The sequence below is a fragment of the Emys orbicularis genome, chromosome 1 (genome assembly GCF_028017835.1).
Source record: "Emys orbicularis isolate rEmyOrb1 chromosome 1, rEmyOrb1.hap1, whole genome shotgun sequence".
Classification (NCBI taxonomy): Eukaryota; Metazoa; Chordata; order Testudines; family Emydidae; genus Emys; species Emys orbicularis.
This window is the reverse complement of record NC_088683.1, coordinates 79205089-79349267: the sequence shown is the minus strand read 5'-3', so window position 1 is coordinate 79349267 and position 144179 is coordinate 79205089.

Below are 144179 nucleotides of genomic sequence, written 5' to 3'. Positions count from 1 at the left end.
GGGTGGAGCCCCTCACTGAGCCAGGGTGGGCAGAGCCAGACCATGCTCACCCTTCCCACCAGAAGTCAGTGGGCAGGACAGGAAGTATAAAAAGCAGGTCTGCCTGCAGCAGTCTCTCTCTTTTGATTTTCCTCACTGTCAATATTAGAATCAAGCATGGAGATCACATGAGCATCTTCCAAGAGTTTCCCCCGAGTTCCTAGTTTAAAGCTCTTTTAATCAGTTGTGCCAACCTCCATCCCAGAAGTCTATTTCTCTCTCTACTCAGGTGGAGTCCATCGCATGAGAACTGCCATCTGTCCATGAATGCCTCCCAGTAGTTGAACATCCCGAAGCCTTCCTTATAGCACCACTGCTTTAGCCATCTGTTGAGCATTATAATCTTGTCTTGCCTTCATTCTCCTCCTCTAGGGACAGATAGAATCCCACTGAAGATCACATAAGAACATAAGAACATAAGAAAGGCCGTACTGGGTCAGACCAAAGGTCCATCTAGCCCAGTATCTGTCTACCGACAGTGGCCAATACCAGGTGCCCCAGAGGGAGTGAACCTAACAGGCAATGATCAAGTGATCTCTCTCCTGCCATCCATCTCCATCCTCTGACGAACAGAGGCTAGGGACACCATTCTTACCCATCCTGGCTAATAGCCATTTATGGACTTAGCCACCATGAATTTATCCAGTCCCCTTTTAAACATTGTTATAGTCCTAGCCTTCACAACCTCCTCAGGTAAGGAGTTCCACAAGTTGACTGTGCGCTGCGTGAAGAAGAACTTCCTTTTATTTGTTTTAAACCTGCTGCCTATTAATTTCTTTTGGTGACCCCTAGTTCTTGTATTATGGGAATAAGTAAATAACTTTTCCTTATCCACTTTCTCAACATCACTCATGATTTTATATACCTCTATCATGTCCCCCCTTAGTCTTCTCTTTTCCAAACTGAAGAGTCCTAGCCTCTTTAATCTTTCCTCATATGGGACCCTCTCTAAACCCTTAATCATTTTAGTTGCTCTTTTCTGAACCTTTTCTAGTGCTAGAATATCTTTTTTGAGGTGAGGAGACCACATCTGTACACAGTATTCGAGATGTGGGCGAACCATGGATTTATATAAGGGCAATAATATATTCTCAGTCTTATTCTCTATCCCCTTTTTAATGATTCCTAACATCCTGTTTGCTTTTTTGACCGCCTCTGCACACTGCGTGGACATCTTTAGAGAACTATCCACGATGACGCCAAGATCTTTTTCCTGACTCGTTGTAGCTAAATTAGCCCCCATCATGTTGTATGTATAGTTGGGGTTATTTTTTCCAATGTGCATTACTTTACATTTATCCACATTAAATTTCATTTGCCATTTTGTTGCCCAATCACTTAGTTTTGTGAGATCTTTTTGAAGTTCTTCACAATCTGCTTTGGTCTTAACTATCTTGAGTAGTTTAGTATCATCTGCAAACTTTGCCACCTCACTGTTTACCCCTTTCTCCAGATCATTTATGAATAAATTGAATAGGATAGGTCCTAGGACTGACCCTTGGGGAACACCACTAGTTACCCCTCTCCATTCTGAGAATTTACCATTAATTCCTACCCTTTGTTCCCTGTCCTTTAACCAGTTCTCAATCCATGAAAGGACCTTCCCTTTTATCCCATGACAGCTTAATTTACGTAAGAGCCTTTGGTGAGGGACCTTGTCAAAGGCTTTCTGGAAATCTAAGTACACTATGTCCACCGGATCCCCCTTGTCCACATGTTTGTTGACCCCTTCAAAGAACTCTAATAGATTAGTAAGACACGATTTCCCTTTACAGAAACCATGTTGACTATTGCTCAAGAGTTTATGTTTTTCTATGTGTCTGACAATTTTGTTCTTTACTATTGTTTCAACTAATTTGCCCGGTACCGACGTTAGACTTACCGGTCTGTAATTGCCGGGATCACCCCTAGAGCCCTTTTTAAATATTGGCGTTACATTAGCTAACTTCCAGTCATTGGGTACCGAAGCCGATTTAAAGGACAGGTTACAAACCTTAGTTAATAGTTCCGCAACTTCACATTTGAGTTCTTTCAGAACTCTTGGGTGAATGCCATCTGGTCCCGGTGACTTGTTAATGTTGAGTTTATCAATTAATTCCAAAACCTCCTCTAGTGATACTTCAATCTGTGACAGTTCCTCAGATTTGTCACCTACAAAAGCCAGCTCAGGTTTGGGAATCTCCCTAACATCCTCAGCCGTGAAGACTGAAGCAAAGAATCCATTTAGTTTCTCCGCAATGACTTTATCATCTTTAAGCGCTCCTTTTGTATTTTCATCGTCAAGGGGCCCCACTGGTTGTTTAGCAGGCTTCCTGCTTCTGATGTACTTAAAAAACATTTTGTTATTACCTTTGGAGTTTTTGGCTAGCCGTTCTTCAAACTCCTCTTTGGCTTTTCTTATTACACTCTTGCACTTAAGTTGGCAGTGTTTGTGCTCCTTTCTATTTGCCTCACTAGGATTTGACTTCCACTTTTTAAAGGAAGTCTTTTTATCTCTCACTGCTTCTTTTACATGGTTGTTAAGCCACGGTGGCTCTTTTTTAGTTCTTTTACTGTTTTTCTTAATTTGGGGTATACATTGAAGTTGAGCCTCTATTATGGTGTCTTTAAAAAGGGCCCACGCAACTTGCAGGGATTTCACTTTAGTCACTGAACCTTTTAACTTTTGTCTAACTAACCCCCTCATTTTTGTATAGTTCCCCCTTTTGAAATTAAAGGCCACAGTGTTGGGCAGTTGAGGTGTTCTTCCCACCACAGGGATGTTGAATGCTATTGTATTATGGTCACTATTTCCAAGCGGTCCCGCTATAGTTACCTCTTGGACCAGCTCCTGCGCTCCACTCAGGATTAAATCTAGAGTCGCCTCTCCCCTTGTGGGTTCCCGTACTAGCTGCTCCATGAAGCAGTCATTTAAAGTATCGAGAAATTTTATCTCTGCATTTCGTCCTGAAGTGAAATGTTCCCAGTCAATATGGGGATAATTGAAATCCCCCACTATTATTGGGTTCTTAATTTTGATAGCCTCTCTAATTTCCCTTAGCATTTCATCATCACTATTACTGTCCTGGTCAGGTGGTCGATAATAGATCCCTAATGTTATATTTTTACTAGAGCATGAAATTTCTATCCATAGAGACTCTATGGAACCTGTGGATTCGCTTAAGATTTTTACTTCATTTGAATCTACACTTTCTTTAACATATAGTGCCACTCCTCCCCCTGCACAGCCTGTTCTGTCCTTCCGATATATTTTGTACCCCGGAATGATTGTGTCCCATTGATTGCTCTCAGTCCACCAGGTTTCTGTGATGCCTATTATATCTATATCCTCCTTTATCACAAGGCACTCTAGTTCACCCATCTTATTATTTAGACTTCTGGCATTTGTGTACAAGCACTTTAAAAACTTGTCCCTGTTTATTAGCCTGTCTTTTTCTGATGTGCCAGATTCTTTTTTATGTGGCTGTTTATCATCTGATCCGGCCCTTACATTATACTTTTCAGTCCTCTGCTCCTGACTATAACCTGGAGATTCTCTATCATCAGACTCTCCCCTAAGGGAAGTCTGTGTCCGATCCACACGCTCCTCTGCAGCAGTCGGCTTTCCCCCATCTCCTAGTTTAAAAACTGCTCTACAACCTTTTTAATGTTTAGTGCCAGCAGTCTGGTTCCACTTTGGTTTAGGTGGAGCCCATCTCTCCTGTATAGGCTCCTCCCATCCCAGAAGTTTCCCCAGTTCCTAATGAACGTGAACCCCTCCTCTCTACACCATCGTCTCATCCACGCATTGAGACTCTGAAGCTCTGCCTGCCTACCTGGCCCTGCGCGTGGAACTGGGAGCATTTCTGAAAATGCCACCATAGAGGTCCTGGATTTCAGTCTCTTCCCTAGCAGCCTAAATTTGGCTTCCAGGACATCTCTCCTACCCTTCCCTATGTCATTGGTACCTACATGTACCACGACCACCGGCTCCTCCCTAGCACTACACATAAGTCTATCTAGATGCCTCGAGAGATCCGCAACCTTCGCACCAGGCAGGCAAGTCACCATACGGTTCTCCCGGTCATCACAGACCCAGCTAGCTACATTTCTAATAATCGAATCTCCCATTACTAACACCTGCCTTTTCCTAGAAACTGGAGTTCCCTCCCCCGGAGAGGCAACCTCAGTGCGAGAGGCAAGCCCAGAACCATCTGGAAGGAGGGTCCCAACTACGGGAAAGTTTCCCTCTGCTCCCATTGACTGCTCTACTTCCCTGGGCCCTTCTTCCTCCTTAACAGCACAGGTGCTGTCTAAGCGGAGGTGGGACAATTCTACAGTGTCCCGGAAAGCCTCATCAACATACCTCTCTGCCTCTCTCAGCTCCTCCAGTTCCGCCACCCTGGCCTCCAAAGTCCGTACATGGTCTCTGAGGGCCAGGAGCTCCTTGCACCGACTGCACACATAAGCCACCCGCCCACAGGGCAGGTAATCATACATGCAACAGTCGGTGCAATAAACTGGATAGCCCCCACTCTGCTGCTGGGCTTCTGCGTGCATTGTATCCTAGTTAGTGAAAGGGTGGTTTACAGAAGGGAGTTTTGGAATGTGGTTTTGTTTATAGGTTTTAGGGGGGGGCCACAGGGATGGGGTTACGGCTGGCGAGGGACTCCCACTCCCTTCCCACTCCCCTTCTAAACTCCCTTGCGAAACTCCCTGTTCGCAGTCCCTGTTCGCAAAGCTCCCTGGTCGCTTGTGCGCGGCTTTATAAAGCCCTGGCCTGAGTGAATGCCCCGCCCACTGAGTAAGGCTCAGCCAATTACCAGAGGCTTCGAGCTTTCAAACCTGCCTCCAACTGCCAGCCAGAGCACACGGTCCCTCAAACAAACAAACAAACAAACACAAGCTCAGCACACAGCAAGTAACCCCCAAACACAAACAAACACACACTACAGACAGTCACTTACCCCACAGATGCTGTATTAGCTCCTCCTTCACCTGGAGAACTCCCTTGCGAAACTCCCTGTTAGCAGCCCCTGGTCGCAAAGCTCCCTGGTCGCTTGTGCGCGGCTTTATAAAGCCCTGGCCTGAGTGAATGCCCCGCCCACTGAGTAAGGCTCAGCCAATTACCAGAGGCTTCGAGCTTTCAAACCTGCCTCCAACTGCCAGCCAGAGCACACGGTCCCCCACAGATGCTGTATTAGCTCCTCCTTCACCTGGAGAACTCCCTTGCGAAACTCCCTGTTAGCCAATCACCTGAGCCTCCATTTCTTAAAGTGTCTTCCCCATCCTGGCATCATCTCCCTTGATGCATTCCAGAGAGAATCTAGCAGTATCATTTGTTCCCACGTGAAGGACAATCCGTGAATTATTTCTTGCTCCCATTTGGATCCTCTTCAGCCTCAGGTCCACATCCAATAACTTAGCTCCTAAACTTTCTGTTTTCTGGTTCAGCTCTGGTGACAGGCCTGTCTGTTCTTTTTAGTAGGAAGTCACAAATCACATTGACCTGCCTTTTCCTGGTGTTGGTGTGGCTCTGCAGACTTCCTACTGTTCATAATTGTCTTTGTTATGGGTAAGAAAACTGAAAGATACCAGATCTTCAGCTGATGTAAATCTGAATAGTTGTACTGAAGTCACGTAGCCCTATATATATATTACATACTCAAATCACAAAATCAGAGTTGTAAGTTCAATTTCCCTTTTCAAGTAGCATAATCTTTAAAGGGAGAGTTAAGAAATTATTATCCAGCATTATTACCCTATATATTTTGGAAATACTTCTTACAGTAACTGCCAAAACCTAACATCAGGGGTAAGTGTTTTCTATTATCATCTATATGACTGTGTGCATGCATGTATATACAGTTTTAATTGTGAGATGTTAAAATAAAAAAAATGCACAATACTAGGTAAGCTGCAGAGAGCTAATGATGAATAACATACAATTATGCAAATCTATCTATCAAGACATTTATGAAATTTAGTAGAGCAGGATAAATAATATGAAAAATGTCTGCCAATATTCACTCAAATTGGTAATTTATTTCAGATGTGGCTGCACCCCTTTTATGTTCACTTTCCATGAACAGTGAAGTGATCAAATTTACTAGCTCAAACATTTGCAGTCAACAAATTCCGGAATGGTGGATGTATTTGTGATGGCAGTTGTGCGTACACAGGTATTTGTGTCACAATCGCTTGTGGGCTCATTCAGTCAGGAAACAGAAGCAGGATCATGTGGCACGTATAATGTGACAATGGCATAAAGGCATAAAGACAGTCGTTTTCTTCTAATTTTAAACAAAGAAGGAGAACATTGTTATCCTTAAACTATCCTCTCTCTCTCTGTATTTCATCATGGGCTTCTGTCTCACACCGTCACCAGTCTTTCCTCTCTGTCTTCCAGCTCTAGATTTTGGCAACATTTCAAGAAGGTGCTTAAGCATGGGTGTAACTTTAAGCATTTAAGTAGGGCTGTTGAAGTAAATGACAACAATTGCATTAAGCCTAACTGAATACAAAATGACTACACTCTATTTAGTTTAGATAAGAAATTAATATCAATAGGACAAATTCTGTGGTTCTTAATTATGCAAAACTCCAATTGACTTAGGGAATCAAAGTATTCAGAACAGTGTGTTATATATTGAACATGTCCCTCTGTTGTTTGGTTACTATACATAGGATGTTTCTATTGTTGCTATATATTCTTACTGAATTAAACACAAACTGCTAGCTTACAAGAGGAGAGATCTTGGTAAAATAAGATGGTATGCAGTTATACAACCATAATAATCATCTTATTCAGTGTATGTAGCACTCAGCCTGAGCCAATGCCCAGTGAAGACAATAGAAAAAATAGAATTGTCTTCAACGGGTCTTGGATTGAGCCCCAAGTCTCCAATGCTCTTTACATGCATTAACTAGTTAATTCATGCAACTCTTCTGTGAGGTGGATTAATGCATTTTATAGATGGAGTACAGGTCTGAGACACAGATAGACCTTAGACCAAGCAATTTACAGAGCCAGAAATAGAACTTAGGGCTGGAAGCAAGGAAACCACATGCTCAGATCACTAGACTAAGCCAGGTCTAAACCAAATAATTTTAATCAAGTCAATCAGAAATAACATACACATACTGGGGGGGTATATTTAAATAATTCTGTTACACAAAGTTCCCTAAGGAAATAACATCATAAACAAAGCTATCACTATGTCTTCTGTCCCCAGTGATGCCAATTCATTTTATAGACTTGATGAACTTGCTGTCTATCTACTCTAGTCCTGTAACAACCCCCTGATAAAGATTGGATGGCTGAAACATTGGCCCCTCTGAAGCAATACAGTTTAGTTAATTCACAAGGACTTTCAGAGTGAAGATATATTATTGTGTATTATCTGTTGCAGTGTGCACCAGCTCCAGTATACTAATTTATGGAATAGTTAGGTGCCAGTTTTGCTACAATGATCACTGGCTTTGATAGCACTGAATGCAAAAATGGCTGAGAGGTATTCAAAATGTTGGATGTGGAGATGGCAGGGCTGGCTCTAGGCACCAGCAAAGCAAGCAGTTGCTTGGGGCGGCAGATTTGCAAGGGGCACAAGAATCCAGCATGGGAGCTGAGAACCAACAGGGGTCCCTGGAAGCTGTAGTTCCTTGGTTAGCTCCCTGCCTATGGAGCCAGCCCTGGAGCAGGGAAAGAACTACATTTCCTAGCATTCCCTTGGCCACTAGCAACAGGAAAGGGTGGGGGAAGGAGTATGGAACTGAAATCTGCAGCTTGCTGTGAATGGTAGGAACAGAGCCAACTCTAGGTTTTTTGCCGCCCCCCCCCCCGCACCCCTGTATTGCCCCAGCCCTGGACTCTCCCCCGCCCACACCCCCTGCTGCCCCAGCTCTGGCCCCCACCTGCACCCTCCTGCTGCCCCAGCCCTGGGCTCTCCCCCGCCCACACCCCCTGCTGCCCCAGCTCTGCCCCCCCCCGCATCCCCTGCCGCCCCAGTCCTGGGCTCTTCCCCCCCCCGCACCTCCTGCCGCCCCAGCTCTGGCCCCCACCTGCATCCTCCTGCTCCCCCAGCCCTGGGCTCTCCCCCCACCCGCACCTCCTGCTGCCCCAGTCCTGGGCTCTTCCCCCCACCCCTGCACCCCCTGCCGCCCCAGCTCTGGCCCCCACCTGCACCCCCTGCTCCCCCAGCCCTGGGCTCTCCCCCCTACCCGCACCTCCTGCTGCCCCAGTCCTGGGCTCTTCCCCCCACCCCTGCACCCCCTGCCGCCCCAGCTCTGGCCCCCACCTGCACCTCCTACCACCCCAGCCCTGGGCTCTCCCCCAAAGAAGGAATTGGGGGGACTAAATGGACGGTGCACCTCTCTATCTGAAGCCTAGCAAGGGAGGTATGTGGATCCCTCTAGGATTTAAAATGAAAAGTAAGGGAGGGGAGGCTCTGGACCTGGGCAGCTTTAGATACAGTACCAGGCACTTAGGAGGATTTCCACTTCTGAGCCATGGAAGCAGAAATTGACTTTTCCTTTCCAGATATAGCTAATATTCAGAAAGGGAATCTAGCACCTGCCTTCCAGATTTGAACACCCTCAAAATTCAGGAGTGCTCAAGCTCAATTTGGGCAGCTGTTACTTCATTTCCCCCCAATCAACTATACTAATCCACTGTAACTTGCTGTAGAAAAAGTAGAATAAACTGAGCAAGAAATGCTTCCCAGTGGTTATTAGGATTGGAATTACTATTTTCAACAGCCATTTTTTTTTTTTTTTTAAGTTTTAGTTTTATTTGTTTAAAAGGAAGACTGTGATAGTGCATTCCCCATAGAAACAAAGAATGGAACAAAAGAATAATAAAGGCACGTCAACTTTTCCTCATTTATGTAGGACAGTCTTATAATATGCATCCAGATATCCTCCAGTCACACAAGCTGAAAATTGTTCCACTTTACTGCAGTTCTGTAACCATATGGGAACCAATCCTGTCTGTGTTCTGTGCACATCCAAAATTCCTGCTGAATGACCCGCCCTGGGAGCGAGTTACCAGTGACCCGGGGCTGGGGCGGCAGGAGGATGCAGGTGGGGGGGCGGGAGGGGAAGAGCCCAGGGCTGGGGTGGGGGGCAGCCAAAATTTTTTTTGCTTGGGGCAGCAAAAAACCTAGAGACGGCCCTGGCAGATGGTACTTTACTGGTTTTGTTCTAGTTAAAGAATCAGATTTGGCAGTTGAGTAGTTCATGTTATGGGGGAGCGATTAAACTTTGAAAAGTTTGGTGCATTTGCAGCAGCTACTTTTCATCAGAAGCGTTCAAAATAATGTGATCACTGAGCCAAATTCTGCTCAGAACTCCCACTGAAGTCAATGGGATTTCTGTGTGAACATCTGATAGCAGTATTAGGCCTTAAGAATTTACTCAGCCAGCTACTAGAGAGCGTGAACCACTTTTCAACATGTTTATGGGAGTTGTGGCCAGTGGTTTTGCATAGTTCATGGACTCATTGGCCCTGTCCTTGCTTCTCTTCCTCTCTGCACTACTAGAAAAAGTCCAGGGAACAGTGATTAGATACGGTAGAGTTATGTATTAGAGTGGAGTAAAGCAATAGGAAAAATTGTGAGTCTTTATTCTTGATCAGAGAAAGAGTAAGAGAGGATTTAACTATGTTATATAAGATTCTGAAATTTACAACAAAAGCCAAACAGACACTCTGATATCCCATTCTGCAACATAGTCAACCTGTAGAACAATCCACAGAAGGTAAATAAGATGACTAGCTTTTCTGCACTTGACAATCTACCAGAACAGTTACTCCAGAATAATTAATAAGCATTTGTGGACATTCTAGAATAAGAGCACCCTTTTTCTGATTTAGAGTAATCCAGTTTGGAAGTGGAAGCCTCAATATAATTGTAGTAGTTTTCAGGTGCTTACTAGTAGCCAACTATCATTCTTTATTTGAAGTGCTCAGGAAAGGTGCCATAAGCAGCGCCATTGTGAGCCTGTGGAGTGTTAACAGCATCTCTACTTCTGAGCAGACAGCATTAGCTCCAGATGCATTTTTTGCTTGGGGCAGCAAAAAACCTAGTGTTCACTGCAGCAGTATGGTGAGATCAGGAAGAGGGAGGGGGAATCCCCCCTCCTAATATGTGAGAGCAGGGAGAGCACTGGCTCAGTATGGCCTGTGTAGGGAATCCCTCCCTCATACACATGGGAAGGGGGGCAGGATCAGGATACCGAGCAAGTGAGAGGAGGGGAAAACCTCCCAGCCAGAAAGGGAGGAGTGCAGACCCATGATCCCAGACGCATGGGAGGATGGGGAGTCCTCCCGGCCTATCAGGAAGGGATGCCAGGCTGGCATGGTTCAGGGCTGTTGGGCTGCTCTCCAGGCAGATGAGGGGGTGGGGGAAACCAGGTGGGGACTCCTCTCCTCAAATGAGTAACATAGATTGCTTCAACAGCAATTCAAGTATTACAAGGTGCTGCAGGACAAGGAGAATAGGGAGATGTTGGGTTGTAAACAGGAGCCTCCCAACCATACTAGATGACTTGTTCAGTATGTCATCAGTTCATGCCAGTGTCCCCTGTGATTTACCACTTGAGCACCGGAGGAGAGGGGGTCAACATCTTGCACCGTCCTGTCCCTTCCCAGCCCCATGGCTCTCCGTTAGGTGCAACTCCTCTCCTCAACTGAGTAACAGAGATTGTTTCAACAGTAATTCAGGTATTACAGGGTGCTTCAGGACAAGCAGTGCCAGAGTGGGGAAATGAGCTATATTTAGAACTCAGGAGGAAACAAATGAGATCAGAGACAGACACAGCCACTGCAGGTAGGTGTGAATTGCATCAGCATCAAGTGGTGGGTGAAGGCCAAGAGAATTCAGGGGACAGATGGTTGGGGAGAGCTTGGAGTTGCACCTAATGGGGAGCCATGGGGCTGGGAAGGGATAGGACAGAGCAAGGGTACTGGTGATGTTGACCCCCTCTCCTCCTATGCCCGAGTGGTAAATCACAGGGGACACTGCCATGACCCGGAGACATACTGACTGAGTCACCTAGCATGTCAGGGAGACTCCTGTTTACAATCCAGAATCTCCCTATTCCTAATTTAAGAATTCCCACAGGAGGGGCAGCCAGGTCAAACCTGAGTGGAACTGCAACCCCACATGCCAGGTCACAATGCCACTCACACAAATTTGGCTCAGTTGCCCCTCCATCATGTTGGAGGTGCTCTGCAGAGCATTCACTACGCAGGAGATAACCCAGCATGCTGGGCCCAGAGTTATACGCTTCTGCATGTAGAACAGATGAGGGGCAAGCTGCTCAGGAGTGATGTGGCTGCAGATGCCTCCCCTGGGGACTAGAGACTGCCACACAAACACCTGCAGTGACCTTCTTGCCAGCTCAGATTTATAGCGTCCCACTCTCTTTTGCAGGGATGGCCAGGGCCTCCTGAAAATATTCATGGAGCACATAGTCTCTTTCCCTCTGCACTGTGTATGTGAGGGGCAGAACTGATGACATACTGAACAAATCATCTAGTATGGTTGGGAGGCTCCTGTTTACAACCCAACATCTCCCTATTCTCCTTGTCCTGCAGCACCTTACTCAATTTGAGTAAGGAGATGCTAAAGAAAGCAGAGTGCTACGTTCACTGAACTTCACCAAGATCATTAATAAGATAAGTACATATTTCTATATTCTTATGTAACAAAGTAATATAAGGAAACTTATATTGTGGATCTGTTCAGATATGTATGGCATCCTGAACCAGGGACTGGACTATTCGACTGGCCCTAACTGTCTCTAAACAACTTTCCCCTGCAGCCTTCTGGGGTTGCCACAGGAACTGCCAATTTATAAATGATCACTCTTCCTGCAGGTTTTCCAAAGCTCTCCATGCCAGCCTATCTCCAGTCCTCTCTCTAGGAAGCAGCCTCCTTCAGTCCTAGTGATTGCACTACCTATGGGCAAGCACAGGGGATCTCCCAGTACCTGATGCTGTTTTTGGAAAACCACCTCTCATTCCCTGAGAACCAGGCTTTAATTGGGGATCATCAGATCAAACCAGAGAGTGTCTTTGGGAATCATGTGTTACATGCAAATAGTTACCAGTTCAATTTGAGTAAGGAGATGCTAAAGAAAGCAGAGTGCTACGTTCACTGAACTTCACCAAGATCATTAATAAGATAAGTACATATTTCTATATTCTTATGTAACAAAGTAATATAAGGAAACGTATGTTGTGGATCTGTTCAGATAGGCTTATTAGCAAATTAAGTACCACAAAATCTACCTGAGATTAATTTGAAAATGTTGGTCAGTATGCTCAGGGAGAAATCTGCTGTTGCAGGGCCTGGGTCTGGAGCACCTGGGGTACACAGGCTTCTTACAGAGGTCAACAGTTTTACACAGCTGTTGCAGGCTAATTTACAGCTATTCCAGAAGCTGGGAGCTTTTCTTGCTGGGGAGGCTGGCAGGTGTAGTAACTATCAACCAGCATGGGCTCAGATTTGGAATGCTGGGATAACCAGACAGTGCAGTCCTCAAGCAATGGGGTAAGAGTAATTAATATGGGGAGTTGGGTAGGTGACCAAAATACCCCCCACCTCCTGCCAGGAAATGTAAATACATGGGATAGGATCACTGTCCAGGGGATATTGAGGGAGCCTCAAATCATTGTGGGTTCCATGGCAGTAAGCCAGGAGTATGAATATGTGTGAGTGTCAGCTCCCATGGGAGTTCACTTTCTGTTTACTTCTAAACCTTATATATTCAGCTCTCAATACCTTAACATATTGTCATTGTTGCACAGAAAAGCTCTGGCAGAAAGTATGCTGGGACAGGACAAGGAAGACAACGAGAAATCCAAATGATTTTGGTAGAACTTGGGAAATTTGGGAAGTCACTTTTTTATTTCAGTAAAGCAATGCCAATGGGATGTGCAATATTATGCCCAGCATGTGAAAAGTTCAGCACAGTGCTGCCCCGGGCAGTGGCACGGGAGTCTGGTTCACAGTGGGTGGTCCACAACTTGGATGAGCTCTGTGAAAACTATTTAGGAATGTGTAAGGGATTGACTTGATTATCAGGGCTAAGAAGGATTGAGGGCAGATCAAGGATTTATCCTGAGGGTGATTATTTGGTCTGAAATGTTGCAGACGAGGGCATGGCAGGGAGTCATGAAGCCTCCGCAGATTGATAAGGCCAGGAGGTATGTGAATAGGGAGATTGGTTACATCTGGACAAATCATATTGAATTATTCAGGGAGGCCTGGGTGCACTTATCTGACTGGGGAGAGGATATATTTTTGTCAAATATTAAGGAAAGAACTGGTAAATATCTGGGAACATGGTGGGGAAGGGGGGTAGGCAGCCAAGCTAATCACTGGCACCTCCTTGTGACAGGTGTCCAGTGCAAGTACTCAGTATGGAAGAGATACAATTATCAGATAAAATGGATTGGAAGGGAACTTAGAGGAAAACATCCCTTAAGGAAGCTGGAGAAGTTGGGTTCAGGACTCCTAACATCTAGTAAAGCAGGGAGCCAACCCCGCTTCCTTTTCAGTCCCCTTAACCCCTATATGAGGGGAAAGCAGTGGGGGCCCAGCAATGGAATGACTGGGGCCAGGCAGGAAAAATCGAGGGCTGACGGCAGCCCCCCACATAGGTAGAAATAATGATGACCTGCACTGTACAATTTATTGCCAGATATTCTCCGATATTGTAAGGTAAGTAGAGTTGCAGGCTAATTAAACAATGGCTGCTCTGGAGCACTCTTCATTCATAGATTTGGTACAGCATGAACAGCTGCTCTAAGCGTCCCTGCACTGCCCCAGCAATGCACCTCAACACTGCACTGAACAGTCGGTCACCTGCACAGAGAGGGTCCCCCTGGCCATTCATTCTGTGACCCCTCTGATAGTATCAGTAAGGGTGGGAAATTAGTGTCAGCTGAGATGGGCTATGGGATGTGAACCTTGTCCATTAGAAATAGGGCTGAGCCTCCCCACACAGCTGAAAGCTATTTACTTTTAATCACTTTCAACAGGGGCAATATTCAAAGCAATGACCTAGAGGGAAAGGCTGTTCATATCTGGTCCCCATTCTGATAACTATATTTCCAAACGCCTGAAGAAATATCTCATTGTGTTAAGTGCACTCGCTGCCATTTGCAAATAATGGAGCTCATTCACTGACTGTCTGAAAGAAGAAAGAGCATAAAGAAAATAATGGCATGTGAGGGGCACATGAAATCCCCCATCACACCATACTAATCCCCTGACTCTCTCCCAAGGGAGGTGTATAATCACCCTTTCTGGGATGATGATCAGGACTTTTATGCAACAAAGTCAAAAAATGAACTTCCTGGAAGAAACGAGTGGTTATTTAATCCTTTCCACACTGACATTGCTTCAGGCATGAAAAAGTCTCTGCCATCCCTGTCTATCCTGAGATGCTCTTTGCATGGCCTCTATGTTGTTCAGTCCCATAAATTTTCCCTCTCTGACTAGTGTACAATGGAGAGATTCTTGCAGTTGGTTCATTTTGCATGTTCGTCTAATTGTCCAATGGCAATGCCTTCATGGCAGACACCACAGCAGACACTCTGGCTTCATTCTTCACACTTGTCCCAGATATTTCCATCTTTTCTAGATAACTTGGGAGATAAGGGGTTGCTGAACCCTGGCAAATCTCAGCATTTGTTATAAATTCATTTTATTTAATACTTAATATTTTTCTAAGGGATTTAATGCATGTAGAAAATCCCATAGTAATGTTCCATACATGTTTATTCTACTCCCTCGTGAAAATCAAAGATTTTTAGTATGAAAAACTATTTTCCTTGGCTGTAAACCTCTGTCTCTAAACTGGACACCGGGACAACAATCTTTCTGAGATCCCTTGTAGACAGATTTCATTTTACATTTAATTTTCTCTCTCTTTCCTGTATGCAGTATATTTTCCCTGTGTGCGGTGTGCACATTTCTTCTTGCTGTATATCTATTACTTAGGGACGCAATGGCAGCCTTGTTGTTTGGAGCTTACATTTTTGTGGGATTACACTCAGTGAAATAAAACAGATCCAAACTAAGTGGAAATATAGGACTGTGTGCAAACAGATCCTTGAGATATTATATCAACAATCTAGAAAGCAGAGCATCCTTCTAAAGATCTATTACTGTAGTTTGGGGCTCACGTTGTGGGAATGACTGAATGCTCTAAAAGCATTTAGTCTAGTTCAGATGTTTATTTTAAAATGTAAAATGTTCTGAAAGAGTTTATTTTTTCAAATCAAATGTTTAATTTAAGTAAGCATAGGCAAGTATTATAATAGTAACTTCAAGGAAAGTCAAATCACTGAACTTTAGTTTCAAGTGAAATAGAGGTCAATAGAGTATATCTGGTAACACTTTAAGTTCCCTTAATACAGTAACAACATTATTACACATGGAAATAATCAAGGACGATGATTTACAGTGAATGAAAAGGGTCAAAATCTATTTTCAGGTTTTGAAATTCTGTGACTGAACTTCTACCTGGTAGAGTTAGCCTATTTTCTGGGATTCCGTGAGTGTTTTCTATTTGCTTATTATTACATATCTCTGTTAACAAAGAGGAAGACAGACACAGAGTGGGAGCTGTTTACGTCTTCAAAAATACCTACATGGATATAGAAGATGTATTCAGATTGTTAAAAATACCAGTCCCCCTCCCCCTTTTCCTGGCCCCTTCTTGCTGTGGCATATGGAAAGCATAAGATTATTACCACGTTTGCAGTTCTAACATAATGTCTGCAGCATTGAGGTTATATGGACACGTTGCTCTCTGTCCCACCATTGCACTGTACCGAGTCTATTCTATACCATATGCAGTCAGTTGGTGACGGGAAGGTAAACTTCTGTGGCAGAGACTACACGATAGTGCCACCACTGGACTGGAGGACTAATGCCATAAATGGCAGCTCAGCAAAAACCAAAAAAACAAAAACCAAAACATTTGTTATTTAAATTATCATTCCTGATACCTCGGATGCCTCATGACAAACAAGTTGAAACCAAATAATCAAAGTGCAGAAAAGAAGTGTAATCAGTCAACAAACCACATTGCCTGGATTGTCTATAGGAAGTATAAACCACATTATCTGTCTGCAGCAAGTGAATACAACCCTACACTGTCCCTGTGCTTGGGAAATTTCCCTTTGGGCTGCTCCTCCACTTTTACAGTCCAGAATCCAGGGTTTGGAGTGTGGGAGAGTGCAGGATGTATCCTAGAATCGAATATGGGTGGGAGATAGTGTGTCAATTTGGGAAGCGTGAGAGCTTTTGTGTCGCCTCGGTAGTGAGGATTATTGTTGTCAGTATAAAAAGATACATGTACATGAAAATGCTTCTTCCCTAATGCTACTGTTGTGAAACCTGTCGTAGACACACATACTGTCCTTTATGTATTAGCTTTGGCAACACCCTTATGTCTTGTCATGCAAACGCAATAAATATTCAAATTGAAAGTGAATTGGCTAGGCATATATACCCACTATCCCCTTCTTTCTGGATCTTTCTATAGAAAAGACAGTCCATTATTCTCCAAGGCAGGTGACAGTGTCATCTTGCTGCATGATAACTCCTGGTCCCACTGGGAAGAAAAAGGAGGTCCCAATTTCCAGGAGAAGATGACAGGACAGGCCATAAGCCGAGTTTGCTACGTGGAACCCCGCACCCCCATTCGGACTAGCATGAAGACAGAAGGCCAGATTCTGATCTCAGATACAGTGTTGAACATCCATGATAGAACCACTGAAGTCAGTGGAGTCACTTGAGATTACAACATTTTAACTGAGATCAGAATCCTTCTGGCAGTCCATGGTTGTCAAAATGCAGGTAATAGCCCAGGAGAATATATGTGAATCCTCCAACAACATATATGTGAATTTGTGTGTGATGCTCTGGTCTGGCTTTCTATAACAAGTGAAAGCAAAGAATTAATGCATGATAACAACTGTATTTCAGGGCAACTTCCATATCCTTTATAGTGTGCTTGAAGGAATGCTACGGCATGACAATATAGATGAGGATCAACAACTGGCATGTGTCACATTTAAAAATTTCTGAAAAAGCTGCAGTTCAAGAATAAGTACTTTTCAATCTACATAGGAAAAGGTGAAATAGTTTTGTGAAATGTAAGCTTGTTGGAGCTGTCATAACTGTGTGTCTCCTTTGATACACGTTAACTGGAACTCAATCTGTTTCCATCTTTCCACATGCACAGAATAATCCTATATTATTTTACTTATGTGTTTGGTCATTCTTCATTCATTAGATCAAGGTGTTTCATAATCTTGATAAAACATGTTGGTAAATATCCGAATTAATAGTGACTAAACATTAAATGCAACTGGGGAACAACAATTCCATTCCACAGTAAATTTTGGAATTTGTTTTCATTCTCCATTAGAACAAAACCAAAATCTTTCATGTGGTTTTGTGAAAATGGAACTCTGTGTGTATGCACACATCACACACTATCGGTTGTTGGGGCATTGGCAATGCAGGGTCAAGTCCCTGCTCTACCTGATTCAGAACAGACTTTCATCCCACATCACTCCAAATCAGGAAGAGCAGGGAGTTCAAGTTGGGTTGCCCACAGTCCACCCAGTATCCTAACCACCAAGCTATAAGAACAGGAGTACTTGTGGCACCTTAGAGACTAACAAATTTATTAGAGCATAAGCTTTCGTGGGCTACAACCCACTTCTTCGGATGCATATAGAGTGAAACATATATGCTATGGGTACCCGCATGGCCCCACAGTATGCCAACATTTTTATGGCTGACTTAGAACAACGCTTCCTTAGCTCTCGTCCCCTAACGCCCCTACTCTACTTGCGCTACATTGATGACATCTTCATCATCTGGACCCATGGAAAAGAAGCCTTTGAGGAATTCCACCATGATTTCAATAATTTCCATCCCACCATCAACCTCAGCCTAGATCAATCCACACAAGCGGTCCATTTCCTGGACACTACTGTGCTAATAAGCGATGGTCACATAAATACCACCCTATACCGGAAACCTACTGACCGCTACACTTACCGACATGCCTCTAGCTTCCATCCAGGACACACCCCATTTGCTCCAATCCCTCAGATAGAGACAAGCACCTACAAGATCTCTATCAAGCATTCTTAAAACTACAATACCCACCTGCTGAAGTGAAAAAACAGATTGACAGAGCCAGACGAGTACCCAGAAGTCACCTCCTACAAGACAGGGCCAACAAAGAAAATAACAGAACACCACTAGCTGTCACCTTCAGCCCCCAACTAAAACCTCTCCAGCGCATCATCAGAGATCTACAACCTATCCTGAAAGATGATCCTTTACTCTCACAGATCTTGGGAGACAGACCTGTCCTCGCTTACAGACAACCCCTCAACCTAAAGCAAATACTCACCAGCAACCACACATCACTGAACAAAAACACTGACCCAGGAACCTATCCTTGTAACAAAGCCCGATGCCAACTCTGTCCACATATCTATTCAAGTGACATCATCATAGGGCCTAATCACATCAGCCATACCATCAGGGGCTCATTCACCTGCACATCTACCAATGTGATATATGCCATCATGTGCCAGCAATGCCCCTCTGCCATGTACATTGGCCAAACCGGACAGTCTCTACGCAAAAGAATTAATGGACACAAATCTGACATCAGGAATCATAATACTCAAAAACCAGTGGGAGAACACTTTAACCTGTCTGGCCATTCTATGACAGACCTGCGGGTGGCTATCTTAAAACAGAAAAACTTCAAAAACAGACTCCAACGAGAGACTGCTGAGCTGGAATTGATATGCAAACTAGACACAATCAACTCAGGATTAAATAAAGACTGGGAATGGCTGAGCCATTACAAACATTGAATCTATCTCCCCTTGTAAGTATTTTCACACTTGCTTCTTATCAAACTGTCTGTACTGAGCCATCTTGATTATCACTTCAAAAGTTTTTTTTCTCTTACTTAATTGGCCTCTCAGAGTTGGTAAGACAACTCCCACCTGTTCATGCTCTCTGTATGTGTGTGTATATCTATCTCCTCAATATATGTTTCACTCTATATGCATCCGAAGAAGTGGGTTGTAGCCCACGAAAGCTTATGCTCTAATAAATTTGTTAGTCTCTAAGGTGCAACAAGTACTCCTGTTCTTTTTGCGGATACAGACTAACACGGCTGCTACTCTGAAACCTGTCACCAAGCTATAGAGTCTCTTTTACCTTTTACATCCCTCTCAAAATCTCCTCCACCCCACAAAAAAACTTATTTGATGATGTCTGCACCGAAATATTTTGGCGTTGACAGCACAGCATAGTTTGCTGAAATTTCAGATGTTCCAAGCACCTATATGTGCAGCTTTATTTTGCAGCTACTCAATAGGTAAGATACAGTTATTTTTAAAATTAATTTCAAAAACCAAAAACAACTTAGGTCTTGTCTGAACCTCAGTTACAACCATGTTAAGTAATCTAGTTACAACATGGTTATGTCCTAACCATGCTTTATCACAGTTTGGTTTTGCCTTTGTACATCAGGCCAAATGGTTTTAATATGATTGTTATGAGTACTAACTATTCAAGTAGAGTGCCTTAACATAGTTATAACACTATTGCATTGTAGCTGAATCCCCTAACATGGTTGCAACTGTACTGTAGACAAGACCTCATTGTGGAAAAACATAAAGTTTAAGGTTTTTATAAATAAATAGGAAAATAAATCCACATAGGGTTTCCAAAAACAAATGTGTGGAAATGACCTAAATATTAGTGTCCTTTCACTTCTTGTGCTAGTTGTAGAAATCATAGAAAGAAAAGTGGAAGCCTGTGAAAATTAGTGAAATCAGATTAGCCTCTCGGTAATGCTATGATATTAATCTGAGGTTAATGCTGACAATAACTTGTCATCACTGCATTATGACAAAAGGAGCTAAGATTCAGTTGCATTGTTCACCCCTTAATAACCATTTCACTGACCTGGTGTAGTTGCACTAAAGCTGAACCAGTCTCTGGTTCACATCCCAGGCAGGTTAATAGGTCTTCAGACATTATTTAGCACTAAGTTTTCGGACTATCATAAATTTAAAAAATAGCTCTCTGCTGACAGTTTAATGGTCAGATAAGCAAGGAGTTAACTCACTTTTAACATCTAAACCTTTTGACCTTTATTTGAGGGCTATAACAATGAAATTTCACCACAAATTTGTTTGATGTGTCTTTTGAATTTGTACATACGGCAATGTCTAAAACAGCTGTGCATGTTTACATTAGAGATCTTTCAAAATATTTTCCTTATCTCTATCTTTCAAATGGCTCTTAGGAGAGTAGTAAGGTGAGCAAAGAAATTCTACTTCTTCTCTTTTTCTGTAAGTCAGACTTCAAATTCACTTTATACATCATCTGAAGGGAGAGGAACTCCAGCAAGTTAAAGCTTTAGCTTTGCCTTTGGCTGTTGTCAGGAGGTTGTTGTTGTTGTTGTTGTTGTTGTTATTCATTTATTATTATTTTATTTTAAATGTGTGTCAGACTTAAAACTATTCACCAGACAGCAGCAGAGTCAAAGAATTAAATCATTCCATTCATGAGACAGAAATGTCAGCCCCCAATCATATGGATACTCTTCCCTTAGCCTTGTAAACATTTTAATCGGCTCTTTTCCAATAAAAATGCATTACCCTCTTGCCTTTGTTGTACGATATGAAGGTCAAGGAGAAAACTGCAATGTCAATATAACACTGTCAATATCAACGCGGAATAAATCAGCTTTTCTATTATAAGTGAAGTCTCTATTTCCATTTATGCTTTCTCTTTGCTTCTTTATCCTATAATATTTTGCTTAACAAATCTTCCTGCATTATTTTTAGTGGTTCCCCAAAACATTTGCTGACTTACTTTCATGTCATAGTGTAAGTTGCAGAAAGGTGAAAATTTTGAGTAATACTTAGATGATCTCAGAGCTTTGGTGGAAAAAATATGGGGGAAAGAGTGGTGTGGTGCATGATCCATGATCAATATTCTATATTTTGGCCACTAAAAGAAATGAAAATCTACAGGAAACACTGCAGAAATATGTGACCTGATTCATCATTTTGTTACTCCAATTAAAATCAATGGAATTACCCAGTGTAAAACTGCAGTAGTGGTGAAGCAGGTCTAAAATGTTCAACATATGATAATCTACCAGTATTTTTTAGTAAATGGAAGCTCAGTCATCCCCTCTATTCCTAAAATATGCTTAAATGGTGATACTAAAATGAAAATATATCAAACCTAAAAGCCCTTCCAGAAACATGCAGAATTATTCAGCTGTCTATTGTTCTCCCACCTATTTTGCAATAGAAGATATTATTGTAACAGGGGTGGGCAAATCAAACAAGAACCAACCTAAAAGTTCATGGCAAACTCTAACAGGATCCAAACTGAAGTTCTGGTGACATTTTTAGAAAGTTCTTATAATTTATAAAGAATATTTTTCAGAGGTTTGTGCATCTGTTCTGCGTACTTTAGTACAGGGGTTCTCATACTTCACCGCACCGCGACCCCCTTCTGACAACAAAATTTACTACATGACCCCAGGAGAAGGGACTGAAGCCTGAGCCTGCCCAAGCACCACTGCCCCGGTGGTGGTGTTGGGGGGGGAACCAAAGATTGAGCCGCACCGACCAGGGCGGGGAAGCCAAAGCCAAAGCCCAAGGGCTTGAGCCCCAGGCAGGGGGCCTGTAACAGGCTTCGACTTCAGCCCCAGGCGGTGGGGCTCAAGCTTTGGCTTTGGTCCCGAGCAGTAGGGCTCAAGCTTTGGCCCCAGGCAGTGGGGCTCGGGCTTCAGCTGTGGCCTGGGCCCCAGCAAGTCTAAGCCCGCCATGGTGACCCACTTTAAGGTCCCGACCCCCAGTTTGAGAACTGCTGCTTTAGTATATTGCTTTGTCAGAGCTGGAAGTATTTCTGCCTCTGTCAGAAGCAAGAAATACTGGAAATCTCACGAGAGCCTTATTTTGTGAGCTTTCCATTCCAATTCTGTAGACTCAGAGTAAAGACTCAGATAAGTATCCAAAAGGTTGTGTGCTTTAATCATACCGCAGTAAGGGCCAAATATCATATTCTGTGTAGAAACAGTGTCTGGAAAGAGACTGGGGCCCTTGGGGAGAAACTTGCAGGTACTCAGATTAAGAAAAAAGGCCTGCAAACCCTCGCAGGGGGTTACAGAACACTTAGGTACAGAACACTCCTCCCTAAGCCTCTCCCTGTTTTTGATTTATAGCAGACAGCCTCCAACTAAGGATGACCTTATCTGAAAATACACATCAGATGCCACATCTTTACTGACAAGATAGTGAAATAAGAAAAATCTCACAGGAGCCAGGTCAGCAAAATCACACAAATCCTGGGCCCTCCATATGTGTCTGTGGACTGACCTTCTCCTGTGACAGCATGTTCCCCTAGATGCCCCCACTATGCTTGGACTCTCGCTGTCTTCCACAGAGAAAGGCCAGGACAGATCAGAAGTTCATAGTGCTCCTGTCAGCATTAACATCTGCCTGGGGTGAGAAGAAAAAAACAAAACAAACCATCATTCCAACACAGAGGAAATTCCACCACAGAGTGACTGGAGACCATTCCATATTTACCGCCGTGAATAGTCCCATTGAAATCAATGAGATGACAGGTGGTTTAAAGTACTATTCAGTAAGTGTAAGGGCACCAGAACCTGGCCCTTTAGTGTTATTTGCTCTCTACCATGCCTCAGAGTTCAGTAGCTAAGACCCGGCTATTTCAAAGCTTCCTATGCTGACCATTTACTTTTAGAACTTTTAAATAATGAATAATAATATTTGTGAGCATATAATCTTTTTAGAATTCATTTCTATTTGTCTGTAATACTTACGCACATCCTCCATTCTAATAGCATTCTCAGCAATTTCTCCATCACATATCTCACAACGCTTATAACTCTTACTATTTAGCACATATAATAAAACTATGAGGAGTCCTTGTGGCACCTTAGAGACTAGCAAATTTATTTGGGCATAAGCTTTCGTGGGCTAGAACCCACAAAACTAGTTTGTCATCTTACATCTGGCCTGAGTATGTCAACTGATATGGTGGGGACTAGGATTGACATTGCAATCACCTCGCTAATTTAAAATATACTAATTAGATATTTAAAATAAAATAATTGAAAGACAAATTAAACTGAAACTCTCCTGAAGGAAGCACTGCTCCTGTCACTGCATGGTTGTTCTTTTTTGTTTGTTTGTTTTGTTTTCATCTTCTTCTCACACCCCAATATTCACCTTCTCTTGTTGGGTAACATTTTTCACTCCAAGGGGGCTGAAGGGAGACAACTCACTCAGGGCTGCTCAGCCCTGGCACAAATTAGAGTTGCACAGCGACAGCCCAAACTTGTACCAGTGGAGATTCATGCGTAGCAGAGCTTTGTTGTGCCACGCCCCCTTCCCTTCCACTCCCAGGAATGCCCAAGACAAGCCCTCTCCTTCCTCTTATGCTGGGGATTGGAAGGGCAGCTGTCACAGGAAAGTGAGAGAGACACTTCTACCAACTTTATGCTAGAAGAGAGTTCCCTGCAGACGGGGATTAACCAGAGCTGTCAGGCCGCTTTGCACCACTTACAGCCTATCTTTGTCTTTATTTTATTTTCAGCTAATCACTGATCCTGCAAACAGAAATACATGCATGGACTGTTATTCCCATGTACCTATAGGTGATAAAACTGTCTGCTAATATGAGTGCCAAGTCATTTCCTAGAGTATTCACCAACCTTACCAACGTTGTTATAGGCTGGTTACCAGAAAATTATAAACATCTGGAAGGTCAGCACAACAGACTGACTTATGAAGATTGAATTATTACTAGCCACCTGGCCAGGATGAATAATGTACCCTTCCTGTATTCTTAGCTGCAGTTTTAAAGGTGACTATTCAGCAAGTACCAAGTCTCACACAATTTTAGCAGTTATTGAATATTTGTTGTAGGAAATGACTTTTTTTCTTCTACCAAAATAAAAAGAAAATTCATGTGAAAATGAGCCGTTTTTATTTCTTAGTAGTATCTCGTTGCTCAATACCCAAAAAACACACATGCAATCATCATACAACAAAATAACCACAGGCGAGCGATCTCATTCAGTTCAACAAATGGTAAGGCATCCTGGAAAAGATAGGATGGGGCCTCACTTCAGTCAGAATTACCAGGAGGAATTTTGGCTAACTCAGCCATTACTCCTGCCAAGCAGTATACACTGATACAGCAGCCACACAGCCCCGCAAGGGGAGGAACTGAATCACAGAAGCGATTGCCTATGATCTGTGGCACTAGCACCATTTGAACGTTATGCATGGTACGTACCATTGGCAAGAACAGAGCTCGCCCCACAGCAGCAGCAAAAAGGAGCAGTGCTGGCTCCCCCACTGTACACTCAGGTATGGCCCTTGGCCCTCTGTCATGAGGAGGAGGAAGCAGGTCTAAAATTGAGTGAGTGGTGTTGCAACCTGGTGGAAGGGGGTCGCAGTACTGTTCACTGAAGTTTGGCTTCACCCCTTCATCCCCTGCCATGATGGAGGGGCTGCAGTACAAAGACTGAGTGGGCAGTGGGAAGCCCAGCATTGTTCTCCTCGCCATTGCCCAGGGGCTGGCTTCTGCACCAGGGCTCCTGCCTGGGGGCCTGAGAGGCCTCACCCCACTTCCAGCAGCCTATGTACAGTCTGCTCTGCCCTCAGGATTGGGTCAGCAATAGCCTCAAGACTGCTACAAGGAAGGGGAGCTGCAGTGAATGCCCAGACAGAGAAGCCAGCCGGGAGCCGTAGATGGAAGCAGTTACAAGGGGGTTTTGTCTTAGACCCAGTGATGGTTCTTGGTGGGTGGCTCTATTTTGCTGTCTTGCTTATAGGCAGGTAAACCTCCAGGAATTTTTCACACAGCACACACAATGCACAGTGTTTCCAGGGGTTCCGACCCAGAATTTCTTCTCCATTTTGTTGGAGAAGAAACTCTGGGCCAGAATCTCTGGAGGTGTCATGCATTGTGCATGCCATGTGAAAAATTTCTGGGGGATCCCCTGCCTATGAGGGCCTAGTCCAAAACCCATCAAAATCAATGGTACTTTTTCCATTGACTTCTGGGGGCTTTGGATCAGGCTTTTCCCCATCTGTGAAATAAGAAGTATTATTAAATTTTCATCTAACTCACTGGTGAAATGAGAGGATTATTGAATATTTGGAAAGTATTTTGAGATCTCTGGCTGTCAGGTACTTCAGAACTGCAAAATATTATTGTTTCTGCAAGTTACCTTCCTCTTTGGGTCCCTTTGATTTCAAAGGGAATACTTGTTGGCTTAAAGTTAGAGACATGTTAAGTACTCTTATTAATGGAGGCTATTCTCTGCTGTTTTCTTCTACTTTCTCCTCATATCCACCTTTATTACTGAACTGGAGCCCATAAATGCACATTTTTGGCAGTACAATACTGATGTTGCATAGATTAAATGAGAGTTGTGTAATGCGTCTCTTTCAATTAAATTACAAGGAAACCTCAGACCCTGAGGGTTAGCACATTTTTGCTCTCGAACAAGAGTCCTTTCATGTTCAACAGTTTCTGAAGGTGAAGTGGGTTTCAAAACAATGACCTTTACCATGATGTTTGTCTTTTACTGAATCCCATGTAAACCTGTTGCTAAGACATACTTGTTGAAGGATAATGATGGATGTCACTGAAATACCAAATGCATCAAGTAAAAATGTCAAATAGGTACTGGAAATGCTTTTCTGTATTCTGGGCAATGGACTGGCTGTCAGCATATCTAAGAAATGGGCAACATATTGGTGAATCAAGGCCTGTTATTAATGATGGAGCAAAGGGGAAAAAGAGAGATTTGCAAGAAGGCAATGACTGAAATGTAAAGTAACAACTCTGTATGCCCATTCTGTCTTTTTGTTTTTTTATATAAAGATCATTTTAAGTAAATATAGCTACAAACTAGGCATTGCAGAAACAGTAACAGTGCAAGAGTGCCTGTAATGTCCTATCAAAGTATTTCAGTCAGGATTCCTAGTATCAGAATCTCCTTTTCCTTCTAACATTCAGCAAGCTGTTTCCCATTTTCAGAAGGGAAAACACTGAGGATTGCTCTACCAGTCTAATCCTCACATCATCTCCATCAGTCATGTCTGAAAGCAAAATGGAGACACACACTCAGATTTCAGTGTCAATAAGTACCATAGAAATGTTTACAAATAAGATAGCAAGAATAAAATTGTCAGTTTTTAACTTTGGTTACTTAGAATACTAAAACTAAATTGGTCCCATTCTTCATTGCCTTAAGATTCCATTATGCCTAATATTTCTAACTATAAACCAGGTTAACCTTACTAAGAAACAAGGTAACATAAATGACTAAATAAGCTTGATGTTTGTATAGGTAGTGGAATAAAAAATTCTGTAAGTATAAAATTGAATATCTTTAACAAAATGGATCTAGACTAAAACTTGCCATTAATTTTGATTATTGTTCAAATTGATATGTTCAAATTCACTGAGGCCATTTAATTAATCAGAGGCATTTTATTTTATTAATATCTTAGTATTAATTTGCTATTACAGCAATATAGTTGAATTTTTAAAATAAACACTATTGCTATCTAAAATTAAAAAATGAAAACCAAGATATCTGCAAACAGTAACACCAGCGTTTACTGCTGAATTTCCAGTTTAATATATATGGAGCTAGATCTTCAGCTGTACCAGATAGTGCATGGTGCAGCTGCGGCAGAGGCAGGAAAAGACAGCTTTATGTTTTATGGCGATCAATTCTACTCCTCCTGAGACAACAGGCTTAGGGTCGCTCTAAATTGTGTATGGCTCTTCATAGCTCCTGGGGGCTATTCAAACTACTGTGGAGTGGTGCAGAGTGCAGTTCCAACCACACTCATTTCTCCTATGTCAAGAACATAAGAATGGCCATACAGGTCAGACCAATTATCCATCTAACCCAGTATCCTGTTTCCAATAGTGGCTGGTTTGCTTCATACTGAATGATCAGAAAAAAGCTATCAAGTGATCCATCCCTGTTGTCCAGTCCCAGAGGTTTAGGGACACCAGAAGCATGGGGTTGTTTCCCTGATTACCTTGGCTAATAGCTTGATGGACCTATCCTCTATGAACATGTCTAATTCTTTTTTGAACCCAGTTACACTTTTGGCCTAGACAACATCTCCTGTCAAAAAGTTCCACGGGTTGACTATGCATTGTGTGAAGTACTTCTTTTTGTTTGTTTTAAACCTGCTGCCTATTAATTTCATTGGCTCCTGTGTTATGTGAAGAGGTAAACAACACTTTTTCACTTTCTCCACACCATTCATGATTTGATAGATCTCTGTCATATCTCCCCTTAGTTGTCTCTTTTCTAAGCTGAACAGGCCCAGTCTTTTTAATCTCTCCTCATATGGAAGTTTTTAATCCGTTTTGTTGCCCTTCTCTGTACTTTTCTGAATTCTAATTTATCTTTTTTTGAGATGAGGCAACCAGAACTGCATGCAGTATTCAAGGTGGGGGCATACCATGGATTTACATAGTAGCATTATTATGTGTTCTGTTTTATTATGTATCCTTTTCTCAATGGTTTCTAACATTTTGTTCGCTTTTTTGACTGCCCCTGCACATTGAGTAGATGTTTTCAGAAAACTATCCATGATGATTACAAGATCTCTTTCTTGAGTGATAGCCGGAAATTTAGACCTCATTATTGTAATGTATAACTGGGATTATGTTTCAAAATGTGTATTACTTTGCATTTATCAGTATTGAATTTCATCTGTCATTTAGTTGTACAGTCACCCAGTTTTGTGAGATCCCTTTTTAACTCTTTGCAATCAACTTTGGACTTAACTATCTTGAGTAATTGTGTATTACTGTAAACTTTGCCGCCTCACTGTTTACCCCTTTTTCCAGATCGTTTGGGAATATGTTGAACATCACTGGTCCTAGTACAGATCCTTGGAGGACTTCACTATTCACCCCTCTCAATTTTGAAAACTGACCATTTATTTCTACCCTTTGTTTCCTATCTTTTAACCAGTTACTCATCCATGAGAGGACGTTCCCTCTTATCCCATGATTCCCTTATTGCTTAGTAGCCTTTTGTGAGGGACCCTGTCAAAGACTTTCTGAAAGTCCAAGTACACTATATCAACTGGATCACACTTGTGATCATGAGTATGAACAACCTCAAAGAATCTAATAGATTAGTGAAGCACAATTTCCCTTTACAAAAGTTGTGTTGATTCTTCCCCAACATATTGTGTTCATCTATGTGTCTGACAATTGTGTTCTTTACCATAGTTTCCAACCAATATGTCTAGCACTGCAGCTAGGCTTAATTAGTGTGTAATTGCCAGGTTTGCCTCTGCAGCCTTTTTTAAATATCAGCATTATATTAGCTACCCTCCATTCATCTGGCACATCGGATCTTTTATACAATAGATTACATACCACAGTTAGTCGCTCTATCATTTCATATTGGAGTTCCTTCAGCACTCTTGTGTGAATACCATCTAGTCCTGGTGACTTAGTACTGTATAATTTATCAGTTTGTTCCAAAAGCTCTTCTATTGACACCTCAAGCTGGGACAGTTCGTCGGATTTGTCACACAGAAACAATGGGTCAATTGTGAGAATCTCTTTCTCATCCTCTGCAGTGAAGACCCATGCAAAGAATTAATGTATTGCAGTGTTTTATGATAGACATAAACCAGCATGACCAAAGCAGAAACAAATGGATTCTTCTCAGTCTTCATCCCATACCATGTCCCCAATTTCTTACACACACCTCTCCATTCTCTTCTCCTCACACAAACACACTCTTCCTCCAGACCAACCTGCAACATAATCAGCTTATTTTTTTCTAATTGAAAGAGGAGGAAATGAATTTGGCTTTAGCCACAATGCAAGTGCAGCCACTTTACAAAGAAAGAGTCTTAGAGCTATTTATGCCATCTATGTGAATGCCAAAAATAAGTTCAACATGATGAATATTTGCCCAGTGACTATAAAAGGAATTAATAATGATTTACACGTATAAAAAGAAAAAAAATATTGCCAGTAGACAACAAATTAACACTAATTATTAATTCCCTTGGCATTTTGTGTAATTACATTAATCATGGCAGGTTCATTTGGTTTTAGTCCGAATGTAATATAGCATGTAATTCAATAAACACTCCCACCTAATTAGTATTAATGAATGTCCAAAGTATTGCCCATAGGCTGCACAATAACTATGGCGGGGAGACTTTGCTTACAAAAGAGTAAGGCAGTGCCTTGTATACATGAGTCAGTAAGGTAATGTTAAAGATAGTGGGAATTCATACAGAGCTGCTGGGGTTTTAAATGGAATTTATACCCATCTTTGGGCAGGCATTATGATGGATGGAGTGATAATTTGTTTAGTAATGTCCAATGTATGACATCATCACTCTGCACATAAAGAAGACAGAAGAAATATGTGAATCTCTAATAAGAATGATGGAGTGGGGAAGAAAATGTTTTGAAACAGGGAGAAAAAAGAACCTGGATACACTCAGACTACAGAAGGGGATAAAGAAGAAATATTATTTTTAAAAAGGTAAGTAAGAGGATATATATAAAACTGAAACCAGATTCTTAAGAAAATAAAACATCAGTTTACTACAGGAAACTCACAAGGGACATCAGATGCAGCAATGCCTACAGCAACTCCTTCAAAAACAAATACTCCTGGAGACAGAGGAGTATAAAGACAAGATGTACCATCTCCCTGTATTAGAAAATATGTATTCTCTACAAAAAAGTCATTTCATTTTCTTTTGTTATGCCACTTCATGGGTAGCAAAGCAATCATGTTTTGAGGCCCAGCTAAAATAATCTCTTTCTTTTCTACCCTCTTGCTTGGAAGCTACATTTCTCTGTTTCCAGTGCACTTGTTTCTTCTTCATACTGTGCTGTATTAGCATGGCTATCCATGCTAGAAAATGAGATGCTTTGCGTACATGTTGTTAACATTATATATACATCTAATCAATGGGAACCAGGGAAAAAAGAGTGAGCATGCTGGAGACCCTCCTTACAGACTTCTAGTTTGTCATTTGTGTTAGGCAATGCAGATTAATGGTAACAAAACCCAAAAGGTTCTGATTTTCCTCTCGAAGTTCCAGACCCAATCCCAATAATTGAATTAACTAAAACAGTGGCTTGGTGGACCTTTAGAATAACTGCTTGCCCTTGAAATGATAATGGGTGGCTCCTAGATGTCATCTTTCTTTGTTTTGTCCTCACCAGTCATTGTGCTGTTCAGATGTTCTGAAGCAGATGAAGTGGAGAAAAGATACCTAGAGTGCCAGTGGCAAGAACTCTCAGGTTGAAATGGACTGAATAGAGGAGAGAAGCCCAACTTCATTACACAGAAGGGCCACATAAACCTAAGCACAACCTTTTGTGGGTCAAACAGATGTTCCATATTTTAATAAGATTTTAAGTCACCTGTATTGATTTATATTTTAAGTTCAGCTTGTTTCATATGTATTTAGATAGCTTGTTTCTATGTACAGTTTTGTCTATTTACACACTTGTGTAAATGAAAATGATGTAAACATGATGACAAAACGCTAATGAATCAGCTGTTAGTATATTGTGTTGAAGCAGGCTGCGGGTCTTATGACATGCTCTGGTGGCCTATGTATGGCCCACAGGCCATAGATTGGGCACACCTGAAATATAGTATAGAGACTTTTGGAGATCTTATGCCTTGGATTTACAGGAGGCAAGGAAAAGTTTCTTTACCCCTACCAGAAGCCCTGATCAATGGAATTTCTCCAGAGAGATTGGTGATCCAGTGACGAAGCCAAGTGTTTCTTGGCACGAGCAGTTCTCAAGTTACTTTGTAAGTAATGTTAATCATATCTGGAATGAGCTATCTGCTTCTGTGGTGATGGAATCTGTTCTTGGTCTGAAAGTATCCCCAGCAGGCATATGGTCCCTTTGGCATTCTAGCTTATTCCAGTACTAGTACTGGGACAGAAAGCCAGGGAACTGCAAACCACCCTCTCACTCTATTGCACCTTGGGCACAGCAGAGAACATGGTCCTTAAATTTATAGTTATAGATAGCTAAAAAAAATATGAGTTTGATTCTTTGTTTACATAAATAATTGTGAATGAGGAGTAACCCAATGGAATTACAACACTGATGTATCCGAGAAGAGAATCTGATCTCACATGTCACATAACAGAGCCCAGATCACCAAACAATGAAATCTTAATTAATCCTTTGTTATTATAGGATACAAGGGATTAATTCTGATTTCAAAGTGGTTAGCTCTACCACTCATTTAAGTATCATATTGTACAGATCATGACCCAATTATAATGCTTTCTCCACTACAAGCAACTCGTAACATTAATTTTAATGAATTTCTATCCCTTTAAAGTTTTTGGCTCAAGAACAGTGTCTCAATGGGGGTAGAATGTTATGATGCTTAGCATCTACAGTTTATCATTATAGAAAGCATTAGACTTTTTATTTAATGTTTGTAGGAAGAAAATGAAGTTGCATACATCATTGGCTGTGTAGTTATTATCCTGTGATCTGTCATCAGCCTATACCATTTTCAGTTGAAATTTATTTTAGGCAGCCTATCAGACTTAATTGGCATAGTCTGTAAAATAGGCTTTGATAAATAAATATCTATAAATTGTAATGCAATAGGAAGTTTCTCAGAATATTCAACCAGCCAACCATGTAAAAACAGCATACCTTAAACCTTATTCCTGTAATTGACATAATCTTGAACCGTAATACGAAAAAAGTAAATAAGACAAAGTCATGTGTTTTTCATGTTCCATATGTAAAGAGGCTTGGGAGAACATGGTGAGATAATAAGACAAATAAAATAGGACATGACGAGGATAAAACAATATTTTCAAGCGTATTAAAAACAAGGGATGGTAAAAAGACAAATGATATTCAAAGCAATGATTAAGTTTAAAACACAATGTTTTCTCAGGGATCGATTGTGTGGTTATGCATAGCCTCCATTGGGGACAGTGTCAAGCAGGCCGTGTACCAGGTTGTGGGTAGGCTGCAGCCTAGATAGATTCCTAATGAACCATGCTGCTTGTGGATGGACTGTGCCACCCTGACTTCCCCTGATATGAAATGGCTGTGCAGCATCTCCATTGTAGATCATTGACTTGAAGGAACCTTCTGGCACACGATGTGTCACAGACTATACAACTACACAAGGTAGTAAGAACTATCCTTGCACGCTTACTGCCCAAACTTTGGGTCCAGGTTTGTGGGAGTAAGTGGGACTACTCACCCAGCTACTCTTAAGAGCAGATGGGCATAGAATGAGGGAAGGAGTCTTGGCTCAACCTCACATTTGCCGAACCACGATTGGGGATGGTAAGTCACTGCTGGTATAGGCAAGCAGTAAACTGTTGTCTGCTTGGAGCAAATGGGGTGGGGATGGCAGATGAACTGTGTCTCAGAGGAGCATTTCAGTCCTTATGCCTCCTGATCCTACTTCTGGATTGATACAGTTGGTTTATGCTTCAACCCTTGCTCAGAACTCAACCTACAATACCAATCTAACCCTCATATTTCATCTTTACTAAGCTCCATTTTCATACTTGCATTCATAACATGAACTTACTTTTAATATGAATCATCTGAAACTAAGACACTTATTTCAGCTTTGCTTATAGTGAAACATAATTTACTTCACCAATACTATCCACAGTCACATTATATCATGTAGATGAAATATTATTTGTCAGCTTATAGAAAAGTTTCCAGATGTACAATGATCCACTATTTTTCCCTCCCCTTTTCCAAATGACTGTCATGCTCTTGACTGTTGTCCAGAACCCAGTAGTAATGAGCATTATTTTTATGCTTATGCACCAATTTGTAGCAATAGTGCAGAGCAGGTTTCTTGCCTACTATTTACGCCTTGTGTTATTCTGTCAACACCTAATCTTTAAGCCTCTCTTTCACAAAGGCACAACAATCCTCTGAGTACTATGAAAACAAAGCAATTTGATTTCTATTTAGTGTTGCTAGGATATAGGTAGCATTGAAGATTATTTTGGCATAGCATGATAATCATGTTCTAAAGCAATTTCAGGTGGTGTCAATGTTTTATTTTGTCAACCACTTTATTTACTGATGTTTAAGAAAAACTGATAAGGTTGAATATGAAAGACCTCTCCAAATGTAAGCTCATTGAATAGGAGAAAACTATGGAAGATCACTACTACTATCACTGCTTTCTTTCTGATTTTCACTGTTATTGACTAAACATAGATTGTTAAGAGTATTTACAACGATGCCTTTATGATTCATGAAAGACAGAATGAATCTCAGAAATTCATAGACTTAAGTGGATGATCATTGTATATTCTTAATCAGTTCTGTTCATAGTGGATTCTCTCTGAACATGTTTCACAGGAATGACATTTTTTATTATTTTTCTATTGAGAGCTTAATAATAATTGACAAGAGAAACCCCATATATTGTGATTTGATGTAGTTTTTATTTGAAAAAAGGTTATTGCAGTGAATAATAATTGCTATTAGAGATAAGGAATGCTGAGCCAGTTAGGTTTGCTCAAACCTCAATCCAAATTGAAGAGATGTCAAACCTAATTCTGAGCTACATAACTGGAGAAGATTTGTTGTTGTGTCTTTCACCCACCTCTGTAGTTCCTAGCTTTGCTGAGTAGTTAATTTAGCCTTGGTGCTGTTTTGTAGAGAAGGTAGGAAATTTTGTTTGAATTTTTTTCTCTCAGCCTGCATGCTTTATCCACCCACATTTTGAAGGCAGTTTAAGGTTGCTAATTAATGTCCTCCATAATCTACACAGGTTCCCAAGGGAAATTGTGAAATGTGAAGCATACAAGAGAAATGATTCTGTTCCACAATTTCCTTATTCTTTAAATCCTTCCTACTTTGTGTATTAATGTCTCATTAATCACTTTGCCCCTCCGGGTTCAAGAGCTTAAGTGTAATGCAATGAAATAAAGTAGCATGTTCCATTCACTCAATATATAACCTTTTATATGAGGTTAATAGGCAATTTTAAAAATGTCATTGACTGTGTTGATCTAGCTAGGTTAGCTTTCACTCGCACATTACCTATTTAGGATTCTATCCAGCCCAAATCTACTTCTATGGCTTCTGAATCATGTGCTTCTTGGTCTGTGCAGCTGCACAGACCTATTTGGAGTGCTGTTCCCCTCCCCCTCAAAATTAGCTACCCAATTCTGATTGTGATTTATAGCACCACCAAGCCAGCTCCCCTCTAGGCATTAACTTAAAGTCTCTACTCAGTTTAATTGCTATGGCAATTGTGCTTTTGGTAAAGACATTAGTTGATGCATCTATCAGTTAAAGCAATCTCATCTCCCAAGCCCTCCTCCTCCATTTGTTTGTCTCATTTGCCAGTTCCAGTTATTCTCATAACCTGAATTTGGAGCTCTTTGGAGCACAGTGACTATGTTTCTACTGGGTTTATGCAATGCCCAGCACAGTAGGGCCCCAATCGGTGACTGATGCACCTGTTATAGTAAGGTAAATAACATAATTTTAAAGAAGACAGATGGCCAGCTAGTCAAAAGACTTGACCATCTCCAAATGGCAGTTAGGGAGGAAAGTACCCTCTTCAAATGGAGAAGATACCATATACATCCCTCAGCATTGGGGAATGTTGCCCTTCTCCGCCAATGCCTCTGGGTTTGTGATCAGGGGCAGGAGTCTAGTCCCAACAATATTTTTGTACTGATTGATGGTGGGAGAGCACCTAATACACTAATCAAAGTTTCTTTTTTTAATTGTTTTTTAAATAAACATGGGTAGATGCCCAGATTTCCCATTCCTCTCTCTGTACTCTGGGTTCCAGTCCTATGGCAAGCAGATTAGATCTGATTCCAAAACTTCTTGGTGCTTCCCTGTACTACTTCCTCCCTTAGCCTACTTCTAGCTCCCTTTCCCAGTCCCATTTGGGGCTCTACAGAGTTCTTTCTAGCCTCCTGGATTGAGGGACATGTCCCAGAACTTCCTTCCTGTGGAGATCTGCCTCTCCCCTCTTGTCATGGCTCCCCACGGGAATTTGCTTTGCCCCTGTAGCTTCCCAATGAAGTCTCTTGACCCTTCTCCAGTGCTGCTTTCGTAGGAGAAGATCCCAAGACCTACTCTCCTCGTCAGCTTCATTCCCTCTCCTGCCCTGAAGTCCTTCTTTTATTGGTCAGTGTAGCAGGGTGGTTACCCTGTTCTGGCCCTGAAGGAGAGGGCTGTGGCAGGGGAAAAGCTGGGCTGATTGGGAAAGCAGCCACTGCTCTAGCCAGTGCAATCAGGGCCCAGCTGGCCCTTATAAGAGGACAGTGGGCCAGAAGGAAAGACAGACTCTCTAGCCTCTTGAGAGAGAAGGACCTGGCTGCCTGGGAAGGTGAGGAGGGTACCTAGGGGAGAGCAGTGCTGGGGAAGGGCAGAGGGAGCTGGGGAGCTCCAGCCTAGTTAAGCCCCAGGCTGCAGGCCGAGTTAAGGGCCCACAAAAAGGGTACTAGGAGGAGGAGCCCAGAGATAGGCAGAGGCAGCTGGTCCAATCCCCCTTGTCAGTGATGAGTGGTTTACAGACTGCAATCTGCCTCAGTGAGCAGGGGCTAGATGGTAACTGGCAGTAGCCACTGAGGCAAGGCGGGGATAGAGGGTTGGGGGTTCCCCTTGGGTGGGGGAGACCCCGATTGTGGGTTACTGCTGGGGCAGAACCCCTGGGCAAAAGGAACCGGGGTCCGGAAGGGACACGGGGGCCAGCGACAGGCGAGACATCAGCCAGCAGAGGGCGCTCCGGAGCTGGAAAAGAGCTAATTCCCTGGACAACCAGTAGGAGGCACTGCACTGGTGATTCGTCGCCCCGCCAGTCACTCCACACAGCTAGGATTCATTCTAAATCGGGCTTGACCCACTCTCCAGGTGCAGTCAGGTGCACTGTGACTTCAGTTAACCCTTTCATTGCCAGTGTGGAAGTACACACCCCATTATAGGTTCATTCACTCTATAATAAAGATCTGGTAATTCTCTCTGTCCTTCCTTAAAGCTCAGTTTCCAGAAACAGATGCATTTTCCTTTTGTTCCTGTGCAGTAGGGCAATATTTCCATTAGTGAGACAGACATACTACACTGCCCAAACATTTAACTTTCCTAAGCTAGTGTGCCCAAAAAGATTGTTTAGATATTTCTTCTGGATAGACACTTTATATAGCATGTTACGATTTTGTTGCTGTGGAATATTTACTTTGATTATTAATCCAACAGGAGTTCTTACTAACAATCCTGAGAATCTGGGACCTAGAGGAATGATGCTTTTGAGGGACATTTCAATGTAAATTGTAATAACTCATATATCATTTCAGACAAAAAGGTGTTGCAAAGATGTCTGGGTTGGAATTTTCAAAAGCACATAAGTAATTTAAAAACAGATGTCCATTTGATTGGGATTTTTTTCTCCTAAATTACAGTACTTAGGTCATTTTGAAAATTCCACCCCCACTATCTTTGTCTGTTTCATGCTACAAAAATCCATGTTGTTCTTCAAGTAGTGTCTCTATGGGTGATCCACTTCAACTTCAGGTGCACAGGTACCCCACACACCTGCGATCGCAAATTTTAGGAAGCATTGCCCGTTTGGCCCATGCATTCACCTACACAGCTTGCATTCTGCACCAAGGCTATTTAGAGCTCAATGGACGAAACACCCTCAGTTCCTTCTCAGCTGCCTCTGCCTCAGATGGAGCCTCAGCAGTGTCCAAGTTGAGCTTAGCTCAACTTTATCTATCTGTATAGTTGCACTTAGTTTAGTTAGATTAATAGTATTCGCTAGTAGTAATTAGTAGTTAGTTTTGAAAAGAAATGTGTAAGGACCATTGCCCTTTGGAAAACTTTGTTTTACTTAGAGAGGTATACCTAGCTCTCTGTAGTTGAAACATTGCCTTAAATGCCAGGAGGCTATCTGTGAGCGACAGACACTCCTGGTATGTCCATTGCCTTGAAGAATCATACTTCCCTCTCTCCCCCAAACCTCTGTCTGGCATTAAAATCGAGAGCTGGAAAGAATTGGGAGATCAAATTGCAACTCCTCAGAATGGAGAGCTCCCTCCATCCTGCTTTTGACCTGGGCCAGGGGAACCCCCCGTACACTGGTCTCTGAGCAAGGTGAGCGCCTAAACCACAATGTCTCAGCACTGTCACAGATCTTCTAAAAGAAAGACTCAAGAATCCTCTCAGAAGGACTCTAGGAAAAATTCAGGCTCCCCGTGTAGGGAATCTGCTCCAAAAAACCCAGTGTCTTGCTGAGACAGTTACGTCAGAGCCCTCTGGTTCCCATCTATACCCAAGAGTACCCAAGAGGCTGCAGCTTCCTAAGGTACTAGCAGCACCATTAAATCCAAGGACACTAAGGGATTTGGCTCCAGCAGATTATTGGTACCATCAGGAGAATGAAGTAAGAAGGGGAAAAAGACTACCTCTTCTAACTTAATACCTGTTGAGGCAACTCAGCTCCTGGTAGTTAAGATCTCATATCATAGAAGATCAAGCAACCATCTAGTACTGGGCATTCCTCTGAGTGCATAAAAGCCTTGGTACATCTGCTTCCTCCTCTATAATCACTTCTGCTCTGGCTGCTGCCTTGGTACCAATCGCCATATTAGTGTCACAGGAATTCAGATTCTCAAAAGACTTGACTATGACGGAGATGTTGGATTCTTCTTTGTTGGGTACTGACCCTTTCTCAGTACCAAGGAACCACTAAGTCACTAGACATTCACCCAGTACTGATGGAGTCACCACCATTTTCTAGTGGTGCTCCACCTTTACAGGATGATGGTGATGATGATGATGGGGATTTCTCTTTGGTCTTTCAAATATCTGTTCAAGGTACCCCTTCTCATTATCAGAGGAATATTTTCCAACAGACTTTCAAGGAGATGGAAGGCAGTGAGAAAGACACCTTCAAGCCCCATCCTGATAGTAAAAGCATCTTTGGATGCCTCCTCCTATCCCATATGGCCATACTGGGATCCCTGGGTCGCATATCACCAACAATTTTCTAGAACCTCTAGTCTCACTTGTGCTATGATAGAGGTAGATAGTCTCCCTCCTCTCCCCCCCTCCACACACACACTCCCAAAGGCCTGAACCATGAGAGGCACAGGAAGTAAGAATGGATAACAAAATCACCCCGCTAACTAACATCTCATCTTTATCTCCAGATGAATCAGTCATGCCTTCTCTGCCATCACTAGCAGATTATTTCAAGTAGTTTCAGGACCTCACGAGAAGGATAGCAGGCTCCTTACAAACACCATTTGAAGAGATTAAGCACTCACAACATAAACTGCTAGACATTTTACACACAGCATCATCTGCTTGAATTGTGCTACCGATTAAAGCCAGGAGGGCTTTGGCTTCCTCGATCACGAGATGCTATTCCAGGAAGGACTGCTAGGCAGAGATGGCGTTCACCTTTCAAGGAGGGGAAAGACCCTATTTGGACACAGACTGGCTAACCTAATGAGGAGGGCTTTAAACTAGGTTCGACGGGGACAGGTGAGCAAAGCCCACAGGTAAGTGGAGAACATGGAGACCTGGGAGATGGGTCAGAAATAGGAGGGAGCGTGGGCTATAATGGCAGAGAGAAAGGAGGGTCAGGGCGAAACTGGGAGGTATGATCAAATCAGTATCTTAGATGCCTATATACAAATGCGAGAAGTATGGGTAATAAGCAGGAAGAACTGGAAGTGCTAATAAATAAATACAACTATGACATTGTTGGCATCACTGAAACTTGGTGGGAAAATACACATGATTGGAATGTTGGTATGGATGGGTACAGCTTGCTCAGGAAGGATAGACGGGGGGAAAGGGAGGAGGTGTTGCCTTATATATTAAAAATATACACACTTGGACTGAGATGGACATAGGAGCCAGAACTGTTGAGAGTCTCTGAGTTAGGCTAAAAGGGGTAAAAAACAAGGGTGATGTCATGCTAGGAGTCTACTACAGGCCACCTAACCGGGTGGAAGAGGTGGATTAGGCTTTTTTTAAACAACTAACAAAATCATCCAAAGCCCAAGATTTGGTGGTGATGGGGGACTTCAACTATCCAGATATATGTTGGGAAAATAACACAGCGGGGCACAGACTATCCAATAAGTTCTTGGACTGCATTGCAAACAACTTTTTATTTCAGAAGGTTGAAAAAGCTACTAGGGAGGAAGCTGTTCTAGATTTGATTTTAACAAATAGGGAGGAACTCGTTGAGAATTTGAAAGTGGAAGGCAGCTTGGGTGAAAGTGATCATGAAATCATAGAGTTCACAATTCTAAGGAAGGGTAGAAGGGAGTACAGCAAAATAGAGACAATGGATTTCAGGAAGGCAGATTTTGGTAAGCTCAGAGAGCTGATAGGTAAGGTCCCATGGCAATAAAGACTGAGGGGGAAAACAACTGAGGAGAGTCGGCAATTTTGCAAAGGGACACTATTAAGGGCCCAAAAGCAAGCTATTCCGCTGGGTAGGAAGGATAGAAAATATGGCAAAAGACCACCTTGGCTTAACCATGAGATCTTGCACGATCTAAAAAATAAAAAGGAGTCATATAAAAAATGGAAACTAGGACAAATTACAAAGGATGAATACAGGCAAACAACACGGGAATACAGGGGCAAGATTAGAAAGGCAAAGCCACAAAATGAGCTCAAACTAGCTACAGGAATAAAGGGAAACAAGAAGACTTTTTATTAATACATTAGAAGCAAGAGGAAGACCAAGGACAGGGTAGGCCCACTGCTCAGTGAGGAGGGAGAAACAGTAAAAGGAAACTTGGAAATGGCAGAGATGCTTAATGACTTCTTTGTTTCAGTCTTCACCGAGAAGTCTAAAGGAATGCCCAACATAGTGAATGCTAATGGGAAGGGGGTAGGTTTAGAAAATAAAATTTAAAAAGAACAAGTTAAAATTCACTTAGAAAAGTTAGATGCATGCAAGTCACCAGGGCCTGATGAAATGCATCCTAGAATACTCAAGGAGCTAATAGAGGAGGTATCTGAGCCTCTAGCTATTATTTTTGGAAAATCATGGGAGACAGGAGAGATTCCAGAAGACTGGAAAAGGGCAAATATAGTGCCCATCTATAAAAAGGGAAATAAAAACAACCCAGGAAACTACAGACCAGTTGGTTTAACTTCTGTGCCAGGGAAGATAATGGAGCAAGTAATTAAGGAAATCATCTGCAAACATTTGGAAGGTAGTAAGGTGATAGGGAATAGCCAGCATGGATTTGTAAAGAACAAAGCATGTCAAACCAATCTGATAGCTTTCTTTGATAGGATAACGAGTCTTGTGGATAAGGGAGAAGCAGTGGATGTGGTATACCTAGACTTTAGTAAGGCATTTGTTGCGGTCTCGCATGATATTCTTATCAATTAACTAGGCAAGTACAACTTAGATGGGGCTACTATAAGGTGGGTGCATAACTGGCTGGATAACTGTACACAGAGAGTAGTTATTAATGGTTCCCAATCCTGCTGGAAAGGTATAACAAGTAGGGTTCCGCAGGGGTCTGTTTTGGGACCGACTCTGTTCAATATCTTCATCAACAACTTAGATATTGGCATAGAAAGTACGCTTATTAAGTTTGCAGATGATACCAAACTGGGAGGGATTGCAACTGCTTTGGAAGATAGGGTCATAATTCAAAATGATCTGGACAAATTGAAGAAATGGTCTGAGGTATACAGGATGAAGTTTAAGACAAATGCAAAGTGCTCCACTTAGGAAGGAACAATCAGTTTCCCACATACAGAATGGGAAGAGACTGTCTAGGAAGGAGTAAGACAGAAAGGGATCTAGGGGTTATAGTGGACCACAAGCTAAATATGAGTCAACAGTGTGATGCTGTTGCAAAAAAAGCAAACATAATTCTGGGATGTATTAACAGGTGTGTTGTGAGCAAGACACGAAAAATCATTCTTCCGCTCTACTCTGCGCTGGTTAGGCCTCAACTGGAGTATTGTGTCCAGTTCTGGGCACTGCATTTCAAGAAAGATGTGGAGAAATTGGAGAGGGTCCGGAGAAGAGTAACTAGAATGATTAAAGGTCTTGAGAACATGACCTATGAAGGAAGGCTGAAAGAATTGGGTTTGTTTAGTTTGGAAAAGCAAAGACTGAGAGGGGACATGATAGCAGTTTTCAGGCATCTAAAAGGGTGTCATAAGGAGGAGGGAGAAAACTTGTTCATCTTAGCCTCTAAGGATAGAACAAGAAGCAATGGGCTTAAACTGCAGCAAGGGGGGTTGGACATTAGGAAAAAGTTCCTAACTGTCAGGGTGGTTAAACAGTGTAATAAATTGCCTAGGGAGGTTGTGGAATCTCCATCTCTGGAAATATTTAAGAATAGGTTAGATAAATGTCTATCAGGGATGGTCTAGACAGTATTTGGTCCTACCATGAGGGCAGGGGACTGGACTCGATGACCTCTCAAGGTCCCTTCCAGTCCTAGAATCTATGAATGGGGCTCTTCTGGATTCCACAGGACATCCATGCAATCCATGTTTTATATCAAACATCAAGGTGGAGTGAAGTTATCTTACTTCTGTGCTGAAGCAGTGAGACTTTGGAACTGGTGTATATACAACCACATCCATGTCTCGGCAGTATACCATCTGGGTATTCAAAACGTCACTGCAGATGCCCTCAGCAGATGTTTCTCTAAGGATTATGAATGGGAGATAAACCCCCTTATTCTCCACCACATATTTCAGACCTCTTCACCACTGCCAAGAACAAGTGCTCCCAGTTCTGTTTGAGAGGGGGACTGGGTCTCCACTCCCTGAGAGATGCCCTTCTCCTTCATTGGACAATGGGTCTGTTATATGCATTTCAACCAAAACCTCTAATATCAACGGTGTTGATCAATATAAGAAAAGCAAAGGCCAGAGTTATACTGGTGGTTGTGACATGGCCGAGGTGAACATGATTTACTTATCGCACCCAGTTGCCAGATTGTTGACCAATCACACTCATCTTCTCTGTCAGGATGCCAGCTGAATCCTTCACTCCAACCTCAGAGTTCTTCACCTGAAAGCATGGCTTATTGATAGTGCACAGGGTTAGAAACAACCTGTTCCAAGGAAGTGAAAATGGTATTGTTATCCAGTAGGAAGGAGTCTACCCATAATATTTACCTACAAAATGGGTGAGATTCAATCACTGGTACTAAAACACCTTTCACCTGCTTCTTCCCAACTGTCAGATATTTTAGATTACATCCTAGAATTGAAGAAAAAGGGTTGTCTTTGAACTCTAGTAGAGTATATTTGGCAACTATTATGATCTTTCAATCCCTGGTGGAGGGTTTTTCAGTTTACACATACCTGATGATGGTGAGATTTCTCAATGGCTTGGAGAACACTTCACTCAAGTCAAACATCATACTTTGATTTGGAACCTTAACTTATACCTTATGAGACATCCCTTTGATCAAATGGCAACCTGTTCTCTACTGAACTAATCAATGAAAACAAACCTCCCTGGTAGCTTTTACATATTCTTCAAGAGTTGGAGAGACAGGGTTTTGATGGCACACATCCCTTTCATAGTATTTTTCAAGGGAAAGGTTTTGCTATGACTGCACCCCAAATTCTTACCAAAGGTGTCATCCAAGCTCTATGCTAACCAAACCATTCATCTTCCAGTTTTATTCCCTAAACCACACTTGACTAAGGAAGATGTAGTATGGCGTACACTTGATGTCAAGAGGGCATTAGCCTTTTACCTGGACAGTATTAAACAATTTAGGAAATCTTACACACTGTTTGTGTCTATTGCTGACAGATCTAAGGATACTCAATGTCCAAGCAAAGACTTTCTATGTGGATATCTGGATGCATCATCTCTTTTTATCAATCTAATGATATTCATCTCCTAGGGTACTAGCCCAGTCTAAAAGATCCCTTTCTACTTCAGTGGCCTTTCTTAAGAATGCCCCATTGATGAGATATGTAGAGTTTCAACTTGGACCTCCATACACACTTTTTCGAAACATTATGCATGGATCCATTAGTCAGCTTTGGATGCTATGTTTGTCTCTACAATACTATCTTCAGTTTTGTACTTGATTCTGAAACTCCCCACTCCTGTAGAGGGTACTGCTCAGTAGTCACCAAAGTGGATCACCCATAGGGACACTACTTGAAGAAGAAGAGATTACCCATCCTGTGCTCTACTACCTGCCCTCCTTCCCCTGTGCTTCTGAGTTTCCACTATGGAGCTTTGAGGTACACAAAAAAACTCAGGGGAGGTCTATATAGCCTCAGTGCGGGACTTGTGGATGTGTAAGGACATGCATGGGCTGAACAGGCACTCCTACTTAAAATCTCTGATCAAAGGTACATGGAGAACATTCACATCTGAAGTGGAAGTGTATCACCCAGAGGGGGGACACATCTCAAAGATCTACAATTACAGCAGGGGGTGAATAACTTCTCCTTTTCCTGCTGTCATTGTGTTTCATAAAACAAAACAAATACGTACACATTATAAATTCAGAAAGACGCCCTGAAAGAGGATTTTTGTTTGGTTGGTTGTTTTTGTTTTTATTTCAATTTGTTCATTTGTTGGTAAAAGAAAGCTATGGATATTTGTATTAATGACATCTCCAGCAAAACCTAGCTGTTTTTATATATACCTTGGGACATTAGAGTGATCCTAAATTCTGGCCATATGCTAGTTCACAATAAAAATATATATGAAGGGAAATATAGATGCTGAATTGAGCACATCAAATGCGTACCCTCTCCCACATAAAAGTTCTGCTGAAAACATTGGCAACCTACTGCATCTCTATCTTTCTTGTCAAAGAAATATGAGCCTTGTGTCACCCAAACAGTCCATTCTTATTGACCCAAATTTCATTACAGAGAATTGACTCCATCTCTATGATATACCTGAAAGAATAATGTTTAGTGTATTGGCAGAAAATAAATGAAGACTTTTGCAGTTCATATGATAATACTTTCATGATATCATCGAAGTTACCTCATAAACTTTAATGATAAACAGAAGGCTTTACCATTTTTCTACTGGGAATGCTTTACAGAAAAGAAGTATAATTTCCCTTGTGGTTTGCTGCACCATATGTGGTGTATTTTTTTATGAATATTTTTAGCAAACTATAAGATTAGACTGGCTATCCTCCATTTGCAAGCTGCCAAAAAAATATGATATCACCACCTTGGTTTTCAGAATTCTATATAGTGCTAATATAATGAATCCCAATATGGGATAAATTTTTAATGGTAGAGCTAGTTATCTGTTCTCTCCATTATGGCCAGATTATGGCCTGTCTAATCCTCCCATGCAAGGAAGAAAGGGGATCCAAGTGTAACCCATATGTTTACACTGCAGTATTTGATTAACTCCAGAGAAAGGGAGCAAAACAGTGGGAAGGAGACATGGATTTTCATTGAATCCTCTGTGTCTCTTCACACATGCAGGGAGCAGGGCAGGATAATTTAGTTAGAAAGGCCCAGAGATATCTAAGGGCAAGGGAGTGAGGAGTGTAGTGGCTACCAGGCATGCTCAGTAGCTGTACAAAAAGTTTCTATTCAGGGCAAGACGTCTTGCAGGTTCCACACATTCACCATCTGAGAGCTGAGTCAATCAGGGCAGGGATATATATATATATATATATATATATATATATACACATATATATATATATATATATATGGATATTGGACATAGCCCTATAGACTCAGGCCTGAAGTCAAGAAACATGTTTGCTTTCCAATACCTGTACCACAAGCTACAGATTCCCTGTCTTTCTATAAACAGAGCAGACAGCCAACTGTTAGCTCTGGGTCTAGCATTTGCTCCTGGCTGTGAGGCTCTTTGGACTATTATTTTGCTGAAGAGATTCTGAAGTGTTTGGAAATGAACTGAGAGGCTGCCCTCCTCCTCGGGTGCTGGTGAATCAAGGTGATACCCACAACATTCTGAGGCCGCACTATAGAGACTTGAGAAATTATGTGTGTGTTCCAAAGTATATCTGTCTATTGAAACCTTGCACTGAAGTATATGTGAGAGCAATAGAATGGGGAAGTCTGTATGAGGAACACCAAGGGATTTACTGACTTGTTTTGTTTAATAAGTTAGTTAAAAGTATTCCACATACCGTTTTCAAATGTTGATGGATAAATTACATGTTTGTTCATGAAGAACTTGTATGGTACTCTCCCTGAGGTTGGCTGACGAACACCATACTTTGCATACTATAGCTCTGAAATTTAACTCTTTAATATTTTTTTCTAAAGAGTCCTGAAGAAAGAACTCTGGTATGTGTTTCAACAGAGAAGTAAGCTGAGGTACAGAAAAGGGTGAGTATAATAGAGCTAATATTAAAGCTGGTCATCTGAATGATTTTTGGACATTGCTGTTTACATAAAAAAAATCAAAAATTTTCACATAATAGTTTCAGTTTTTCTTCCCCTCCCCAAATTTCTGTTGGAAAAACTGAACTGAAATATCTGTTTGGGCTTGAACTGAATCAAAATATTTTGGTTTGTTGAACTAACCCAAAGCATTTTGTTTTGAGACAGTTCAACATTAAACTGTAGTTCCCTACTGTGGTGCTTTGACTTACAGGAGTTGCAGTTTGAAGGCCTGATGATCCCATTCTCTCCTAAGGGCCAAAATCCCTGACCAGAGTGCATTGCCTATTGCAGGGATCGGCAACCTCTGGCACACAGCTCACCTGGGTAAGCACCCTGGCGGGCCGGGCCAGTTTGTTTACCTGCCGCGTTGGCAGGTTCGGCCAATCGCGTCTCCCACTGGCCGCGGTTCGCTGCTCCAGGCCAATGGGGGTGGCGCGAAGCCATGGCCAGCACATCCCTCGGCCCACGCCGCTTCCGACAGCCCCCATTGGCCTGGGACGGCAAACCACGGCCAGTGGGAGATGCAATCGGCCGAACCTGCCAACGTGGCAGGTAAACAAACTGGCCCGGCCTGCCAGGGTGCTTACCCTGGCGAGCCGCGTGCCAGAGGTTGCCGACCCCTGGCCTATTGCCTATTGCCCATGCTGCAATGAAGTCCCACCCCCTGACTGAGCAACAGGGTGCATTATGAAAGTCACATGGACAAAGATGTATCAGATGTAGTCCACCCAGGAACCTGGCCCACTGGGGAAGATGGAGGCATCAGACCTGAACTACAACTCCCATGAAGGAATGTGCCACAATAGAGACACACACTTTAATTTTCAATTGACTTGAAGTTATATGTTTGTTTCATGTTTCCAATTCAAATTATTTTGCAGTGTATTGTTCTATGAGAAATTTCAATATTTCAATTTTTCCTCCTGACTAGAGACAAAAATGAATGGTGAAAGATCCGAATTTCCCACCGAACAAAAGTTCCACTTTTCAATAGCTCTGCATAATTTTACTCAACACCCCTCTGACCCGTAACACAAATCTACGTGCACTGCAGGTAGCAGCCTGAGATGGGTAAACAAGCTCCGAAGGCCCATTACTCCTCTCTTCTGTGCAAGTGTGGAGGAAATGGGTTGAGTGTTGACTCTAATCCTCCCCATCACTCTGGGAAGCAAAGCTGCACTAGTGTACCTGGCCACATAGCTGCACTAGGTATAAAGCTGTTGTAGGGTATGTCCCACCTGAAACAGGTGAGGCAGGGAGATAGGTTGCAACTGAATCACAATTTGCTTCTGGGCCAGTGCAACAACCACCTGACCCATATAAAGAGTTTATGGCAAAGCCACAACTTAATCTTTCCAAGCTTTAAAAGAAACAGTCAAATAGATTAGGTCCAAAATCTAGCGGGTTCTTCCCCTGCACCGCCCGCCCCCCCATTTTTCATTAGTCTGGAGATGAGTAAACACAGTCTAATAATAATACAATTATTTTTGTAGATTTAAAAAAAAAATAGAATTAAATTAAAATTAAAGCAGATGTCCTTTGAAAAGTAAGCTATTCTTCACTGTATTCTATTATCTACAATCATTGCAAAGACTGCTGTGTCCCAGCAGTGCACCAACTTAGTAGTAGTTTGACTGTGATGAGGATGTGATTTCTGACAATAGATGACGGGTTGCAGGTAACTATTAATTCATCTGATTACATTGCACAATAATGTTAACCAGGGTTTTATATATAGCAAATTTTGACAGTAGTTGGTTTAAAATAGAACACTTCTAAATTCAGGATTAGAAAGAAAATTATGAAATAGTTCTCAGACATGCACTGTGTAGTAAATTCTCCTTATGTCCCTCTTCACTATTCAGTGAGAGTCAGGGTGCCTTATTCCATGTAAAGTTCCATTGGAGTTAATGGGTGTGTTTCAGGAGTGATGGACCTAATATTTTTTTTAAATGCAACATGTTGTTAGCTGGAATCATACATGATATCTGATCAAATGTATGACTAATTTAGGGCCAAATGTTCTGCCCAAGTCCACTGAAATGAATGTTATAACATGTTAAAAAGTTAACTGTTTAAACAATTAAAAATATTTTGTTTAAATGGTTAACCGATTAAATGGCTGGGGCTGGTGTGGCTGGGGCTGCTCGGGCGGCGTGGGTTGGTCCACTCTGGCTGGGCGATGTGACTCCAGCTGGCCCGCTGAGGCCAGGCAGCGTGGCTTGGTCCACTCCAGCCAGACAGCGCTACTCCAGCTGGGCGGCGTGGCTCTGGCTGCTTCGGCTGGGCCTGCTCCAGCCGGGCGGCAGGCTCCAGCTGGTCTGGCCAGGTGGCGTGGCTGGGACTGCTCCGGCCGCCTGAAGCCGCTGGGGTCGGTGGGCTGGCCTGCCAGCACAGGGCCACTGGGGCCAGCGTGGGGCTGCTGGGGCCAGCCAACCAGCCAGCCCAGGGGTTAACGGTTAAGGCAAGTTAACCGCTAAGACTAATGCTTACTGGTTAACCGGTTAACATTTTACATCCTTAGCACTTACCTCAGGGTAAGCTTTACTAAATTGGGGCTAAGTAAGCTACTACTGGAAAATTATATGGTATTTTGTTCAGTTACATATTCAAGATTTTTTATTATTATTTTTAGGTGAGGACAGTCATTCAGTGAGGAAATTGTATAAAATATAGTATTTATTTTTAGTTTACATTGATTCCAATGGGGTGGCACAGATGTAACCAAAGGCAGAATTTGGCCATTGCTATTTTACTGGTTTGGCTACTGAGTTGTAATCTCTTCATGTATAATTGCATTTGAACAGAGTTAATAACTCTGTTATCAGCTAGTCAGACAGCTCCCAGAATCCATCTTATTTATAAACTCAATAGGCTACAGTTGGAGTCTTTGCCAGTCAGAGCCAGTCAGAACACCTAGTTACAACATGGCTGTTCGCTCTGTAAGTAACTCTGAGTAACTGTACACAAAGCCTCAATTGACCAACATCATGTTTATGAAAACAGTCTAGTTACCCAACTGAAAATAAGAGCAAACAGCTGATGATTTTATATATATAATCAGAAAGCTAAGGAACAAAGAAAACTGGATGAAACTCTAAAATGAGACAGCTAAAAAGGAACACATTAGTGGAATTCCATATGTAAAACAATTAAAATAAAACAATTACTTACTAAACAATGTGAAGTCAATAGAACTACTCACTGTGTAAAGTTAAGCACGTGCATAAATCTCTTTCTGCAGGATTGAGGCTTAAAAGAGACACAAAGAGAAAAGGCCCCATAAAATGTATCATCAGGTACTGCCCAAATAATCCAGCTCAAAGTGAAAAAATAAAAGCATCTTCATCATCCTGAGCTTTGAAAATGCTTGTTTTTGCAGAGATTTGGAAAATTGGGCAGATGGCATTGTCTGCTCCTGATAAAGAAAGAACAAAGAGCTGGGTGACATTAATGTATTGGTGGCATTACAGCCAATATCATCTCATCATTTCCACTCATGCTTTGAAATAAATGCGATTTAGGAGGGAAGATAAGTTTTAGCCTTTTTTGATTCCACATTTAAAATTGTCAGGTGAAGTGTCTGTCTGCTATGATGCTTTGAGATGTATTAGATAGGAGTTATTGCTGACACCTTAAAGCATTTACCCCAGCCAGGTGTGGGTGGATTCTCACAGGCCCCTGCAGTGTTTTCACCCACACTGGGCTATCTTTCTTCTTCCAGTCCCTGTGACCCTGTATTCACACCCTACACACTATTGTAATAATCTTTGTACAAAATATGCCTTGTGAGGTATCATTTGAAAATGAATTACTTGCTGGTCAATAACATCATGGTAAAATGTATAGAGCAACATTATATGTAAAGTTATTAATTGTTTCTGCAGAATGTCACTAGCACATGTTCAAGACCAGGATGGACTTGCCTAGATAAAGCTGTTAAGCAGGTCTATCTGAAACAAAGGAATGTGTGTTTACCTAAATTTACATATAAGCAGTAAACAGGACCATCAAAACAGCAGGGGGAGGAGATTGCAGGAAACAGAGCAATTTGCATTTTAACAAACACCAGTCGGGGTGGGGGAACAGCATGGTGCGTCCTTCACCACTAGACTCCATGTCACCTTCATCACAGCTTGCATAAACTATACTTTAAGGCGGGGTCGGCAACCTGCGGCATGTGTGCCAAAGATGGCACGCGAGTCGATTTTTGATGGCCCCATTCAGCCCCCCACCCACCCACCAATTTCTCCTGCGGGGGCAGAAGGCAGAAGCTTGGTCATGCCGGCAGCCAAGCTCCCCCCTCCTCCGCTTCTTCCCCCAGCGTGGTGCTTTCCTGCCCCTTCCCGTCCCTCTCCCTGCCGCCGATCAGCTGATCGCCCTTGCGAGGGGGAGGGGAAGCGGAGCGGAGCCGCAGCATGCTCGCTGCTTCGGGGAGGAAGCAGAGAAGAGGTGGGGATGGGGCCCTGGGGAAAGGGGTGGGAATGGGGCATATCCCCTCTAGCCCCTGCCATGAACACCCCCACGAGCTGAGCACCCCAGCCCTCTGCCCTGACCCCTGAACCCCCCCATACACACCCAGACCTCTGCCCTGATCCCTGAACCCCCCCCCCGCACACCCAGCCTTCTGCCCTGACCGCTGAAACCCCCCACACACACACCCAGCCTTCTGCCCTGACCCCTGAACCCCCCCCACACGCAGCCAGCCTTCTGCCCTGACTCCTGAACCCCCCCCACACACACCCAGTTCTCTTCCCTGACCCCTGCACCCCCTCCACACACCCAGCCCTCTGCCCTGACCCCTTCCCCCCCACACACAGCCTTCTTCTCTGACCCCTGCACCCCCCTCCACACACCCAGCCCTCTGCCCTGACCCCTGCACCCCCTCACACATCTCCAGCCCCCATTCTGACTCCTGCACCCCCACACACACCCAGCCCCCCCACGCCCCATGCCCTGACTCTTGCATACCCCCACATCCCCACCCCCACCCTGAGCACCAAACAGGAGCTTCTGCACCCACCCCCCACATTCCAACCTGCACCCCCGGTCTGGGGTCCCGGCTGCTGGCCCCTTGCCAGTCAGGGTCCCGCAGGCCCCGCTCAGCCCGCTGCCGAACTAGGTCAACGGAACCCCAGGCCGGCAGCGGGCTGAGTGGGCTGGCGGCGTAAGATCAGCATTTGAATTTAATTTTAAATTAAGCTTCTTAAACATTTTGAAAACCTTGTTTACTTTACATACAACAATAGTTTAGTTATATAATATAGACTTATAGAGCGAGACCTTCTAAAAAACGTTAAAATGTATTACCGGCACGTGAAACCTTAAGTTAAAGTGAATAAGTGAAGACTCGGCACACCACTTCTGAAAGGTTGCCGACCCCTGCTTTAAGGAGTAACCTTAAGAAGAATTCATTTCAAAGGTTCACTGGACTATAAAAGGAAGGAGCAGAAAATCCCAAGCTCTCTCTTTCACCTAAGACAAAGGAACCAGCACTTTTGGGCTTCTGGCGGAGATCCTGACAAGGGGGTTCCATCACCATCTTGCAGGAAGATTGTGGGTGAGAAAAGCCATCTTGAACAAAGCCTGCACCTTGCTAGATTACATTTTAGAATTTTGATGCATGTTTTTACTTTTATTTGCTTGTAGCCATTTCTAATTTTATCTCTTACACTTGAACTCACTTAAAATCCTATATTCTGTTGTTAATAAACTTGTTTTACTATTAAGCTAAACCACCAGGGCTGTGTTTGAATTAAAATGAATGTTAATTCCAGTACGGGTAGCAAGCTGGTGGGTTTTGTCTCTTTAAAGGAGTAAACAGATCTTATTATTCCTCTGAATGTTGCAGGAGGAGGGATGGACATTGCAGAGCACATGGGTTTGGGAAAGTGCATGACTAGGTATGTGTTAGGGTCACCTGCTAACATTAACCAACTATGTTAAGATCAGAGTGTGTCCGTGATAGCTGCTGGCAGGCTGTTGGATTCAAAGTGGCTGAATCAAAGCAGTACAGCATACAAAACACAGAGCGCATGCTGGCTGTATGTATGTCCCAGGTAGGGAGTCACAAGCAACAGAGGTATTTGGGGGCACTCAGGGTTATAATACAAGTGGTGACAAAACTCTCACTGGTCTGAATTGCACCTGAGAATGTGGCAGGTTCAGAGAAGTCTGTTGAAGGGGATCTCCTCCCACCCTCTCTAAAACTTCCAGCTTGGACTCTAATTAAGAGTATCAACTCCCTTCAATACCCATCATACTATCCTGTCCAGGTTACTTCCTTCTAGAAATACCCTTCTTCAGGTCCTTCTAACTCCCCTGTTTTGTTTGTTTGTTTGTTTGTTTGTTTGTTTGTTTGTTTGTTTACGAGATAGCTTCAGCCAGGCCTTTCCCTCTGGTTGGTATGGAGAGCCCCTTCAGCAGTTTCCCGTGACCCTGGTACCCTACTAGATCCCTTGGGCATCTTTCTCCTCCTCTGTTTCTTACAGAGCATGCTCCCTCATTGGAAAAAGAGTGTTATCATTCCTTGATGCCTGGTCACCTGACCCAACCACCATTCCCAAATCCATCACCTTTGAGGCAGATAACTAAGCACAGGTGGGGCTAAACCCAACTTCCTCCACTTAAAGGGCCAGCCCACCCTGTGACAGGCACCTTTGCATGAAATCATTGTTAATCGGTTATTACAGCAACCCATTTTTGTTTATATTATTAGATATTTATTTATCTTTCTCATAAAATGAAGTAGTACTGAACTATTTTCTGTGTTGCACTTTTCCTTTGAGCACTAATAGGAAGATTAAAACTGTCTACTTCTCCTGAATATTTACATATGTTAATGATCTATCAAAAGGGAAAAAAAGGATCAGATGGATATCTGCTGCCCAAATTCTTATGGTGTCTGCCAAGTAGTGTATAACTGTCAACAGGGAAGGAGAAAGTAAATCAGAAACCATATTCATCCAACTGAAAAAAGAGAGAGAAATAAATCCACAACAGCTGTTAATTAGACATGGGCCAGAATCAAAATACCCATGTGCAGGAACAATAGAGTTTGTGAGCGTGAAAAATCCATTAATTCCAATGAATTAGTTTCTTCCTGTGAATTTCTGGAGAGTGCTCCAGAATATAAGCTGTCTGTTTTAAAAATGAAGTTTCTCTCCATTGGGATGCAGTGATAACCTTGACAATGTAAAATGAAGCACTTATGTCTTTTTGAGTCTACAGCCAAACACACTGGAACAGTAGCACTGAGAGAAGTGTGAAATTCTCCCATTCATCCCTATAGAGTGTTAAATGTGATGCCTAATTAAACATGCCAACCTCGTTAACCATTTCGCTACTGATTTATTGTATTCAAAATACACAGCTAATATGCTTATCCAATTTGGCTGAATGTAACTGTCATGGTCTGTGGGGAGGGAACAGTGAGCATGTTGAGGTCACAAAAAGGGATGGATGTTTTGGTCCAGAGACTTTTAAAGAACATTGAATTTGTGGTATTCGTTGTTCAGGTCTACAAACCTGTTCTTTGTTATGCATACTTGATTCTTAAATACAACTGTTCTTTCATCAAACAGACAGTGTCAACTTGAAATCTAGATGGTTCAAAAAAATGATCTCAAATAATTTCAGATCCAAATACCTGCCTTCAAGTCCCCTAGCCAAAATGTGTGGTTTTGCAATCATATTTTCCATTTTTCTCAGTTGTTCTTTTGTGAATGATCCAGACAAATGGGAAAACTAATCCTGCAAACCCTTAAACGTGTAATTTCATATGCATGAGGAGTCCCATTGACTTCTGTGCATTTTCTTAAGTCTGTGTGGGATCAGGCTCTATGTAGGCGAAACAGAGTGAAACTGACTATACACAAAGTATTCTCAAATGCACAGAACAGAAAATAAATTAAACTGGTAAATGTTTCTTAATTTCTTTCACTGATAATCATCTTAGATGCCACTTGTAAAAATACTTCCAGAGAGCAGAGTGAGTGTTAAGTTGACAGTGCCCCTCTAATGTTTATATGTTTCATTCTATTTAGCACATTTAAAAGGGATTGATAAAAAGGAAGATTTTGGAGATGCTACTGATTTATACAGTATGTATTATTAAAGGCATGTAAAGATTGGGAGAAAACCCTGAGGTTGTTCCCAAGAAACCCTTTGGGGCAGGGACCATCATTTTGTTCTGTGTTTCTACGGCATCTAGTACCATGAGATGCAGGATAAGGGCTCCTAGGCATTACTGTAATACAAATAATAAATAAAATAGTAATCATGATGATGAGACAATAAGGCAAGGCTACTGCTAAACTCTGAGTCATCAATATGTTCATCACATGAGCAGGAGACAATGTGATTACGAGGGACGTGTTAGCAGGTCTGTATCTATAATACAGTCATTCCAAGCTTCTCTTGCACATCTTTTACACACTGTATATTTTGAAATAGAAGCTTCAGGGCTAGTGATATTGATACCTCTAAGTCCATGAAGGAGATGAATTAATAAGGGGATTGAAGGTGGTATAACAAGCACTGAGGCTGCCACGTGTTCACTATGAGCCAGATTTGGCCGCTTCCCTACACAGGAGCTTTGAGGATAGGAAGAGGGGTGGAAAAAATATCCTATCTTCTATGCATGGCCTTCCTAGGCTGGGCAGAACTGCAGTCTCTGTGCCTGAGTATGGCACCTCAGAGAGGCCAAGGAAGAGTGGAGAGCAGGTGGAATCATGGTTCTCTTCTCCCTGTGTGCAGGCCAGTGGGGTTGTCTGGCAATATAGGAGGAGAGTCTGCTACAGCCCATGGACTGGGGAGCTCTGGAAGTCATTCTGCCTCTCTGAGACAGAATACCATGCAGCTCCACTCTGCCCTCACAGGTCTGTGCCAACAAGGGAAAATCTAGCTCAGGGGGTTTCAACCCTGCATGGGGCCCAGCTCAGCTGTGTGATAAAGGGCAGCCCGCATGGTGGAGTCAGGGTTCCTGGCTGCCTGGCCCAGTAGGATCTGGGATGCCCCGCTGCCCAGTGTGGAGGTGTCAGGGCTGCCAGTCCAGGCCAAGCCAGCCCGGCCCATGTGGCGGAGGTCCGGGGTCGAGGCTGCCAGCCAGCCCCATGGGGATGGAGGCCTGGGATCCAGGGCTGCTGGCCTGCCCCACGATGGGGGGGTCCGGGGCTCCCGGCTGGCCCTGTGGTTGGGAGTCCAGGGCTGCCGCCCAGCCCCACAAACTCCAGGGTCCAGAGCTACTGCCTGGCCCCGCACAGTGGGGTCCGGGGCTCCTGGCCAGCCCCACGGGGTCGGGGATGCGGGATCCGGGACTGCCACCCAACCTCGCAAGCTCTGGGGTCTGGGTCTGCCGCCCAGCCCCACAAGCTCCGTGGCGGCTGCCCAGCCCCATCTGGCAGGGGTCGGGGTCCAGGGCGAGCGGGAAACCGCCCACCCCACGTGGCCAAGATCTGGGGTCCAGGGGCGGGGTCTGGGCTGCCGCTGCCCTGCCACCCGGCCTCTGCGACCCAGGTAACACATTGTGGACCACATATGCGGCCCACAATGATAAATAAGTTGAGAACCACTGATCTAGCTCTAACTGCTTTACCTCCTTTTCCCCTGCTATAAAACAGGGATAGTAAACTTGACCTAGCTGAGAGGACTGTTGTGGGTGTTACTTAATTGTGAAGATGGCAAGCACTATGTAAGTGCTACATATGTCTATTAATGAGTTGACTTTTCAATGAGTAGCAAGTGCATTGGTTAGCCAAATAGCCCCGTCAACCATCAATCTGGGAATACTCTCTCAGGTTTGAAAGTATTCAGATGTTGTTAGCAGAGTCCAATCGCCATCTGTGTTTCTGTAAATTTCATTCAGCATCCAGTATTATTGAACAGCCACAAGATAATGAAGTCATATGACAGGTGGATAAGAGAGACTACAACAAAAAGAAAAGTCTGAAGAGTTTAATTGATCTGAAAGTGATGAAACTTCTAGCCTTCAAAACCTACCTCATGGAAAATAATTATATTCAGGAGATGGCTTATTGTTACATAGATGTAATAAGCGTAACCACTGGCAATGTACACCACTGACTGTAAGAGATCATTACTTTAATGAACCAGTTCTCATTGCAATTACTATATGTATCTTTCCAGCAGTAATGAGAAGGTTTTGAGAGAATGTTAAATGAAGGACATCTTGAAGATTCCTTTTTAGATAAGGAGGGCCCTGAATATTTTCTGCATCAATTACGGTAAGGTCCTCCTCTTAAGAAGTGTTGCTTGCAGCACAAAGTACAAAATAAGAGACCTAATCAAATACAGAACAGGACATTTTAATAAAGCCAGTCACAAGAATCTTTTTTCTTCCTTTCCCCTTTAATTTTCACAATAACTTAATAACTGGAAAAGCATTCAGTCACACAGAGAAACAGGTTAACTGCATCTTCAGAGTATCATTCCATTTGCTGCACATATAGAGTTCAATATTCCATCAATGGTGGTCCTTACTGATTTGGGTTGAACACAACTCTTGCTGCATCTGCTATCATTGTTACGGTTCCCTGAGACCATTATCATTCTCTTCATTGGAGAGTGGGTGTAGTGCTAGGAATTTGTTCAGATTCATAAATCTTTTTCCCCAAGGTGCTCTGTTGTTAAGTCTCCTTTGTGAGGAGGAAGTGGAAGAAAAAAGTCTGACGATCATCATCACTCTCTCTCTGAAATACAGACCGTTCTATTGTTTCACTCTGAAAGGAGCAGCATTCACAATTAGCTAGAACCAAGTGCTATAGCATATACTTTAGAAAAGCTGTGTGATTTGCTTTGGCCACATTGTTATTAGCAAAACAGTAAATCAGCCAGGAATAGTCTGTGGTTCAAGTTGACTATATCACAATACTGCTATTATAATAACATAACTAAAAACCTTCAGGCATCTTTCAAAGTTATACATTGCTGTTATTCCCTGAGTCCAGGAAAGTTTTGTTTACAAACAAAAAGTCAGAATCTCATCAGCAAAAGCATTATTGATTGGAAACAACACATTTAATATACTGTAAGAGCCAGATGTCACTGGGCTGATAATAGAGTTTCTTTAGCTCAGGAAAAACCAAGGGGGTAAGGTAGGAATCACATACTATAGGGATTCAATTAAAGATATCCATTTGTTCAGTCTAGCGAATGGAGCAAACCACAGTTTTTTAAATGTCTGTGGAGTACACAGTATCTCAGTAGAAAACACTCAAGCAACCAAACATAAACAGAAGCTCAGGCTGTTTACAATTGAGATTCTAGTCAGGGAAAATGCCATACAGGCTATTTTTATCAGGTAATTTACATTAACTCTGCTCCAGCTTTCAGATCCTTAAATGCTCTCCATTTTAGACTCTTTCCCAGCTGCTTTCAGATGCCCTGTTAATGTTCTGGGATCGACTTCTTGCAACTTCCAATCCAATTTAAGCACAGCAGTATTGTCAACGCAGAGTCTTCACAAATCATGAAATTGTCTGAAAAAAATCACAAGATTTTTAGACTCAGTACATCTTGGGTTCTTTTTAGTCTTCTGGTTTTTGAGCCTTTACTGGTTACGTTTTCAAGCTTTTCTCCACAGTGGGTAGGACGCCTGTCTAGTACTTTGGACAACAGGTTCAATTCACTGTTCCACCACAGACTTCCTGTGTGACCCTGGACAAGTCCCTTAGCTTCTCTGTGCCTCAGTTCCCCATTTGTACAATGGGGTTAATAGCACTTCCCCTACCTCAAAGAGGTGTTGGGAGGATAAATACATTAAAGATTGTGATGCACTCAGATACCACAGTAATGGGGACCACATACATACCTAAAATATATAGAACTATGTAGGCTAGAAACTTACTCTTTTTTTTTTCAAATGAAACCTGAGCTTCTCATATATTCACATGACTCCAGGAGCTGGGGCCCTAAGAAAAATACCAAATATTGCCAGATAAAAGATAAAATCAGGAAAACTGGCAACACTGTAGCACTCTTGCTGCAGAAATGTGGTATGATTTTATAGCAGTGACTCCAGAATAAGCAGATCAGGAAATACTCAGCACATTCCATTCTCTCTCTCTCCCCTGTAAAAAATAAAATAATATTTTATTATATTAAATTTCCAGCAATTTATCATAGAAAACACCAATCTAGGAAGTTTTCTTTTGTACTTATAATATTACAGTGTCACCATGGTTATGGAAATACTCCTTTAAATGGTTAGTTTTTAATATATGAATAATCTGCAGAGAAAAAGCGGGAACCCCAAGCCAATGCAGCAGTGGAATGCAAAAAGGGAGGGAGAGTGATGCTAAGGAAACATGCATATAACATGCAAGATTCAATTAAGAACAGCTGGCTTGCATCCGGGCTGGTTTCATGAAGGAGGTGTGATTGATATATCCAATAGTTTTTACGACACTCACTGAAACCATAACTTCAGATGAGGATGTATTTGACACACAGATCTGAAAAGGAAAGCCTAGTTTCATATATATATTTATATCACACACACACACACACACACAACTGCTGCATTATGAAAAAGCACTTCTTTTAAACTTAGGTCCCACCTCCACTGTTGTCCTCAGCTGTATCTGTAAGTATGTGAGATTACGATGATTGTCTCCACATGTGACACAGTTTCAAATCATAATCTGTAACTCAGCTCTAACCCTACTCTGGATTTAGGGTATGGTAGCACAACCGTTGTACCACCAATTCTTTCACATATGGTTTCTTCACATGAGAGACTGGAACTTGCAACTGTTATCATAACTGAGCTATCTGAACCTCCCAACATCCAGTGTCTTCTGTGGTAGGGGACTCCATAAGAGGGAGTCCTCTGTACCTAGCTCATTCCAATGCTCACTAGTGCCACTGCTTCAGCCATCGCTGCCTGTATGCACAAGAGGCACTAGCAAGGTTAGATTCAGCAATTCTTGCTGTTGTTCAATAGCTCTCCAGACAGTTGGAGGAAAGGTCAAGAGTGCAATTGAGAGCAGAAAACCAGAGTATAGCAGCACAGCAAGATCCCTAGTCAGCATGAGCAGCTCCTGATGAAAATCACTTTGCAGGTTGCAGAGGACAGGATCTGCACATCCACCCATTTCATCCTTTCCAGATATGGTAATACTTTCCCCTCCTTCTGTTTTTGGCCATGCTGAGTGCACGAGCCTCTAGGCTGAGGTCAGAGAGATCTTGTCCTGGTTCATCAAAAGAGATTGAACACAAGATGGGGTTTAGATAGTGTTTTGGTGGCAGGGCCGCCCAGAGGGGGGGGCAAGTGGGGCAATTTGCCCCAGGCCCCGGGCCCCGCAGGGGCCCCCACGAGAATATAGTACTCTATAGTATTGCAACTTTTTTTTATGGAAGGGGCCCCCGAAATTGCTTTGCCCCAGGCCCCCTGAATCCTCTGGGCGGCCCTGTTTGGTGGACTCCTGAAGGAAGCTGGTTGAAATCAATTAGTTGTTCAGGTAACAGATTGCATCAATACCTTCCTTGCTGAGGGAAGCTGAGATATTGCAACTATTATGGAAACATTATAGTTTATAGGTTTTACAGGAGAAAATTCACTAAATCAATGCAACATCATACATTTAGTTAAACTGGTGCAACTTCTGTGAGTTGACAAGCCTTTAAAGGAGGAAAAGTTGGAGGTATGACTGGCAGGGTCAAGAACAGGTGACAAAGGTATCAAGGGCGCTCATGTTTCCTTATCTCTGCATTTTGCTTAGGAATTTCATCATCTTTTTTCCACTGGCAGCAACCCTTCTGTGCTGTTCATATTTCAAGCATTCATTCCATAAATGTATGATTGTGGCTGACAAGGCACCACAGGTCTCACTGTTGGAAAATACACGCAATGTCCAAAGCAGCCTTTAATTGACAGAAGAATTTTAGGACATGTGTAAAAACTCCCATAAAGCAATGAGATTCAGAAGGGACAAGACTAGAAAATTACCAAAATACCCTGCTCTGACCAGCTGAGATACCATGGGAATTCCCATAAATGAATACTTATACAAAGATATATCATATAAAAATAGAAAACAGTGGAGATTTTTAATGAAAATTTGAAAACTTTTGTTCTGTTTTCATGTTTTTGTTTTGTTTTCCAAACTCTTTAGAATTTGTTAATTTTATTTGATTTATCTGTTTAATTTTCTGAAAAACTAAACTTTTTAAAAAAAATTGTTTTTATTTTAAAAAATGTGTCTAAACTGGTTAATAAAAAAAATAGACAATAAAACAACTAACCAGGCAATTAAAACAAACCAAAAACACACACACACAAAAAGAAAAAGAATATTGCACATTATTAAATTGCCACAGTAGTTGTCCTAAGAAATTAGCAAAATATCAATTAGATAAAAATAAATACATCAATTCATCTTACGCTTTCTATACTCTAGGAAACATACATCATGTACCGTCTTAAACATGCACTGAGAGTGAAGGACACACGTCTATACCCCCCTTCATCTAAGTATCTCTAAGAATGTTTTCATACTTTAATTAATCCTTAAAACACTGTTGTTAAATAATTAAGGAGTATATATAATAACAATAACTTCACTGAGCAATGAAATGCAGCTACTACTGCATGGGACAGAACACAACAATTGTTTAACAGTGTACAGGACCATTTACACATCGGTTTAGGACAAGAAGAGATGAAGAACACTGTATTCAATTCAAACTGCAAGGATAAGAAATAGGTAGTGTGTAACACCTGTTGTGAAATTTATACAGAAGATCAGAGGTAATCCCTCTAAACTCTTACAGAAATGACCCCAAATAGTCAGCAATCAGAACATTGATTTTACATTACAAAAAGATGAGAAGGAACATACAACAGCTTATTACAGTTAGCTTTCTGCACAGTATCACTCACTCAACTTCTGGCTCCCATTCCTTCCACTTATTGTATCCACAGTCATCACAGTTTTCAAGACCAGTGAAACAGATCTGTTGACTTCTGACTGTTAATAGACTTAAGTATTATCGTAGAACTCTTTCTTTCTTTCTCTTTCTCTGTCTCCCCCTCCCTGATTACAGGGGAAATATAGATAAAGCAGATACATTTGAATTTTGAAATGCCTGGTTTATTATATTAACATCATGTGATATGGTAACTGCTATTTAACAGTTTTATATTTAACTCTACTAACCTCAACAGATTTAACACCATGGTTGAATTTGCCCTTTACCTCTGTTCTTCCCCTTTACTCTTCAAGTTCATCCCTCACATTACTTTCACATATATATTGGGTTAAATAACTACCCAAGAGTACATTATCTACTGCAAAAGATATATACTGCCTTCTTGATGTGTTCACTGAATTCTCATTAGTATTAATGGAAGTTAATGCACATCAAAGGGATACGATACCCCTGAGAGCAGTGCCTGAATGAGGGGAGGAAGTGGGTGGATAAAACATGTCTCCGTGTATCAGTGTTGTCAGTTGGAAAAGGAAAACATTGCAAAGAAGGGGGAAGGTATGTAGGAAGGGATGCACGCAATCACTTTTCTTTGTTTACATACCATCTTTCGATACCCACCCCAATACACACACAATTCGAGCCCTGAATGAAAGTACAGATGGTGTATATATTTTAAGTTTCAATTTGTTTTCATAATTGTAACTGATATTAAAAATAGTGGCCAACATTTTCAAAAGTGATTAGTGATTTTGGGTGCTCAGTCTGAGATGTTAAAGGAACATGATTTTCAGAGAATGGGGGATTGGCACTTTCTGAAAATTAGACCTTTTTAAGGTGTCTCAGGTTGGTCACCAAGAACGGAGGCACCCAAAATCATTAGTCTTCTTTGAAAATCTTGGCCAGGAATACTTCTATAATCAGCTAGTATCTCTACATGACCGAGTTGCATAGTTTAATTTAACCATACTCTTGGTTTAGAAGACCATAGGTTTTAATGCTAGACACCAAAACAACACAATGATGGTGAGGGACCACATTTTAATCTGACCTCCTTAACTGTGCCAATAAAATTTACAAGCACATCTAATGTGTACATGCAAATCAGCACTTACATTTTCAATGGCACATCCTTTCAATGCAAATACAGATTTTGCCAGTGCAATATTTATGCGTTTATGACATTTTATGACCTTTCAAAAGAATTAGAGTTAAACCAACAAAATAATTTGAAAATGAGTGGTATGTCCGTTCAGAATAAGAGAAGCTATGTAAAATGGACAAATGTCAACAAAATATTCTGGGAATAACCTTTCAAATTGTAATGGTGTCCTTTTGCGTGCATGCCTTCTGCTGGCATATTGATGGAAACAATTAACATCATTAGCATCTTGGAGAGTGTTCATGGCAAGCCAATTCTGAATTTTAAAATTTAATACCAGAAATCTGACTCCCAGCTGATGCACTCATTTTATAATGACATGTGTCCAATCAAAACCAACCGGAACAAGAAAGACAATCCAGTGCTTAAGGTGCTAGCCTGGGATTCAGAAGACCTGCATTCAGTTCCTGACTCCAGCAAGGACTTCCTGTTTGACCTTGGACAAGTCACTTACACTAAGATTTTCAAAAGTGACATGTGATTTGGGGTGCCTAGCTTTTTCAGGTGCCCAACTTGAAACACCCAAAAGAGGGTTGATTCTCCAAGAGTGGAATCTCAGCACTTTGTGAAAATCAGGCTCCTTTAAGGTTTCTCAAGTCAGTCACCCAAAAATTTAACTGACCTAAAATCCTTAGTCTCTTTTTAAAAATGCCGCCCTTAGTCTCTCTGTTCCTCAGTTCCCCAACTGTAAAATGTGTTAAATATTTTCAGGTTTCCAGACCTACAAAAGAGGGGGTCAGATACCTTGGACATATAGGTCCAAGACATCTTGGAGATATAGGGCCAGTGTCATAAATATAAAGAAAAAGGTAGCATAAAATCCCTCCTTGGCAGCTATACTGAATCACTTTACCTGTAAGGGGTAAGTAGTTTAAATCACCTACTTGGCACCTGACCAGAAGGACCAATGAGGAAAGAAGATACTTTCAAATCTGGGTGGGGGGGGGGAAGAGAATTTGTTTGTGGCGCTCTTTGTTTGTTCCCTCTTGGGACGGAGAGAGAAGCCAAGCAGGGACATCTCCTAAAAATATACCTGGAATAATCCATCTACGAATTACAGAAATTGTAAGTAAGGCAAGTAAATGCGTTAGGTTTTCTTTTGTTTTAGCTTGTGAATTTTCCTATGCTACAAAGGTACACCTCTACCCCGATATAACGCGACCCGATATAACACGAATTTGAATATAATGCGGTAAAGCAGTGCTCCGGGGGGGCGGGGCTGCGCACTCCGGTGGATCAAAGCAAGTTCAATATAACGTGGTTTCACCTATAACACGGTAAGATTTTTTGGCTCCTGAGGATAGCCTTATATCAAGGTAGAGGTGTAGTTTTATTCCTGTTTTTGTAACTGTGAAGCTGAGTCCAGAGGGGAGTCCTCTGTGTTTTAAATCTTTTTATTACCCTGTAAAGTTACCTTCCATCCTGATTTTGCAGGTGTGATTCTTTTACTTTTTTCTTTATAATTTCTTCTTTTAAGAACCTGATTGATTTTAGTGTCCTAAAGATAAAGGGTCTGGTCTGTACTCACACTGATAAGGCAATTAGTTGGTATATTATTCTCATGCCTCCCCAGGAAAGGGGGTGAAGGGACTTGGACGGATATTTTGGGGGGGGATAGGGACTCGAAGTGACCCTTCCCTGAATACACTGCTCTACAGCCAAAATGCTTCTGAAATAAATGTAGTCAAACTTTACTAATTCTGGGTCACTGAGAACGAAAATGATGCTTAAAATTGTTGATTGGCTCTAGTTTTCAAGATATGCTATTGGGTCAGTAGATACGACCCTTGACTTGGGAATGGCGGAGGATAAGTGAGTTATAAAGGGAAGGGATCTCAATTTAAACCAGAAATGACTAAAATACATCTTTGACTGGATCTATGAATAAATCTATGACTGGGTTTGGACAGTACTTGCTTTTTAGGCAAAACAATGAATGATGCAACCTGAAGCTGGTATTGCGTCATACATGATATGAATTGCATCATGTTATTCCTAGAAGTCATGGATGATGCAATCATAACGACGCTTACATCACTCTGCTGAACAAATTGCCCTATATCAGCTCTAGAAATCATACAGTGTCATGCTCTCTTATTTGTTAGTGTTTGATTTTGCAAAGGGACACATTTCTGTTTAGCCAAAGTGAGCAGAGATGCCTCGTACTTGTGTGAACAGTGCAGATCACTTCTGCTCTGTTTGTGGTGAAGTGACTTTTGCATCACAAAAGCGCAGTATAACCACTATGGTTAAGAAAGCCTATCACCTTTATTTTGGCTGCAAAATTGGAGATCAGGACAAGAGGTGGGCCCCACACATATGCTGCAACACTTGTGCAACAAATCTTCGCCAGTGGTTGAACAGAAAAGGAAATCTATGCCTTTTGCAGTGCCAATGATTTGGAGAGAGCCAACAGATCATACCAGCAATTGTTACTTCTGCATGGTGCCTCCAGTTGGGAAAGGTGTGTCAAAGAAGAAAAAGTGGACTGTGCATTATCCAAACATTCCATCAGCTATATGCCCAGTACCCAATGGAGAAGGACTGCCGGTTCCTGATGCACCAGAATCATTCTCACTTGAGTCAGACGAGGAAGAGGATGATACTTTTGATCCTGAACCATCAATGTCACAGGACCCACATTTTCTCCCATCCTCCTCCTCTGAACCACACCTCATAACACAAGGTGAACTGAATGACTTTGTCAGGGATTTGGAACTACCCAAGAGTAAGGCAGAGCTGTTGGGCTCCAGACTACAGCAGTGGAATCTCCTGGCAGGTGATGTTAGGGTTTCCATGTTCCGTGACCGTCAAAAGGATCTTGTCCCATTCTTCTTCATGGAAGGTGATCTTGTAGCCTGCAACAACATTGATGGTGTGATGGCAGCCCTCAACATCGTTCACGATCCAGATGAGTGGAGACTGTTCATTGATTCATCCAAGACGAGTCTTAAAGCTGTTTTACTGCATAATGGCAATGTTTTGCCATCAATTCCAGTTGGTCATCCAGTCCATCTGAAGGAAACCTAGGACAACATGAAACAACTTTTGAGGTGCATAAACTATGACCAACATCAGTGTCAGCTTTGTGGCGATTTGAAGGTTGTTGCTCTCTTGCTTGGTCTGCAGACTGGATACACAAAGTACTGCTGTTTTCTCTGCGAATGGGATAGTCGTGCAAGAGATTCCCACTACATCAAGAAAGATTGGCCACTCCGACAGTCATTGGAGCCTGGGAGGAAAAGTGTTCAGCATCCACCACTTGTTGAATCAAGGAAGATTTTGTTACCACCCTTACACATCAAGCTGGGTCTGATGAAGAACTTTGTCAAGGCCATTGACAAAACACAAGCAGCTTTCAAGTACCTCCGTGGAAAATTTCCAAGGTTAAGTGAAGCTAAGATAAAGGAAGGTGTCTTTGTTGGTCCTCAGATTCGTGAACTTCTTCGAGATGATGCATTTGACCATGCACTGCGTGGCAAGGAAAAGACGGCATGGAAAGCCTTCCAGTTAGTGGCAATAAATTTTCTCGGAAACAACAAGGCAGACAGCTACAGGTTGTTGGTGGAAAACCTCCTCAAGGCATACAAAAGCCTTGGTTGCAACATGTCACTAAAGATACCTTTTTTGCACTCTTATCTAGATTTTTTTCCACCGAACTGCGGAGCAGTGAGCGACGAGCACGGCGAGCGATTTCACCAGGACATTGCAACAATGGAGAAACGCTATCAGGGCAAATGGAGCCCATCAATGCTTGCAGACTATTGCTGGACAGTGACAAGAGATGCTCCATTTAATGAATACAAGAGACAAGCCAAGAAGCACCGAGTAGACACTGAATAGGACTAAACTATGTACAGAATAGTTTTTTGCCTTTTCTTTCATAATAAATGTTATTTATATAACCCTTTTGCTGATTTTTAAAGTGTTACATAAACAGGACAGGTGAAATACTATCATGTAAAGCAACCATAAACACATGAAAAGACCTAGGTTTACAATTTATGATTAAAACTCTACTATCTACACAATATACATAGACATAAAATGTAAAAACTTAAATATCTTAGAAACAGTAGCCAATCAGTTGTTTTAATTGTCATATTTGAATTCAGCACATCAAAATACATAATAAATAGCACATTTTATCTGTGAAGCAGACGACTTCTCAAAAATTGTAGACCAGTGATATTTGTGTAAATCACTTGGCAGAAATGCTGTCCAAGGACAAGGACAGGAATTTGTGCCTTGGGGAAGTTTTAACCTAAGCTGGTAGAATATAAGCTTAGGGGGTCCTTCATGCAGGTCCCCACATCTGTATCCCAGAGTTCAGAGTGAGTGGGGGGAACCCTAACAGCGAGTATCTGCTCATAGCTGGCCAGAAAGGAATTCTTCTGGTGGAAAAGAACTTCCTACAGGTGCAAAGTCAATGTTGCTGGTTCCTGCACTATTGCCCCCTTGGCATAGGGGAGGCATAGCAAAGGAGAAAAAAGTTCTTTTCGGGGTGGGGTGAGGAAGGGAGGAGGTGAATGAGATCTGCTGTTACTCAGACTAAGGCCAAGACCAGCATAGACCAGCCAACAGGATCAGGGAGAAGTAACTGGCTCTCAAATGCCTGCCACTGGCCTGCAGGGAATAATGCAGCCACTAATAATGGTGAAAAGTTGTTACACCAAGAATTTGCATTGGATATATTGGATCATATTGCTGACCTAAAACTTGCTTAACAGGCTGCCTGATGATTCTTCCTGTCTGAGGACATCTTGGGTGAAATAGAGCAGCTGTAGTGGTTCTTACAACACCATCTTCTGTTGGACCCTGGTGCAGGTCTGTGACTGGACAGCAGGGACCATAGCCTGAATATCCCTATTCTCTGGTGGTCTCCAACTGCTGGACCAGCTGCTGGGTGTCATTGGCAGCCAGAGTTAGCCAAGGATCAGGAGTTGTAAAGCACCGATCTCCCCCCGCCCCTCCGCAGCTCAGGATCTGGACTATTATTTGTGAAAGAAACCCACAATACTTAAGAAAGTATCCACATTATATTCATTATGTTCACCTATCAGGCCAATAACTATGTTAATTGCATTATAGTTCTTCCTTTGATATATTAATTGCTTCTTTCAAACTGGTGCACGGTTGACCTTTTGCCAGGATTTTGCATAGCAGGTATACAGGCTGCAAACTATTGTTGCAGGTAAAAGTGGCCAAGTCCCATGACATTCCTCCTAAATCATATCTGAGATGTGAAGCAGATTCCCTGAGGAAAGTTTTAATAGCTTCTGTCAAGCCAGAGCAAAATGTGATTCTACTCTGCAAAGTGACTAAAAATGACAACGTGGGGGGTCAGTGTTTATTGTGGCTAACTGATTCAGTCTTAAGTGTGCTAGGTTTACAAATAAAAAGACAATTTTCCTACCTGCCAATCCTGCTAATTGGGCTATGGAAATCAAGTTGGTTTCCCTTCTTACCATCTGCAGGCCAAATGATGCTATCGATTATACCTGTTTGATCTCATTTTCTTCAAACCATGCCCGCAGTTACACCTGTGCAAATCCATTGGCAGGTAACTATGGGTCAGACTGAAGCAAACGGCAGCAGTCCCATTGAATTCAGTGTGTGCAAGATTGAGCCCCATATCCATACCTATAGACTATGGCCTTGCCTGCACACAACAGTTGCATGGGTTTAACTAAAATAGTTTTTATATTGAACTTAGTTAAATGTATGCACCCTTTGCATGAACACATTTAAATTGGTTGCTAAACCAGTATAATCCAGTTGCAGGGATGTGCACTGATTTAACTAAATTGTTTGAAAAATCTTAGTTAAACTGGAGCAATTTTGTGCTTAGTCTACCCTATGACTCAAACACTATGGCCAGACTTTTCACAGCTGGATGGGCACCAAAACAGGAAGATATGCACCTAATCTGGCATGCAAGGGCAATTCTATCCATCTCCTTATCTGGCCTTCATCACCACAGTATCTGAGTGACTCACAATAATATATTTCTCTTCACAACCCCTTTGTGAGGTAGGGAAGTACTGGTCTCACTATTTTACAGATGGGGAACTGAGGCAAAGAGAGACTCTGTGATTTGTCCAAGGTCACACAGGAATTCTGTGATAGAGCAGGGAGCTTAACTCAAGGCTTCTGAGACTTAGGCTAGCACTCTAACTACTTGACTTGACTTCCTTTTCTATATATGCATCCATGGGATTTTCTGAAAGGAACCTGGGCCACATATAAGGCAGCTGTGTGTCTTGTAGAAAGGGTACAACGCTTCCATCCACTGCGGGAGTGGCCATGGATTTGTTGATGCCTTATTTTAAATAGCCTCTGTCCCTGGATTTGATCTCTCTCCAAACTTGTGGTGGTCGAGGCAAATGTTCCCATGAGCCAACCATCCCCCTCCTTCCCCCACCTCCACCGCTTCTCGAAAAGTACTTGCAGTCGCTGTCACTGGTTTCCATTGTCTTCCTCTCTCAGATGACACTTTCCCTCTCTCATTACTGATAACATCATGACATCACTCTTTTGTGCAATTCTAAAATGAACATTGACTGTAGCAGGGCCGGCTCTCCGCGGGGGGGGGGGGGGCGGAGCCCGGGGGGGGCGGCGAGCCCCGGCGGGGGCTCCGCTCTCCCGCCGGGGGGAGGGCGGCCGGAGCCCCGGGGCGAGGGTGGCGAAGGCGGCCGGGGGCAGGGCGCCGGGGGGGGGAGGGCGGCGAGCCCCGGTGGGGGCTCCGCTCTCCCCCCGGCGGCCGGGGGCAGGGCGCCGGGGGGCAGGGCGGCGAGCCCCGGCGGGGGCTCAGCTCTCCCCCCGGCGGCCAGAGCACCAGGGGCAGGGCGGCGAGCCCCGGCTGGGGCTCGGCTCTCCCCCCGGCGGCCAGAGCGCAGGGCGGCGAGCCCCGGCAGAGGCTCGCCGCTCTCCCCCCGGCAGCCGGGGGGAGGGCGCAGGGGGGGAGGGCGGCCAGAGCGCCGGGGGGAGGGCGGCGAGCCCGGCTGTGGCCCCGCTCTCCCCGGCGGCCCGAGCGCCGCGCCGCCCCCCTCCAGGTGCCGCCCCAAGCACCAGCTTGGTTGCCTGGTGCCTGGAGCCGGCCCTGGACTGTAGACTGGGACTTACAAAAGTTAGGTGCACAAATCCCATTGCAAGTGGAGTTGACTTCCCCTTTGAAAATCCTAGCTGTGAAGAGCAAATTTCTTGTATTAGGGGAGCACTAGCAATAGTCAGGGGATTGACTGACTGATTATCCTGCAGGGTGAGAGGGACATACAGTGGGTTAGTGTGAAACCTAACTATCAAACTGCTTCTTAGTATACATTTCTCCACCCATGGGGCAATACATTCTTTCCACACTGCACATACATAGAGGAATCACCTAGTTTCTCGCCATTATGCAGCCATAAGTGATCCTGGAGGGGAAAAATGCATATTCTCTACAGCTCTCCCATAAGCTTTGTGGTAAAGTATTTGGGGTAAGATATCTGGAGAATTTCTAATTAAATATTGGTTTATAACTGCAGTTCAGAATTAAGAACAGCTACCTATATTCAACTTCCTTCATTTGTGACAAAACAGGTATATTTACTAATATTGTTACTTTCTTGGTGTCTACCTTAGGAGAGATTGAACTTGACTTTGAGAAACAGGAGGGACAAGGTAAATCCTTAACCCCTTTGAATAACCCCATTAGACATGTGTGCACACACACAGTTCCCCCATGAGCATCTGACTGTAAAGTGCACAATGTCTGGACATAATGCTGTAATTAGATTGTCAGGAAACAGCAGCTCTGTTCTAATGGCTGACATCACTTTCCATTTTCTACATCACTTTTATAGCGTATTCTAATCCAGCGTTTCTCAAATGCCACTCTGAAAATTCCTAATCTCTACTACATATGGAAATCTATGCACTCATCTGCAAGCTTAAGCACAGAGCGCTATTTTTAAAAAATCTGCCCATTTGTTTATAATGGGTCATGGTAATCACAGATTCCATAATCTCACTCTTCACTATCTCTAGGACTCTTGTTGCTGAGGCATAATGTTTACCATTCACATCTGCAGCACAGGGGACTACTAAACAAATGCTGCTGATTTTTTGAAATCTATCTATCTACCATGAAAATGTTTCTATATAGTTTCATTTTTTGAAAAACCACATGTAAATTTTGGACCTAACTTGAAATTGTCCCTTTAAGATTACAGTAGGTTAGGAAGAGGTGGTCATAATAGTGTGTGTTTGTGATGGGTGTACATCATTCTGGGAGTGAGAGGGTGCTTAAATACATTCATCCTTTCCCCCTTTCTGCGGCTATATATATTTTGAGTCCCTTGTAAATCAGAGACAAGCCATTTCATAGGCTACACAAGCGTAACAACAAAAACACTTGAACTGGAAATTCAAACATATTCTACAGAAATGTCGAGCTGAGTCATCTAATATAGAATGATTAATGCATTATGAAGTAAATAGACTATAGTACTCCATCTCTTTCTAGTGTAAGTAGGGAAGTAACAGGCTAATGCTGGCACATCTGTAAAACTGGTTCACACAGAGAAAGCCCCGCTGATGGATAATACAAACGTGTTTACAATTTGCTGCTTCCTAATGTTACACATTTTTTCTTCTAGCTGTACACAAATAAAAATAAAGAATGTCTTGATATTTCTTTTTTTAGTTCACACAGTTAGCCATAATTCAAGTTGTATTCTCTGGTCTAATGAGGAGGTTTTGACTGACAAAGGCTTTATACTGGAGATTGGTAGTATCTGGCCTCCCAAAACTGTTGTCTTTCTCAAAGACAGATGGTAAATCTGTCAGCAGTAGCATTCTCCACAACAGCAGTCCAGATGCTTTTAAGCTTTCTGTGTGAAGTTGCTCCACCCCTGAAGAGTACCAATGGGCTACATGCCAGAGAAGGGTCCCCAAGGCAATTAGCTGCCTCTGAATTCAACTCCAGCTGTCTGGGAAGTCAAATGAATGCAGCTTGTTTGGTCATACACCATTTAATGTGAAGAGTCTGCTTCTTCTGTATAATAAAGGCAGCCTTCTATATTTCAGCCCAGCTGTATTCTAATAAGAAACCTGTGTGACTTTTATTGTTCACAACAGAAACTTTTAGATAGGTGTCTTTTATTTGTCATTAAAGAAAATTTAATAGTCCTACTAATTATTATTCTGTAATTGTCCTGTATACATATTTGCCATGCACAGAACCTAATAACCACAGTATTTATGGCTCCCTGGATGCAAGCTGAAGTACAAAGGCTACGATGAATGCGTTAGACCTTGCACTTAAGTGCTACAGAATGTCACTGGACCCTTGTTTAAGATGATTCATGGGTTCTCACAACAAAATTTTTGGTGGCCTCTTGCTGGTGGCCACTCTGACAATTTTTCCTAAAATACTTACTTAACTTTAGGAAAAACAAATAAATATGCACATATACTTGTCCAAATCATTGTAATTTATTTATGTAGGGTTTTTTTGCAGACTCAATCATAAAAATAACATACAGTTGTCTCTATTCTTTATTGGACCTAAACAGAATAGAAACACAAATAAGGTGCTTTGCATATTTTGCTTTTTTTGTTTATTTTTTTTTAGACTTTCTAGCTAGTAAGTCTGCTACTTTGAAAAGTGATATGTGTATATTTGTTAATATCAATTTTCACAGCAGACTTACTCAGCCCAAGCAAGCAGAGTGACGAATTAAGCCCTGGATGGATGGGGAGTTGGGGGGACCAGGGGCAATGGGGGGGGCTGGAGGCAGCAGTGGGAGTCAGGTTGATGGTGAGTGGGGCTGAGCCTGGATTTGGAGCCTGGGACTGGAGGAGGCAGCAGAGGCCAGGGGTGACATGCAGGGGGTGAACCTGGGACCGGATCCCCGGGGCCAGGGCCCGAAGCCCTGCAACTGGGGGCCAGAGCATGCTACCCACCACCCCAGGGCTGAAGCCCAAGCAGCACCACCCCTGAGAAGGTGGGGAACTCACAGTGGTTGCCTGCTCCTAAAGTGTTTGTGGCTCCAGAAAGAGGCATGGACCAGCACCTGCTAGTAGCCCTGGGGGAGGGGCCGCTGCTTTGCCCCTCCCCCCAATCACCACCCAGGAGGCCGTGGCCACAAAAAAAGCCCCCGGTGGATGCATGCGGCCATGATAGCCGCATTTGAGAAACGCTGGATTAGAATACACTATAAAAGTGATGCAGAAAATGGAAAGTGATGTCAGCCATTAGAAACAATTAAGAGATTAAGAGTTAATTCTTGGATGATCAAATCCTGCTCTCAGTTAAAGAGAGTTACAGGCATATCTGAGAGCAGAATACTGCCAAAGGGTTCCAGGTTACATATCTCTACATAAGAGAGTTCATAGTTCTTAGCTCTGTGCTGTGCCTATTTTTCTTTAATAACTACAGCAGGAAACATTGAAAATAACACTGCTCTACAGCCAAAATGCTTCTGAAATAAATGTAGTCAAACTTTACTAATTCTGGGTCACTGAGAACGAAAATGATGCTTAAAATTGTTGATTGGCTCTAGTTTTCAAGATATGCTATTGGGTCAGTAGATACGACCCTTGACTTGGGAATGGCGGAGGATAAGTGAGTTATAAAGGGAAGGGATCTCAATTTAAACCAGAAATGACTAAAATACATCTTTGACTGGATCTATGAATAAATCTATGACTGGGTTTGGACAGTACTTGCTTTTTAGGCAAAACAAGGAATGATGCAATCTGAAGCTGGTATTGCGTCATACATGATATGAATTGCATCATGTTATTCCTAGAAGTCATGGATGATGCAATCATAACGACGCTTACATCACTCTGCTGAACAAATTGCCCTATATCAGCTCTAGAAATCATACAGTGTCGTGCTCTCTTATTTGTCAGTGTTTGATTTTGCAAAGGGACACATTTCTGTTTAGCCAAAGTGAGCAGAGATGCCTCGTACTTGTGTGAACAGTGCAGATAACTTCTGCTATGTTTGTGGTGAAGTGACTTTTGCATCACAAAAGCGCAGTATAACCACTATGGTTAAGAAAGCCTATCACCTTTATTTTGGCTGCAAAATTGGAGATCAGGACAAGAGGTGGGCCCCACACATATGCTTCAACACTTGTGCAACAAATCTTCGCCAGTGGTTGAACAGGAAAAGGAAATCTATGCCTTTTGCAGTGCCAATGATTTGGAGAGAGCCAACAGATCATACCAGCAATTGTTACTTCTGCATGGTGCCTCCAGTTGGGAAAGGTGTGTCAAAGAAGAAAAAGTGGACTGTGCATTATCCAAACATTCCATCAGCTATACGCCCAGTACCCCACGGAGAAGGACTGCCGGTTCCTGATGCACCAGAATCATTCTCACTTGAGTCAGACGAGGAAGAGGATGAAACTTCTGGTCCTGAACCATCAATGTCACAGGACCCACATTTTCTCCCATCCTCCTCCTCTGAACCACACCTCATAACACAAGGTGAACTCAATGACCTTGTCAGGGATTTGGAACTACCCAAGAGTAAGGCAGAGCTGTTGGGCTCCAGACTACAGCAGTGGAATCTCCTGGCAGGTGATGTTAGGGTTTCCATGTTCCGTGACCGTCAAAAGGATCTTGTCCCATTCTTCTTCATGGAAGGTGATCTTGTAGCCTGCAACAACATCGATGGTGTGATGGCAGACCTCAACATCGTTCACAATCCAGATGAGTGGAGACTGTTCATTGATTCATCGAAGATGAATCTTAAAGCTGTTTTACTGCATAATGGCAATGTTTTGCCATCAATTCCAGTTGGTCATGCAGTCCATATGAAGGAAACCTATGATGACATGAAACAACTTTTGAGGTGCATAAACTATGACCAACATCAGTGTCAGCTTTGTGGCGATTTGAAGGTTGTTGCTCTCTTGCTTGGTCTGCAGACTGGATACACAAAGTACTGCTGTTTTCTCTGCGAATGGGATAGTCGTGCAAGAGATTCCCACTACATCAAGAAAGATTGGCCACTCCGATAGTCATTGGAGCCTGGGAGGAAAAGTGTTCAGCATCCACCACTTGTTGAATCAAGGAAGATTTTGTTACCACCCTTACACATCAAGCTGGGTCTGATGAAGAACTTTGTCAAGGCCATTGACAAAACACAAGCAGCTTTCAAGTACCTCCATGGAAAATTTCCAAGGTTAAGTGAAGCTAAGATAAAGGAAGGTGTCTTTGTTGGTCCTCAGATTCGTGAACTTCTTCGAGATGATGCATTTGAGCATGCACTGCGTGGCAAGGAAAAGACAGCATGGAAAGCCTTCCAGTTAGTGGCAATAAATTTTCTCGGAAACAACAAGGCAGACAACTACAGGTTGTTGGTGGAAAACCTCCTCAAGGCATACAAAAGCCTTGGTTGCAACATGTCACTAAAGATACATTTTTTGCACTCTCATCTAGATTTTTTTCCACCGAACTGCGGAGCATTGAGCGATGAGCATGGCGAGCAATTTCACCAGGACATTGCAAGAATGGAGAAACGCTATCAGGGCAAATGGAGCCCATCAATGCTTGCAGACTATTGCTGGACAGTGACAAGAGATGCTCCATTTAATGAATACAAGAGACAAGCCAAGAAGCGCCAAGTAGACACTGAATAGGACTAAACTATATACATAATAGTTTTTTGCCTTTTGTTTCATAATAAATTTTATTTATATAACCCTTTTGCTGATTTTTAAAGTGTTACATAAACAGGACAGGTGAAATATTATCATGTAAAGCAACCATAAACACATGAAAAGACCTAGGTTTACAATTTATGATTAAAACTCTACTATCTACACAATATACATAGACATAAAATGTAAAAACTTAAATATCTTAGAAACGGTAGCCAATCAGTTGTTTTAATTGTCATATTTGAATTCAGCACATCAAAATACATAATAAATAGCACATTTTATCTCTGAAGCAGACGACTTCTCAAAAATTGTAGACCAGTGTAATTAGACTGAACAATGTTTTGGAATACGAAAATCACTTAAGGAGATTTATAGATTTTAACATGCCTAAAACACTGTTAATACCAGACAAACATTATTCAACGACTCCACTAGGATCCTGAAGATGTATAACTGACTGGACACCAATGAAATAGATTAATTGGAGTAGCTGATGATAGTCATTACTGAAGCACCATGTTCATAATTTGAAGAACTGTATATAAATATGGTAAATCATAATTTCACAAAAGATGACATCTAACAATTTAACATTTCATTTTAAGATGATGAGCTGCTTTTATCCCTGCCTTTTGGAGACTTTTCCTTCCCATAGCTACAGTTCTGCAGCCTCCAAAACAATAAATGTAAATGTGTAAACTGTGAAGACAAGCATAATTCAAGACAAAGTAAGGTCCACGGTGTGATGTAAAAACGGTCTCATTAGAAATCAGAGTATAGTATAAAGGAATAAAAGAACTATGCCGGCTGAAACAATAAAAATAAGGGATGCTTAGGGCTATGGTCCAGTTGAATCCACTACATTCTTAGTAAGGGAATCTATATGCTTGAAAAACTATAGTCAAATTTAAAATAGAGACAGGAACAGGCAAATGTAAACATATAAAATCTTTCAAAATAACCCAGAAGAATATTTTGTGTAGGTACCATGACACAAAACAAACTACTTCCATGTGCCAATGGGTAGAAATTGTGTTACTATGCAGAGGCAAAAAGGGACCCGATCTTGCTCCCATCAATGGGAGCTGAGCTACTAACTTCAATGGCACTGGAGTCAGGCCCAAGGAGCCAGGCATCAAGAGCTGCTGAGCCCCTACAAGTATCATAAATAACCGTCATCAATGGAAGTGCTCAGTACTTCCCAGCTACAAGCCCCAAACTATTACTTATGAGCTCTACATAGCATTAATTCTGGGTTTTTTTTAATATTGTAACATCAGGTATATAAAAAAATGAGATGAGGCTACATTGTCTAAAACTCCAAGAAACTTTAATGCAGACCCCTCACACACCTCTCTCCTAAGCTGGTGAATGGTGGTACCCACCCAACAAAACATCTCTTTGGCCTTTTCTACACACAACAGTTACTATCTCGGTCTAGTTAAAGTGGTACATCCCCTATAATATGGAGGCTGTTATACCACCATACAGGTGCTTATGGTGATGTAGCTTGTTCCTGTATAGGAAGAGGAGTAAGTTATATTGGTATATGGCACCTTTATACCAGTATAACTGCATCCACACTAGGGCTTGCACCAGTATAACTATTTTGGTAAAAAGTCACTCCCCTAACCAACCTAGTTATACCAGTACAAAAACTGCATACACACCTGGCGTTAGCTTCAATTCCTTTTACCCCAGCCTCTCTCACAAACCACAGGTATCTGCAACCCAGTTAATGGGCAAGAGGAAGTCCATTACTGCTTTAAGGAGCTAATCTTGCTCCTGTTGAAGTCAGTCTATTAAAACACTAATTGACATCAACAGTACCCACCAATGAGAGATGGTACCCACCAATGACACCAGAAATAAATGGAGAAACTGATGCACAGAGGCACATTATGTAACATATCAGCACCACACAGAAGAGCCAGCTAAAATCAAGAAGGAAGCAGACATTTGAGCAAATCCTCAGCTGCTGTAAATTGGTGTAGCTCTTGAAGCCAATGGGGCTACAGTGATTTAAAACCAGTTGAAGCTAAAGATTTTACACAACAGCATTAAATGAAGTCCTAACAAAACAACTGGATTACCAAGAAGAAGAAAAAAGATATTCTAGCTACTTTAAGAGAGTATTGAAGTTATTGAGATGAACTGTGTGAGGTTAAAGCAATGGTAATGGAGAATGAAAAAACATTGTAATTCTGAAATCAGTGAGCCAGAAGATGTTAAAAAGAGTTCAGCTAGGACATAAGAAATGCAAATAGAGAGTATTCAAGAGAATGCATTTTGGCAAGAAATAACTGGACAATAAAAATACCCCAAACCTTATGTGCTAATGCAACCGACCAGTGTAGTTAAAACTCTCCGGGGGGAAAGAAGGAGATATTCAATGATCTTGAAATACCAGCAGTATCATATAATTCTGGAATAGACTTGTTCACATGAATTAGGAAAGTGTATTGACTCACAGTGGTCCCTCTCTCTGGCCACCAGTTCATATCTGAATAAGTAAAATTGTGAATGTAAAACCCCCCAAAATGTGCCTTTTAATATTTTTATAAATACTATGTGCAAAATAGATCATTCATATTGCCACCATTAAAAAAATGAAAATCTGCTCCTGTTTCAAAACTTTCAAACAAAAAAATATTTCATCTGATTTTTCTAGGGAGCTCTAGTGACATTAGTAAAACTTGTGGGAGCATTCAGCACCTCTCAGGATCTATTCTAGCCAGTAAGCATTGTATGGACTGATTTGAAAAAATTTAAATCATGACTGATCTCTGTGATGATTAGGAGTGATTATAAGGATTGTTGATGATTTAATCACTTAGAAGAGGATTTTCAAAGATGAGAATGGCAGAGCCATAAAAAATATAAATGGAAAAGACTTATTAGATCATCTCATCCTTCTCCCTGTCAAGGAAGGAATTGTTCCCTGTGGTGTTTTGTAAAATCTACATTTAAAGGATCCAAAAGAGGGTTTTGACCACTTCCTGTGGGAGACTATTGAGTATACTTTGAAGGGATCCTGCGGAAACTCAAGATAGTAGCAAGGAATGTCACATAATCTCATCAGAATAGCACAGATCAGTTAACTTTTAATGATTTATTTACACAATCAATGCATGTGAATAGGGAGATGTTTTTCCCATTAAGATAGAAAAGCATTCTGTCACTTTAAAGGGATGATCATAATTGCTCAGCCCATATTGTTGGGATGATTTCCAATCTACTTTGCCAGTTTCAATTAAAAGTGTTAATACAGTGGTTAAAGGTTATGGATTGCTCATGAGTAATATTCTCTGCCTGTGTTATACAATGGCAATCAGGATATTGCTCTGTCATTACAATTAGAGGTGTTGCTATATCAATTAAGAATCATGAATGCTGCAGTAGAATGCAAAGTATGGCAGAGACCTGTGGTTAAATGCCTAAGTTATGCAGACAAAAAACACTGACACTAAGGCCTGGTCTACGCTACCTTGCGTTGACATAACTCTGGAAGTGTCTTAAATTAAATGTGGCTCCTACCGATGTAAGTGCCTGTCTACACCGATTTAGTAACATTACCTCCCTGAGAGTGGAAGGATGGACAGAAGTCAATGGACAGATGCACAGGCAAGGCTCAGGGTGTGGAAGAGCTTTTTCATCTGTATCTAAGGCTGGGGTAAGGTAAAATGAATGGACATTGCCCACCAAATAGTAAGCACACCATCTCTAGAGGGAGCGGAACTAAAGTTTATTACTAGAAAAAATTCAGGCAAAAGGGGAGGAGTTAAATATAAAGAAATAAGTTGTGTGAGGAACAGAATTTCCTCTCTGGGGCCAGGGAAGGGGAGCTGCTAAATTCTTCCTGATAATGTAATTTGCTTGTCTGGTTATCTTCTGTTATAATGCAGACACCCAGAATGGAGGTGGTGAGACTCTCTCCTGAGACAATGGATTTGAATGACTTTCCTCTGCTTCTTTCCACCTTTACCATTGCAGATAGGAGGGATAGGCCCCAAGGCAAAACCCCAGAGCCACATGCCCTGAACTTTGTCAAAGTTGAATTGGTACAAACATCCCAGCCCAGCTCTGTTGGAGAGGACAGATTCTCTCCTCTGACAAAGGCAATGGTTTGCCCTAGACACTTTAATCTGACTGTTAATTCTGCTGCCTGCCTTTTTGTTTTGAAAGTTTGGTAATAGTTAACAGGCCATGGAATCTTTGGGATTTAAAGCTGAAATCTCTAGATCTTGCCTAGGTGCAGTGGGTGTAAGTTACAGCACGTGTGGTTTATGGTTGAAGAATTCCATAGAACAGCCTGTAGCTCCCTGCTTCAGACACAGGCAGGTTTCTTGCGCATATTTTTAATGTCATCTTCCAAACTGTGTGAAGGGGTTTGAGTTGTTTGAAAGGTGACCTCACTGAATGGTATTTTCATTGTTTCCTTTAAGTATTTAGCCCTGGAGTGGGCCTTGCTAGCTGGTTACTATCTAGTGGTCATTCAGGACCTCTCCTCTTTGTGTTAATGGTCTGACATGCAGAGATGCTGGGAACAAACTGGACTGCTTGTGCTGGCCCCAGTCACATGAAGTGGGTCAGGGTGGCAAGGGTCAGTCACATGACAGGGGCCAATAATCACTTTAATTATTGAGGTTGCTCAGTACTGGAGTACAGCAAACCCCTAAGGTGCCAATAGTGTGCCAGGTGTGTTACAACCCAGAGACAAGCACTGTAGGTGCTTCAGCAGCGAGTCCTTGTAGGCAATCGCCCTGGTAGATCCAGTAATCACTCAGACCCATGGCTAAGGGACAGGATATTTTACTAGGGCCGGCAGGAAAGAGAAAGGTTGCAAATACCCTAGGTACAGAGGGTTAAACAGTTACAGTTCAAGTGAGCAATTGCTGTAAATGTCTGGGTCCCTTGGGCAGTCCAATCAAGGTTCAGAGCTAGTGCCTTGGGAGCCCTCTCCAGCCCAGTCCCTTTTTCAGTAAATAGGCACTTGCAGGTTTCCAGGCCAAGCTCAGTTAATGTCTCTGATTGGAGCCCCTGTGCACCGGCTCCCTACCAAGCTGCTGCTGCTCTGTACAGTTCCTGGTGGTTGCTTGACAGCTCTACAGATTGTTCCTGCTTCCCCAAAGGTGCCTAGTCCTTTCCTGGTTCAGGACCTTGCCCCTATTTGGCCAGAAGTGCAGTGGGGAGGGTGCTGATGATAAATGTGGTCCCTGTTTAGCAGATCCATTACAACACTGACTCCAGGGGTTACTGCCATAAGATATACACAAGCAACACATTGATTGTGTGTTACCATCCTACATTGAGGTGAATTAAGGTAATTATGATATTCTCTGCACTGAGCACTGATCTAAACTGATGCATCCTGGGGACAGGAGGATGAGGAGGTGAGTGACTCCAAGCTGAAGGGAGGAACAAGGCTGAAAATTGTGGAACCACCTTTCCCTTTGGTTTTCCTGAGAGCTGGCTGAGAGCTGGGACGTCACTGTGAGGCTGACAAGTAAAGAGAACATAAGAACATAAGAACGGCCGTACTGGGTCAGACCAAAGGTCCATCCAGCCCAGTATCCTATCTACCGACAGTGGCCAATGCCAGATGCCCCAGAGGGAGTGAACCTAACTGGTAATGATCAAGTGATCTCTCTCCTGCCATCCATCTCCATCCTCTGACAAACAGAGGCTAGGGACACCATTCCTTACCCATCCTGGCTAATAGCCATTAATGGACTTAACCTGCATGAATTTATCCAGTTCTCTTTTAAACCCTGTTATAGTCCTAGCCTTTGGGCTAGGAATTCCACAGGTTGACTGTGTGCTGTGTAAAGAAGAACTTCCTTTTATTTGTTTTAAACTTGCTGCCCATTAATTTCATTTGGTGGCCCCCAGTTCTTATATTATGGGAACAAGTAAATAACTTTTCCTTATTCACTTTCTCCACATCACTCATGATTGTATATACCTTTATCATATCCCCCCTTAGTCTCCTCTTTTCCAAGCTGAAAAGTCCTAACCTCTTTAATCTCTCCTCATATGGGACCCGTTCCAAACCCCTAATCATTTTAGTTGCCCTTCTCTGAACCTTTTCTAATGCCAGTAGAAAAGGTTCAGAGAAGGGCAACTAAAATGATTAGGATGCTCGCTCTGAGACCTGTGAACTGCTCCATTCAGCTTACTGGGTGTTTCCATCCCCCGTCCCCAGTGCTTCAGAGCCTGTGATATGCATCAAGGATTTCCATTCTCAGCCCCTCAGCCCCATGGGGCAGAGTGTTCTTGGTGAATGTTCCCAGGCCCAGCTTCTCACCAGAAGGGCAGGGCTTCCCCAGATACTGACTCACGTGGGGCAGAAACGTTGGCTCTTCTGACCCTCCTTGTTACTAGTGGAACAAACCACCACCACACCACCCCATACTCCTCCCCCGATCCCAACTCACATGAGAGAGAGTCGGGAAAGGGTCTGAGACACCCCCTAGAGGGACAATCTGCCCCCCCACACACACACATATCCTGGCACACACATGGGGGAAGGGGTAGCTCAGACCCCCACCCCACCCCCCAGAAGTGCAAGCTCCATCCTGGTCCCATAGGGGGGTCAAGAAGTGGGACTTTGACATCACCAGAGGCATAGGCCCCCCCACATCTTGGTACACACATAGGAGGGGAGAATGTGGGGCTAACAATCACTCCCTGCCCCAATCCTTTCCACTGGCCCTGCCACACACTTCCATGTCACCCTCTCCTAGTAGCCCACCACTTCCTCTATTTCCCAAACCATCACCCTAATCTGTCACCCAACCCCTGTTCCCTGACCTACAAGCCATTCCCATTTATTCCTCTCCCCTCACTGCAGCCCCAAATCCCTCCCCTTTTGCCCCCTGCTCCTCCACTCCTCATTCCCTACCCCCTCTCCGCAAGTATTCACATTTGTAATTCATTTTTTTTTCAAAAATAAATTGAGTGCCTTCTGAATTTTTCAAAATAAATCCTCAAAGTACAAAAAAATCATTGATAGAGGCAAATTGCAGAAACATGGCCCCTTTTTTATTTGCAGGTTTCTGCCTAGGGTTGGGTTTTCAACTAACAATGTCAATGTAGTATTCAAGTACAATGGCAAGAACATCTTCCCTGAAGCTACACAGTTTTTATGATGCACAGCTGACCGGCAATCCTCTTGGCCACTCAGGCTGCATACTCTGGCACATGAGCAAAAGGCATGGACTTATGTTGAGTGCTAAACTCTTTGGTAAATACTCTTTTTAATCCCCCCCCCACACACACACACAAAGGGTAGTGGGTGCCATGCACTCACTGGGGGTAACTCTTGAGCAAGAGAGACCCTTGTGCCAGGATCAGAGCTTTGTTTTGATTCCTAGATCTGTGGGGAAAAAATCGATAGAATCTGTGAACCTTAAGAAAAACTGTCATTTCAGGGACCTGTGTCTCAGAAACTCCTTGGTCAAAATGACTCCAAATTTGGACCAATAATCCTAGACCATAATCCCATGACGCACCCCAAGTTTCATGACAATCTGAGTAACTGTGTGGATTTTAGAGCACTTGGAATTGTCCAGCTTTAAATAGAAAGTGCATCTAAATCTTAACTAAATTCTGAATATACTTCCTTTAAATCATTATTATTTGGCCAGGTCCTAAGCTAGTGTCAATCAGCATAGAGCCATTGACTTCAATAGAGCTAGGCCAATTTATACCACCTGAGGATCTGGGGCATTTTTATTATTACTGGAAGACTTTATGGTGTATACATCAATGTGGTATTTAGAAGGGAAGCATGTTACATGATTTTAAATGTGGGCATTTACCATTACTCAGATTTTGGAGTTCATTGTTCTTTGCTTTTTGCTGGTATGTGAGAAGGAAGAAGATGCAAGAAACCCAAACATAGAATGACCACATACGTTTCTAGGGTCTGGATTTGAGAATATCTCCCTAACCAGTCACAGAGGAGAGCATGTATGTTCCTCCAGCCTGCAAATTCCTCTTAGACACAGCCCTCCGTTGGAGGTGGTGTGGACTTGCAGCACTCCGGGGAAGCACCAAGCAGTTTTCTGCTTCAGGGATGCAAACACCTTCTACAGCTTCCAGTGTACATAAGGAGGGGCCTGCTACTACATCCGTATTGATCCCAGCTGCATGCTGGTCCTACTTCACAGGCTGGTGCAGAGGGGGATGGGTCCATGGCCCTGGCTTCTTTCCCTCCATTTTCCCCTTTTGGGGCACCAACCATGCACAAGGGGCAGGCATCCCAGACCACAGGCACTGTGATTGTCTGGCCTTTATGTGAGCCACACCAGGTGTGTATGAGAGGAAAGGACAAGGCTGCTTAAGCCCAGTGCACCAAGTGAATGCCAGGCAGAATCTAGCCTCTGTTAACAGCACAATAAAAATGTGAAATAACTGGGGTATTTTCTTGTGTAAGATCTCTGGACTTGATTTGCCACAGATGATGCTGTTCCACTATATGGAAGTGAAAACCAAGCACTTCACAAGGAAAATGATTGCTACCACAATTGCTAATGCATTGGGTGAGATTCCTAGCTATAGGCGCTGACTTCTGCTGGTGCTGGTGGGTGCTCGACTCCCCTCTGCCCCCGGCCCTGCCCTGACTCCATCCCGCCAAGTCCCCATTTCAACCACTTCCCCAAATCCCCGCCCCGGCCCCGCCTCTTCCCCACCTCCTCCCCTGAGTGTGCGGCGTTCCCGCTCCTTCCCCCCCACCCCTGGAGCTTACAAACAGCTGTTTTGCGGCAGCAAGCGCTGGGAGGAGAAGCGGGGATGCGGCGTGCTCAGGGGAGAAGGTGGAGGCAGAGGTGAGGTGGGGCGGGGGGGCAGAGCGGGGAGGGGAGCTTGGCTGCTGGTGGGTGGAGAGCACCCACCAATTTTTCCCCATGGGTGCTCCAGCCCTGGAGCACCCACAGAGTCGGTGCCTATGTTCCTAGCTCCCCTGCCCAAGGGGAACCTCCCTGAGCTATAATCCCATTCCAGGCTCCCTGCTTTGCAGGCTACACTGTTCGTCAGCCTACTGTCCCCAGTATGGAAGGGCCATATGTCTTCCCTGCCCCCCACCCACCTGGTTTGGGGGCTGTGCACAATGGGAGCAATCTGTGCTATCCCAAGTGCAGACACTGCGCTTGCTTCTGCGACTCATGCAGACCTCACAAGGGTGAACTCTCCACTGCACATGGGTCGGGACCCTACACTTGCTGGTTTAAACATTGTTTAATTATACTCTGGTAGTAGCCTAGGAGCCTCTGTACTATACCAGGGCCCCACTGTACTAGGTGCTGTACAAATACAGAACAAAAAAAAAGGCCCTGTCCCGGACCTGTGTTATATGCAGTCTCTCAATTTTGAAAGGAAAGGGAGCTCATCCCTTAAATCATGTCCAAGGGGAGCAATGTCTGATATTCTGAAATAATAATCCTAAAGTGTTCAAAATGCAATGTATTAAGAAAAGCAAACAAGAGCTTGCCTTTCTATTACATATTTCTAGTAGCATACCACCAAAGACAATTGCATTCATCACAACACTAAGAGAGGGCTACACAATTTCAGGAACAGTGTAACCCAGCATTACGGTATGGTACACGAGAAACAACTCATGTGGTCTGATTCAATGTTGCCCTTTCTGGTGTTAACTGTCAAGGTGTGGTATTTCAAGAATAAATTCCGTTGTAGCCAGTAATAACCTGGCATTCAGCCTTTGTAAACTGGGGTCTTTATGTCACATGCAGGAAGAAAAGGCATTCAGTGCAGATAATAATGTGTGTAGTGAATAGCTATTACTACAAGAATGTAAGCTATAATTTTAACTTTAGCTGTAGGGTTGAGTGAACGAACTGTTGTTATGGAAGAATTGTTATAGCAAACTTTTGGTTCAGCAAACCAAATCAGTTTGTTGACTTTCATTGCTGACATACATATGCAGATAGTTTCTTTTTTTAAAAATGCACTATATATGGGGTTGTATCACCTGAATTGACAGATATATTGGATAGTATCATGCCTAGAGACTAAGACCTAAATTCAATTTGGATTTCAGGATACCATTTTAAATCCAAATATAGCTGTTGGCACTCATGAGCCAATGCTAGGCAGAACATTCCGTTATAATAGTTAATGCAAAGGAGGAGTTTTGGAAGGGATTAAAATCTCATGCTTTAGGATATAAACCAATCTCTAATTTTTAGGGATTAGGATGAGTCCTTCACAGGGGACAGACTACACCAGAGATGCCACCTGTGGGATTCTTGCACCTGCCTATGAATGTTGGCCCCTGTTAGAAACAGGAGACTTGACTAACTGGACCCTGGGTCCAGTTTGGCAAGGCCTATATTCTTAATTCACAGTCCAGGCTCCCCCACTAAAATGTAAAGATAAACCTCCACAAGAAGCCTAGCATATCCTGGGTCCTACCCACATCTGAAAGCTCACCCTGAATTTCCCGTAGCAGGAAGCCTAGGAGGGGTGCTGGGGAATGTGCTAAAAGAAAGCTGCACAATGAAGCAGAGAGACACAAAGCAGCTTTAGTGATAGTACTGTTTTCCTTTTTCTAATAAAGTTCCTTGCTCAGTGTTAGGAGAAAGCAAATCTATTGGTCATTCTTTAACATTTGCATGTGACATCTTGTGGCAGTTTCAGGATGACAGCACCTGTGGTCCACTTCAGGAGGATCCAGGTCTCAGGCCTCCAGCCCTCCTGTGTCTCTGGGCAGGGACTCATGTTCCACTACCAGTGTTTTAAGGCTGCTCGCTGCCCTACACTGTGATATCCCCAACAAGCCAGTCTGCCTAGCAGCCAGCTCCTGTTCTTTGTTTCCTCTCTGAGGACAAAGAGCAGGTCCCAGCAGTTACAAGTTACCACACAGCTCTTTCTCAGCAGAGTACATTTATTTGTAGGGCAAAAGCATTTCAGAAAAATGTATTTAAAAAGCAATAAAAGGACCTACATACTTATTAAATATACCAGAAATCACCCATCAGGCCAGTGGACTCTGGTAGGCCAAAGCCCTTCCAACCGTCTGCAAGGGGTGGGGACATGGACTAAGGGGGCTGTCTACTTGCTGAATCAGATGGAAGGCCCCAAGTCTGTTTGCCTTTTGTACCAAAAAATCTGTCTCCCAGCTTCCTGAAAGCAAATAAAACCAGTCTCTCCCCCTATTCCCCAGGAGATCAAACTTGGTCTCTGCATAACCGACCTTGGGATTTTGCATTAATCACAGTCTCACAGGATTACTGGGCTCTTTCAAGAGAGTCCAGGCCCAGACTACCCCTGATGAGCTAATTTAAAGGGAAGAAGCCTACCCGGTCAGTTAATTGAATAATGAGCACCTGGGTCTGATAAAAGGGCATGAGGGCTCAGTTGCTCATAGATAAAGGCACTCCAAGAGAAATACAGGGCCCCAAGGAGGAGGGTTGTACAACTCTTAAGCCCAGCAAAGGGATTTTGTCTCACTCTCTTTTGGACAGTATAGAGATTTTAAGGGGTCCTGAGAGAAGGGAAACTGAGTCATGGGGTGCCTGCAGCACCACACTAGGTCATGAGGGGACTCTATGGGGCAGGCACACCTTGTGACACCCCCGTCCCCCAGTAATTCCAGATTCTGTAGGAACTGAATACCCTCCTCTCTAGTGGGCCTGGGAAGATGTTGTGTTCTTCAGTCTTTGTCTTCCTAGGATGAAATTGACCACAATTCTCATCATTCAGTGGGCAGGTTTCAACCAAAACATTATTTAAAATGTTATTCTAGTTTGCAAGTGGCTATGTGAAAAAGGTGTCATAGATTCTACATTTACTATGCCTCAATGATTCCATATCAAAAGTGCTTAGCTAACGAGTCGAAAGACATTTTTAACTGCCAACCCTGGAAACTCAGCCTCAGAGCCCAGCTGCATCCTTTTGTTTTATACAGTAACAAAGGTTCTCCAGGCCAAATTATACCTCATTTACAGTTGTGTCACCTCATAGTCTTCAGATTATGCTTTCATTGACACCTGTGCCATTGTAGTGCCACCAGAGATTTTACACAGATGTAATTACTTAGCTCTGTAATTGGAACTTAGTTAATATCTCTCTAGCTGGTGCTCAGTAAGGATTGAATCCAGCTTCCTCACTCTTAGTAGCTTAGGGTGCAGGTTAACATGAGGAAAAATAGTAAAAAGCTATTTTTTGCCACTAAACTAAGAAGATGTGACTCTTATTACTTGAGAAGAGCAGATGTATTTGGGTAAGCAGGTGCCACTTTTAGACACTTCCCAGAGTAGAACTGTGTTTTCTTTTGACTGCCTGAGCCTAGATCTCCATTATTCGGTTCCTTTAGTAATGTGGTGTTGTTTATTCTTTTAAAGGCCTCAGAGCAGTTTCCACCAAATTCAGCTCTGCTGCTGTGATTCCATGTAGCAAGATATCAAAAAGGGGCATGCATGATTTAATCAAGTCAGTAAAATAGGGTAACATTTTCAAAATCACATTAATAACTTAGGGCCAGATTCTGAAAGAGAATTAGGCAGCTAAAAATGCAGCCAGGTGCCTACTGGCATTTACACACGCACTTAAAGAGATTTGGAGCCTAACTCCCCTTGAAATCACTGGGAGTTAGGGACTGAACCTGCTCATGCTCTTTTGAAAATCCTGCTATTAGCCTATGAGTATCTTTAGGCATCTAAATACCTTTAAAAATCTGGTCCTACATCTCTTTTGCAACTGGGGCTGGTGCATATGTGTAATTAAAACAAGTTACACTAAAATGATACCCAGACTCCGTGTCACTAATTTCTCCTCCAACCAGGGAAGTCCTGACATCTCCTGTTCTTTGACAGAGTGGTGACAAAGTCAACTGCATTAACAAAAAATGGCTACATTTACCCTCAGATATACAGCTACCTATTGATTATGCACTGACCATATGTTTCTGAAGGGAGCAACAATCTGCAAATCAAAATAATACCAGGAGTTTTGTAATGCAAGATCCTTTTTTTAAAAAATGGCAAAATTCACAGCACATAAGGATCTGCCAGAATTATTGACATAAACAAAATGAATCTCAAATTGGGTTCTAAGTGGCTGCAGACAAATATGTGACAACATACAAGGCATTCACAAATAAATTTAGTTTGTAAAAACAGATCTCATCTGGGTTGTCCAAAACACTTAAAAAGTTGACTGTGATATTAAGCTGAAGTTTACAGTCAAAACAATCAAATGCATTCTTCAGGTTTTCTTTGAATACCTCCATTATCATCATTATATCTGCAACCTACCCAAACAAAAACTCTTGTGTTTTTTGCTTGAATAAGTCTTGAATACATCATTCTGAACATCCCATCAACTTCAAGTTCTAGCTTCCTGCACACTAGAGAGTCTAGTTGTCTGTTAATGAACCAGTTGCACCTTACCAATGGAATAAAAACTTCCTGTTAGGTGAAGTCTTACACCAAGTCTCAGTGATGAGGGTAGCCTCAGATGCCATGAAACATCTTTAAACAGATGTGATTTAATTCATCCAGGGTTGTTATGTGACATCCTAAAACTGAAGCCCTTGCAATGCCTTTTCAAAAGCTGATTACTTTTTCTTTCAAAGTAGCAATAAGGAGAAAAACGAATGTTAACTTGGCAGATTCAAGCTTTGTTTTTGTTACAGACATACATTATAACTAGAAGACAATATAGAGGTTATGTGAAGAAAAACCAAACAAAAGGACTTTGAATCTTTAAGTAGAAGTCCAAAACTTGCAAAATGCAAATAATGCCAAAAAATGCAAATAAGAGCAGTGATAATCAGAAAGTAACCCACATTGAAATTGTGTATGTGTATCTGACCCTTTCTGTGCTTAATTTAGTACATCTCCCTGTTTTAAAAACTAGTTATTTATTTATTTAGGAAGTATTAACAAGTTTACAAATCCTTGCCAGGTATATATCTGAAACAAAACCATAATCATTATAACAGTGAGCTTTTGTTTAAAGAGCCATCATACAGGAATACAGTCATCAGATCTCTATGAGTAGTAGGGTGGTACCAACTTCCCAGTTAGAGGTAAATTATATATATATATAATTATCTACAGGACAATAAAAGGGCCAAATAGTATTTGTGTGTGAAGCAAGAATGTTACTGTGCAGTCATTATGTGTGAAATGGCTCTCAGAGTCAGTATGTAGCAGAGAATGTCTCACGTGCAGACTACCTCCGTGAAAAGAACATATATTATATCAAATCAAATTAATAGAACAACGTACATACAGAATAGTGACATCCATATACTGTCTCTTTAAAATACTCATGTCCCTTTGAAATGACCTTTTCATTCATTCTGCTCATTACAATGAAACTATTTTCATTAAAGACAATGGAGTATTAAATTCTACCGCCTTTAATATCCTCGCTCTTCAGAAGAAAATTATTAAGGTAATCTCATCTTGAACAAGTGATTAAGAAACAAAGAAAAAACTATACTAGAAAAGTAATGATAGGCCTAGCTGTCACCTCATGTATCCTTGGAAGACTTTACCTAAATAAAGTAAAGGGGGGAGGGATAGCTCAGTGGTTTGAGCATTGGCCTGCTAAACCCAGGGTTGTGAGTTCAATCCTTGAAGGGGCCACTTGGGGATCTGGGGCAAAATCAGTACTTGGTCCTGCTAGTGAAGGCAGGGGGCTGGACTCAATGACCTTTCAAGGTCCCTTCCAGTTCTAGGAGATGGGATATCTCCATTAATTATTATTTTAATGTAAAATGAAAACTGTGTCCCAGAAACTGAGACTAGAAGGTCATCACAGGTTAAAAAATAAATAAATAAGTAAACAAATAAATAAATAAATAAAAAGAGCATACAAACAAACAAACTAACATAAGAACAGCCATACTGGGTGAGACCAAAAGTCGATCTATCCCAGGATCCTGTCTTCCAACAGTGGCAATGCCAAGTGCTTATGAGGGAAAGAACAGAACAGTTAAGGCTGTTTGGAGATGCTGGGAAAAAACAAATATTTTGGTAAGAATTACAAGGTGTTGAAATGCTACATCTCTTCTTGGAGAAGAAATATTCAGAAAACTGTCATTCACTGCTGGACAAACAAAGGAAGATCAATTAATTGCTGCACTCCTTGAAACCAAGAATGAATTGGAAGTAATAGACATAACACAAAAGAGATAATGGCAGGAGGTTGTGAATTAGAATAAGTCCTTACAAGAATGAAGAATATGGGCAGGAATCTTTATATGAAAGATAGGCATGAATCACTTTAAAAATGGTAATAAAAGTAGTGAGCACACATAATAGAAAACAACAAATGAAATATGACAGCTATCCTGACCTCAGGGCAAGATGAGGCAGATTTTCAACAGCCTGGGAAGTTGATTTTACAGATTTATGGAATATTACCAAATGTACTATATTCAGTAGGGTGTCTTCTCAGCTGCAAAGAATTGCTCAAAACAAATTCACACTGTAGCAAATATTCTCAAATTCAAACAGAGTTAGTATACCAAGGCTTTGCCTCACATGTTTGGACATGATGTACACTGAATCAATATGTAATGGTCAAAGGAAAAAATTAAGCTCCTAGATCAGTGGTGGGCAACCTGTGGCCTGCAGGCCACACACGGTCTGTCAGGGTAATCTGATGGCGGGCTGCAAGACATGTTTACATTTGCACAGCCGCCCGCAGCTCCCAGTGGTCACAGTTTGCCATTCCCGGCCAATGGGAGCTGCGGGAAGAAGCGCAGGCCACAGGGACATGCTGGTCGCCGCTTCCCGCAGCTCCCATTGGCTGGGAATGGTGAACAGTGGCCACTGGGAGCTGCAGGTGGCCATGCAAATGTAAACAAACTGTCTGGTGGTTCACCAGCAGATTACCCTGAAGGGCCGCATGCGGCCCACCAGCCGCAGGTTGTCCACCACTGTCCTAGATAAAATAAATCTAAGCATATTTTCACTTACAGATTCCAAATCATTGTGTGTGGGTTTTTTTTTCATTTCTTTCAACAGCACAACACCCCATCCATCTTTCACCCTTTCCACATTTTAACAAAGCAAAGGAAGTACACAAAACTTGCCATGTCAATACAAGCCAATAGTTCTATGGGGTTCTGAAATTTCTTTTGAATCATTTATTATTGGCCCATCAGAACCATAGGAAACATTTCTTCCTGACTCCAACTAGTGATCAATCTACCTTCTGAAACATGAATAGCCCTTGTAATGTTGCCCTAGCAAGTGTTAGCAAAGACATTTTTCTCATTGATATAATGATCCTCTTTTGAAATTCACTAAACTGTTTGACTCACTAATATCTTGGGTCAATGAGTTCCAAGGATTATATATATATATGTATATGTGTGTGTGTGTGTGTGTGTGTGTAAACATTTTCCATTTTAAAATTAATTTTGTTTTAATGCTGAATGCTATTTTATTCTTATATTGCTGGCAAAGGTGAATAGGAACAATCAGTTCACCTTTTTATACCATTCCTCATTATCTAATATTCCTCTCTGCAGTGATTTATTTATGAAACTCCTAAGGAGGGGAAAATCCTACCCAATGTGCTTGAATCTGAGAACCAAGTTAAAATACAAACACATAATGGGTGGAATTTTAGAAAGTGTTCAGTGTTGGCCTAATAGCACTCTTGAATGAGAGTTTTACAATTAATTCCAGTGGGAGCAGTTCAGCCAATGTTGAGCATTTTTGAAAATCTCACCCAATATATTTGTCAAATAATAATGCAAGCCACAGATGAACATAGCAAGGAGGCATGCTGTTAGTGAATGCCCTGAGCCAGTGAACAGATATGTTTGTTTACTGAGTGAGGCAACAATTTTCTGGGTTTCTCCCCTCCAAACAAATCACTGCCCTTTATTATTTATGCTCTTATTCTTCTACTTTACAAATTAAATAGTACTTTGATGTCCAATTTAAAATGCACTTATAAGTGTAATTCAGCAATGCTCACTCCTACCCCTCATCCTTTGTTCATTTGACAATCCTTACTTTTAGTCCTCTGCTAATCAGAATGCCTCACTTTATCCCCCAGATGAACACTATTACTCCTCAAGGGAGTCAGCATGACAGCTCTGGAATTGCATATCTTCTCTTTATCTACAGAGGGCCATATTCTGCTACCACAGATGACTTACTGATGGCAATGGGACTGATCGCATGAGGATGAAATAAGTATTTAGTTCAGAACAAGTATCCTCTGGGCAGCAGCATTGCAAACTGCTCCCTCACTGCTCTACCAATGTAACTTAATCATGAACTGATCAGACCACTGTGATAGACTATAGCTCTGTATTCACACCCTACACATTATTGTAATAATCTTTGAACAAAGTATGCCTTGCAAAGTATCATTTGAAAACTCACAATATGCTGCTTAGTATTGATCTGGTAAAATATGTGTGGCAACATTGTATGTGAAGTTATAAGATTCCACTCTATGCTGTTATTATCACATGTTCTAAACCCCACAACTCTGTCCAAACAGAAGCTGGCAAACAACTCTGTCCTAAACAAAGGAATGTGTGCTCTGCTTAATTTGCTTTTAAGCACTAAAGATTCATCAAGAAGGAAGGAAAACAAAGGAAGATCAAACAGGTGAGAAAAAAGCAGCAGGGAGCATCCACAAAGACTTTTTGTCTCCCAGTGCGCAGCTGGAAATGTTTTTCAAGAGGAGGATTTAAACTATAAAAAGGACGGACAAACACCCCAAGATACCCTATTTCTCTCTCCCTGCCAGTCTCATTCACTACACCTGAAGCAACAAAGAAAGCCTTCATTGGACTCTGGGAGAAGGGGTCCTGACCGACCAGGTTTCATCAGTAGGCCTGCTGAAAGCATATGGTGAGAAACTTTGCTTGAATCTGCTATAGTTTGTTGTTAGGTATTAGTAAATGTCTTAACTTTATTTTTCTTGTAACCATTTCTGACCTTTATGCCTCATTACTTGTACTCACTTAAAATCTGTCTCTTTACAGTTAATACTCTTGTTTTATTGTTTTATCTAATCCAGTGTGTTTAAATTGAAGTGTCTGGGAAAATCCATTTGGGATAACAAGTTGTGTGCATACTATTTTCTTTAAAATATAACGGACTTAATATGACTTGCATTGTTCCACAGAGGGCTGGACTGTACAGAACATACATTTCTGGAGGGAAATCTAAGACTGGTATTGTGTTGGGGTCACCCTGCAGTGTGATCAACACCAGTGAGACCCAGAGTGTAACCCAATGTGGCTGTCAGGCTGCAGTTACACACAGACACTGAAGGAGTGGATTGCATGCTGGAAGGCTATTTGTGAGTGGCCCAGGTGGGGGCAGCTTCAGCGAGGCATTGTAAAGCTCCCAGGGTTACAAGGCAGGGATAACAAAGTTTCTCATTAGTCTGGATTGTACTCTGCTATGTCACAATCATCTTTAGGAATGAATGGATAGTTCAATCCTCATTCCCATTTGGCTACTTAGCTACTCTTTTGGGAGTGCCAATGAGGTTTTCATTTAGTTCCAATTCTGTTATTTTTACTATCTGCTGCTAGGATTCAGACTGAGATCATGATATAACCCAGCTAAATAGCTATCAGAATACAGTAACAACTTTCAGCAGCTATTATTTATTAATTTGTGGGAAAGGTTAATTAACTATTGCTTATAAAACATTTGAGGTTCTCAAAGAGAAGGTACTACAGATATGTAAGGTATTTGTATCATTTAATATAGACAACATCGGTAATGACGCCTATAGATAGAGGCAGCCAACACAACACTGTATGAAATCTTGTTTTCACTTCTTGTTTATAACTTACCCAAACTTTAACCATTTGGGCCCAAATTTTCCATATTGGCTGTCTGCCTCAGGGCTGAATTTCTTTATGTCTTCATGTAATTATTTATTTATTGGAAAGTTCCTGCTAAAATAGTTGAATTATTTCTTAGAAGAAGATTAGGGGGAAATATATTGCTTTGCCCATGATTTAAAAAATGATTTCTCACTTGTTTTCTTTAGATGCTGTAGCACTTCCATGCATTGGAGCATGGACTTGAAATTTGGCAAAGGGACAATTTGGTCCCTGATGTCCGGGATGCACCATTTCATTCCTGTGAAAATCTGCCCTAATTTAGCCAAGTTAAAAAACCTCTCAAAAATCCCAGTTTTTTTCATAGATTCTAGGACTGGAAGGGACCTCGAGAGGTCATCGAGTCCAGTCCCCTGCCCTCATGGCAGGACCAAATACTGTCTAGACCATCCTTGATAGACATTTATCTAACCTACTCTTAAATATCTCCAGAGATGGAGATTCCACAACCTCCCTAGGCAATTTATTCCAGTGTTTAACCACCCTGACAGTTAGGAACTTTTTCCTAATGTCCAACCTAAACCTCCCTTGCTGCAGTTTAAGCCCATTGCTTCTTGTTCTATCCTTAGAGGCTAAGGTGAACAAGTTTTCTCCCTCCTCCTTATGACACCCATTTAGATACCTGAAAACTGCTATCATGTCCCCTCTCAGTCTTCTCTTTTCCAAACTAAACAAAACCAATTCTTTCAGCCTTCCTTCATAGGTCATGTTCTCAAGACCTTTAATCATTCTTGTTGCTCTTCTCTGGACCGTCTCCAATTTCTCCACATCTTTCTTGCAATGCGGTGCCCAGAACTGGACACAATACTCCAGTTGAGGCCTAACCAGCGCAGAGTAGAGCGGAAGAATGACTTCTCATGTCTTGCTCACAACACACCTGTTAATACATCCCAGAATCATGTTTGCTTTTTTTGCAACAGCATCACACTGTTGACTCATATTTAGCTTGTGGTCCACTATAACCCCTAGATCCCTTTCTGCTGTACTCCTTCCTAGACAGTTTCTTCCCATTCTGTATGTGTGAAACTGATTTTTCCTTCCTAAGTGGAGCACTTCGCATTTGTCTTTGTTAAACTTCATCCTGTTTACCTCAGACCATTTCTCCAATTTGTCCAGATCATTTTGAATTATGACCCTGTCCTCCAAAGCAGTTGCAATCCCTCCCAGTTTGGTATAATCTGCAAACTTAATAAGCGTACTTTCTATGCATATACTCAGTAGACACTTGTTCGAGTTTGGCAGCCACATTATCCAAAGATTCCAGGGGGATTCCCTGTGTTCTGATCAACATTAGCTGGAGGTACAATTAAGTATTTGGAATGTTAAAATTTTAAGCTGAGGTGCTAGGCTATGCATAGCTACCAAACTCACCCAAATGTATTTGATCTAACTTTCAGTTTCCTTAAGTGTTCTCTCTGTTTTCTAATAAACATTGCCAGGTTGTTTTAGGAAAAGTGTTGGACTTGTGAGCCGTTACGAAAGAAAGAAACCCACAATCAGGACTCTAAGGAGCCTGTGTAAAGATAGTGGTACCTATCTGGGCACATTTTCCCATATGACTTTTAAGAAGAAAAAGGACTAGGAATAATATCATATGTCTAAATATGTTTGTCCTGATGGGTACTAAGCATCCTCCATTTCCACTGAATTCACTGTCAATTAAGGATGTTCTGCACCTTAATCAGTCCATTGACTGGCAGATACTCTGATGTCATTTTTAAAAGTGCTTCTGTTGTAATAATTGGGTCTACAAATTTACCTTAATTTCAATCTCAACTGTAAAAAGTGAGTACAATTTCATTAAATGTCACAATAACCTATAAACAACAAACGTTGATGGAAACAGATGCAAAAGGGAGATAAAACAGCCTAAATTAGTCAAAACAAAAGGCAGCTGATATAACTCAAGGACTGAGGGTATGTCTACACTACAAAATTAGGTCGAATTTATAGAAGCCGGTTTTATAGAAATCGGTTGTATACAGCCGATTGTGTGTGTCCCCACAGAAAATGCTCTAAGTGCTCTAGTCGGCGGACCGCGTCCACAGTACCGAGGCTAGCGTCGACTTCCGGAGCATTGCACTATGGGTAGCTATCCCACAGTTCCCGCAGTCTCCGCCGCCCATTGGAATTCTGGGTTGAGATCCCAATGCCCGAATGATGCAAAACAGTGTCGCGGGGGGTTCTGGGTACATGTCGTCAGGCCCCTCCCCCTCCGTCAGAGCAACGGCAGACTATAGATTTGCGCCTTTTTACCTGGGTTACCTGTGCAGACAACATACCACGGCAAGCTTGGAGCCCGCTCAGCTCAGCTCACCGTCACCATATGTCATCTGGGTGCCGGCAGACATGGGACTGCATTGCTACACAGCAGCAGCAGCTAACTGCCTTTTGGCGGTAGACGGTGCAGCATGACTGGTAGCCTTCATCGGCGATCTGGGTGCTGGCAGCCGTGGGGCTGCATTGCACCAGCCCTTGCCTTTTGGCAGTAGATGGTTTATTACGACTGGTAACCGTCGTCATCGTACTGCAGTGGCTGTCAATCATGGGCACCTGGGCAGACATGCTCAGTCCTATCGAACTGTCTTGACAATGATGGCTATCAGTCGTAGTATGCTATTTTCTGCCAAGCGCCCAGTATTTTCTGCTAAGCACCCAGAAGAGGCCGAGGGCGATCTGGGTGCTGGCAGACGTGGGGCTACATTGCTAAACAGCAGCAGCCCCTTGCCTTTTGGCAGTAGATAGTATATTACGACTGGTATCCATCGTCGTCATACTGCAGTGGCTATCAGTCTTAGTACACTAACTGCCAAGCGCCCAGTATTTTCTGCCAAGCACCCAGAAGATGCCGAGGGCTATCAGTCATGCTGCACCGTCGTCTTAAGATGTAAAAAATAGATTTGTTCTGTATTCATTAGCTTCCCCCTCCCGCCGTGAAATCAACGGCCTGCTAAACACAGGCTTTTGAGTTCAATCTTTGGGGGGGGCCATTCTGTGTGACAGTTGTTTGTGTTTTTCCCTGATGCACAGCCACCTTTGTTGAATTTAATTCCCTGTACCTGTACGCCATGTCGTCACTCGCCCCTCCCTCCCTCCGTCAGATACTAGTTTCGCGCCTTTTTTCAGACCAGACGCCATAGCTAGCACTGGGATCATGGAGCCCGCTCAGATCACCGCGGCAATTATGAGCACTATGAACACCACGCGCATTGTCCTGGAGTATATGCAGAGCCAGGACATGCCAAAGCAAAACCAGGACCAGCCGAGGAGGCGATTGCAGCGCGGCGACGAGAGTGATGAGGAAATTGACATGGACATAGACCTCTCACAAGGCACAGGCCCCAGCAATGTGGAAATCATGGTGTTCCTGGGGCAGGTTCATGCCGTGGAACGCCGATTCTGGGCCCGGGAAACAAGCACAGACTGGTGGGACCGCATCGTGCTGCAGGTGTGGGACGATTCCCAGTGGCTGCGAAACTTTCGCATGCGTAAGGGCACTTTCATGGAACTTTGTGACTTGCTTTCCCCTGCCCTGAAGCGCCAGAATACCAGGATGAGAGCAGCCCTCACAGTTGAGAAGCGAGTGGCGATAGCCCTATGGAAGCTTGCAACGCCAGACAGCTACCGGTCAGTCGGGAATCAATTTGGAGTGGGCAAATCTACTGTGGGGGCTGCTGAGATCCAAGTTGCCAGGGCAATGAAAGACCTGGTGATATCAAGGGTAGTGACTCTGGGAAACGTGCAGGCCATAGTGGATGTCTTTGCTGCAATGGGATTCCCAAACTGTGGTGGGGCGATAGACGGAACCCATATCCCTATCTTGTCACCGGAGCACCAAGCCACCGAGTACATAAACCGCAAGGGGTACTTTTCAATGCTGCTGCAAGCCCTGGTGGATCACAAGGGACGTTTCACCAACATCAACGTGGGATGGCCGGGAAAGGTACATGATGCTCACGTCTTCAGGCACTCTGCTCTGTTTCGAAAGCTGGAGGAAGGGACTTTCTTCCCGGACCAGAAAATAACCATTGGGGATGTTGAAATGCCTATCGTGCTCCTTGGGGACCCAGCCTACCCCTTAATGCCATGGCTCATGAAGCCGTACACAGGCAGCCTGGACAGGAGTCAGGACCTGTTCAACTACAGGCTGAGCAAGTGCCGAATGGTGGTGGAATGTGCATTTGGACGTTTAAAAGCGCGCTGACGCAGCTTACTGACTCGCTCAGACCTTAGCGAAACGAATATCCCCATTGTTATTGCTGCTTGCTGTGCGCTCCACAATATCTGTGAGAGTAAGGGGGAGACATTTATGGCGGGGTGGGAGGTTGAGGCAAATCGCCTGGCCGCTGATTACGCGCAGCCAGACAGCAGGGCGGTTAGAGGAGCACAGCAGGGCGCGGTGCGCATCAGAGAAGCTTTGAAAACGAGTTTTGTGACTGGCCAGGCTACGGTGTGAAACTTCTGTTTGTTTCTCCTTGATGAACCCTCCGCCCCCCCCCCCCCCACCCGGTTCACGCTACTTCCCTGTAAGCCAACCACCCCACCCTCCCCTCCCCCCTTCGAGCACCGCTTGCAGAGGCAATAAAGTCATTGTTACTTCACATTCATGCATTCTTTATTCATTCATCACACAACTAGGGGGATAATTGCCAAGGTAGCCCGGGATGGGTGGGGGAGGAGGGAAGGAAAAGGACACACTGCAGTTTAAAACTTTAACTCTTATTGAAGGCCAGCCTTCTGATGCTAGGGCAATCATCTGGGGTGGAGTGACTGGGTGGCCGGAGGCCCCCCCACCGTGTTCTTGGGCGTCTGGGTGAGGAGGCTATGGAACTTGGGGAGGAGGGCTGTTGGTTACACAGGGGCTGTAGCGGCGGTCTCTGCTCCTGCTGCCTTTCCTGCAGCTCAACCATACACTGGAGCATATCAGTTTGATGCTCCAGCAGCCGGAGCATCGACTCTTGCCTTCTGTCTGCAAGCTGACGCCACCTATCATCTTCAGCCCGCAACTTGATCTGTTCATCCCGCGATTCAGCATGCCACCTCTCCTCTCGTTCATATTGTGCTTTTCTGTAATCAGTCATTGACTGCCTCCACACATTCTGCTGTGCTCTGTCAGCGTGGGAGGACATCTGGAGCTCTGTGAACATGTCATCCCGTGTCATCCTTTTTCTCTTTCTAATCTTCACTAGCCTCTGTGAAGGAGAAACATTTGCAGCTGGTGGAGGAGAAGGGAGAGGTGGTTAAAAAAGACACATTTTAGAGAACAATGGGTACACTCTTTCACGTTAAATTTTGCTGTTCACATTACACAGCACATGTGCTTTCGTTACAAGGTCGCATTTTTCCTCTTATATTGAGGGCCTGCCGGTTTGGTGTGAGAGATCACTCACGCAGTGCCAGGACACAGATTTCGGCTTGCAGGCAGCCATGGTAAGACACAATCTTTTGGCTTTTTTAACCTTCTTAACATGTGGGAATGGTTTCAAACAGTAGCGCTCTCATTTCCCATACCAAGCACCCGTTGGGTTGGCCATTTGAAATGGGTTTGCAATGTTAAAGGAGGGGCTGCGGTTTCAGGGTTAACATGCAGCACAAACCCAACTAACTCCCCTCCCCCCCACACCCAATTCTCTGGGATGATCACTTCACCCCTCCCCCCCACCACGTGGCTAACAGCGGGGAATATTTCTGTTCAGCAGAGCAGGAACGGGCACCTCTGAATATCCCCTTAATAAAATCGCCCCATTTCAACCAGGTGACCGTGAATGATATCACTCTCCTGAGGATAACAAAGAGCGATAAGGAATGGATGTTGTCTGCATGCCAGCAAACACCGGGACCGTACGCTGCCATGCTTTGTTATGCAATGATTCCAGACTACGTGCTACTGGCCTGGCGTGGTAAAGTGTCCTACCATGGCGGACAGGATAAGGCAGCCCTCCCCAGAAACCTTTTGCAAAGGCTTTGGGAGTACATCCAGGAGAGTTTTCTGGAGATGTCCCTGGAGGATTTCTGCTCCATCCCCATACACGTTAACAGACTTCCAGTAGCTGTACTGGCCGCGATTGCCAGGGCAAATTAATCATTAATCATTAAACATGCTTGCTTTTAAACCATGTGTAATATTTACAAAGGTACACTCACCAGAGGTCCCCTGTGTGCCCTCAGGGGATGGGAGCACGCCTTGGGTGAGTTCGGGGGTTACTGGTTCCAGGTCCAGGGTGATAAACATATCCTGGCTGTTGGGGAAACCGGTTTCTCCGCTTCCTTGCTGCTGTGAGCTATCTACATTATCTCCATCCTCATCTTCCTCGTACCCCGAACCCGCTTCCCTGTGTGTTTCTCCAGTGAGGGAGTCATAGCACACGGTTGGGGTAGTGGTGGCTGCACCCCCTAGAATGGCATGCAGCTCCACGTAGAAGCGGCATGTTTGCGGCTCAGCCCCGGAACTTACGTTTGCTTCTCTGGCTTTGTGGTAGGCTTGCCGTAGCTCCTTAATTTTCACGCAGCACTGCTGTGCGTCCCTGTTATGGCCTCTGTCCTTCATGGCCTTGGAGACCTTTTCTAATATTTTGCCATTTCGTTTACTGCTTCGGAGTTCAGCTAGCACTGATTCATCTCCCCATATGGCGAGCAGATCCCGTACCTCCCGTTCTGTCCATGATGGAGCTCTTTTGCGATCCTGGGACTCCATCACGGTTACTTGTGCTGATGAGCTCTGCGTGGTCACCTGTGCTCTCCACGCTGAGCAAACAGGAAATGAAATTCAAATGTTCGCGGGGCTTTTCCTGTCTACCTGGCCAGTGCATCTGAGTTGAGAGTGCTGTCCAGAGAGGTCACAATGAAGCACTGTGGGATAGCTCCCGGAGGCCAATAACGTCGAATTCCGTCCACACTACCCCAATTCCGACCCCCTAAGGCATATTTTATCGCTAATCCCCTCGTCGGAGGTGGAGTAAAGAAACCGGTTTAAAGGGCCCTTTAAGTCGAAAGAAAGGGCTTCGTCGTGTGAACGTGTCCAGGCTTAATTCGAATTAACGCTGCTAAAGTCGACCTAGACACGTAGTGTAGACCAGATCATGCCTGCTAAACAAGACAAGTGTGGGACCAGAAATCAGTGAACCAAAATTAGTGTGTCAGAAATTAGGCTTATTGGTAGATAAAATAATGAGGGAATGGGCTATTCTGCCCATCACTGCCTTTTGGGGTCCTTAAAATGAGACTTTTGGGGGAAAAGCTGGCTACCATAACAGTGGCTGACTGAAATGAGGGGATGCAAATTCTGGTTGACTGAAAGACAAAAGAAGTGGAAGGAGCAAGCTTCGCCATCATGACTGCTAGCCCCTCTGTCTTCTGGGATCCTGGGCCTTCTTCATCCTAATCCTGAGAGATGTGCTGACCAGCTTGGGACAGAGAGAGGGACCCAGGTGACTCTGTTACCTCCACTAGCTCCATCAAAATCCTGACCACCACTTGGAATGTGAAATTTTGTCTCCACCCTTAAAATATGCCCCTTTCCTTCCCTACATTATTTCTTCTCTTTCTTTTTTCCTTCTTTCTAATAAGAGTCTGGCTTACCCAGCCAAGACTGCATATTTTGCAACATTGCTATAAGCCTGTGACCAGAAAGGCAGCTAAATGCAATGCCATAAATATCCCAAAGCTGGTGTAAGATTGCCAGGCCTCAAAGTGGTGTAGGGGCGTGAGCAGAAATTTTACTTTGACCCCTTTTGGGGGGGGCACATTCTGTGCCCCGCCCCTTGCTCTGGCAGGAGCTCGCTCTTCCCTCCCTCCCTCCCTCCCTCTCCCTGTCTCGGCTCCAGCAGGAGCTCACTCTCCTCCCACAGCCCCATGGCCAGGAGGAGCTCGCTCTCCCTGCACTGCAACTCCAGGGCTGGAGGAGTTCTGTGCCCCTGATGATTATTGGGTGGGGGGAGAGTGCCTTTGCTTTCCCCCCCTCCTCCTGTTATGCATGCCTCTGTGGCTGATAAGACCATGCAATTTTCCTGTGTTTTTGTCAGCAGCGAGGTTGCAAGTGAGAGTCAGCATCAGAGAGAGAAGCTGAATTTTCCATCTTTGCTCTTCTTTTCTTTCCCCTTTTGTGTGTGTTTGCTTGTTTTGTGCTCTAGAATATAGGACTGGACTTTAACAACAGCAATGACAACAGCTGCAGCCCATCTCAATCAACTTCTCTTTTTTCCAAAAGGTCAGTTATCGTCATCTTTACTATCATCTAAAAGACTGTCAAACAATGGGTTTCCTTATAAAAACTCTCTACAGTGAAAGCCTTACTTAAAACTTAACGTTTCAAATGCTTTAACTATTTTCCTTTTCTACAACTTTAATGAAAAGTTTAAGAGATTTTCAATAATGTGTTTGCCATGGTTCTACGCAGGCTGAGGTCTCTGCGTACCAAACTGCTAGAGAGTGGCGGGTCATATTAACACCTTTGACTCTTTTTTTGGCGTATATATTCTACGCAAATTAATACAACACTATCATTCAGAGCTGATACTTCAGGCATAACCAGAAGGAACACTACAGACACAAGTATTAAATTTTTCACCACAGCAGGTATGTGGGGAGTTCCATAGGCGAAAAGGGAACAGTACATGACACACTACCATGATATAAGTGGGAGTTGCTATAAAGAGGGAAAAAATTCTCTATATATAATACATCAGAAAACCTCTGTGATGAACATTCCAGGGACAATGTTATGTCTCATGTAATCCGTCTTCAGATAAACTAAAATGACTGTAACTAGATAGATTAAATAAACAATAAAAATACAAATAAAACAAAATGGATCAAATAAGAGACTTCTTACAAGCTGCCATCCCGTCCTTACCTAGGCTCAGTCTCTGTTTCATCTGCAACTGACAATTTAGCTGGCCCTAGTGGTACAGATTTTAGAGGTTCAGTAACCAGATAAAGTCACCCTAGTTTGTTAAAGCTACATACACTGCCAATAGCTTGGAAGCAGATTTGGGCAGAGAAGTGTATTACTTTATTGGGCAGATTCCCTTAGTATTCATTAGCTCCATAAACTTAAGCAACAAGTATCAAATGGCATATCTCATGACAGTTTGTTTGAAATGAAACCTTGGCTCTGTTAAAAGTAGAGCACAGTACTGTATACTGTAGAATTAATATTTGTTCTATATTTATTAAATTTCCTGGCAATTCACATTATTCCTTAACATTTAAATTTGACACTGTGGGTTTAAAAAACAATTCCAGAATAATGTTATTTTATTTGATTTTAGACGGTGCAGAGTGCATTTCAAAAATGATCAGACAGGAAGGCTTGTGTTCGCACTTATTGAAATGTCTATTCAGCTCTGGATGGATATACTGGTGTGTTCAATTGTGGCTCCTTTTGTGAATATAAATTGGCAAATGTGCAAACACAATTTATCTGAATGCTTATTTCCAGAAAACCTGCTTCAGTGAAACTATGGCAACCACATAACAATATCTTTATTATTATTATTATTTCATTATTTGTATTACAGTGATATCTAGAGACTCCTGCCACAATTGGGGCCATATCGTGCTAGGTGATGTATAAGCACATAATAAGAGACAGTCCCTACCTCAAATTGTCTAAAATGTAAGTACACAGACTCCCATTGGCTCTGGTTCACTCCAAAATAGACTAGACAAAGGGTTGGGAGGAAGAAAATATTTTCTCCGTTATTCAGATGGGGAACTGAGGGACAAAGAGATTAACTTTCCCAAGGTCACACAGGGTGTCTGTGGAAGAGCAGGGAATTAAACCCATAACTCCCGAGTCCCAGTCCTAACTTTATCCATGAGAACATTCTTCTTCCTTGATAGCACAGCAAATATGCTAAATACCGCTAATACTATCTAATTGGCAAGAGTTCTGAAAGTTTTACTAGACCCATGTAATTCTGGTGCATAGGTGAGTGAAAGGACCGCAGTTGTGGCTGGCCTTTATGATGGAGGCTGTGAAGGAGCATTGCTTCTTACATTCTCCTTCTCCATTGTAGCTCCAGTGTTGGCATATATACAATCTGCCTTTTAGGATTATAAAGCCTAAAGGACTGCTGAGGTAGTCAGCACACTGGCTCATATTCTTTGAAGAATAAAAAAATATGCATACATTCAAAATGTTAATGTTAATAAGCAAATGTATATGTACTATAATAATTTCAAGATAACATAATAATTTTGCATACATGTAAATATTCTTTGTGTATAGACAACCCTTAGGTGCACAGTCACTTGTTTCCTTCACGTAGCGATGATGGAAGCACAGTAGCAGCTATTCCCTGCTGCCTCTCACAGGATCCTGTCCAAACATATCTGCTTCTGGGAGAAGGAAGAGGCTTACTGATGAACAGGCAGATAAAAGGGGCTGTGCATATCAATTAAGACAATCAGTAGGTTTTATTTACAACAATTTTAGCCAACACTTTTTGGCAGAACTCACCCAAGTCTAGTGCAAACCTCACAAATGAAGAGATTTGTTTCTATTCTGGAAAGCTCACTTCTTGAGAAAAAGGTCTATTAACCTTTTTAAAATAAGGAAACTTACAGTGAAATAGGAGAAGTGGCACTTGCACAGTTTATCATGTCGCTCATGGAAGTTCTATGGAAATCATCTCTAATAAATAGAATTTCACCACTCTGGCATGGTAATAGTAGTCTGGTGTTTTAATTCTTATTGAGGATTAGGGCATACAAACAACATTTGCAATGTTTACATCGTCCCTTTTTAATTTTCAGTTGAACAAAAAGAGAATTTTTAGAAACTAGAATATCAGTCTCATAACTCAAAAACAGATTATCCAATTAATCTCAGAATATTTATTTTAAAAATATCTTTCTAGGCAGAAACTTTGCATGAGAAATGTCATCTAGAATGGAGTTGCTTTCAGAAAAATAGGGTTTATAAGAGAAACTGTCTTACAGCTTTAACTGTTTATCTAGGTAAACACCCATTACTGTGATATCCAAGTTTCTCTAATGTGATTCAAAAATAGGGGCAAATTTTTCAGTGTAGATATCCCCACATAATATGTGCACACATGCTCAAACTGGTCACTGTGAGTACATAACATGCTCTTGCGAATGCAAATTGGTAACTCTGACTACTCAATGGGTTTCTTTTAGAGAGTACCAAGCAGCTATGCAAACCAATTTGCTCTAAAGCAATCCAAGTTGCAATTAGTGTTTCCCCTTTGAAGCCAATCTGCATGCAAACTTGGACAGTACACTGTTACTGCACTTTGGGCTTGGCACGGTAGGGAGGTCTGACACCTCAGAGTGTCAGCCAGCTTTGGAGAAGCCGGCCAGCAACACCTCACTGCACTTCAGGTTTGGGCAACCAGAGCTGAGTTAAACTGAGTTCTATAAATACAATTTCCCCAAACTAGACACTTCTCATAGTGATGATTTAATATGCTCTTGCCCCTAGGGTCCAGGATTAAAGGCTGACCTCAGCTTCATGTCATCTTTACAGAGTTGCTGTCTGACTTGACTCTGAGGCTATTACAGTATTATCTTTCCCATCAAGTTTCTATCCTGATAATTCACATCATAACATCACTGTTCACCTTAATATTTTCCCCTGATGTTATACTTTGGTTTCATTTACTGGCTACTGGGGACATTCTGGGCTCTCTTCTGGTTTACTAAGATCTGCAGGCCAATTTCAGAAGTGATATATAAGGGTCTGTAAAATAAAACCTATTGCATTCACTTGAACTACCTAAAACCTGCTTATACCACTTCTCACAATGTAAATTAGTGTAACTTCTATGCCAAGGAGCTGGAAGAAGGTATGAAAGTAGTGCTTTAACTTACACCTTCTCCTGGCTCTCTGTCATATAAGAGCATTACTTTAGATTTGCTTACTCACAGGTAGAGCAGATGGAAATAGGTCTAAGGAAGCGTAAGTTGGTGGAAAGGAGTTTAAGGTAGACTTACAGAACCTTCTGCATCACTTCTGAATTCAGCTCCATCTCTTCAGCAGAACTGCACATATTTTCAGTTGAGAAACAAATGTCTTGTTTAAAAACCTGCAATGAATTGTTACCAGAGGCTTTACCTCTGACACAAAAGCATCTCTTAGACTCTGCTTCAAATAAGAGAATAGTCAGGCCTCATCCTACATTTACCTGTTAATTTCATTCATAAGGGATTAAACTATAAAGGGGAAAACATAAGGCTGTGATGCTCTGTGGTAGATCAATAAGCAAAGAAAAGCTTCCAGGTGTATACATGGCCTGAGAAGAGCCTCAAATACAGCAGTTGGTGAGAAACTGAGGACAGCATGGATGTGGGGTGCAGCTAAACAGGAAAAACAAATAAAGATGTCTATATGTGGCAGCAGTGGAATCTGACTGAAAGTGTGAAGAGTGAGAAAATTAAATTGTACTGAAAAGGTCCTCTGAAAATATATTGTCATTGCCTTTGCTGAGCAATCTAAGAGACATCTGTGAGGTACCTGCTGACTTAAAAGTTATTGTAGAGGATGAGCAGGGGGAGCTCATGAGTTTGAAGAACTTTATTAAGAAGGGGAGACGTAGATTGCAAGAGTGGGTATTTTCAAGCTTTCACTGCTCTACTATTTTAATCCTGTCTTTTCTTATTTCCCCTAGGACCTCCTTGCCTTTCTGACTCTTCACTCTGACAACCCATACTAAATCACCAAATTGCTTATGGGAACTGGAGTCTATACATTAATAGGTTGTTCCGTTTTATTTTCTGAAGAAGGGAGCTGTATTTGCAATAGCTTTCCTTCACTCAAAACCCTTTGTCAAAAGAAGAACAGCAAGCTGCATCTTTATATATGAAAGACATTCTGTTAAATTGGTGAGACTATAATTGTTTCAACGGAAGCAAAAGTTGGCTACATGATTACAGTATTAGGGCTCAATACGTGAATACACAGAACAAATGGCTCCCTAACTTAGCAGCCAAAGGTTAGTGCACTGTTCTTTTTTTAACAGGGTTTTGTGTTGTGCAATTGTAAAATAAAAACAAAAGGTCCAAGTCTCTTAGTAATTCATTTTAATGCATTGTAAATGGTTCAAGTGAGAATTGCTTTAATTGTGTTCTCCCATTGGAATATTCATGGAAACAAACTTCAGGACTGCTTTGCATTTTGTCTTGAATATGAACAAATTTGAGTACAGACTGAAAGTTGCCTGCTGCCTAAATCAGTCTCCCTTTGGTTGTCTCAGTCAACTTCCATTTGAGCAGTCAACAAATAGATTGATGAAGGAAGCTGTTGTCATGTTCATTTTGTAAAGACTTCCTCTAGATTTTTAGCCAGGCTGGAATGGCTGACTGGCTGTATGGGTGTTGGTAGCTGGATCATGAATGCAATTGCATTGTTGGATAAATGTGTTTATATCTGAATTTAGGACCAAATATTAAAAGATGTACATGAATAGCAGCCTCCAACTCAACTCCAGTACACGACCCAACATCAGTGCAGTCTTAATGCTTTCCTTCGTTATTATGTTTTCCAGAAAAGATTAATTCCTTCATTAAGACTTTCAGGAAAAAGATGTTTGTGTGGATTGCGATTTCTTAACTATTTGCTATCTTCTTTAATGCATCAAATACAGTCTCCTGCCTGATAATACAGGAGAGAAAGTGCAAATCAGGGAGTAACATCAGACATTGATGAAAGCTGACATATTGTGTACAAGGAAGAATTAGAATTTTGCAGAGTTAGCATGATGAGAAATTAAATCTCCTTCACTGACTTGATTGTGTTGATGTGAAAAGTCTACCCGTCATTTAGACATAGGAGTTTGGTTTTAATAGTCCTGTCAATCACACTTTTCCCTTTAGCACACATAAACCCAAAGTTTATTCTCTATAAAACCCCCTTTGACCATCTTATCTCTTGTAGGGCCTACATATATATATTTGATCTTTTTTCCAAACATCTATTATCTCCTATATAACACTCACTTAGTTTACCTTAGGGGGGGAAAAAGACACTTTCATATGCCCTAATCAGTCAATTAACATACATTGCAGAGTTATTTTTCTGTGGCAGACCTGGCCACCGTTGAATTTATGTCAGATAAGATGTTGTAGTTATACCTCCATGGGAAGCAGAATAAAGATATCAACCATAAGGTATACAAAGATTTCTCTATCTTTTAATCTTAGTGAAACAGGTGCTATTTATTTTGTGGTGTACTGTGCAGATGCTTGATCGAGGGTCTAATTTACCTGACTTTTCTAGGCATTATCTCTTCATTGTACCAGCTGAGAGTGATAAGGCCAGGCCATCCCATTTCATGAAGATAAATTTATTATTAATATTTTCCCAATTTATGTCCTCCCAATGGTAAATTTAAAAGCTAAAAATAATTAGCAGTTGATGAGTTAGCAATGGGCTAATGTGATCACTTCAGGTAAGTGCCCTAAAGTCTGGAATCTTATCTAGAATATCCTAACTTCATGAGAAAGCAAGAAAAAGTTGGACATCTCAGGAGAACAGGTTTCTTTGTTAAATTTCTGGTATTTCTGGCTTCACAGCTGAGCAGAAATACCTTGTAAATAGCCTTTCTGGTACTACTGTGGCATTTCCTCTTCTGGTCCCAGATGGAATTTAAGGACTTGTCTACACAAGAGAGTGCAGTGGAGGGGGAGTGTTAAACTAGACTAAGTTGACTTAAGCAGGTATGAAAATGGTTGTGTACACACCACACAATTAATTGCTCTGGAATCACAAGCTCTGGAATCCTCTTTCAAAGTGAACTAAGTTTGATGTGAATAGAGTTAGTTCAGCCTATTGTTTGTGCACACTCAAAGGTGCTGTGGCAGTCCTGCAACTGCTATCCCAAACTGCTTTGTGGGCAACCATTGCTGGTTTGTCTATTTACTTGTGTGCCCTCCAGGGCTGTGGTGTCAAGTTGATTGGATGTCCCCTCTCCCATTTTGAAAACTTGCGCAGGGCCAGAATTTGCCCGTTTTCTCCTGTATTCAAGTCTGTAAAAAGCAACAGAGGGTCCTGTGGCACCTTTAAGACTAACAGAAGTATTGGGAGCATAAGCTTTCGTGGGTAAGAACCTCACTTCTTCAGATGCAAGTATTCAAGTCTGTCAGCATTGCTGCGATATTACTCCAGAAGCCTTACAACATGCCTTGGGCAACCATCTGGAGCTGTGCTGAGACCCTGGATCTCCTCGCCACTTGGGGAGAAGCATTAGTGCAGGATACTTTTGTGGACAGCCACCAGAATAAAGATCTTTTTGAGAACATTGCTAAGCAGAAGTCTGCAAGAAGTCAGTCAGAACACCAACCAGTTCAGGATAAAGAGCAAACAGCTCAGGAGAATGTACATTCAAACCAGAGATGCCAGAAGAGGTCCAGCAGTGGAAATGTGACCTGTCCATTTTTTGCAGAGCCAGACATGATGTTAATCAAATATACAATCATGAAACCCAGGAAGGATGACCAGCAAGACTCTTTGGAAGATGAGCACGAGGAGGCCAGTGAAGAACTGTCCCTGAAAAGCCAAGGTCTCTTTGGGACTCAGGACTCTGAATCCAGCCAGATAGAAGGCGAGACCAATCCCTGATATGCAGCAACTGAGCCTAGTTCCCACCCAGGAACCCAGTCTGGGTCTCAGGAGGCAGATCCTCTTGAGGGAACCTCAGCACGTATCTATCTTTACAATTAATTATCATTATTATTGTGCTATACTCTTGAGCTAGCTTCTGTTCTAGGTGCCCCATGCTGCAGTCATAGTAGGCAGATGTCAGGTAGGCTGCTTTCCAAGTCTCTAGCCCCTGCCTCCTTGCTTCCCTCAGCCCACTCTGTCCTTTCGGGCCCCTATCCATGTTTTCAAAATGGCGGCTTCTCCAGCTGGGCAGTCGGTCTCTGTGTTACGCTAAAGCCCCAACTATCACCTGTTTTCAAGTCCATGTCATTGAAGGGCACATTCAAAATTCAACAGTTTATTTAGACAGTGGTTACAGGAAGAGAAATCTGGTTACTAATCTCAGTTTACATGAGGTAAACATGGGCATTGCATGCCCCTAAAGGTACAAAGATTACAGCTCTCCACTGAGGTATAAATGCCCTATAACACACATTCTTAAAAGAAAAGAGCTTTACCTTAGAGCAAGTAAAGCTCTTAATGGCTTCTTGCAGGCTTACACAGAGAAAGACTGGGAACAGTAAATGCTTCAGACAATCATTGCAGAAAACTTTCTATTTTTCTTCTATCTAATTTCACTGTCTGCAGAGGAGATAAAATAAAATCTCAGACTGAGAAATTGCTTGATTTTGGTCTGGACATTATGGGGGATAGCTGGCCTGTCATTTTCCCACTTCCACTTCTGCAGAATTTTTTTTTTTGGCAGGTGGGGGGAGCATCTTGGTGAATATCTTCACAGTGTATCTCACTGGTATGCCCTTTGCCTTTTTGAATAAGCCCATTCTCTGCCTCCTAGTCACCCTCCTCAGTGTAATATCATTGAGAGTCAGTACACAGCCTAAAGGGATGTAGCGGGGATTACTATCCAGCTCACCCCCAGATGTGCCCAGCTAACCTCTCCAACACCATTTTTGCAAATGTAAATCCAAACTGTGATCATAATTCCCAACCCCTTCCCTGGTCACTGAAGCCTCCACACAACATACATTTCACAGACAAAAATCCCTATACAGCCCTCCTCATGCACACACCACTTACCAAGACTGAAAAGAATCTCAGGGAGGGAAAGTCAAAAATTCATATCAAAATGCTATCATAGCCGCTCTGAAATATGAACAATAACCACTTGTGTTTTCCCTGCAGTGCCCAGAGCCTCAAGGACAGGCCTTTATCAATGACTGAGTGAGTGGCTAATCTGAGCGGCAAAACAAGGAAAACTCGGGATTAAAATGTTGCAGACTTCATTGCAGAGTTCCAAAGAAAGACTAAAACAGCAGAAAGGTGGAGACCGTACTTGAGGACAGAGAGGGCGAAGAAATAGAGCTCTCTAGAGAGATTGTTGGAGTGGCCAAAGACAGTATCACAGTGGTAAAGGACAGTGTTATCATGGCAAAATGATGGTTGAAAAGGAGAGGGAGATGCAATTCCTGCAGGCAAGACAGAGCAAGAATGCTCTGCTGCAGTGCATGCTGCTATTAGGGCAGCAGGCAATGCAGTGCAGTAAACCAGACCCAGCCATATTCTGCAACCCCTGGGCAATACAGAATACAGTACAAGAATCACCAGCAACTCCTCCCCCTGCAGCTGTGCTCCCAGAGGCCATTCCCTTCACAAACCCAAACTCAGGGCCGCAAGAACAGCTGGAAGACCAGCTCTTTTGAGGTATCTAATGTCCTGATAACTTTGAGCATCACCGCACAACACCAGAAGGTCCAAGAACAAGAAGAGGCAGGGGCAAGGTATCTGCTCAGCTGTGACTTGAATCCCCCCCTCCTCTTGTTATGTTCTGTCCTCCACTGCACTAGGTGATTTTTAATTAAAACAATAAACAAACACAAATTCAAGGTTTATTTCTATTTGCCATATAATACAGTGTATAATAATAAAAACCATTAAAAATTCCTTTATCAAGAGCCATCAATGCATTTTACACTGAGGATCCATAGATTTTAAATAATTCAGAGGCTTTTACAAAAGTATCTAGGCACAAAGCAAAATAAGGATCGCCATAGCGTTCCACTTCCACCACCTATAAACAACGCCGCAGTGCTCACAGTCCATCCCGCCTTGCTCTGTGGGTTAATGACTGGATGTTCAGCTGCACATTTTCAGGCCTGAGACTCAAAATAAGAGTAATGGGTGTCTCTGACAGTGTTGACCTTTCTGTTTCTATTTTCTGTTGGATGCCTTGCTGGCTGCTCAAACCGCTGAGGAAGTGTCTGCCTCATAGTTTCCCACCCTTCCTTAAGCCTTTCTCCCTTTCAGAAATATTGTGTAAAATGCAACATGCAGCTACACTTTTAAGCATTTTTTTTTGAAGCTTCCAGCTTGTTCCACAAACAGAGCCATCTCCCTTTCAAGTGGTCAACTGCACACTCCACTGCCATTATGCAGTTACTGAGGTGGCAGTTAAACAGTTCCATCCTTCTGCCCTAGCCTCCTGTGAATGGTTTTATTAACCATGGAAGCAGAGAATAAGCTGGGTCTCCCAGGATAACCAGAGCAATCGCCACACCATAAATGTCCTTAGTGATCTGGGGGGCAAACAGTCCACAGAACTGAGTTCCGAAAGATAATACCTCTGTGGCCGCTTGCGAACAATTCTTCATTTATGTTTGTAAACCTGCCACAGTGGTCAACCAGTCCTTAGAGCACCAGGGAGAAATACCCCTCTCTGTTTAATAATTTGGAATCCTTGGGGGCAGGGGTGGGGACTCAAATAATAGGCCCATGGGTCTCATCAATTTCCCATATGCTTAGGGAATCCCATGTATACAAAGCCATCAATTATCTCCTGAGCAATACCAAGCTTTATAGCGTGGTGTATCAGTACCTTTCTGTGAAATTGCAGATCTGCATGACAATGGCCCCAATGGTTGAATTGGTTGGCTACGCATTGGTAGCATTTGGGGTGGCCAGTTTCCAGATGGCAATGGCGACCCACTTCTCCATGGGTATGGGGCACTGCATATTGGTATGCTTGTCACTGCAGCTCGGGGGCTAGTTTGGCACATATAAAAAAAAGGTTGCCTTCACCATACTGTAATTCTTTCACCACGGCTAGTCATCCCAGGTTTGCAGAACAATCCTTTCCCACTAATTAACACTGGTTTCCCACGCCAGAAACAGCACTGCATGGTGTGAAGCTGCTCCAGGAACCACTCCTTTAGTATCAGTTGCTCAGTATCCTCCTCTTCTTCCTTGTCCTCATCTAGGGTTACCAGATAGCAAGTGTGAACAATCGGGATGGGGTGGGGGGTAATAGGCACCTATATAAGACAAAGCCCCGAATATTGGTACTGTCCCTATAAAACTGGGACATCTGGTCACCCTATCTTCATCCCACTTCCTCTACTGCTTCTGAAACTTCTGGTGCTACTGGAGGAGCTGCTGCTACTGCCAAATCATCTTCTCAGTGGTGCAGCAGGTGAAGTTCAAAACCAAATTCATCCTGCTTTGAGAGTTGAAATACAGCCAAAGCCGCCTGAGGATTCGCGGTTGTCAGCATAGCGGCGTGGAGCATTGTTGGGGCCATGCTGGCCCCCAGCAATTCAAAAGTGATGCTAGTCTAGCCAGAAAGGAATCATGGGACAGAGACAAAGAAAACGTGGATTTTTTTGAAAAATGTGAACCCTCCTGGCTTCCACTATGCATCCCTCATTGCAGAGAGAGAGAAATCACAGAATGCACACTGCTCAGCAGTAAAGCAAAGGACTATGGGATACACTCCAAGAATGCCACATGCTTAGTATGCAGCAAGCTGCCCCCGTTGTACACAATGATGCAAATTGGAAAAGACATAGCCATCCCATGTGCACACTATTAGTGATTCTTACCTGCTGCGAGTAAAACAGTGTGTGTCAAATCAATCTGGTTTAAACCCCCGGTGTAGACAAGCCCTAAAATTTTCCAAGCCAGAGATGCAAAAATGAAAAGTTATTTTAATAATTATAATGCCAGCAGGTATCATCTGAATGGAGCACGCTCCATTCACACCCCCACATCAGAGGCAATGGGCGGGCAGAGATGACATTGATTCAGTCACGCTGGCTCAATGCTAAAAGAAATTTCCTTGTGCTAGGGGACTCTACATCTGTCCATTTATCTCAGCTTTACAGCCCCTTTGCAGTGCTCTGGCAGTGCAAAGGGGCCATAGAGCAGGCTAGGTTCTGGCCCTTTGTCAAAAGATTAAGTACCCCAAGAAGGGAATAAAACTAACATACACAGAGACTCAGAAGAACAGAAATGAATGGGCAGATAGTTTCACCATGCAGAAAATCAAGAGAGTAAGATGTTAAGTTAGTTTTTACATGGAGGGATAAGGAATAGGATATCCATTTAGTGGCTCAGTTTCCAATTGTAAAAATAAAAAGTATTTGAAAATGTCTCTTTAAGACTTATCTACCTCAAACAGTTAAAAAGCTTAAGATTCAAAAATATGTTTTCCGTAAAAAATACCTCTTGAATTTTAAAAATAATCCATTAAAATTAACAGAACCCTTTTCACTTGTCTTATGAGGAATTACAATCAGGCACAGCTGTTTCAGTCAGAAAAATCTTTAATTTCAGAAGTAAATTGTAAAGCTCAAGGAAACCTCAAAATTGTCATCATAGAAAAGGCCTAATCTCCACTCACGTATAGTGGGTAAATTACAATGCACTGGTGTAAAACTGGTGAAAGAAAGAGAAGAATCTGTCATTCAGTGTCCAGTCACACAGTGCTGCTGCTTGAAATATTATTACCCTTCTTATTTCAACCCTTTCTCAACAGAAGATGCATTTACGATAAATTCAGCAATTAGAATCATAAGAAAATACACTATAGTCAATGACTGATTGTCCCTTGATTAGATTCTGCTCCAATCAGTATTTGTTATCATCACTTGTTCCTTTCTGTTTCAGGATCCAGAACTGCAATCAAATGTAAGACATAAACAGGGAATCACAATCTACTTGTGCTGAAATGAAATTTCTCCTCACACTGATGGGAGCGGGGTAGGGGGAGGTGTGTGTGTGGAGTCTATTCTCTTTTCAATACACAGAAACGTTTCATATTTAAGTCCACATACACAAAGAAAAGAATATAAACCCTTTGTTTTCCTTTCCTAGTAAGCACTACAGAGTCTTTTGAGATATGAATTATCAAATGTGGAATGCATTGTTTTTATCTCGTATGCTCTCTTTGCAGCTCCTACTCCATGCCTGTTTCTTAAGACCCACTCCCAGACTTAAATGCCACCTACCTAAATGTTGGACCAAGGTAGGTTTCTATATATCTAGTTGACTGGCATGGTGGGGATAAATATCAATGGTCTTTTATTTAAAAATATCAGATATTTTAATATTATATCAGATTATTTTTATATAAATTAAATACACGTTTATTTTTTAAATTATTTTTAAAATATTTTTAAAAAGTAGTTTAGGCCTTAACATAGGCTGTCAATTTCATATTTAATTATAAATAGGGGGGTTTTTTAAATAATATTTTTTTAATTCAATTAGTTCAGTTTGTTGACTAGTTCATTGAAAGTTTAGAACCCAACTGGGGGTTGGAAAAGCAGGAAAACTTTTTTTCCATTACCAAACTATGAATAAAAAAGTTCTAAAATCTTGAAGGACATGGTGACCAGAAACAATCAGTTCAATTCATTCACTAATAAGATAATATAGTTAACAGAATATGCTGAAATTCCACCTCCTCTGAATATTGCATAACTTTCATGCCTTTGCTTGTGAGTAAAATAAAGGGAGTATTAGGGTTCAGGCATTTTAATTGACACATTTTAGTTTCCACTTGCTTGGCAATAGCAGTCGAAAATTGAGACTGCTCTTTTGCTATGGGATTAATCTTCATTAAGCTAAGGGCCATCAGTGCACTCAAGTACCCAAAGTAACCCTGTCAGACATTAACAAGCTCTATGGAATTACCACAGTGTAAGTATGTAGGCCATCTTTAACAGCCACATGTCATCACAAGTGTAGTCAAATCTCTATGCCCCAACCATGATTTATTCATTTTACAAATATACTAAATCCACCACAGTAGCTTGCTCAGGAGATTTCCAAAAACCATTAGGTGGTTGACTGATGAGTTCAGAATTAATTTGTTCACTGAATTAGCTCACATAAATTGTCACGCTCATATAGATGATGCTGACAAATAATCCTTTAACTTTAGACAACATTGTAGATAACTAGTTTCTGGGGCTCTGAAACGCCTTCACAGTTGATCCACATCTTAATAGAAACACTGTCTTGTGGACGCTTCTCTTCCCATTCACAGTTACCTGGACCACCTCCCCACTCTGAGAGATGATCAAATAAAATCCCTATGGCTATATTAACAATTGTTTACATGGGAAAGTGTTAGGAATGGGTTTAAAAGAAGCCCAAAATACATTAATGTTATATGGAAACAAGAACGAGAGGTGGTACTGTGTAACAAAATACCCTTCCATGGGCCACCAACAAGTGCTTTACAGATCACTGGCAGTTCACAGGTCACCACTGAGTTAGCTGCTGATTGCATGTCTGTAATTATGACAGAAGCATGCACTACAGGTAGGATTTTAAAACACACCTTAGCAAGTTAAGTGTACAAACCCAGTGACCTGCAATGGGAGAAAGATGCCTAATTCCTGTAGGTATTTTGAAAATTCACTGAAGATGAAAATAAAAGGGAATGCCTAAGCCTCATGTATCATAGTTAAGTGTGCAAGATAGACAGAGAGATTAATACACTGGGTGCACTTTAAAATGCTATTAAATCAATTCTCCGCAATAGTATTCTCACGGATATTGCATTTATCTAGATTTCTGTTCATCCTGTCTAAGCAATAGTCCTATTTTCCATTATTCTCAGCGACCTCCATGTGTAACAATGCTCTCTTTGCTCACTCCACACGTCTCCTGGCAGTGATGATTTTCCCTGATCATGTGCACTTTTAAACCTGGGGTTAATAAGACAACTAATTCTTTATTACAGTCAATCACTTTTGCTTATCTGCACTTGACTTTGTGATGTGTCATATGTCATGAGATACATTTTGTTCCCTAAGACTCTATAGAACTCTTGTATATTTCTTCCTGTGTTTCTGAATGAGAACTACACTATAGCCTGCAACAGTTACCATCCCTTGACACTTTTAAGGTTTATATTATGCACTACACATGATTTGAGGACACTACTGCACAAACATTTGTACAGTGACTGGGCAGGAATGGTCAGTTTTGATTGTTTTTTATGTCATAAACCCTATAAAAACCTTATAACCAATATAAACATATCACCAACATTATAAACAATTTCTGTGCAGTAGACCTCAGAGTTACGAACATCTCAGGAATGGAGGTTGTAACTCTGAACAAAATGTTATGGTTGTTCTTTCAAAAGTTTGCAACTGAACATTGATTTATACAGCTTTGAAACTTTCTATACTGAAGAAATATTCTGCTTTTAACCATCTTAATTTAAATGAAACAAGCACAGAAATAGCTTCCTTACCTTGTCAAATCTTTTTTTTAAACTTTCCCTTTATTTTTTTAGTAGTTTACGTTTAACATGGTACTGTACTGTATTTGCTTCCTCTCTCGCTCTCTGCTGCTGCTGCTGCCTGATTACGTACTTCTGATTCCAAATGAGGTGTGTGGTTGACCTGTCAGTTTGTAACTCTGTTGTTCATAACTCTGAGGTTCTACTGAATTTGATGTATCTTGTTTAATCATCATTTTTTCTATTAAAGTTCTCATTAACAAGGATTAATGTATTGCCTCAATTCTTTCACATTGGTTCCCCAAAATGCGCAGAAAATAAGAAAGACAATTTTCTTTCTTAGAAAATTCACAGATTTCTAATATCCTCCATGTCTGAAAGTCTGTTCTGTGGGGTGTTCCCCCCCTCTCCCTGCTGTCTGGAAGGAGAACAAAGATGGATGGCCAGCCTGGGGCTAGAGGCGCCCATCTGTGGAGAGCTCTAGCACCATGGCTTCCAAAGTCGAAAAATACTAACTTAATATTTTTAGATATGACACTTAACTTTAACATGTGAACCAATGCGGGCTGCGGGAAGTGGCGCGAGCTGAGGGATGTGCTGACCGCCACTTCCCGCAACCCCCATTAGCCTGGAGCGGCGAACTGCGGACAGTGGGAGCCGCGATCAGCCGAACCTGCGGATGCAGCAGGTAAACAAACCATCCTGGCCTGCCAGTGTGTTTACCCTGGCAGGCTGCGGGCCAAAGGTTGCCGATCCCTGGTCTACATAATTATATTCTTGACGTCTGTAAGCCTACACAGGGCTTTAATGGAAACAATGAACAAGCCGCAAGAGAAAATAGAATACTCGAGCTCCAAAAATATTATAATACCTGACTCATTTTAAAACAAAACATAAATTCATTTTAAAGAAGACATTAGCTTGCCCTGACACAACCATAAGGTATTTAAAGTAAAATAAAATATGTTAATGTATTTTCAATATTTAGGAGTGATCATGTAATAAAATGTACCATTTTATTTAGCAAATGCATAAATAATCACCACTCCTTCTCATTCTTCTTTCAACAGCCTCCTATGGAAGAACTCAGTCTCCTGACTTGAAATGTTTGTTTGCAATGAGCCCAGTCCTGATGATCTTACTCAAGCAAAATTCTCATTGAAGACATTTGGGACAAATTCATCTCTGGTGTAACCTGGCATGGAGAAAATGGACTAACACCAGATATAAATTTGACCCAATGCTTACTGCCATTATCGATGCTGAAAAAAAAAACAAAAAAAAAACCCTGAACCTGTAATGAGCTCATTTTGAGTGAATTCCTGCACACACAAAGAGCTCAACTGTTTTAGCAAGGGTCCTTGCAAGTACAAGGTGCACCCATTAATTAGGGCCAGCTTCATTAGTAAAATGAACTTCTAAAGAGCATCAAATGGCAGCAGTTTTGTGCTTCCAGTCCAAACATCCTGCAGGGGGGTGGATGAAAGATTAGAGCATTTCCACACTTCTGGAAGCATATTTTATTAAACAGGAGCTTCAGGTGTTCAGTAAGTTAAGACATTTCATATATTATAATTGCCCACAAACTGAGAAAATACTGCCATTGGAATATCATAGGAGTTCAAAAACAAAATTTTTAATGGTGTCATTTAACAAGCATTTTATGAGCACATCCCTATACTAATTCCTGGACAAAAATATTAACATAACACTTAAAATGATTCCAGTATGAATGGTGAAAGACCATTTTGCTCCTTGCAGATCATAAAGCAATCGTGTCCTAGATTTCATTAGCACAATGCAACAAAAAAAGAATATGCACATTGTATGTTATTCAAAGCACGCCTCCAAAATCAATAGACTATAAGCTAAATAATCATGCCTTTTTATTTATTTAATAACTTTTGGTCAGAATTACATTTTCTCTCAGAGCATAGCAGAACACAAGCCATATTGATAACTCATTGTAAACATTTTACCATGGCTTTATATAAATAAATTGCAGTGCTGTTACAATGTCTTTATTGCTGTTCTACTATGAAGACTCCAGCATGGAAGAAACAGTTAACAATATATTAGTGTCTACATATGTTGTTAAGTCATCAGAAAGCTGAACATACAGACATGCTGGATTAAGTAAAAGTGAGGCATCACCAAAGGCCAAATTCTGAAGTCCTTTCTCTGAAGTCAATGGAATGTAAAAGACACACCATCAGCAACTTGTTTGCATAGCTTAGTTTATGCAAAAATGTGTCTGTAGTAGTGTTAGTTAGTTTTTTACTGGTTTATAGTAAATTCTTTATTCATTCTTGCTTGAAGAGGTATATTGTTAGAATTTACAATTTTATGCTACCTGCATACCTTTCATTTCCAGGGATGTCACTGATTTTAGTCTCAAAGCTACCAATGTTCCCCACATATCTGATGTCTGTGCTTTTATTGTTGAAAATGATTTACATCAGAAATAAAGAATCATGAAACGGAGGCTGCAAAAAGAGTTATTTACATTGTACTAATACTTCCTCCTTGAAGACATGACAAAACACTATGCCCACCTCTTGTAGGTCACTGGACTCTCACTCAGACTATCAGAAGACAACAAAAGTAGGACCTGTTGACAGGTTGAGGGCTGATTGAGGGCTTGGTGGCAGTTTTGGATTTGTGCAGGTACTGTGTCGAGTTGATACTGCCATAGGATTTTAGGAACACATTTGGAACATGATCTCTCTGGCAAATAAGAAGAGTTTGGGTTGATCCCCAAATATCTGAAGAAGCCAGAGTCATCCCCACAGAGTCCCCATATCTCCAAACTGTTTTTTATCTACTCCACACCCCTCCGGCTTCTTGAGAATGTGGTTCCCATTGGAGCCACACAACCAGGGAATTCCCTGTTGCCCATGTAATTAATGCTAGAAAATGATGGAAAGCGGAATCCAGGTAAGTTACAACTGATACAGCCAGCATTAACTTACCCATAAAAGACCCACAGGTTTGAGGAAAGATGATGTGATGGGGAGAGTCCTGACTTTAAGCCAGTCACTTCCCCAGTCATGCAGCTACAGAGTTAACTTGCCAGCAATTTAACTTTCCTACATGAATAAATTTGTTGTGTCCCTAATTTTGAGTCTTTAACATGTGGGAAGGCATATGTAACCACCTGGGGAAATTTGTGTACTTGGACATTACGTTATTCTGTAAAATTTGTTTTAATTATCTTACATGAGGTGTGCAAAGGGCTGTCAATAGGAGTGATTTAGAAAATGCAAGTTATTATATTTAACAATGTATGCTGATTACAGTATCTTATAATTAAACATAATAGACTACAGTTTAGGTGCCCCTTATTTAAAGGGAAATCAATTTTTTATATAACCTTTACTTATGTAGCAGCTGAATGCTGCTGAAATAAGCATCCTTAGGGAGCCTTTCTACAAATATCTACATTAAATGTGATTTATCTGTACTGCACACAGCAAAGTGAATATGAACTAAAAGTATTGTGCCTGTAAGGCTGATACCTCAAAAGGTAGACCATGATATAAGGGCTCAATTCAGCAGTCATGACACAACATGATCATGGGCTGAAGGTGAAACCTAGAAATCATCTTCCAAAGCAGAGGACCTGTCACTATGAATTCCTCAGATATGGGCTATAGTCATTGCAAGTGGTAGCTCTTATTATAAAAGTAAATGTTCTGCCTTTCATTTATAATTATTTGTAGATGTTACTTATCCTGTCCCCTTAATGCAGCCTAAAGCATTTCACAATCTGAGTACAGTAGCTGGCACGAAAAAGTCAGTGTTTGCCAACAATTACTTAGAGTATCACACAAGATTTCACAAGGCCTAAAATAGACAATGCCTGGGTTTTCTCATATACCATTGTATGGTAACTCTTCAAAATTGCTGTTTTTAATGGCAACTGCACCACTGAACTGCCGCCACTGGTGTACAGAACACTACACAATGAGAGAAAGCAAACATTTTGGCAAAAGAGAGGGGCAAATTCTAGCTCTTTAAAAAGGCAGTCTGGGATCTTGACTATCCACCCAGAACAGATAGGGCCTTTCTGTTCTCACCTGAGTGTGTGAGTGTGTCATTCGGTAAAAATCAGAATCTATATGACCTTTATTGATTTCTTTGGCAATCCCTGACGCTCTCATCTTTAGTCACCATGCCCCCAATCATGTGAGGTGCTAGAGTCCTCCACTTCCTTTTGTTGTCAATGAGAGATTAGGGAGCTCAGGCACTGAATTCTCATTGGTTTGGAGACATCCCAGAATGTGCTAGATTTGTTAAACATGTTACTCTAAGACCACTAGTAAAGGAGTCCCCTGAGGTTTTTCTCCCAAATGGTGGCAGAACTTGACCACATACATTTATTTACAGTGGATGACTCCAGCACAGGCCCCAGTTCCTCATTACTTAAAAGAGGGCCCTGCCTTTTGCAGGCCTTCTTAAATCTCTGGATGGGGGATCGAAAGGAAAGTCAAATGCCCCCACACATTTGAGGATAATCCGTTCCCAGAGCCCCTCAAGGGCACAGGGGAATCCACAATGCTGCCAACAATACAGCACACCAATAGTGGGTTGAGAAATCTCTCTGGCTCAGCTGTTGAGTCAGACTTAGTCTGTCTCGCTTATCCTGGGATTTTGTTGCATTCTCCATAGGGTTGGGATGAAGAGTTCTTGGCTGGGAGTTCCCTCTGTGGCTTCAGGGGTCACTACAGCAGTCTCATGCTTAGAGCAATACTGCTCCTCCCCTTCAGGAGACTGCAGTGTTCTCCCTTTCAAAGTCTTCCTTCCTACCACATACGATTGACAGGGCTGGAGGGTTGGGGCTTGTCCTGGTGCCAGGGCCTCTCTGGTATCTCTCATCTACACACCCAGTCACACCCCTGGGATGCAGCAACCACTTTACAGGATGGAACAAATCTAAAACCAAGGATAGCCAGAGTGATGGCTGAAAACAAGAAAGGTCTTTTATATTTTCATTGTAGCTTACCTTAATTACAGCTACCATATATCTAAACATGACATGATGTATGTCGCTTCCAGCACACATTTCTGATACTGGTACTGCACCCAGTATGAAAACTAGTGTAAGGAGAGTCTGTAACTACTAAAAATCCAAACCCTGCTGTGCTCATATTGTTTTTGTTACTGCTCTCACTAATCAACAGGCCAGGCACAGGTTTCACCTCATTGAATTAGCTGCATGATTGTTGAAAGCTATAAAGCACCACTTGGCTCCATTTCTGTCAAAACTGCTATATTACATTTGCCCGGGTTCTAAAAGATCATTCATAACAAATGTATTGATCTGTTCATAACCATTTTAGCAGAAAGACAGCTCCATAAAAGGAACTTCCACTATCTGCAGATCCATGGCCCCTCTGTAATGAGATGTCTAAACCACATGAGAGATACCCAGTTTTTTTAGGAACCCATTATTTGAAGCGACTGTACTTTAGTGTGCTATCCAGAATGGAAGAAATGTGATTTTATTTGTTTTACTTAAAACTTTCCACTTATCTGTGCAACTGAGAGACTAAAAGCATGCATTACGCTATATAACCCACAATGCAAAGCTTCTGGCATTGCCATACTCTTCCTTTTGCACCAGAAAAAGTGTACACACTGTCACTGTATGTTACAATTCTATTTTCAGCAAACTGCAGCAGGAAAATCTCATCCCAACATCAGTTTCTTACTTTTCTTCTGTACCTTTTAAGCAACATTTCCTGGAGTAATTGGTACTATGTTATTTTGGTGATCACAGGTAAATGAAAATCTCTATATAAACAATAGTGCTGATGCAGAGGAGTGGAAATTACACCCTGCCTGTGCCAGTAAGACCCTTGGTATCCAGGGGAAGGATTCACCCCAAAGGTGAGTTGTCATTGTTTCCCTCCCTGGCACCTTTAACTTATTGCTTGGGCTTTAGCCATACAGATGGGGTTCACTGAATCTGCCCGTATCCTTATCATCTTGGCCTGCCCCCTTTCTGGGCTATCATTACCCACTCTTTAGTGGACGATGACCCCAAAATGTCTCCCTAGGTTAACACCTCCCTCCAGGTTAAAAGAGGTTGCTCCACTAAAAGTTAAAGTGGATGAAGCTTCATTTATACTGAATCTGGCCCACTACATTTACTTTACAAATTTGCTATAGCAACAGCACAGGCTGCAGTCAAAAGACTTTGCAAATGTACTATAATGAGAGGAGTAGAGTTTCTATTAAATCATACCAAGTCTGGTGCTGCCAGCCATCTCACAGTGGTAAAAAGTCACTGATCATTTCTAATGTCAAAGGCAATCCATAGCTGTTTCCTTGACTATTCAAACACAGAAAAAACACATCCAGTCTGTATTTGGAGAGATGTCATCACTCATGCATCCTGTTGTGAATGATTTCAGTGTAGCCTTTCCCTCTGTATTTCCCTCCATGGTATCCATACAAGGGACTCTGGCCAACAGCACAGAAAATGGCTAGCAGGATAGTTTCAAAGATGTTACCTGTAATTGATAATAATGTGTTTACTATGAAGGCTGTTAATCCTAAACACTATATGATAATATGGCATATTGAAAGCAAAGCAATGTACAATTCTGTATACTCATTATAGGACTTCTTATCTCTCCCTCTGATCGCTGTTTGCTGAAATATTCCATTTGCTTCAAGACTGCTCCTCACTTGCCAACATCTAATGAGCAAAAATAGGGAGGGATCCCCTTCCTGGAATGTCTTCTTTGAGTTACATAGAACTCCCTTTCTGGGCTCCTGCTCAAGTTACACTTGGGTTGATGCCTCTTTGGTTTAAACTTATTTTGTTTTAATTGTATTGCTCACCATATATTCCTTATATGATGTGGTGTTGTAGTCAAGTTGGTCCCAGGACATTAGAGAGACAAAGTGGGTGAGGAATGAAAAAGAGCTCTGTGTAAGCTCAAAGGCTTGTCTCTCTCACCAACAGAAATTGGTCCGATAAAAGATATTACCTCACTGACCTCATTCATTCCTTACACAGATAACCAAAGAAGAGAAAGATATAGCAATGCAGGAACGGGGAATGAGAAAACAACAGATAGAAGAGGAAAGATCAACAAAGAGAAGACATGTCAAAAAAGAAAAAAAAAGAAATTGCTGTTTCATCCATTTTTTCCTTTTCTCTCCCTTCTTTCTCCATAACCCCCTTTTTCTTTTCTCTGCCTTCACTTGTTTGCCCTTCCTTCTCTGCATGCAAGGCATGATTCTACCCCTTTTTCTCATACTAAATAGCATTTTAGTTAGTAGTAGTGTTCTTGGTAACACAGCCACTAGTTCCATGGCACCCAATGGGCTATTAAAGTGCAAGATACCACTTGACTTGAATAAGCGTAGCAGGAATTGGCTTCTCAACTGTCTTCCTTATACTTTCTGTCCTGTTCTGTTCTGTTCCAGGTCCTCTAAAATATTCTTAGAAGCAAATGAAATAATTAAAGCTTTCCAGTCAGAACTGGTTTCTCCTCAGACAGCACCTCACCAGTCTGCTCCTTGGGTTAGAGTTCTAACACTTTGTTCAATCCAGGCAGGCAACATTGGCAGTGTTTAATTTGCAAGGAAACAGGTGCTGGGGCTCAAGCAATTAGGTGCTCGGGCTCAAGCAATTTTTTTACTTTCATAACTGATGCAGCAAGCCCAGAGGTGCTGGGGCTATAAACTGCCAAGCCTAGAGGTGTCAGGTCTCAGCCGGGCAAGCCCTGGCACAAATTAAGGACTGAACATTGGTATTCTAGAGGCAGCACTTCTGCCTGTCTGAGAGCATGACCAAGCGTTAATCAGGGCAGCTGGGATTCCTCTTTCTCCCTAATATCTTTTGATATACGGTACAGTGCTACTTAATTTAGTCACTTTAAATATATGACAATAGTTTATCAAGATGCTGGTACTGCAAGAGGCTTATTCAGTCACAACAAATCAATATTAACATTTGACAGATGGGAAACTACATTAATAATAGTTAATCTAATGCATAAGCTAATGCATGCATTGTTGTTTGGGGCAATTGTGCTTTCCCCAAGTCTGGCTCTGTGGATATTTAGACCTGATAAGAAGATGAATTGACATGCTTTGACTGCATAGGGTGGCAGGATTCAAGAAGTCAGCACAAGAAGTCTGTTACAGAATCTTCCACTGCACAGGGGTACATTGGAGGCATAGCAAAACCAGGCCATTGCGTAGCCAGTAGATCTATAACTACACAGATCAACTGTCCGAATTCCCCAAGTATCAGTATGCAACAGGCTCCAAGACTGGAGTAACAGATGCAGACCTGCTTAGATGATAATATGTAACCTGCAGAAAAGGATTCCCTCCCACCACAAGCTCATCGGAAATCCCCTGACCACAGCCTTTGTACTTGTGACCAGAATTTGGCCCTACAAGTAAAAGAGAGAAGAAAAAGAAACACTTTTGGCAATTTTAGTCAGTAGAAACATTTTAGATTATTTTGTTTTACTCTTTTGATTTATAAGAAGGCCTCAGAAAAGTTTCAGTGTTGCCAGTTTGGATATGTTGTTGAAATGTTTATGAGATTTATGAATTGAGCTTCTGGCTTTTGACATTCATTTTTCAAAACAAATTCAGGTGGTATTTCTCAGAAAATAAGTGCAAAACTGAAACAGTCCATCCTGCTAGCATTTCTCAGCCTTTTTTCCATTTGAATCCTCTATTCCCCTTCTTGGCCTGAGCCCAATGGAGCTCAGAAGGGGGAAACTAAGAAGGGTGTGAAAATTGCAGAGTTGAGGAGTATGTTAACAAAACGGTTTCTTTGTTGGCTTAGATAAACTGTAAACATTTACTAATCCCTAGCATTATCTCCACCGCTTCAGAAAAAGAAAGCAAAAACTCAGTGCATCCAGTTGGGAGAAGGAGGAATAGGAACATGCCACCTCAGTGGCATAGGAGCCCCCCAGAGTTCATGCCACATGGCTGGGGAAGCAACTCACCACTCCTCACTGCATCATCTCTCCTCAACCTTGTGGGACTTTTATGGATAAGTTAATGCTGGCTGTATCAGTAGTAACTTCTCTGGATTTCCCGCTCTGCCATTTTCCATAGGTAATTACATGTGTGCCAGGGAATTCCCTGGTTGTGTGGCTCCAATGGGAACCACACCCTCAAGGAACCAGAGAGGTGGGAAGGAGCTAAGAGCAAGTCTGGATACACAAGGCCCTTGTGGGAATGACTCTGGCTTCCACAGATGTTTGGAGGTCAGCCCAAAATATCTGCTACTTTGCAAGAGAGACCATGTTCCAAATGTATTCCATCTTCCTAAAATCCTATATCAATATCAATTGCATACAGTGCTGGCACAAATCCCAAACTGAAACCAAGCCCCTAATAAACCCTCAGCATATCAACAGGCTCTACTTTTTGTCATCTTCTGATGGGATGAAGGAGGGTCCAATGGCCTACAAGAGGCAGGCACAGTAGTTTGTCATGTTTTCAAGAAGGAAGGATTTGCCACTCTCCTCACAAAGTCCTGATCCTGCAAAGGGCTGATCACCCAATGTGCCCATTAAAGTCAATGATTTGAGGTTGCACAGCATCTCTCAGGACCTTGCAGGATTAGGCCCCAAGTTATACAAAACATAAAATTTTTGGCCTGGCTCCTTGGCCTTGATATAGAAAGGTGCAAAGGAACCATAAAACTTCTCTCGTTGGGCAGCTGAGGAATTCCTCCAGCATTAGGTAATCACCCCTTCTTGGCATTCCCTGTGCAGGGGGTGTGTTGGAGGGTAGATGGGGGCATAGCTAGATCACACTGCACTCTGGTGATTCCCATTCAACATATGGCCCCTAGGGAGCCATTGCAAGCCAGCATAACTTAGAGTAGCCCTGAAGCTACTGTAAATTATCCTGGGGCCAACTCTCCCCCAATTTCCTGGTCATGTGCCAAGCACAGTTCAGCCAGACCTAAAAATTGGAGCCATAGGCTCTGCTATGTAAAAGAACCTCACATAAATTGTGTTTATCATTGCTTTTTAAGAACACTAGTCACAGGTACATACAAACTGATACCGCAGTCTTGATTTGAATCAACACACAGTAGTGAAAGCCAAATAAAAATGTATAGTACCCTTTTTGCGAAACAAGGTTATTTTGTTTAACAAAATAATATCTCATATATTGATCTTCATCCATGACACACGGTCACTTTAGGATGGCATCTTATTATGAGGCAGATGATTACTAGTGATGGGGTAGACATCTGAAGACTTGGAGGTCAGGCTGAGCTTGGATAAGCCCCTAAAATATGGATGTTTATCTGAAGCTTATATAAACCTCCTGAGTCAGCAAAATTTGGCAGGAAATCTCAGTCCAGTTCCAGGTCTGGCTGGAGCCCAGAAGTGCAAAGGTATGCAAAAATGATAAATGGGACAAGTAGGGAGAGAGAGGGAAATCAAACATTTCAGAACCTACAGAAAGTTTTGCTTTCGTGCTGTAAATGGATACAGGCTTTTGAGTGATGGTGTGATTTTGTTTAAACTAGTTTGTCCAGACATACTTAGGGGCGGGGGGTGGAGGGGTAGAAATGTCCACACACAAAATAAAGAGAGATGGATGGGAGGGGGAAGAAATTTTGACTGTATATTCACTGTTAATTAGGAAAGAAGAATAAGAGAAATTCCTTTCAGAGGTAAAGCTAGGAGTCAAGTTTAGTCTTCAGTGGCAGCTACCCTTCTAATTTCTGAATTTTGCTAGTTATATTAGCTCCCAGATATCCCAGGACACTTGTGCTCAGGAAGGATGCAGACCTATTAAAGTGTCATTAAAGTTTTGCATATGGCCACTCTGAGTCATTCACAGACTGAAATAGCATCTGAAATCCTCGTTTAGCATTGTAAGAATGGATTCATTATTTTCTCTTTATGCGTAATCCCCTTTGCATTTATTTAATAAACATCTAGTTTATCACTATTATAATATCAACTATTTGGAGTCATATAAGTACTTCTCTCTTCAGCAACACAGGCTACCACAAGTACATAAATTCTGCCTACCACTCTCCACGTTGGCTTCCCATACAATCTCAAATCAAGTTCAAGGTCTCTGTCCTTAGTGTCAAGGTGCTCAATGTCCGGGGCCCAAAATATCTAAGAGATCTCTCATAGCTCCACTGCAAGGATTGTAATCAAGAGCTCTTCTCAGGTATAAGGGAACTTCCTTTCACAAGGATAAGGTTGTCTATTCAGGAAAGAGAGATTCTTGGCGACCAATCCAAGCCTGTGGAATGAATTTCCACAGGAACTAAGTACCATCACAAGTTCTAAAAAGTTACAGAAACATGGCATGATGGAGTTTCATTTTTCCTTTCCCACTCTGTAACTTTTTAAAATTTCTTCCATTTCTCCACCATGCAGAAGCTTTTCAAAACTTGGGGAAGTGAAGTGTCCAAAGGAAAAAAAAGTGATCAACCACCAAATAAACCCTGAACAGAATTCATTTTATTGTGCTCAGTATCAAAAAGGAAAAATGACAGCACAAAAATATGAAAAAATATCCATTTAAAAAAAAGTTAAGAAAATTTTTAAGAACAATGAAAAAATGTTCCATTTCAAATCCCGTGAAACAGAAACAACTCTGAAATTTCAAATTTAGAGGTCTATGGACAGAAATTATCTTTGTGCTTGGCACCATACAAATAGGTAACAACAATGTGGCTTTGATCCTTAGTTCCCAGGTGCTACAATTACTAATAGACTGTAAAACATACATTAAATCACATTATTTGATTTGTTGCCTCAAAGACCTGCAAGTGAACTAAATATTTGTAATTATAAACGGAGGACTTTTTAAAAGAGAAAAGCTCGGTTTATGTGATCCTCATTACCAGGCCCAAGAGTCTCTTCTCCAGGAAGGCTGAAAGAATTGGGTTTGTTTAGTTTGGAAAAGAGAAGACTGAGAGGGGACATGATAGCAGTTTTCAGGTATTTAAAAGGGTGTCATAAGGAGGAGGGAGAAAACTTGTTCACCTTAGCCTCTAAGGATAGAACAAGAAGCAATGGGTTTAAACTGCAGCAAGGGAGGTCTAGGTTGGACATTAGGAAAAAGTTCCTAACCGTCAGGGTGGTTAAACACTGGAATAAATTGCCTAGGGAGGTTGTGGAATCTCCATCTCTGGAGATATTTAAGAGTAGGTTAGATAAATGTCTATCAGGGATGGTCTAAACAGTATTTGGTCCTGCCATGCGGGCAGGGGACTGGACTCGATGACCTTTCGAGGTCCCTTCCAGTCCTAAGAATCTATGAATCTATGAATCTATGAATTGTATATGCTATTGGTACTGCTGTGATCCTCAAAAATAGCTTTGGAGCTTAGCTCATTTTCTGGAAGATTGGGGATTTTTCTTTTACTGACTCCTAGAGCAGAAATTTTCCACCGCTTTCTTCAGTCTCACAATGGCAGGACAAACCCACCTAATCATAAATAACATTCAAAATTATACAAAAACATTCCCCTGTCGTCATCCTACTTACTATGCTCCTGGCAAGCTCCCAAATCTCACTCTAAGATAAAACAGTATGCAAGACAATCCCCATTACATTCCCAAACTTCAGTACCCTTTTCTCCTTTTGTCAAAGCAGCCATAGTGCTGAGGCCTCACACCTCCCCTTATTTTTTATGGCTGGACCAGGGCAAGGAGAACATTCTTCATGGAAGCCTTGGATACTCAAATCATCATACTTTTTTCAGACAGCCTTTTACCCCTGAACTTGGCCTCCTGTTCCTATCCAATTGTCCTAAATTTATGGGCTTTGGGCAGCTCAACCAAATCAATCCCCAGATGGCTCCAGAACCAGCCAAGCTCCAGGAATCCCATCTAGCTTCTTAAGGTAGAACAAAGGGAAAAAAGAGGGCAGAGGGGAACCAGCAGGTTAATAGAGCTTTCCTTTATGATTCCTCAGGGAAAGAACCATAACACTTTAATGATTTAATACTGCCTGATGGGTGTTGTCAAGGCACATAAGTCAGTACCAACTGTTACATACAATATGCCCTGTAGCTGCTAAATAATGCATTTGGCACAAAACAATATTGTGTTACTCACTCAAAATGGTCTATGAATTCAGGCCAGACATTTTAAAAGCTGACCATGCTGAGTAAGGTAGTGCTCTAAAGATTGTATATTAAATACTGTGCTCACAGAACTACTTTATTATAAAGATCTATCAGGGAAACAATTATTTATATATACTGACCTATCTTTTCTTTAGTCTCAAATGTCTGGTTTTCACCAACATCAGAGTATTTACATATGCAATTAATTTCCAATGTAAACAGAAGGCAACACTTTTTATTTAAGGAGCCCCAATAACAGTAAAATATGCAATAAATGTTGATTGAACACCATAGTTATGTTAGACACTAATTGATCATTAAAATAACATTAATGGCATATTTATTGGGGTTCAATGGCAATGGTGTATTACATTGTTCTTTAACCACAGTAAATAAGGTAATTAAGGTAACTCTCAATATATCTCAATCAATCAATTATTTGATGCTTGAAAACTAAGAGATAAAATTATGCTGCCCTCTGGTGCACTAGAGGGGAAGACGACACAGGAAACTCTCTCACCCCTAGTGCAGGAAGCCAGGCATAATCTGGTTCCCAGCACCCGCCAGAGGCCAGCTCGCACTGTTGGCAGTAATAGTCAGTGGCACCAGAAATGGAATTTCTGGGCTGATCAAGGCAAGGCTATTGCCTCATCCCTCCTTGCTTATTGGATGGGTGTATCGATATATCACCGGGGCTGGGGTTGTGCCAAAGGCAGCTCTCAGCGTGCTGGTGCAGTAGAAGATACCTCCCCTCACAAGCCTCTTAAACTGGTACCTTCAGTTACTGCTGCTTGGCCAATATGCTTCCTTCCACTCACCAGCACAGCTCTTGTAAGGGCCATAATTGAGACAGAAGCCTTGATTTTCATCCCCCACTACCTCAATGAGATGAAATGAGTTGCTCAGGGTATAAGGTCCCAGTACACTTAAGGAACATAGGACATAGGGCTGGAAGAGACCTCCTGGGTTATCAAGTCTAGTCCCATGCTATCACAGGCAACCCAGTTATATAATACTGTTCATAAACTAAAACTTGTTAGGTTATTTGCTCCCACTATTCCTAATGGGAGGCTGTTACGTACTGTTACTCCTCTGATGGCTAATAATCTTCTAATTTCCAGCCAAAATTGATTTGTGGCCAGTTTATACCCATTTGTTCTTGTACCAACATTGTCCTTTAACTTAAATAGTTCTTCTGTCCTCCTGGTATTTTACTCCCAGATATATTTAGAGAGAGCAATTATATCCCCTCTCAGCCCTTGTTTTGCTAGGCTAAACAACCCACACTGTTTTAGTTTTATCTCATAAGATATTCCATTCTCCTGATCATTCCAGCAGCCCTTCTTTGCACCTGTTCCAGTTTGAATTGATCTTTCTTGAACATGGGTGACCAGAACTGTACACAATATTCCAGATGAAATCTTACCAGTGTCTTGTACAATGACATTAATACTGCCCTATGACTACAGGAAATACCTATACACAGATATATTATCTGCATCTGGGACCTGAAATGGTATCATTACATCCATGGTCTTCTTGCTCATCTGGCTCAGGCCTTGCATGTAGGATCCAATGGGTTTGCCTATATCTCCTCCGGTATCCACATTGGTTCTTACCTACATCTGGGAAGCAATAGTAATGTTATTGCTGGCCAACTCTGTCTTGTTGATTTGTCCAGCACAGCAGTTTTGCACACAAATTCTTGGCGAAAGCTTAGATGCTGTTCCAGGAGGTCCTATACATCAGCTCTGTGCTGGTTAGTAAAGGTGTCTTCATACTGATCTGTCCAGAAATGTGTCTTGTTCTCCTGCTCCTGAGCTGTGTTCTCATCCAAGGCATGTGCTCCAGAAAGATAATTCTTCATCTGCAGAGATTATTTCAATGAGACTACTCATATTCTTCAAGTTAAGCATGTGGTTAAGTGCTCTGCAAGACCCAGGTTTAGGTCAGGGCAGAATTTGGCCCTAAACATTTCAATTGGCATTCTCCAAAATCAAATCTAACCTAGCGAATAGATATGAATCAATAATAATTCTTTCCACGTAACCAACTATTTTTCCTGTCTTCAAGCCAAGCAGAAAAGTTTAAGGTCACTACATTTTAATGCATAAGCTCTTACAGTGTTATTAAGATCTTGTGAGTCACTAAGACTAATGATTCTGAATGGGGGGAAAGCAAAATAGATAATGGAACCTGCAGATATGGAAGAATTTTTATTATCCCTGGGAGACATTATAGAGAAATGTCAGGCTGGACACCTACTGAAAAGTGCTGGAACTGATGGTTCTCTATAAATGTCACTACTAGCTCAAAATAAATTCTGCAAACCAACTGGCTTGCAACCTTTTATTGTATTCTCTTTTTGCTTGGTATTACCCTTAACCCTGGTCATTATTTTTCTGAAGATCTGACTGAATGAACATTGAGTTTATAAAGTGCTTTTCATCCTAGGATTCCAAAGCACTATCAAAATATTGTGACCTGCTAAGTTCGTGTAATGCAGTTCCTGAGGTGGAAAGAGGTACATATTATACAACAGAAGCTTCCAGTTATTGTAAGCTGATTTTTCAGGTAGGTTTTCTCCTCCCCTCCCCATGCCCTTCATTTAAAAAAATCAATGACATGGAAATTCTAGAAATAGAAGAATTTATTTCACATATATATTCTTGGCCCAAATCTAACCCAGCTCCCAGAGGTGAAAAGGAAAAGCTTTAATCACTATCCTACCTATCCTTGTAAGACATGTAGAATTAATAGTTTAAATGCCCACAGGGATCCCGAATCCATAAATCAAGAGTTGCAGCTCTTAAAATAGTATTAACATTACTTTTAGCAATGAATAGCATCTCAGGATCATCATGTTGAAAGATTTAGGTTCCATTGTTCTGGGTATATTCCTATATCAGTGTGAGTGTGTTTACATGTCTAACTCTGACTAGCATTACAGAAAGCAACAGTGAGTCCTGTGGCACCTTTAAGACTAACAGATGTATTGGAGCATAAGCTTTTGCATGCGTCTGGTACTCACCCACGAAAGCTTATGCTCCAATACATCTGTTAGTCTTAAAGGTGCCACAGGACTCTCTGTTGCTTTTTTACAGATCCAGACTAACACGGCTACCCCTCTGATACTTAGCATTACAGAGACACTCTCAAGAACATTTATATGCTTGAGGTTTTGTAGCTTAATACACCTCTACCCCGATATAACACTGTCCTCGGGAGCCAAAAAATCTTACCGCGTTATAGGTGAAACCGCGTTATATCGAACTTGCTTTGATCTGCTGGAATGCACAGCCCCGCCCCCCTGGAGCGCTGCTTTACCACGTTATATCTGAATTCGTGTTATATCGGGTCATGTTATATTGGGGTAGAGGTGTATTATTATCTTTCCTTTGTAATAGCCTCTTTTGTGATAGTGAAAGAAAGCTGTCTCCCTGCCATCTGCTTTCTAGTATCTCGTATTAGAGATACTTAGATCTGCTGTGCTTAAAGCTAGTGCAGAATGCATCAGCATGTCTATTTCCTGGATTGAGCAGTCTGTGAATAGCAGAACCTTCTGCAATCTTTACACTATCAGTCTATAACCTACTGTTTTGTGCTTAAGCTCTCCCAGCTGGTTTTTAAGGAGATGGGTTGTATTTGAGATAATCTCTATGAGCCTCCTCCTGGAACACTCAGACATGAGCTCTGACACCACCGGTCTTTAAGAGTTTCTCACCAACCCTCCTTAGCTTGGCAGGTGATCTCATTTCTGCTCTGTCAGCTCCTGGGCTGTGGAACTCCCTCCTCCTGGACATGAGCCTGAGAGCAACTCTCACTTCTTTTAAAAAGAAGTCTGAAAAAAACATAATATTCCTCTGAGGAATAAAGTAAGGTTGTTTTTTTTAAAACTGTTAGCTCTTGGTTAGGACCGTTTTCCTCTTTTGTAATAACTTCAGATTATATAGCTTTCAAGATATTTTAGCCAATTAGATAGGTCAATTAAAATATTGTAAACAATGTTTTTAAAGTATTTCATGTCATACCCTGAGGCACCTTAGCAAGTACTTAGTACTGTTCCTATATATATTATATATCTAGGTTAGATAATGAGTGTGTGTGTGTGTGTGTGTGTGTGTGTGTGTGTGTGTGTGTGTGTGTGTGTGTGTGTGTGTGCTGGAGATGGGGGTGGGGGGATGGGAATCATTCAACAGTGCTTAAGTGACTTAGAGGCTTAAGTCCCATTTTCATAAGTAGATTTGGGTAAAATTTTCTATAGTGTCTAGGCCTCATGGTAATGGGACTTAAGCCTCTAAGTCACTTAGGTGCTTTTGACAAAACTGATAAAACTATGCATGGAAGTTCGGCATCCAACAATCTCAAAGTGATGGCGAATCCTGTGGCTGAGCCAAGGATAGGATAGGTGCCCTGTGGAGCAAGGAGAGAGACTGGGAGATAGGCTGTGTCCATCCAAGCCACAATCTGCTTCCTGGCCTACTCCCTGGGCAGCACAATGCTCATGCTCATGCCACTGCCATGATTCAGCCACAGTGAGGGAGCAGAGACATTGCCCAGTGTGTTCTCTCTTAGAGGAATTTGTCTGGCCAACACAAGATTTTTAAGGCAGCCTGAAGGCATGTGGGCTCTAAGGCCTGGTCTACACTGGGGGGGGGGTGTCGTTGTAAGATATGCAACTTCAGCTACGGGAATACCGTAGCTGAAGTCGACATATCTTATTCCGACTTACCTCCCGTCCTCACGGCGCGGGATCGATGGCCACGGCTCCCCCATCGACTCCGCTACCGCCGCTCGCTCTGGTGGAGTTCTGGAATCGACGGGGAGCACGTTCGGGGATCAATATATCGCGTCTTAACGAGACGCGATATATCGATTCCAGATAAATCGATCGCTACCCGCCGATACGGTGGGTAGTCTGGACGTACCCCAAAACATTGTGCTGCTTCTCTGCACAAGAGCAGCATGTGTCTGCTGGCTCATGCTTGTTGAGGTAACATTTGTTGCACGTGTGTGGGCTTGTCAGGGTTAGATTTTGATTGGTAAATGTTGATAAATGACAATTTTACCGTACACACACAAACCGATGAAGAAACATTTCTATCAATAATAATAAAAATTTACAGATAAGCAAAGTAAGAAAAGTGCTCTTGAAAACAAACTTCTCAGAGTTTGATTTAAGGCTATTTACTTTGTACATTTTTTACATGTGATATTGGCAATTTCTTTTCATGGTTATAAAGCTAAAACTCTCAATGTCTACTGTCATTAAATCATTGTCTGAACCCCCGCCCATAATTTCCTGCACTTTTGAAAATTTAAATCAATAAAAAAATGTTTAAAATCCATCATTGCGTGCAACTGTGAAAATGTAAAATAAAAAATAAAATACATATTATCCACTAAAATTATAACAAAAATAAAAATGATATTCTGCCAAACCTACATGTCATAGCCTCATAAGTCATACACTATACCTCCAGGGGGATGTAAGTGTGCCCACTAGTGCATTAGCCAGTTCTCACTCCTAGCATTTTCTTGAGCATGATGGAGTTTGCAGAGAGGAAGAGATTCTGTATGCTCTATTTGCCCTACATTTGTACACCAGAGCAACATAAGGCAGGAATTACTTAAAGTCACTTGCCAGTCAAAAAAATTGACAGTGGCATTCAAGAAGGGAATGTCTCATATCTAGTGTCCTATACAACATTTCCTATATACTCAGGGCTTGTCTTCACTATGGAGCTAAATCGGCACTGCTGCAATCAATGCAGCGGCATCGATTTAGCGGGTCTAGTGAAGACACACTCAATCAATGGGAGAGCGCTCTCCCATTGATTTCTGTACTCCACTTCAAGGAGAGGCGGAAGCAATGTTGGTGGGAGAGCATCAACCTAGCGTAGCGTGGACCCCGCGGTAAGTACATCTAAGCTACATCGACTTGAGTTATGCTACTAACATAATCGACCAGCAGCTGTAGTGAAGACAAGCCCTCAGTGTCCCCTAATACAAGTTTCACACTGCTCTCTGTTCTAGGCAACACACAACATTTCTTTACAATGATCACAAGAAAGCAAAACTCTGCCTTTGTCTGCCTGTCTTTCTGAGGGTATGTCTACACTACGAAATTAGGTCGAATTTATAGAAGCCGGTTTTATAGAAATCGGTTGTATACAGCCGATTGTGTGTGTCCCCACAGAAAATGCTCTAAGTGCTCTAGTCGGCGGACCGCGTCCACAGTACCGAGGCCAGCGTCGACTTCCGGAGCATTGCACTATGGGTAGCTATCCCACAGTTCCCGCAGTCTCCGCCGCCCATTGGAATTCTGGGTTGAGATCCTAATGCCCGAATGATGCAAAACAGTGTCGCGGGGGGTTCTGGGTACATGTCATCAGGCCCCTCCCCCTCCGTCAGAGCAACGGCAGACAATAGATTCGCGCCTTTTTACCTGGGTTACCTGTGCTGACAACATACCACGGCAAGCATGGAGCCAGCTCAGCTCAGCTCACCGTCACCATATGTCATCTGGGTGCCGGCAGACGTGGGACTGCATTGCTACACAGCAGCAGCAGCTAACTGCCTTTTGGCGGAAGACGGTGCAGCATGACTGGTAGCCTTCATCGGCGATCTGGGTGCTGGCAGCCATGGGGCTGGCAGCCGTAGGGCTGCATTGCACCAGCCTTTTGCCTTTTGGCAGTAGATGGTGTATTACGACTGGTAACCGTAGTCTTTTCCTATTACAAGTTGGATCATCGCACATTAGCAGAGTCTTCCCTGAGCAGCAGATCGTGCAATAGGCCTGAAGGCCATCGTCATCATACAGGAAAAATGTTTTAGTACACTAACTGCCAAGCGCCCAGTATTTGCTGCCAAGCACCCAGAAGATGCCGAGGGCTATCAGTAATGCTGCACCGTCGTCTTAAGATGTAAAAAATAGATTTGTTCTGTATTCATTTGCTTCCCCCTCCCTCCGTCAAATCAATGGCCTGCTAAACCCAGGCTTTTGAGTTCAATCTTTGGGGGGGGGGCATTCTGTGTGACAGTTGTTTGTGTTTCTCCCTGATGCACAGCCACCTTTGTTGATTTTAATTCCCTGTACCTGTACGCCATGTCGTCACTCGCCCCTCCCTCCCTCCCTCCCCTGGTCCGTCAGATACTAGTTTCGCTCCTTTTTTCAGACCAGACGCCATAGCTAGCACTGGGATTATGGAGCCCGCTCAGATCACCGCGGCAATTATGAGCACTATGAACAGCACGCGCATTGTCCTGGATTATATGCAGAGCTAGAACATGCCAAAGCAAAACCAGGACCAGCCGAGGAGGCGAATGCAGCGCAGCGACGAGAGTGATGAGGAAATTGACATGGACATAGACCTCTCACAAGGCACAGGCCCCAGCAATGTGGAAATCATGGTGTTACTGGGGCAGGTTCATGCCGTGGAACGCCGATTCTGGGCCCAGGAAACAAGCACAGACTGGTGGGACCGCATTGTGCTGCAGGTGTGAGACGATTCCCAGTGGTTGCGAAACTTTCGTATGCGTAAGGGCACTTTCATGGAACTTTGTGACTTGCTTTCCTCTGCCCTGAAGCGCCAGAATACCAGGATGAGAGCAGCCCTCACAGTTGAGAAGCGAGTGGCGATAGCCCTGTGGAAGCTTGCAACGCCAGACAGCTACCGGTCAGTCGGGAATCAATTTGGAGTGGGCAAATCTACTGTGGGGGCTGCTGTGATCCAAGTTGCCAGGGCAATGAAAGACCTGGTGATATCAAGGGTAGTGACTCTGGGAAACGTGCAGGCCATAGTGGATGTCTTTGCTGCAATGGGATTCCCAAACTGTGGTGGGGCGATAGACGGAACCCATATCCCTATCTTGTCACCGGAGCACCAAGCCACCGAGTACATAAACCGCAAGGGGTACTTTTCAATGCTGCTGCAAGCCCTGGTGGATCACAAGGGACGTTTCACCAACATCAACGTGGGATGGCCGGGAAAGGTACATGATGCTCGCGTCTTCAGGCACTCTGCTCTGTTTCGAAAGCTGGAGGAAGGGACTTTCTTCCCGGACCAGAAAATAACCGTTGGGGATGTTGAAATGCCTATCGTGATCCTTGGGGACCCAGCCTACCCCTTAATGCCATGGCTCATGAAGCCATACACAGGCAGCCTGGACAGGAGTCAGGACCTGTTCAACTACAGGCTGAGCAAGTGCCGAATGGTGGTGGAATGTGCATTTGGACGTTTAAAAGCGCGCTGGTGCAGCTTACTGACTCGCTCAGACCTTAGCGAAAAGAGTATCCCCATTGTTATTGCTGCTTGCTGTGCGCTCCACAATATCTGTGAGAGTAAGGGGGGGACATTTATGGCGGGGTGGGAGGTAGAGGCAAATCGCCTGGCCGCTGATTATGCGCAGCCAGACACCAGGGCGGTTAGAGGAGCACAGCATGGCGCGGTGCGCATCAGAGAAGCTTTGAAAACGAGTTTTGTGACTGGCCAGGCTACGGTGTGAAACTTCTGTTTGTTTCTCCTTGATGAACCCTCTGCCCCCCCCCACCAGGTTCACTCTACTTCCCTGTAAGCCAACCACCCCACCCTCCCCTTCCCCCTTCGAGCACCGCTTGCAGAGGCAATAAAGTCATTGTTACTTCACATTCATGCATTCTTTATTAATTCATCACACAACTAGGGGGATAATTGCAAAGGTAGCCCGGGATGGGTGGGGGAGGAGGGAAGGAAAAGGACACACTGCAGTTTAAAACTTTAACTCTTATTGAAGGCCAGCCTTCTGATGCTAGGGCAATCATCTGGGGTGGAGTGACTGGGTGGCCGGAGGCCCCCCCACCGTGTTCTTGGGCGTCTGGGTGAGGAGGCTATGGAACTTGGGGAGGAGGGCTGTTGGTTACACAGGGGCTGTAGCGGCGGTCTCTGCTCCTGCTGCCTTTCCTGCAGCTCAACCATACGCTGGAGCATATCAGTTTGATGCTCCAGCAGCCGGAGCATCGACTCTTGCCTTCTGTCTGCATGCTGACGCCACCTATCATTTTCAGCCCACGATTCAGCACGCCACCTCTCCTCTCGTTCATATTGTGCTTTTCTGTAATCAGTCATTGACTGCCTCCACACATTCTGCTGTGCTCTGTCAGCGTGGGAGGACATCTGGAGCTCTGTGAACATGTCATCACGCGTCCTACGCTTTCTCTTTCTAATCTTCACTAGCCTCTGTGAAGGAGAAACATTTGCAGCTGGTGGAGGAGAAGGGAGAGGTGGTTAAAAAAGACACATTTTAGATAACAATGTGTACACTCTTTCACGTTAAATTTTGCTGTTCACATTACACAGCACATGTGCTTTCGTTACAAGGTCGCATTTTTCCTCTTATATTGAGGGCCTGCCAGTTTGGTGTGAGAGATCACAAACGCAGTGCCAGGCCACAGATTTCGGCTTGCAGGCAGCCATGGTAAGAAACAGTGTCAAGGCTGTATCCCCACTTTGAACTTTAGGGTACAAATGTAGGGGCCTGCATGAAAACTTCTAAGCTTATCTACCAGCTTAGCTCTGGTCCGCTGCCACCATCTCAAGAATTCCCTCCCTGGGAAGCCTTGAGAAACCTTTCACCAATTCCCTGGTGAATACAGATCCAAACTCCTTGGATCTTAAACAAGGAGAAATTGACCCTTCCCCCCTCCTTCCTTTCACCAACTCCTGGTGAATACAGATCCAAACCCCCTTTGGATCTTAAAACAAGGAGAAATCAATCAGGTTCTTAAAAAGAAGGCTTTTAATTAAAGAAAAAAGGTAAAAATCATCTCTGTAAAATCAGTATGGAAAATAACTTTACAGGGTAATCAAACTTAAAGAGCTCAGAGGACTCCCCTCTGTCTTAGGTTCAAAGTGTAGCAAACAAAGATAAGCACTCTAGTAAAAGGTACATTTACAAGTTGAGAAAACAAAGTAAATCTAAGATGCCTTGCCTGGCTTTTACTTACAATTTTGAAATAAGAGAGACTTGTTTAGAAAGATGGGGAGAACCTGGATTGATGTCTGGTCCCTCTCAGTCCCAAGAGCGAACAACCCCTTAAACAAAGGACACACACAAAAGCCTTTCCCCCCCCAAGATTTGAAAGTATCTTGTCCCCTTATTGGTCCTCTGGGTCAGGTGTCAGCCAGGTTACCCGAGCTTCTTAACCCTTTACAGGTAAAAGGATTTTGGAGTCTCTGACCAGGAGGGATTTTAGTACTGTACACAGGAGAGCTGTTACCCTTCCCTTTATAGTTATGACACGCCCCCCAAATCACAGATAGTGTTGGACGTTCGGTTCCACACTGGCTGTGATTTCTTCCTGGAGTTCTAGGAGAAAACAGAGTTAACAAGACACATGTACCTTTAGACATACTACTGATTATATAAAAACTAACAATATGTTTCATTACAAGAACAATTGTTAACCAGTTAACTCTGGGAAACTTTCCCGGGAGAGTGCATCAGCCACTTTGTTAGAAGCTCCCGAAATGTGTTGTATTTCAAAATCAAAATCTTGGAGAGCTAAACTCCACCGAAGAAGTTTTTTGTTATTTCCCTTGGCGGTATGAAGCCACTGTAGCCCAGCATGGTCTGTTTGTAGTTGGAAGCGCCGTCCCCAAACATATGGGCGTAGCTTTTCCAGCGCGTACACAATGGCGTAGCATTCCTTTTCGCTGATTGACCAGTGGCTTTCCCTCTCAGACAGTTTCTTGCTGAGAAACACGACAGGATGGAATTCTTGATCTGGTCCTTCCTGCATTAAAATTGCTCCCACGCCTCGCTCGGAAGCATCTGTGGTTACTAGGAACGGTTTGTCAAAGTCTGGGGCCCTTAGCACAGGGTCAGACATGAGTGTTGCCTTAAGCTGGTTAAAGGCCTTTTGACACTTATCAGTCCACTGAACTGCATTTGGCTGTTTCTTTCTGGTTAGGTCTGTCAGCGGGGCGGCGATTTGGCTGTAGTGTGGTACAAATCGCCTATAATATCCGGCCAAGCCTAAGAAGGATTGGACCTGTTTCTTTGACTTTGGAACCGGCCACTTTTGGATAGCATCCACTTTGGCCTGTAGGGGATTTATAGTTCCTTGACCCACCTGGTGCCCCAGGTACGTCACTGTTTTGGCCTATTTGACACTTTTTAGCCTTAACAGTTAGTCCTGCCTGCCGGATGCGCTCGAAGACTTTTTTCAGGTGCTCCAGGTGTTCTGTCCATGAATCAGAAAAAATGGCCACATCATCGAGGTAGGCAACTGCAGATTCTCCCAATCCCGCTAGGAGACCATCTACAAGTCTTTGGAAGGTGGCGGGTGCATTTCGCAACCCGAAAGGAAGTACATTGAATTCATACACCCCTGCCTGGGTGACGAAGGCTGACCTTTCCTTAGCGGGTTCATCTAGTGGTACTTGCCAGTACCCTTTGGTTAAGTCTAAAGTAGAGATGAATTGGGCATGTCCCAATTTTTCCAATAGCTCATCTGTGCGTGGCATTGGATAGTTGTCAGGACGAGTTACAGCATTTAGCTTACGGTAGTCCACGCAAAAGCGTATTTCCCCATCTGGTTTGGGAACTAGAACCACTGGAGATGCCCATGCACTGGTAGAGGGGCGGATTATACCCATCTGTAGCATGTCCTGGATCTCCCTTTGTATAGCAGTTTGGGCATGAGGTGACTCCCGGTAGGGTGGGGTTCTAATTGGGTGAGCATTACCTGTGTCAATGGAGTGGTATGCCTGTTCGGTCCGTCCTGGAGTGGCTGAGAAAATCGGTGCAAAGCTTGTGCACAGCTCCTTGATCTGCTGTCGCTGCAGACGTCCCAGGGTCGTGGAGAGGTTCACCTCTTCCACGCCACCATTCCTTTTTCCTTCGTAGTAGACACCTGCAGGCCACTCCGCGTCATCTGTTTCCTGGGCTGTAAACTGGCAAACGTTTAATTCTCTAGAATAAAAGGGCTTAAGAGAATTAACATGGTATACCTTAGGCTTTATGTTGGAGGTGGGGGAGGCTATGAGATAGTTAACACCTCCTAGGCGCTCCTGGACCGTGAATGGTCCTTCCCACGACGCTTCCATTTTATGGGCCTGGAGCGCCTTTAAGACCATGACTTGGTCTCCTATTTTGAAGGACCGTTCTCTGGAATGTTTATCATACCAGGCCTTTTGCTCTTTCTGAGCATCCTTTAGGTTTTCTTTAGCAAGGGCTAAAGAGTGTCGGAGGGTGTTTTGTAGGTTGATTACAAAGTCTAGAATGTTAGTTCCTGGAGAAGGCGTAAACCCCTCCCATTGCTGCTTCACCAACTGTAATGGCCCCTTAACCTCGCGGCCATACACAAGTTCAAATGGTGAAAACCCTAAACTGGGATGTGGTACAGCCCTGTAGGCAAAAAGCAACTGCTGCAACACTAGGTCCCAATCATTGGAGTGTTCATTTACGAATTTACGTATCATGGCCCCCAAAGTTCCATTAAACCTCTCCACCAGACCATTGGTTTGATGGTGATGAGGGGTGGCAACCAAGTGATTCACCCCATGAGCTTCCCACAGGTTTTTCATGTTCCCTGCCAGGAAATTAGTTCCCGAATCTGTAAGGATGTCGGAGGGCCAACCTACCCTGGCAAAAATGTCTGCTAATGCCTGGCACACACTTTTAGACCTGGTGTTGCTTAAGGGTACAGCTTCCGGCCATCGGGTAGCAAAATCCATGAAAGTCAGTACGTACTGCTTTCCTCTGGGTGTCTTTTTTGGGAAAGGACCCAGAATATCCACAGCTACTCGCTGAAATGGGACCTCAATTATGGGTAGGGGCTGGAGAGGGGCTTTAACCTGGTCTTGGGGCTTTCCCACTCGTTGGCACACCTCACAAGACCAGACATAATTAGCAACGTCCTTGCCCATTCCCTCCCAGTGGAAGGACTTCCCCAACCGGTCTTTGGTTCTGTTCACCCCAGAATGGCCACTGGGATGATCATGGGCTAAGCTCAAGAGCTTTACCCGATACTTAGTGGGAACTACCAGCTGTCTTTGAGGATGCCAGTCTTCCTGGTGCCCACCAGAAAGAGTCTCCTTGTATAAAAGTCCTTGTTCTACAACAAACCGGGATCGGTTAGAAGAGCTGAGAGGCGGTGGGGTGCTCCGTGCCGCCGCCCAAGCTTTCTGAAGGCTGTCATCTGCTTCCTGCTCGGCCTGGAACTGTTCCCTTGATGCTGGAGACATCAGTTCCTCCTTGGACTGTGGACTGAGGCTTGGTCCCTCTGGAAGCGATGCAGGTGCTGGGGCTGTTTCCATTGACTGTGAACCGCTGTCCGCTGGTGCACTATGTGGTATTTCAGGCTCTGGCTGAGCCTCTTGGGTAGGGTTATCTGCTGCTTCCACCAGTTCAGACTCGCTGGTGCCCTCTGGCATTGGAGTTGTTGACGGGCTTGCAAGCGCTGGACTCAGTGCTGGCAATGGTTCTGGTGCTGGGTGCGTTGCCAGTTCTGGTTCTGGGACTGGCTTTGGCTGGGTCTCTGGGATTGGATCCACTACGGCTGTTGCAGTCGTTGGCAGGGGATCCGGTTCCACCACCGTTGTTTGGGTCTCTGGTAACACAGACGGGGCCCTGGTGGACGGCTCAGGAACAGGGATGGGGGTGAAAGCTTGCTTAGCCTGGCTGCGGGTGACTATTCCCACCCTCTTGGCTAGCTTCACATGGTTGGCCAAGTCTTCCCCCAGCAGCATGGGAATGGGATAATTGTCATAGACTGCAAAAGTCCACATTCCTGACCAGCCCTTGTACTGGACATGCAACTGGGCTGTAGGCAAGGTTACAGACTGTGACACGAAGGGTTGAATTGTCACTGTAGCCTCAGGGTTGATGAGTTTGGGGTCCACTAGGGATTGGTGGATAGTTGACACTTGTGCCCCAGTGTCCCTCCAAGCGATAACCTTCTTTCCGCCCACTCTCAAGGTTTCCCTTCGCTCCGAGGGTATGAGAGAGGCATCTGGGTCTGGGGATCTTTGGTGTGATTGGGGTGTAATGAACTGTAATCGGTTGGGGTTCTTGGGGCAGTGAGCCTTTATATGCCCCAGTTCATTACATTTAAAACATCGCCCTGCTAAGGTATCACCGGGGCGATGTTGGTTGATGGAGACTGGTGTGGTGGGGTGAGAAGGCGTCTGGGGTTTCCCTTGGGATGTGGGTGGGGCCTTGGGTTGTCCCCGGTGATAAGGTTTTGTTTCGGCTTGCCCCTTCTGATATTTGCTCCAACTGCTACTAGCTTTTTTCTTTTCTGTCACCTCCACCCATTTGGCTCCAATCTCCCCCGCCTCGGTTACAGTTTTGGGCTTCCCATCTAGAATGTACCTTTCTATTTCCTCAGGAACACCCTCTAAAAACTGCTCCATTTGCAATAGGAAGGGCAACTCTTCTGTAGATTTAACATTTGCTCCTGATATCCAGGCATCCCAATTTTTGGCTTTTTTAGTGGGACACACAGTCTTTTGGCTTTTTTAACCTTCTTAACATGTGGGAATGGTTTCAAACAGTAGTGCTCTCATTTCCCATACCAAGCACCCGTTGGGTTGGCCATTTAAAATGGGTTTGCAATGTAAAAGGAGGGGCTGCGGTTTCAGGGTTAACATGCAGCACAAACCCAACTAACT